The sequence below is a fragment of the Coloeus monedula genome (genome assembly GCF_965178545.1).
Source record: "Coloeus monedula genome assembly, chromosome: 15".
Classification (NCBI taxonomy): domain Eukaryota; kingdom Metazoa; phylum Chordata; class Aves; order Passeriformes; family Corvidae; genus Coloeus; species Coloeus monedula.
The window spans coordinates 3674932-3809422 of NC_138795.1; the positions used below are offsets into that span (position 1 = coordinate 3674932).

The 134491-nt window shown below is 57.1% G+C and overlaps 11 protein-coding genes across 14 annotated transcripts; 5 read left to right on the plus strand and 6 right to left on the minus strand.

The window, feature by feature from the left end:
• Nucleotides 1-4620: 4620 nt before the first annotated feature.
• On the minus strand, nucleotides 4621-14386 carry CDHR2 (cadherin related family member 2; the record flags this gene model as incomplete). Its single annotated transcript, XM_082291548.1, has 32 exons — nucleotides 4621-4740; nucleotides 4953-5013; nucleotides 5117-5194; nucleotides 5290-5403; nucleotides 5564-5688; nucleotides 5796-5856; nucleotides 5936-6013; nucleotides 6108-6182; nucleotides 6372-6460; nucleotides 6540-6642; nucleotides 6833-6984; nucleotides 7099-7148; nucleotides 7424-7495; nucleotides 7746-8360; nucleotides 8448-8517; nucleotides 8796-9032; nucleotides 9132-9372; nucleotides 9466-9527; nucleotides 9797-9964; nucleotides 10183-10338; nucleotides 10426-10656; nucleotides 10736-10842; nucleotides 11039-11114; nucleotides 11257-11400; nucleotides 11477-11599; nucleotides 11910-11999; nucleotides 12575-12664; nucleotides 12876-12929; nucleotides 13136-13275; nucleotides 13367-13432; nucleotides 13786-13844; nucleotides 14295-14386. The coding sequence occupies 32 exons, from the start codon at nucleotides 14384-14386 to the stop codon at nucleotides 4621-4623; spliced, it is 3999 nt and encodes a 1332-aa protein (XP_082147674.1).
• Nucleotides 14387-15773: 1387 nt separating this feature from the next.
• RNF44 (ring finger protein 44) lies at nucleotides 15774-32522 on the plus strand. 2 transcript variants are annotated; one of them, XM_082291736.1, is made up of 11 exons: nucleotides 15774-15938; nucleotides 27736-27916; nucleotides 28310-28526; nucleotides 29013-29180; nucleotides 29355-29531; nucleotides 29718-29879; nucleotides 29957-30081; nucleotides 30245-30332; nucleotides 30476-30597; nucleotides 30686-30785; nucleotides 31026-32522. In XM_082291736.1, exons 2-11 carry the CDS (start codon nucleotides 27810-27812, stop codon nucleotides 31086-31088), a joined length of 1329 nt encoding a protein of 442 aa, XP_082147862.1. In that variant the 5' UTR covers nucleotides 15774-15938; nucleotides 27736-27809; the 3' UTR covers nucleotides 31089-32522. The 2 variants fall into 2 exon arrangements, with proteins under 2 accessions (XP_082147862.1, XP_082147861.1); XM_082291735.1 differs by lacking the exon at nucleotides 15774-15938 and adding an exon at nucleotides 16513-16528.
• A 2179-nt stretch (nucleotides 32523-34701) lies between these two features.
• Nucleotides 34702-49772, minus strand: FAF2 (Fas associated factor family member 2). The gene is made up of 11 exons (XM_082291133.1): nucleotides 49062-49772; nucleotides 43107-43175; nucleotides 42562-42696; nucleotides 41792-41868; nucleotides 40506-40644; nucleotides 39122-39207; nucleotides 38950-39041; nucleotides 37364-37541; nucleotides 36319-36490; nucleotides 35994-36137; nucleotides 34702-35453 (listed from the first exon to the last, which is right to left on the minus strand). Exons 1-11 carry the CDS (start codon nucleotides 49122-49124, stop codon nucleotides 35271-35273), a joined length of 1338 nt encoding a protein of 445 aa, XP_082147259.1. The 5' UTR covers nucleotides 49125-49772; the 3' UTR covers nucleotides 34702-35270.
• A 161-nt stretch (nucleotides 49773-49933) lies between these two features.
• Nucleotides 49934-56418, plus strand: CLTB (clathrin light chain B). Of its 2 annotated transcripts, XM_082291177.1 has the most exons (6): nucleotides 49934-50194; nucleotides 51760-51803; nucleotides 52927-53044; nucleotides 53335-53446; nucleotides 53826-53879; nucleotides 54373-56418. In XM_082291177.1, exons 1-6 carry the CDS (start codon nucleotides 50011-50013, stop codon nucleotides 54542-54544), a joined length of 684 nt encoding a protein of 227 aa, XP_082147303.1. In that variant the 5' UTR covers nucleotides 49934-50010; the 3' UTR covers nucleotides 54545-56418. The 2 variants fall into 2 exon arrangements, with proteins under 2 accessions (XP_082147303.1, XP_082147304.1); XM_082291178.1 differs by lacking the exon at nucleotides 53826-53879.
• A 1161-nt stretch (nucleotides 56419-57579) lies between these two features.
• On the minus strand, nucleotides 57580-58598 carry HIGD2A (HIG1 hypoxia inducible domain family member 2A). The gene is made up of 2 exons (XM_082291790.1): nucleotides 58443-58598; nucleotides 57580-58252 (listed from the first exon to the last, which is right to left on the minus strand). Exons 1-2 carry the CDS (start codon nucleotides 58555-58557, stop codon nucleotides 58086-58088), a joined length of 282 nt encoding a protein of 93 aa, XP_082147916.1. The 5' UTR covers nucleotides 58558-58598; the 3' UTR covers nucleotides 57580-58085.
• Nucleotides 58599-58718: 120 nt separating this feature from the next.
• NOP16 (NOP16 nucleolar protein) lies at nucleotides 58719-61031 on the plus strand. The gene is made up of 5 exons (XM_082291768.1): nucleotides 58719-58846; nucleotides 58991-59102; nucleotides 59734-59803; nucleotides 60318-60424; nucleotides 60673-61031. The coding sequence occupies exons 1-5, from the start codon at nucleotides 58740-58742 to the stop codon at nucleotides 60814-60816; spliced, it is 540 nt and encodes a 179-aa protein (XP_082147894.1). The 5' UTR covers nucleotides 58719-58739; the 3' UTR covers nucleotides 60817-61031.
• A 626-nt stretch (nucleotides 61032-61657) lies between these two features.
• On the plus strand, nucleotides 61658-68683 carry KIAA1191. The gene is made up of 7 exons (XM_082291386.1): nucleotides 61658-61762; nucleotides 61840-62030; nucleotides 63327-63450; nucleotides 64640-64764; nucleotides 65903-66009; nucleotides 66320-66456; nucleotides 66910-68683. Exons 1-7 carry the CDS (start codon nucleotides 61735-61737, stop codon nucleotides 67116-67118), a joined length of 921 nt encoding a protein of 306 aa, XP_082147512.1. The 5' UTR covers nucleotides 61658-61734; the 3' UTR covers nucleotides 67119-68683.
• Nucleotides 68684-69422: 739 nt separating this feature from the next.
• On the minus strand, nucleotides 69423-77381 carry SIMC1 (SUMO interacting motifs containing 1). 2 transcript variants are annotated; one of them, XM_082291664.1, is made up of 10 exons: nucleotides 77234-77381; nucleotides 75177-75902; nucleotides 74801-75018; nucleotides 74124-74193; nucleotides 73582-73727; nucleotides 72979-73128; nucleotides 72372-72500; nucleotides 71294-71450; nucleotides 71131-71215; nucleotides 69423-69802 (listed from the first exon to the last, which is right to left on the minus strand). In XM_082291664.1, the coding sequence occupies exons 1-10, from the start codon at nucleotides 77333-77335 to the stop codon at nucleotides 69582-69584; spliced, it is 2004 nt and encodes a 667-aa protein (XP_082147790.1). In that variant the 5' UTR covers nucleotides 77336-77381; the 3' UTR covers nucleotides 69423-69581. The 2 variants fall into 2 exon arrangements, with proteins under 2 accessions (XP_082147790.1, XP_082147789.1); XM_082291663.1 differs by having other exon boundaries at nucleotides 74801-75021.
• A 9-nt stretch (nucleotides 77382-77390) lies between these two features.
• On the plus strand, nucleotides 77391-80768 carry THOC3 (THO complex subunit 3). The gene is made up of 6 exons (XM_082291665.1): nucleotides 77391-77652; nucleotides 78033-78189; nucleotides 78887-79091; nucleotides 79413-79574; nucleotides 79663-79763; nucleotides 80094-80768. The coding sequence occupies exons 1-6, from the start codon at nucleotides 77470-77472 to the stop codon at nucleotides 80255-80257; spliced, it is 972 nt and encodes a 323-aa protein (XP_082147791.1). The 5' UTR covers nucleotides 77391-77469; the 3' UTR covers nucleotides 80258-80768.
• A 2285-nt stretch (nucleotides 80769-83053) lies between these two features.
• Nucleotides 83054-84150, minus strand: CPLX2 (complexin 2; the record flags this gene model as incomplete). The annotated part of the gene is made up of 3 exons (XM_082291670.1): nucleotides 84080-84150; nucleotides 83423-83598; nucleotides 83054-83251 (listed from the first exon to the last, which is right to left on the minus strand). Exons 1-3 carry the CDS (start codon nucleotides 84108-84110, stop codon nucleotides 83054-83056), a joined length of 405 nt encoding a protein of 134 aa, XP_082147796.1. The 5' UTR covers nucleotides 84111-84150.
• A 35371-nt stretch (nucleotides 84151-119521) lies between these two features.
• Nucleotides 119522-120628, minus strand: HRH2 (histamine receptor H2; the record flags this gene model as incomplete). Its single annotated transcript, XM_082291361.1, has 1 exon — nucleotides 119522-120628. One exon carries the CDS (start codon nucleotides 120626-120628, stop codon nucleotides 119522-119524), a length of 1107 nt encoding a protein of 368 aa, XP_082147487.1.
• Between the last annotated feature and the right edge of the window lie 13863 nt (nucleotides 120629-134491).

A 134491-nucleotide genomic window follows, 5' to 3' on the forward strand; every position in this document is an offset into this window, starting at 1 on the left:
CCGTCTTTGTCCGGGGCTCGGCCGGGGGAGCGGGGCCGGGGCGTGCACACGCGTGTCCGTGCGTGCGGGTGTGCCCGTGGCCATGTGCTGGCGTGTGCGTGCCCGTGCGTGTGCACACGCGTGTGCCGGGGCTCGCAGCTCCTCCGCGGAGCATCAGTGCCGGGCATGGCGCCACAGCGCCGAGGGATCGGGATGCTGTCGGGGCAGGTCCGGGTGCGGCGCGGCGCGGCCCTCCGGGGATCGGGGTGCTGCGTGGGAACCTACAGACCGGGCAGGGATCATCGCCTCCGGGCCCGGCGCTGCTGGGGGACGTCGGTGACCGCCTGGTACCCGCTCCTGTCGCCTCCCTTGGGAGGAACTCGATCGGCTCCGGCTGTGTCCTCTCGGCTCTGCCCTTTTCGGGACCCACGAGTGGCCGTGTCCGGAGGCATGGAGTGCCCCACGCCTGCCGGACGCCTGTGCTCCCACCTCTGCAGGCACTCCCTGGCATTGGCAAAGCTGGGGGGCTGCCGGAAAGTTTGGGGCTTCCCACCCTGCTTCTGCCCCATGGGGCTGGGAAGGGTTTGGGGACAGTTGGGTGACACTAGACCATGTTTCCCTCATGTGGAGAGGGAAGGGCTTGGGCTGCCCCGTGCTCCTGCCCTTCTCTGCAGCCTCCCTTGGACCCCAGGCCCAGCTTACTCTCACCCCTCCCTGTGCCCAGCTTCCTGCTGACAGGAGGGGGCTGCCGAGCCCCCTGGCTCTCAGCCTGGTGCCCAGGACCATTCTCCAGGTAACGCTCTCTCCGCAGGGGTGCCTTCACTGCATCGCCCACTCCACCAGCCACAGCAGCACCTGTATCCCGCTCCCGGTCCTGCTGCACCGGGAGAAAGCTGACTTTTACGGTAGGCAGCCGACACTGTTCCTCCCTTCCCATGTGCCTGGGCACCGTGTGCCACCACCCAGGCTGTGCCAGGGACAGTGAGTGCTCTGCGTGGCTGCCCAACCTGTTGTCACGGGTGGCATGGAGAAAAACAGTCGGCAGCTGAGGTGTACTGGGGGTCCACGTGCTGCTCGCTCCTCACTGCCCCATCCTCTCTCTTGCAGACCCGTGGCGGGACTAGCATGGGAGAAGCCTTCCTTGGGCATGGGCAGCGCTAAGGAGCCCGAGGGGCTGCAGGTGCTGAGCCGCCAGGCCGGGGCCGAGGACTCCTGTGAGCCCAGTGCCGGCTCCCCTGGCTGCCCAGTGGCAGGCGAGTGCCTGCCCGGCTCCGGCTGCGCTGCGGGAGCCCGTGCTATGAGGACCTGCTGTGTGGCTGAGCCAGAGTCCCAGGGCACCAAGGCAGAGAAGAAGGTGCTATCACCAGCAGGATCAGCTGGCACACTTCTCCAGGACACCAGCGCAGAGCAGAGTGTGTCAGTAGCAACAGGGAGCTGCGGGGGACCAAGTGGTGCTGCCCCTGCCTGTGGTCCCACAGGGATGGGGGTCCCCAACACCCAGAAGGAGGACACAGCCCCCACTTCCCCCGTGCCTGATCCCTGCCTCCAGGCAACCAGCAAGGACATGGGGAGCACGCCGGGTCTTGCCAAACATGTGGCATTTGTGGAGCCCACTGCAGGCACCGGGACAGCTGTGCTTCCAAGCCAGGAGCAGCCCCAGGACAACAAAGGGACATCCCTGGGTGCTGCTCCCCAGACAAAGAGCAGTGAGGCTCCCAAGAACCCCCAGGGAAGCACAGCAGAACCCCCCAGCACCAGCACTGTGGGGATTGGGGTTCGAAGTGAGGCAGGTCCGAGCTCCACTGCTCTGGGCCAGGGCAAAGCCGAGGGGAGCTCAGCCCGGGATGTGGGAGCTGGGAGCAGCCAGCAGCCCCAAACAGCCAAGCAGCTTTGTGAATCCTACTCCTTTGAAGTGACCCCACCCCAGGACGCTGGGACACAAGACATGGGGACGCAAGTGGACAGCCGTGTGTCCCTGGTGTCGGTGGCCTTAAGCCCCATGAGCCCCCCATGTGGGGCTACTGCCTTCACTTTCCCCAAGAGAGAGACGGCCTCTGCAGCCCCACGCCTGGAGCCCTCCAAGAAGGATGCGGAGATGCAGGTGTCCATGCCCGTGGAGACCCGCTCAGTGGCCACTGGGCCGATGACACCAGTGGCCAAGTCCCCACAGACCTCGTACCCTGAGGTGCAGGTGAAGGGGACGGTGCCGGAGGTGGTGGAAGAGGAGCCTCCGGAGCCCATCCGGGAGGTGAGCTGGGATGAGAAGGGGATGACGTGGGAGGTGTATGGGGCCTCCATGGAGGTGGAGGTCCTGGGAATGGCCATCCAAAAGCACCTGGAGAAGCAGATTGAGGAACACGGGCGGCAGGTGGTGGTGACCCCGCAGAGCACCCGCACCGGCTCCGTCAAGGGAGGGCCCCGCAAAGGCGAGGCCAAGAGGCAGCCCAGTGTCTTCCGTGCTCTGCTGCAGAACGTCCGGCGGCCCCGGTGCTGCTCCCGCGCCGGCCCTGCCATGGAGTGAGTCGCTGCCCATGCTGGCAGGGCGGGGGTGCCTCGGGGCTTCTCAGAGAAGTTGGGGATGGGTCCCTGCCCCGGCGTCCTGAGACACCCGGTGCCAGTGTGCAGGGCTGCGGTGGTGATGGAGCACTGCACACTGGGACAAGGTATCTCCTTTTCTGGGGTCCTCCCTGTCAGCCTGGGGTTCTCCCATGAGTGTAGCCCCGTGGAGGTGCCCTGGGACGTGAGACTGGTGGCCTGTCTCTGTGCTTGGTGGCTTTTTTCAGCACGAGGAAGCACGTAGCTCCTTCCAGATGGAGGCAGCTGCTCCTGTGTGTCTCCTGCCCGTGGCACAGGTCCGAAGATGGCTCAGGGTGGGTGCTGCTGGCTGCCCTGAGCTCTGGCACCCCGAGCAGCAGCATCACGTCCCACACTGAAGAGACACTGGTGCCCTGCCACTGCTTTAGCTGCCCCGGGCTTTGCCACACTCCAACAAGCCTGTGGCTGTGCACGCATGGGTCCCCACGGCTGCCCACAGCAGGCACCAGTCCCCCAACAGCCCTGTCCTCTCTGCCCCACTGCCGTGTTGTGGGTGCCCTGGAGCTGGGAGGATGTGGCCACAGATTTCAAATGGGAGAGACAGGGGACAACCACGTGTGCGATGGAGAGCTGCTCATCCCTGTCACCATGGCTGGAGATGCTTGGGGAGTCTGTCCCCATGGCCCCCAGCTCGACCTGCCTGGAAGCAGCACATCCTCTCCATGGCTGGTGGTGGGCATGAAGCGTGCCCTGCTCCCAGGCCAGTCCAGCTGCCCCAGTGGTGACGGAAAGGCCCCATGTGCTGGGGACACGGGCACGTGTCCCACTGGCCCCGCTGGCCGCTCTTCTCTGACGGCAGCTGGGGATGTGATGACTGCAAAGCGCTGCCACTTTTTACAGCTGGGGTTTTACAGGGTGGGGGGGAGGGGAGCTTTTATTGAACTGTGTTTGCATTTTTGGAGCTTTTTAAGAGACACTTTCAGCCATGAGCGTCCTGCCTGGAGCCACCTCCTCCATGGTGGCTTGTGAGGCTGAGACCATCTTTTCAAACACTGTTCCTACGTTGCCTGTGCTCTGCTAGGCTGAAGAGCGTTGGGAGTGAAGGGTCAGTCTGCAGGGGGAGTGAACGTCCCTGTGGTTGGCCAACATCCCTATGGCTGGCAGCACCTTAATGTCTTGTCAGGACATGGATCTTGGCCCCCCAGCCTGGCCCCATACAGAGGACCAGCCCCACAGTGCCACAGCAAGGGGGGCCCACGCCTGTGTCTGGCACCTGATGGGCAGGAGGCTGCAAACAAGGGGTGCTTGGGGAGCTGCACCATCCCCTCTGGGCAGAAGTGCAGGAGGGCTCGAGGTGCCAGAGTCACCACTGCAGCCATTTTCCCTTGTTAAGGGTAAAGTCTTGCCCACCTAAACCCACACTGTATGTCCTGGGCTGGTTTTGTCCCTGTGGGGCTGCAAAGGGCTTGCTTAAGTGCCAGCTGGCAGCCAGGGCCGTGGCAATTGCCCGCTCTGTGCCGTGGCACTTGCCGGGACCTGGCTCTGCTCAGTGCCTTGGGCTGTGGGAGTGGTGCCAAGGCTGTGCCAGGAAGACCAGGAGCCCTGGGGCATCCCCCTGCCACCTTGCCCCAGGCTGTGCTCACCTCCAGCCCTGCACTGCCAAGCTGTGGCACACCAGCGCTGCAGCTTCATCACCAATTTTCTTCTGTTTTTCCTCTTCATTTCTTTTTTGGGGGGGGGGGGGCGGGGGGAGGAAGGGGCGGGAGGACCAATCTGTCAATGTGGATGTTGGGTAATAAAACCTTGCACAAACCTCTGCATGGGGCTGCCTGCACCTCCCTCCCTCGGGGTGGAGAGGGTCCTGGGGACAAGAAGCCAGGCTGAGCCCCACAGTGGCACCTCCCCTTCAGCACCAGCTGGCCCAAAACCAGCAGTTCATGCTGGGAGAGATGACACCAAGCTGACTGAACCCCCCAGGCAGATGGGCTGATGGCCGCAGGACACTGTGATCCCTGTGGAACAGTTTTATTGCCAGACACTGAGCATATCACCACCAAAGCAGCTGCCCGAGTCCCGCTCTGGCCCTGCTGCACTGCCTGAGCCTGCTCACAAGTCTGTGGTGGTGAAGGTGGTGTTGAGGTACGCTGTTTTGGTGGGCTCCTTCAGGTTCAGGGCAGCCACCAGCACCTCCTTGTCAGTGGGGTCTGTTGGCCGTATTTTGACCTGCTGCAGGAGGAGAGCGTGGTCAGAAGGGATGGGGACAGAGATGTAGGGCAGGGACACCCGTCCTTCCCAGGAGCTGAGGGCTCTTGAGGGGTGCAGAGTAAAGGACACAAGGGGTCCATGAGGCCCTAGGGACTACAGCAGAGAGAAGGGGATGCAGGGTGCTCTGTCAGGACTCACAGCTGCCAAGCACTGGCAGCTCTTTGCACACTTACCTCGACCTCAAAGTTGTCATCTGCTGGTGCATTTACTGTATTTTCATCCAGGGAATTCATGCTGTGGAGAGTGAAGTGTGGGAGGTAGAAGAGGACCCAGACACTGGAGAAGTGAGGCATAGGGTGACAGCCTGTGGCCTTTGGGACCTGCCCACAGAGCTCACCTGGTCACAGAGAGGGAGTCCTCGTGGAAGCCCAGGTCGTGGGAGGGATCGAGCGGGCGGTTCAGCATGGGGTTGGCCCTAGTCAGGGATGGGTGGCAGGTAAGTACTGCAGCCCCTGGATGTGTGGACATGCCTGGTCTCTCCCCACCTGCTACAAGGAGCCCCCCACTCACCCCTCGGCGTTGTACTGGTTGGTCCCGGGGATGCCAGCTCCCTGCTGTGCTGTGGCAGGGTTGAATGTTGTGGCCACCTTCAGAGCCTTCATCGCACTCAGCTTCCTCTTGTAGCTGCAAAGTCCAGGGATGGGGTGGGTGATAGGGGCAGGGGGGAGCTGGGCTGTGGGATGGGGTGGGCTGGAGTGGGTTGGAGGATGGGGACGGGTCTGGGGGTGCTGGTGAGGATGGGGGCGGTGGGGGGTGGTAGGAGGGGATGCAGGCAGTGCTGTACCTCCTGGTGGTGAGTACCAAAACCAGGGTCATGACAAGTATGAAGATAATCAGGAATGCTGCCAATCCTGCGATGATGCCAATCAGCTCCGTCTCCTTGGTGGGCTTTGTCACCTCCCCAGGGCCCTGGCACAGAGCAGGGGTGAGGGCACAGTTCCAGCCAGTGGATGCTCCCAGCCAGCCCCAATGGGGTTGTTGCCCTCTCCCTGTGCCCCTTGCCTTCCCCCACTCACAATGACAGCTAGGCCCAGTTTCACCAGCTCAGCCAAGCCCAGCGCATCAGACAGTATGAGTCTGCCAAGGAAAGCAGAGGTGTGAGCAGCTGGGGTGCTTCCAGCACGTGGCAGTGCCCATGTACAGCCCCAGCACTCACCTGCTCACGTCATTGACGTCCAGGGCAGTGCCATTGCTGTACACGAAGTAGGCCTCCATCACTGACTTGGCATCCACCCTGCAGAGTCAGAGAGATGGGGAGAGTGTGGTGCCCTGCCCCAGGGTGACACTCTTGATGCCACCACCATGTCCCCTTCCTCACCACCACTCACTGGGTGTAAGCGGTGTCCTCAAGGCGTCGGATGGCCACCACGTAGACTGCTGCCTTGGTCACGGTGGTCAAGGCCCTAGGAACAAGAGAGATGGGGGAAGCTGGGCTGGACATCCTGGTGTTCTGCTCATGGGCACAGGAAGCAGATGGACCCCCTGCTCTGGTGGGGACCTGCCTGGCCCACTGTGTTCACAGTCCGTGAAGCTGAGAGACACAGCTGGTGGGTCCAGCTGTGCACACCTAGCCCCGGCCCAGCACCCCTTACAATTTAATACTTTCCGAGTTACTCTGGACTTCTTCCACCACTGTCACGAACTGGAGCCGAACGCGGTAGCTCTGATCCACCGTGAATATCTGCGTGTGGGGAGCAGGGGTGAGCGGGGCTGGGCCGGGTGTGTGGCGGCCTGGGATGCGGGATGGGGGTGACACTCACATCCAGCACAGTCTGTGCTCTGTGCACCGGTTCCTGGCCGTCGTAAGCCTCCACTGTCACCTTGTACTGCCCCTTCAGTGATTCATCAAGGTTGCTGGCCACCCTGTGAGGACAGGGACATCAGCGATCCCACTGAGCTGCACAGGATGTCCCCAGGATGGCACTGCCATCCCTCAAGCTCCACCCTACTTCCATGTCCAGACAGGACTCCAGAAAGGCTTTGTCCCCTTTCCAGCCCACCCTGGCCCTGCAGCAGTTGCATCCCCCACCCTGGCCCAGACCCATGGCCTCACTGGATACTCCCGATGTAGGTGCCCTTGTTGAGCGTTGTCGACACCTTGAAGAGGTTCTCAAAGGGCCGACTGGCCCCGTTGTCCTCCACAAGCACCACACTGATGATGGAGAAGGTGATGATTCCCCCCTGCCCTGAGTCAGCATCTGTGGCCTGCAGGGACAGAGCATGGCAGGAGCACGGGTGTGAATGGCCCCTGCCTGCCCATGGTGGGGACAGGTGAACAAGGCTCCATGGACTGACAGATACAGGTAGGCGGCTCCTCACCTTCACAGTAGCCACTTGCAGGTTCTCAGGAGAGATTTCGGGGACAACCACTGCCAGGAACAGACAGACAGATGGTGCAGTCATGCTGGTGAGCAGCCAGACTTGCTGCAGACCCCATGCCTACACAGCCCCAGGGTTCTAAGCCCCCACTGCTGCCCTTGGCCCCACAGCCCTCATGAAAAGCACTGAGTAACCCCAGCCTGGCCCCCCCACTGCTCACAGCCCTGCCCTAGGCTCAGGGAAGATCCTCACTGCTGGTGAGTGTGGCAGGGTACGTGTGGATGCAGCGAGGAGCCCACGTGATGTGCCAACCCCAGCTGCTCACCAAAAGTCTCTGAGATGGCCTCGAAGACTGGCGTGTTGTCATTCACATCAATAATGATGATCCTCAGGGTTTCTGCAAAGGTCCCGAAAGCAGAGCTCCGATCACCAACAGACCAGCCCTGCAGCACCATCCTCTGCTTCCTGTAGGAGCCCTGTCCTCCCAGCAGGCTCAGATCAAAAGAGCTGGGGACACCTTCCCTCCATAGCCAAACCACCCAGCTCCCGCCCTGCTGCCCACAGCTTCTCATGGGAGGTGGGAGAGGCAGGTTCCAGCACCTGCCGTGCCCAGTGGTGGTGGAAGGAGCGGGCAGTGGGGGCCGTACCGTTCTGGCTGTAGCGGTTGCCCCTCTCAGTGTACAGGTCTTCAGCCCGCAGCGTGAGCAGAACCCTGTCACACACCTCGTAGTCGATGTCTGAGCTGTTCACCAGCACCGTGCCGTTGGGTGTCAGCACGAACCAGTCCCAGCACACGTCCTCAGCACTGCTGTCCCCCTTGAAGCAGGTGACCGCCAGCTCCTCGAAGACCAGCGAGTGGTTGGTGTCGGGGTCGAAGGCGTTCAGCGTGTGGATCAGACCCTGCTGCGTCCCATTCTCAGCCACTGACACGTCCTGCAGTGAGTCTGGCAGGATGGTGGGGGACTCGTCATTGATGTCTAGGATGTGGACCATCACTGAGACGTTGGCCTTGTCCCCTGCGTTGTCTGCGGCCGTGTTCTCCGCCAGCACTGTCAAGGTGAAGAATTTCTGCTGCAGGGTGTCATAGTCCAGGGACATGTCAGGGTCTACAGACAGCTGCCCGCTGTAGTTCCCCGGCCCCAGGCGGGATGAGCGGATCAAGAAGTTGCTGGAGCCAGTGCTTCTTTCAAGTTGGAATGAAATGCGGGAATTGATCTCTGTCCGGTCGGCATCTGTGGCCTTCACCTCGCCCACGAAGGACCCTGCAGGTGGAGACAGACACGCAGTGGGCAGTGGGCACTGACTCAGGGCCACTGCTGGTCCCACAAGACTGGCCATGCAGCTTCTACCTGGAGAGTCTTCAAAGACTGAGTACTCATAGGACTGGTTGAGGAACACGGGAATGTTGTCGTTCAGGTCCTGCAGGAGACAAAGCCCATGGCTGCAGCACTTTCAGGAAACAGGGTTCCCCACAGCCGGCTGGGGACAAGAGTGTGAGCACCTGCCTGCCCACAGGCAGGAGCTACACAAGCCCTCTCCTGTCTCCCTGCATCAACTATTCACTCTGCCCCCACAGAAAGCCTGGAGACACAGCACCTCTGCTACAGCCAGGGATTCCACATCCCCGCCCTGCCCATCCATCCCAGTTCCGAGCCCCAGCCTGCCCCAGCTTGTCCCTGCTTGTGCCCAGGGCTCACCCCCACGGTGATGGTGACGTTCACCATGGTGCTCAGCTGTGGCTCGCCGTGGTCATACACCATCACTGCCACCACCATCTGTCCACGCTCATCTTCCAAGGCCTCGCGGTCCAGCGGCTCCTTGCTGTGCATCTCACCTGTGTCTGCATCGATGGTAAAGTTGTTGCTGAACAGTCCTGGCAAAATCTTGAAGCCCAATTTGCTGTTGAGGCTGCCAGGCTCGTCGTTGTCGATGGCCTGAAAAGGTCAGCATTTGAAATGGGGCTGTCGGGCACTCCGGGGACAGTCCCTGCTCTCTGACAATCCCTCAACCCCTCCACCTCTGTTGGTACCCACCTGGATCTGTGTACTAACGTTCTGCCCCTCTTCCACCGAGATGAAGTAGGAGCCAATGATGATGGGCGCCATGTCATTGGCATCCAGCACAGTGATCTCCAGCACTGTAGTGCCCACCAGGTTGCCCCCATCCTTGGCCTGGAGGTTGGCGTAGTAGATGGAGCGAGTCTCCCGGTCCAGCAAGCTCCCGTTGTGCACCAGCAGTGCCCCCGTTGTGGCGTTCACGGTGAAGATTTTACGGCTGTGGCATACACAGAGCCATCACTGGGGCTCAGGCCTGGAGCCCCCTCTCCAGGATGATGCCCTGGTTGTGGCTGGCTCTGCCCTTACGTACATGCTCTCTGGCAGCAGCTGGTAGGTGATCTGGCCCAGGATACCGCTGTCTGGATCATAGGCCTAACAGACAGAAAGAAGCATCTTGTGAATCTGTTTCAGACCTCAAAGCAGTGATGAGTCTGGGACAGTGGCTGCTGGCAATGAGCACCCCAAAAAATGTGGCCCTGATAGGAAAGGGGTCCCACCGTTGAGTACCCACTGGCCCTGACTCCTTCCTGTGTACATGAAGAGATCAGTGTCCTCAGCACAAGCTGTACTAGAAGTGCCAGGTGTGCCCAGGGCCCTGCTTGGGGATGTAAGCTGTGCCCACTCCCTGCTCAGTGCCTGACCGTGATGTTTGGGGAGATGATGGTGCCATCAGGGCTGTTCTCCACCACAGTCAGGTTGTAGGTGCTCTGGGGGAACTCAGGGTTGTGGTCATTGGTGTCGATGAGGTCGATGGTCACGGTGGCCGTGGAGCAGCAGTCTGTGGGGTTCCCCGTGTCATTAGCAATGATCTGCAGGATTGAGAAGGGACTGTGTCTCACATGGGTCCCCAGACATTAGAGAGACCTGTCACACTCTAGCCCAGCTCCCCTGCACCACACAAGCTGCCAGGGCAGAGTCCTGCTCTGCGTTGGCTCCCAAAAATAGAAGGGCTGTGCCCCGATGTGCCTCAGTGCATGCAGGGAGCAGGAACTGCCCCACCACAGCAGGCCAGCCCTACAAGTCCCACCTGCACCACCATGACATGGCTTATCTCGTAGTCCACTAAGGATGAGTTTTGCACCAGGATCTGGACTTCCCCTGAGCCCACAATAGTTGTGGGGAACACAGAGAAAGCGGCGGCATTTGGACCCTGCAGGCTCAGCTCAAAACTGCTGTTGATGCCCTGCCAGGGAGAGACAAGAGTGAGGGTGAGTGGTGCAGCCAGGACAGACACCTGCACCACAGCTCAGCCCTGTGGACGGGCTCCTACCTTATCTGGGTCGTGGGCAATGATGTTGAGGTTGGACACAGGCAGTCTGAAGGAGGAGTGCTCTATGATGTTGCCCATGAAGTTGTCCTGGGCACTGGCAGAGAAGTTGCAGCTGGACAGGGAGCAGTTGTAGAACTGGGGCTTGTTGTCATTGACATCAGTCACCAAGACTGTCACCAGGGTGCTGGTCTGGGCCTCCTTGCCGTAGATATCCAGGTTCTTCTCACGTGCCTGGGCAGGAGGAGAGAGCAGGTTGGAGAGGCCCAGGGAGAGGAAGAGGATGGGGTTCCCCTTGATACCTCCTACTCACCGTGACTTCCAGCAGCACTTCCTCACTTGGCAGCTGCTCACGGTCCAGGGGCTCACTCACAGTGATGGTGCCCGTTGTGACATTGATAACAAAAGGAACACTGGCATCTAGGACAAGGGGACAGCAGGAACCAGTGGCAGCCACTGGGAAAGGCAGGCCTGGCCCTCTCTCTTCCAGTAGGTCAGGCTGGCAGAGCTTGGGTGCCCAGAACCAGTTTCTAGGGTCCCCCTTGCTGCCTGAGCACCCCTCCTGCTCATTCCACCGTGTCATCCCCCGCCTGTCCCATTCTGCCCCATCACTCACTGGTGATGCTGTACAAGATTTCATCATTCACCCCTGTGTCTCGGTCCATGGCGGTGACAGTCAGCACAGTGGTGCCCTGTGGGGACATGGCCATCAGAGCAGGACCTATGACATCTCCAACTGCCCACAGGCCTGGTGGCCCAGACACTTCAGGGCGTCAGAGCCCCCAGGGAGGGCCAGGGGCAGGGACATGACACTGGGGCAGGCAGGCTCCTGACCAGGTCACAGTTCTCAGGCACAGAGCCCGAGTAGGGCTCATTGAGGAACCGTGGGTCCAGGTTGGGCACGTCTTCAATGGTCAGGGACAGGTAGTTAAAGCTCTGCTGGACGATCCAATTGTTGTGCAGCAATCCCCCGCTGTCCTGAGGAGCAAAGCACCTGTCAGTCCCACAGCCCCTTACCTGGCAGCCCTGCACCCACAGCCCGGCTGGTCCCCACCTTGGCGAGGATCTTGATCTGGTAGAATGTGTTTGTGGCATAGTCCAGTGAGCCATTGAGAACCACACTCCCATTGGGCAGGATGTAGAAGAGCTGGTGGTTCTTTGTGTTGTCTGGGATTACCTGAGCAGAGGACATCAGCCTGTGTCATCAAGGCAGGGAGCAGAGGTGTCCCAGCAGAGATGGGGGTTCAATCCCCATCCTTCTGCCAGGCTTGGCTCATGGGGACCCCTTACAACCTGGCTCATCCCCGGCCTGCAACTGTTCAGCACCTTGCACCCATTTCCTGGTGGGTCCTGACCCAAAACATCCCTGCTCCCCCAGAGACATGGGGCTGCCCTGGCCATGTCCCCCAGCACCTCAGCCCCACAGGGGTGGCCCAGGGGTGGGGTTTGGGTATGGTATGGCCCACTCCACAACACTCTGTGCTCACCTCCTCGATGCCGTAGCTGACTTTGGAGGCGTTCCCGGTGTCGCTGTCGTTGGCAAACACGGTGTAGATGATGCTGTGCAGGCTCGTGTTCTGGTGGCAGAGCAGGGGGTGATGCTGGGCTCGGACCCTGCCAGCCCTGCTCTGGGATGCTCTGGCCCTGCTGCCCAGTGCCATGGGACACACAGGGATGAGCTGCTGCCCTTGCTCAGGCCAGGCAGAGCCTGAATCCCCTTGCTACCCTCCCTGAGGCTCCCTGGGAGCAGGGGCTGCATGCCAGCCCTGGAGTTGCTGGATGGGGATAGGACTCAGCCCCACACCCCATCTACACCTTGATCCAGTGTCACCCTGTCCTGGGCTGAGAGGCAGCTTGGGGCACACCCTGAACTGAAACTCATTGCAAGGGCAGAGTCCCAGCCATATTCCAGCGCCTCAGGGTGACACAGAGGCTCCCATCGGGAATTTCCCTGTCACGGAGTGCTCCCAGGTACTGGCTGCACCCTCGGTGACCCCACGCCCAGACACAGCGTCACCACACACCCAGGTGTGGGATCATACAGTTCCCAGCCCGTTGTTGTCCCCCTGCTGGCACCCCCACGCCACAGGAGCCACCTGGCACCCTTGCCCTGCTTGCTGCCCATGGGGGCTGGGAGGTCCCAGGAAGGTACCTCGGGAATGAAGGCGTTATACGGCAGGAACTGGAAGACCGGGGCGTTGTCATTACGGTCCTCCACGATGATGATCATCTTTTGGGAGACCTACCGGGTGTCAGAGAGGGCACAGGATGGCTGTGTGAGATGGTGGCCAGCAGAGCTGGGTGCAGTTCTGGCACCCCATGCCCACTCTGGCCAGCCAGCCAGCATCACCCACCCACTTCCAACTGCCTTCCCACTGAGCTTTGTCTATGGCGCTGGCTGGGACCCTGCTCCCTTCCCACCGCAGCCACCCAGCCCTTGCCCCAGCACTCACCTCATTATTTACACCATCAGACACTCTGGCGGTGATGGTGAGCCTGGCCTGGAGCTGAGGCGACACAAGGCAGGACTCGGTCAAGGCTCAATCCTTGGATGGCTGAGCCCCAACCTCTGTGTAGGATGCTCCTCCCAGACAACTCTCCCTCCAGGAGCTGGGTTTTGGGACCAGGGAGTGACCCACAGGCTCTGCTCTCCATCCCCATAGCCCCAGACTCCCACTCAGGCAGAGAAATCTGCCCCATCCTCTGCCCACACCTCACGGTCCAGGGAGTTCCTCAGTGTCACGTTGCCTGATTTGGAGTCGGCAGAGAAGTAGAAGGCGTCTGTCCCTCCGATTTGGTAGGTGAGAGGGTCATTGTCTAGGTCATAAGCCTCCAGCTGGAAAGCAAACTGGCCTGGGGGCACAGGCAGTGTCAGGCCCCGCCCAAGAACCCCCCCAATCACTCCTCTGACACCCCAGGCCCTTCTCGAGACCGCCCTACTCACCCAGCTCCAGGTCCTCAGGCACGTAGAAGATGGTCGTGTTGAAGATGGGGACTGTGTTGCCTGAAACTGCAGGGAAGAGGAGCTGAGCACCATCACTGAGCCCGGCAGACCCCAGACCCACATCTGGCAGCACCTCCTCCACTCCAGCCCCAGCTCCCAGATGTGGTTTGGGTCTCCACGGGAGGCAGGGGAAGCCCCCAGCCCTCACATCCTTGCGCTGATCCCACACCTCCAGACCGCACTTCTCTTCCAGCTGCAGCCCCCATGCTCTCCCCACAGCCCAGCCTGGCTCTCCAGTGGGGTAGGCAGCTGTTTTGGTGTCACAGCTTCCCCCAGGGAATTGAGAAAGAGTGTTGGGGGTCGAAAGCAGCTCCAACACCTCCTGCCCACCCACACCAGATGCCAAGAAGAGTCCTTACCTGTTGCCAGGAGGAAGGGGAGCAGCACCAACGAGCGCCATGCCATCCTGCCAGGATGCCTGCGGGCACACACCAGGGAACAAGCGCCTGAGAGACTGAGGGTTGCCCCCCAAAATCCCTCCTGGGGAGCAGCCACCGGGGCAGGAGAGGTGCTGGTGGGGACAGTCCCCTCTGCTGAGCTGGGCTGGTGAGCAAACGCCAGGCTCCACACTGCACGCCGGGGCATGGGCTCCCTGAGGGGAGGACGGGGTTGACCTCCAGGTAGAGGAGACTGTGGGTGTGCTTGGGGGACCCCAGGAGCCTGCCCTGGGCATGGCTGGAGGCTCCATTGCTTGTGCCTAAAAGGGCCTCCCCAAGCAGTGCTTGGAGTCCGATCCATGGCACGACCACAGTGTCTCCCTCCTTGTGCCAGGGCTCGGGGGCAGCTCCACAGCTGACAGACACCCTCACCTCCCCCCGCAGGGAGCAAGGTGCCCGTGGGGGCCGGGATAGGGGCTGACATCCCTTACCTGTGGCTGTGTCCCTGGGGATGCTGCCTCTGCACTTGCATCTTGACACTGCCAGACCTTTGCCTCCTGAAGTAAACACATTCATCAATCATTAACTGCAATTAAAGGGTGAGAAGTCCCTCTCCTGTCTTCCTTATTCATTGTGCTCATCCCACAGCTCCCACCCAGCTGAGCTTTTGGCTTGCTTCCCAAAACCAGGTCCCCAGGTCTCCATACTGGGTGCTGTCCCTCAGGATTCAGCCACCCCAACCTGCTCCCATGGGACCCTGGCTCCCAGAAGGGGCGTGGAGCCTGCAGGGATGCAGAGGGATCCTGAACCACCCCAGGAGACCAAAGAGGGGTTAGGGAATTGACCTGCATCCCCTGGGCTGGGGACACTGGGGTCCCATCAGGACAGGGGGTGGGCACTAACCTTGTGTTGTGGCTACTGGGGCAGGTGCCTGGGGCCCTCTGCACCCCCTGCCACTCACTCCCCTCCCCAGGGGCTTGGTCCAGCCTCCCTGACCTACTTCAGACCCGCTGAGGACAAGGCTGGATTGTCCAGCTCTGCTCAGGCAGAAAAGGGCTGGGAAGTGGTGGTGGTGGGGCATAGCCAGCCTGTTGGACCCCTGCATCCGTGGCCCTGTTCCCTGGGGAACCCACAGGGCCTGGATACTGGAGAAACTCAGGAGTCTCCCCAGACACTCAGCCTGCTCTGAGGTTCCCATCTCACCCTACACCAGAGAAGGGGCTACAGGGGACAGACTGTGACCACCCCTTAGTGAACCTCTCCAGAGCTGCTCCAGGGTCACCCCAGCTCCTGCAAAGGCTGCTCCAGGGCATCCTCACAGACACCCCACGAGCTGCCTGGGGTTACCCCTGGAGCCCCCCAGGGCTGTCCCAGGATGCCTCCCCCGAGACTCCTGGGGCTGGTGCTGGACACCCTTTTGCAATTGCCCCTGGCTGTCCTGGGGCACTTTCACACCTCCCAGGGCTGTCCCGAGACATCCACAACTTCCTGAAAGGAGGTTATAGCCAGGTGGGAGTCGACCTGTTCTCCCTGGCAACCAGTGAAGGATTAGGTTGGACGTCAGGAAGAATTTCTTCAGGGAAAGGTTTGTCAGGCATTGGAATGGGCTGCCCAGGGACGTGGTGGAATTACACCCTGGAGGTGTTTAAGGAAAGACTGGATGTGGCACTTAGTGCCATGGTCTAGTTGACATGGTGGTGTTGGGTCACAGGTTGGGCTGCATGATCTCAGAGATGTTTTCCAACCTAAATAATTCTGTGATTTCTGTGATCGTCCCCGACTCAGCCCAGGGCGGCGTTCACTGCGCTGCCACTCGGAGCATTACGGCTGAAGAGCACCGCCGTGAGGTTTAGCGGCGCCGCTCTTGGGCTCATTACGGCAGGAGGCGGCGGGCGCGCCCATCGGCGCAGCGCGGGGGGGGGGGGGCAGCGCGGCGCGGCCGGTTCCATCGACGCAGCGGGCGCGGGGGCGCCATGAGGCGGGGCTGAGGCCGGAGCGGGAGCGGCACCGGGACCGGCACCGGCACCGGGACGGACACGGAGCCCGGCGGGCCCGGCCGCCGCGCCATGCGAGCGGGCTGAGCGGCGGGCAGCGCCGGGGCACGGCACCGAGCGCCGGGGGCGCGCCTCCCGAAGGTACGGGGCGCGGCGGCGGCCGCAGGCCCGGGCTGTGCGGGGCAGGGCCGGGGCACCAGGGGGAGGCGGCGGGTAGGGCCCGGGCTGGGGGAAGGTGGAGGGCAGCCCCCGGGCAGCGGGACCGGGAGGGCGGCGGGCAGGGCCCAAAGCGATGGGGCGGATGCAGGGCCGGCGGGGCCCGGTGCGGCGGGCGGAGGAGCGAGCGCGGCCCGGTGCGGCGGGGGCGGCCGGGCCGGGCCCGGTGCGCGGAGGGAGCGGATGGCCGGGGCGGGCGGGGGTGGCGGCTGCCGGGGCATCGGGGCTCGGGGAAACGGCCGTAAAGCGCAGCCAGGCCCGGTGCAGCCGCACGGCGGTGGGAGGAGCCCCCGCTGCTCGGGGAGCCCCGCGGGGACAAGGGGGGCAGCGGGAAGAGAGCCGGAGCCGGAGCGCTGCCGCCCACGGCGGCTGTCCGGGCCTGCCCCGGCCGGAGCCCCTTCTCGGGGGCTCCCGCGACCCCGGCCGGGCGGGAGTCAGGGGCTGCTGCTGAGGCTCGTGCTGTGTCCTCCCGCTTGGCATCTCGCGGTGTCCCGTCCGCCGTTCCCCCGGACCCGGTAAACTGTGCCAGCTCGGGGCAAGCCCCGGCGTGGGACAGGGAGCGGGAGGGGAAGTGGTGAAACTCTTTGCAAAGTTGTCCCTGGGGAGGAGGTAGGAAACAAACGAGCCCGAAGTGACAGGGTGGGGGTAGTGGCACCCGGGGTGGTGGCAGTGGGACAAGCCGTGCCACCGGCCCGGCAGGATCTGGGCTGGCAGCGTGGGCTGCGTGTGGGGCCCGTGGCAGCCCTGTCTTACGGAGGACGTGCGGGACCGCGTTGTGGGCGGCTGGGATGCGCTCCAGGGTTTGCTCTCCCGGGCAGGAGTTGAGCTCTGCGGCCAGTGCGGTGCTGTCCTTCCGTGTGGGGACAGCCCCTCTTCCCAGGAGCGCAGCTCTGTTTTGCGCTGGTACCTTGTCCACCAGCTCTGCACCGGCCCTGTGCTCCAGCACAACTGGCTGGATGTGCCTGCGGCTCCAGAGATCATCCCTGCGCTTGCCTTCTTGCTGTCCTGTGCCAGTGCCTTGCTCCATCTCTTTGTCACCTGCGCCCATGTCGGCTCTGACGCCCCAGGACCTCGAGGCCCCCCTCGAGGTGGGGCCTTGTGCCTCGGGGAGATGCGCAGGGCAGAGCCCGGCGGGGCAGGTGGGTCCCCGGGGCCAGGCAGGAGCCCCGGGAGGAGGAGCAGCTGTCGGAGGGGAGCCGGCTGCGTCTGATGTCACTGCGGTGCATGGTGGGTAATTATGCACGTTGCAATGAAAATAATAAGGCCGGCTCCATAGTGGTGTCTAAAAATACTGCTAATGCGGAGTGCCTGCTGGGCGCCTTTGTTTGTCACCTTTGGGTGTCTGCTCTGGGGCTGGCCAGGTGGTGTCACACCCCTCGAGCAGTAGGTTAGGTTTAGCAGGTGAGCTGTGCCCCCTCTATGCTCCCCCCATATCACGACACGGTGCCAGCAGAGACAGGGCAGGTGTTGGCATGGGAGGTGAGGCAGGAGGCACCTGTGTGTGTTTGGGAGGCTCCAGTGCCACCTCCCTGCACGCAGCCATGTGAGGAGTCTCGGTGGGATGGCAAAGCTTTGTTCCCCCAGCCTTGCTTGGAGCTGGGCACTCTGAGTGGTGGTTGTTTTGTGTCCAAGAAATCTGTCCTGATATCCCCTGGCAAGTACCAGCTGGTTCCAGTACAGATCAGGATTTGGGCCCTGGTGGTGTGGTCTGTCCATCACTGGCATTGTGTGGCCAGGGCAGAGCTCACTGCAGTTGGGGCTGCTGGAACTTTCCCCTGGGGCTGCCACCATGGTGGGTCCTGGCACTGACAGGACTTGGACTGTGGCAACTTGCTGCTTTCTGGCTGAGCAGAGGTGGGAAGGAGGAAGGGATATGCACCTGGAAGAGAGGGAAACGATGTGATAGGTGCTGGGCGGCACCTGGGCGCTGGCCCAGGCCAAGGGCTGCCCAGCACTCTGATGTCCACTCTGTGGGCTCTGCCTGGATGCTCTCAGAGCAGTTCTGGCTGCTGCTGTGGTCCCTGCATCTGCTCCCAGGCTCTGGAAGCTCCTGCTGCAGCAGAGGGAGAGGCTTGCAGGGGTGGCAAGAGCCATCTGGATCCCTGGTGGGCTGGCAGGGGGAAGGTGTTGTGTGGCAGGGCAGCAGCAGAGAGCTGGGAAGAGCAGGAAACACTGAGCCTGTGTGCCTGAGTCTCAGTGACGAGTCTCTTCCGCTTTGTGTGCAGAGAGGTCAAAGAGGTGGTGGCTGCTCTTGGTTCCCAGCTGGTGCTTGTGGTGGGCTCTGCCTCCAGCTGTCAGCTGTGGGAGCTGAGCCTTGTCCCTCTTCACTGTGAGCAAACAGGGAGATGTCACCCTGCTGGCATGCTGGGCTGCTTCGCCTTTAGGGTCGTGGTTGTGTTCTTGGGGGCCCCTTCACTGGAGAGGGAGCATCGCTGCTGCCTCTGCTCTTGCCAGGTGCTAACTCCAACCTCTGAAGCCACGTGTGGCAGTGGTCTTCCCCTGAGCAGTGAAACACCCTGTCCCTACCTGCTGTGCTGTGTGGCTCCCTTTGGTGAGCGAGGAACAAGGAATGGGGAGAGGAGACTTTGCGAATCCCATTGATCCTCACCGTGGAAGCTGCGTGTTTGCGTCTGCCTGCCTGGGACCAGGGCTCTGTGAGGGGAATTGATCAAGCTGTAAAACCCAGAGCCAGCTAATGAAATAGGGACTATAGATTTTTATTTTAAATGGAAGAGAGTTTAGGAGAGATTTAATTATCCTTGGTTTATGGACCTGTTAGAGGAATGAAATAACAGCTGGCAGGTAAGGGCTGGGCTTCAGCTCATAGCACTTTTCTCGCAGATGTCTGCAGAACTGGTCAAGTTCTGCTACCCAGGGTAGAGCAGGGAGTGATAGGAAGTTCCTTGGAGCAGAGTTGGACAGGGTGAAGTCCTGCTTATCCTGCCAGGAGTATGTGTGCTGAAATAGCAGAGGGGCTGGCCCTGGGCAATTGTGGCTGGTGTAAGAACAGCTCTCCTTGTCCCTGGTGCTTGGTGTGGGCCAGTCCTTGTGCTAGTGGACATCAGGGAGTTTGGGAGCCCTGTGCTCACTGGGCTGTCTCCCTCCAGGTGTCATTTTCCCGGGGCTGTGGGCACTGAGCTCTCACTGACGCCCTTGTACCTGCGCAGTGTGTGGAGTTTGTAAAGGAGAGCTGCAGAGCGCTGGGATTTGCTGGGCTCAGCTGTGTGTTGGACACAAGCTGTAACGCTGTCACTACAGCCACTCCTCCTGTGTGCATCCACTCCACCGTCACGTGAGGCCGGCTGCAGGGCACGGCTCGGGAGGTGCTGGCGGCAGGCGGCACAGCGCTGGTTTTTGGCAGAAAAGCCTGGCTTCTGGATGCTTTTGGGGTTTTCACCTCTTTATTGAGGAGCTGGTGCACGGCATTTTCCCACCATCCCTTGGCTCCCTGCTTGGACCAGTCTGGAGAAACATGGTTTGCCACCTGCCGTGTGTGGGTGATTAGTTGGCCAAGGGGTTTGTGTACCCACCAGGCAGGCACAGTCCGTAGGGTGCCAGTCTGATGTGTTCAGAGACTGCTGAAACATCCAAGGAAGCTGCTGGTGCTGGAGAGTCCTCCCAGAGGCCCTCTGACACTGGTGCAGGAACTTGGGAGAGCCAGGCCCTGAGCCCTGCGGTCATGGAGTTGCATGAGGGTGTTGCGTGGCTCCCTGACACAGGTCAGTTCCAGAGGGGAGCATTGTGGATCTGTGCTATCAGCTCACAAGGGTATTGGGAGAACCCAGCCTGCCGACTCTGTGGGCAGCAGAGCTGCACCATGGAGCTTATCCTTTCCTCCATGCTTGCACCTTCAAGTCCTCAGCATTTCAGGGCAGGAGCTGTTTCCTGGAGGGCACAAGCAGCCCATGGGGCCCATGTCCAATGTGGCATGTCTGGGTTTTCTGGAGCGGGGTGGTTTGGGAGGGCTCCACACTTGGCCATGTGCATGGCAGAGGGTGAGGTTGAGCAGTGTCCCCAACAAGCAGCGCTCGTTGCAAGCCTTGGGAATATTATCTTCCAGCTGCAGGCTGGTCCCTGGAGACCTGCCCTCACTGGCTGCAGAGCTGTAGTTCTGGGTCTTCTTTGGCTACCCTGGAAAGCAGGATGAAGGTTTTTAGCTCAACCATGCAGAGCAGAGGACTGGCCTCTAGTGCTCTGTGTTAGGAGCTGCTTCCTCTTGGGTGAGCCTGTGTCATGGTGATCCAGGCCTCCGGCATCTTTGGCTATTGCCCCTGGGAAGGGAGGGTCCACTTTCTGGTCCTTCTTCCCGCAAGCCTGGCAATGCTGAGGCGCGGTCCCCTCCGGCAGATTGTCTTTTCCCTGCTGTGCTGGTGGGGCTCCCTAGCTGCGTTTGCATTTTGAGCCAAGTGTCTTAGTTGGTTTTCTCTCTGTGCCTGTGCTTCGGGAAAGTGGTGAACAATAAAAATCTGCCGGCGAGAGCTGTAGCAGAGGTCAGGCAGCTCCTGTGCCCCAGGCTGCTCTCTTGTCACTGCACAGTCGCGCTTTGTGCACGGGGGCTGTCAGCTTGAAAGTCATGTTTTTGCTCTTAAAACCAACCTCAGGCACTGGTGTGGGGTTCTCTGAGTGATGTATGGGGACATATTGCAGCAAACCTCCTTTGCACTTAGGGTAGTGGTCACTCCCTGTTTTGGTGCATCTTGTAAGCAGCCTCTTGGCAAATTTTAAATTGAGGACAAAGGAGGGTAAATGGTTGCTGAAAATCCTGAGTTTCTCTGAGCTCCTTTCTGAAAATGATCGTTGCAGGTTGTCGGTGTCCCTGCAGGCTTCTTAAAATGCAAAACAAACCACCCAGCCCAACTTCCTGACTGTCACTAGCGCTTTCAAGAGACGCTTCGTTTGCTGAGTGGTAACAAAACTGTTCTTCGCCATCCACCAGCTCCTCGGTCTGCCTGTATCCCTTTGCAGGAACTGCTCTGCCTGAGCACAGTGGAGAGCAGTGGGGAAGGTGTTTGGAGCCTGGCCGCTCCTGCCCTTGGCCGCTCACTTGACAGATGCCATTAACACTGTCCACAGCATGTAGAGAGAGGGCTGGACTCAGAGAGATGCTTGTGGAGAGGTGGCAGATGAGGTGGGGACTCCAGGGATGCTGTGTGGGGAAGAGAAAGTGGGGTGATCCCTCCTTCCTGGGCTGGCTCTGTCCAGAGAGATTGGGTCTGTTTTAGGAAAGGGCTGTCTGAAATGAGAAATAAAAGTGAAGGGCAGAGGAGTACGGAGATGTGAATTGCAGTGTCTCATAGTAGCAAGGAAAGGAAGGACTGGGGAGGCTACCCAGGCAGCAGGTTTGGCATGGACATGGTGGCATTTGCTCTTTTTCTCCCACCCATGTGCAACTGAGCTGTGGAACTGGCTGCTGCAAAATGCCTGGGCAGACAGAGGTGTGTGTAGTTCAGTGTGCTTCTGTTCAGGGGAGAAGAGGCCACCCAGGCGAGAGGAGGACACAACCCATTCCTTGATGCTGCTGAGCTACAGAGGTGGCCAAGCTGGACCCAGCTGCTGCACCTGCAGCCTTCTGGTCATGCTATTCAGGTCGTGCTGGTGTTTCTAGGGCAAGTGGAGATCTCTTCTAGGGAAGGTGGAGATCTCTGCAGATTATTTACCCTTTCCTAAGGAAATGAAGGCTTGTTGCAAGCTTACTGTTTATTTGTGAGTGTTCACTCTGCTTTGAACTTGCTGGATGGTGTCAGTTGGGGTAGGTGTCAGGTGTGGATGCTGCCTCCGAGGTCTTGGCTTGCTACAGACTCCGGCTCTCAGGGAGGAAGGTGCTGCTAGTTCTCCCTCTGCAGTGCAGCTCATCCATGCTATTAGACATCAGAGAATCCACGTGGGAGAGATCGACAGGAAACTGGGCGTTATCAGTTCCGCTGCCTGTGCAGCTACTCGCTCCTCATGTCAGCATCCTCCACGTGTGTGTGGCTGGAGGCGTTTGATGGGAGTGCTGTCAGCCCGGGGGTGGGAGTGGGTGGCGTGTGATCACGGCGGAGGCGTCCTGCCTCCACTGCCAGTGAACTCGGCTCCACCGGGTGTGCGGAGCAGGGAGGGAGCTCCTTGCTCCCCCATCTCCACGGTGGAGAAGCACTTCACCCTGCTGATGTTGGAGTGTCCCATGTCCTCTGGTGCTTGTGTTGGGCCTTGGATAGGGTAGGGACACTTATGCTGCTCCCCCCTCCTTGCAGTCTGAGAGCTTCTGTGTGCTAGATGCTGGTATGCTGGTTTCTTCATGCTTTTTTTCTAGGGCCTGGGGAGAAAAGAGAAGGATCTGGGGCCTCTTTCTCTCTCTGGACTCGTGTGAGAGGCCCAGGAGAATGTGGAGGTGAAGCATTGGCACGCTTAGTGTCGGGGAGAACACAGGGCAGACCAAGCCTCCAGTGGGAGATGTGCTCTCACCACTGGATCACCCTGGCTAATCCTGTGTCAGACCTGACCTATATATGGGGCAAGGGAGGTGGCATGTCTGTGGCAGCAGATGGTCTCTTAAAGAGCCTGGGCTTGGGGAGACTTCATCCTGCTGGCCCCTGGCTATCCTGAAGGAAAGGATGGGCCACCTGTCGGCTGTGGAGCAGCCAGGTTCAGCCTGAGCAGCCCCTTGCAGGTAGAGAGCTTTCTAAGGCTGTCCACTCACTATGGGTGTCACAGGTCTCCGTGGCTGGACTGGGACCCCTTGTCCTGGCTAGGAGCAGTGACCAGTCTTGCCATAGCATCGTTTGGGCCCCTCACATGGTTTTTCAGGCAGAGCCCTGTACTTGGGGCATTGTGATGCTGGTGTCTGTGTGCATGGCTGTGTCCCTGAGACAGTGTGGGTTGAGCTGCTTCCACATGCTCTGGTCCTGTGGCCGGATGTGTGGTGCCCCATCCTCACTGGGCGTAGCTGTGTGCAGTGTGGCTGTGCCATGGGAACAATCCAGCCTGGCTGGGCAGGGAGCATGTGCAGCGTGTGAGCTGTGTTCCATCGATGGCTTCTCCTGATGCTGTCCTGAGGACATCGATAGCTTCTGCCCGTGGGGGAGCTGGTGATGCTGGAGTGGGTCTGGAGGGAGTGTCTGCACAGATACCCACCATCTGTGGCCCCTGCCTGCTGCCGGTGCTCTGCCTGTGTCCTGGCAGCCTTGTGAAGGTGCAGTGCTGCCTCTGCCCACAAACAATGGCAAGGTCAAAGGACAGAGTGCTGTTTTCCTTCTCTTCCCTGTAGTCCCCAGCTCCTGAAGCAAAGAGGCTGTAGTGGAACAGACCTGGAGGGTGGTTGTTCAGGTTTGGGCTGATTCAGTCCTTTGGCTCTTCCTGCTGGAGTTCTTGCCTGAGTGCGTGGCTCTGACACCATCACAGGTCTGCCCTGCTGTGCTGCCTTCCTGTCCTGTGTGTCTCCTACCATGGGGACAGAAGCAGTTGGCCGTGGTGCTACTGACAGTCATGGTAGAGGGATCTCGCCCCAGAATGCTCTATGTCCTGGAGGATCCTTGAGCATGGTGTAGTTCCTCCTGCACGCCTGGATTTGGGGTGAAGAGGTGAGAGCCTTGAGAGGGGCCTGAAGGGACCTGGGCACAGGGCTGGAATTGGGCAAAGCTGAATCTGACTGCTCATTGCAACAATGAGCTACTGAATTGTTAAATCGTCGATCTGAGGTTTTCTTTGAAAGGGGTGATGCTACAAATTAATTAGCTCCCTTTTGGTTGTTAGCACTTTAAAGCCCAGCTGTCAGGGGAGGGCTGGTTTATAGGCATTACATCAGGGCTGCCGGCTGGCTCGCTCGCCTACCTGGGAATTTCTAAGTGTGCGTTGTAACCGGGGGAAATTTGGCTCGGATGCAGCATCTGGCGCTCAGTGGAGCTGCTGCGATGCACCGTCCTGAGTACGGGGATTTGACTGGTGCCTGAGCGGTGCTGCTGAAGCACACGGGGAGCCAGTGGCACAGCCTCTTGAGCTCCTGGGGAGCCGGTGGCTCGGCCTCTTGCTGTACAGCTCCCGGGGAGCCGGTGGCACAGCCTCCCAGTGTGTGGTTCCCTGGGAGCTGGTGACTTGGCCTCTTGGTGTGCAGTTCCCAGGGAGCCGGTGGCTCTGCCTTTCGGTGTCCAGCTCTCAGCACTAGCCACCAGCCCTCAGGTGAGCTGCAGGTGTGCAGGAGATGGTCCGAGTAGTTCTTGCTTCTTGCTTAAATGTGAGAGAGTAGGAGGCATTTCTGGTGCGTGAAAGTTTGAACTGGCTAGAGATGCCCTGGGAGAGCTGTTGGTGCGGGCGAGGGCTCGATGTGCTGAGCGGGAGTGGAGCAGCTCCTCCATGCTCCCGTCCCAGCGCGGGAGGTGGCGGGGAGCCGAGTCCCTGCTTGCCCACCCCCGGGTTTTTCTGCCCACCAGCACAGAAACACGGGCGACTCCCGGGCACACGGGGCTGCCGTCCCCGCGGCCCACCAGGCTCACGGAGCTGCCAGCCCGGTGACCAGGGGCCCGGGAGCGATGCGGGGGGCGCAGGTACGTTGCCACCAGCCTTAAGGCCTGTCGCAGCGGGGCGACGTGGCCGGTAGCGGCACCAAGCCCCTTGAGAAGGACGGGGGCTGCCCGGTTTCCCTCGTTCTGGGCCCCTCTCGGTGGTCCCGGGCGGGGGTCGCTGCCCCGCGTGGCGGCCCCGCGCTCCAAGATGGCTGCGGACCGTGACACGCCTGGTCACGTGGGACGCGCGCACACCGCGCCGCCCCCCCCCCCCCCCCGGTGCCCCCGGGCGCCCCCCCTTCCCCCCCCGCGCCAGGCGCGCGCGCCCCCGGTGCCCCCGAGCGCTGTGACTCGGTGCGGTGCGTCCCGCTGGTTCTTAAAGGGACAGGCACCTCCCGCACACCCCGGCCCGCCGCGGCCGCCCCGCGCCGCGGAAAACAAAGAGGCACCGGAAACAGCGGCGGCGGAGAGGGGGGCCGGCCCGGCGGGAGGCGGGCGGGAGGGAGGGAGGGGAGGGCCGGCGGCGGGCCGGCGGGGGGGGGCAGGCCCGGGCCCGGCGTCGGCGAACAAAGAGCGGCGGGAGGGAGGGGGCGGGGGCGCCGCAGCGGCACCGGAGCGGCGGGCCCAGGCCATCGGTGCAGGTACGTGCGGGCCGGGGGGGGCGGGAGCGGGGCGGGGGCGGGGGCCGGCCCCCGGACCCCCGGCGGCACCTGCCCCGGGCGGCGGCGGCGGAGCCCGGCGGCCGCCTTTGTTATTGCTTTTGTTTGGCGCCGAGCACATGGCCCCGGAGCGGCCGCTCTTAAAGCCACAGCTCCGCACCGGCACCGGCAGGGCTCCGCGGCGGGGGGCGCGGGCTGGGGTGCGCTCCCGGGTGCCGGTGGCTGCGGTGCCTCCCCGGGGTGCTGCACGGTGGGTGCTTCGTCGGTGCGCTCCGGGATGTGCTGTTCGCCCCGCCGTGCGCCGCCGTCCCGGACACCCGTGATCGGGTCCGGGGGGTCGGGTTGGGGGTCGGGGTCGGCCTTTCGAAGGGGCTGCCGGTGCGGCGGGGCCAGCGGTGACCCCGCTCCCGGGGGGAGCTGGCGGCGCTCGCGTGGGAACGGCGGGGAAGGGGCTACGGGAGAGCTCGGGGTGCCGGGACGGAGCCGGTGGCGGGTGGCAGCGGGGTGGCAGGACCCCCGGGGCGGGCGGCAGCCCCGGAGCCCGGCTCTGCCCGAGCAGATGGCACCGGGCGTGAGCGCTGGCGCGCTGCTAACTTTGTTCTCGGCGGGGCCCGGGAGCCGCCTCCCTCCGCCCTTCCGAGGGGCTGCGGGACCGCGATCCTCTTCGCTTCGGAGCTGCGGTGGCCTCCGCGGGGTCGCGGTCACCCTGCTCGGCGTGAGCGCGGAGGGAGCCGGGTGTGCCCGCTCAGGACAGGAGGGTGGGCACCTTATGGGTGCTGGTTGTGGCAGGACGGGGGCCGGGCCAAAACTGTCCCGCAAGTCGGGGGTGCCGTCCTGCCTCGGGATGCTGTCCTGGGGTTCCGAGAGCGCAGGCAGCCCCCCGCTCTGGTGGTCCCAGGAACAGGCGAGCCCCTGTATGGCTTCAGTGTTCCTCTGCGGACGTGCTGCCCATCCCCAAGCCTATCGCTGGTGGTGCCTGGTCTGGAAGGTCCCGCTGGATCACACAGGACCTTGATACCACGTGTGCTCCAAGAGTGAGGATGTGGAACTGGAAGCAGTAACACCTCAGAGAAGGTTCTTCAGAGTGGGGTTAAACCTGGGCTGTTGCTGCATTTTGGCCCCCAGCCCACTCAGGGTCACATTGCAGCTGGGCAGAGCTTTGAGGTGGGCAGAATGAACTCCGTGTGGAAGGAACCTCCTGTTCCAGGAACCACCCTTTCCTGGTGACAGTCACAGACAGGTTCCTGGGGGGCTCAGGCTGTGGCTTTTCCCTTTTTTTTTTTTTTTTTCTTTTTCCTGCCAAAACAAAGAGAGAAATTTGCTTTCAGCTTCCACAGTAGTGTGGAGATGAGGGTGAGGATAAGAAGAGACCTGTGTGTGGCACGGGACTTGCCCCGGTGGTTGTTGATATGTTGTCACCCAAAAGTGACACTGCAGCTTCTCCCTGCTGGGCTGACATCCCCCCTCTGAGCAGCATTCCCCAGGCTCCAGGTCCCTGAATTGTCTTTCCTGTCCCCAGTGTGTCTTTGCCATGGGCACTGAGGAGGAGGTGGGGCTGAAGAAGCTGCTCTCAGAGGGACCTCACCAGCCTGCAGTGAGCTGGATTTAGGGGCAGGTGGGCTGCAGTGCCAAGGCTGTGGCTGCTGCTGTGTGCTGGCCTGGGCCTGTGGAGGCTGAAGGAAGCTGGGCAGTGGGAGGGTGCCCAGGGAGGATGTTGGACATACACAGAGCCAAGGGAGGCCCTTTTGGGACCTGGGAAAGCAGAGCCTGGGGAAGCCCAGCCCCAAATGCAGATGTCTCCTCTGTGCAGTGCCCGGCTTCACTGGGGCTGAGGGTTCGAGCTGAGTCCTGGAAGGGGGCTCTGGTACAGGAGCACCAGTCAGGCTGGGTACAGGAGGGGAGATGGGGCAGGGCCAGGGCACTGTTCCCCCTGTCCCATTGCCTTGGGGAGCAGCTGGGGGAGCAGAGCTGCCTGCTTGGCTTCAGCAGAGCCCGTGCTTGTCGCCTGCTCCATGGGGATGTGTGGCTGCACCCTGTTTGCAGCAGGGAGTTGAAGTGCACAGCCCTGACAGAGAAGGGCCATGTGCCTCGCTGCCACCACCAGCCCCCGCGCCTGTCACTGGGGCAGCAGTGTCACTCCAGAGTAGGATGTGCAAGAGATCATCAACAAAGAGCACCCCCCAGAGCACAGAGCAGCATCAAGGACCTGCTGGGAACTCCCCATGCCACTGCTCAGGCTCCCTGTTGGCCAGTGAGCAGGCTGGGATGCTGCCTCAGCCACAGGGCTCTTCATCACTTTCTTTCCTCTGTGCCAAAAATAAGTGCTTCTCTCTCTCTCTGTGTCTGTATCGTGCATGGGGGGGGGTGACTCTGGCCATGAAGGGGAGGGACAGTAACAAGGGGGTTGGGGACAGGCTCTTCCTAGCCCCTCTCAGTGCCATATCCAGCCCCAGGAGATGGGGTGGGTGCAGCTCTAGGTGGAGGAGCAGCAAGAGCTCCAGCTGTCGGCATCACCATCCTTGTGGGGATGGAGCAGCAGACTGAGCTGTGGGGGGACAGTGCCGTGACCTGCTGTCCCTCTTGCAGAATTCAAGGTGCTGGTATCTTGCCCTGCCTGCAGCCTGAGGTCCCGTGTGCCCATCCATCTCCCAACGTCACCAATGCGACCATGGGAACTGGCAGTGAATAGGCGGCCGCCCTCTGCCCCTTTTGCCCAGCGCCGTTTCTCGGGGGGACCTTGCAGCAGCCCCGACCACCTCCGGCGAAGGTACGGGGTGCAGGGTGGTGCGGAGCCCTGGCCCTTGTGACACGTGGGGACGTGGGGCCGGTTCCCCGGTCCTGCTGGGGCAAGGCACTGGCTCCCAGTGGGGCTTGGGGGAGCATTGACAGGGAAGCACATCCACCTGGCCCAGGTGAGGGGTCCCTGGGGAGCAGGGGTCTTTTTTATGCTGCAGACACGGAGAGGGCACTTGCAGGGTGAGCAGAGAAGCTGGTTCTGGAGCTGCCCAGCCTGATGTGGCCTGGCACAATGCCCTGAGCATCTCACCCTGGGCATTGGGCTGGCACTGATCCTCCTGTGTCCATCCTGCCTGGGGCTGTGGTGCCCCCCTGGCCTGGGGGGTCACTCCTGCTCTGTTTCTCTCCTGCGGTGGCCCCGCAGCCCCTCTGCCAGGCGTCAGTGGGGACGACGCGACCGACCTCTGGCAACCCTGCTGGGCCAGGATGAGCCCCAGGTGCACCCTGCCTTCCCCCAGCAGCCGCACATCCCTGTAGATGAGCCCCGCGCCTACGCTCTTCCCAGCACGCCGCCACGAATGCTTCACCCAGCCGCTCACCCGCCCCACCAGAACCCATTCATGGTGGATCTGCATGACCAGGTAGGTGCTGCAGCCCCCAGCCTCACTCCTAAGTATGATCCTATGATGGCATTGGGCTGGTGTCTGGAGTGGTGACTTGTCCCTGGGTCCCCTCTAGGCACTTGCTGCTGGGATCGCCCAGCCCTGAGCCTGCTGGTGCTCTTGTTCTCTTAGCATTTAAATCTTGGGGTCCCTCTGCCAGGGTGGTCCCTCTTCCCAGGGGCTGGGGACAGTCCCCTCGTAGGGTTGTTCATGTGACAACTGTCATCATCATCCATGGTAATGGTGATGTGTTGGAGGCCGTGTCTGAGAGGAGGAAAGAGGGGTCCAGAACTCCCTCAAGCTGAGCCCTCGCTCAGCCTGTTCCTCTGGCCACACCAGCAGGATGGGCATGCCAGGTGTTTTGTCCCAGTGCTGAGTGCCCAGCGTCCTGCTATGACCCTGTCAGGACAGGGACAGCTCAGCCAGGGCTGTACCCTGACCGTGCCCTCGGCACCTTGTCCTCAGGTGCACCAGGGACCTGTCCCTCTCTCCTACACGGTTACCACCGTAACGACGCAAGGCTTCCCCATCCACGCTGGCCAGCACATCCCTGGGTGCAGCACCCAGCAGCTCCCAGCATGCTCAGTGATGTTCAGTGGACAGCACTACCCGCTCTGCTGCCTCCCACCCCCGGTGAGTCACAGCGGGGGACGCCTGGGGACAGCCTGGGCTGTGAATGCCCAGAAGTCGTGTGGGTACCTAAGCCCACTGTAGTGCAAGTTTCTGGGAACACAGGGTCCTTCGGAGGCCCTGGGGTGGGGGGCAGGGGTGTCTGACCCTTGTTTTTCTCTCTGTCTCTCCTCACAGCTGATTCAGGCATGTGCCATGCAACAACTTCCCGTCTCCTACCAGACATTCCCCCCCATCATCTCCAGCGACCATTACATCCTGCACCCACCCCCGCCACCAGTGCCCCCCCACCAGCCGCCCCACATGGCCCCCCTGGGGCAGTTCGTACCTCTCCAAGCCCAGCATCCACGCATGGTGAGTTGGGGTGGAGGGACGGGCTGGGGACGTGCTGCGCCCACCGCTTTGGGGTCTTGTCCTTCTGCAACCCCTGTGGGTCTAAGCTGGGGGTGGCACGCAGGGTGCCCAGGGTGCCTCTGTCTTCATTGCGTCAGGGAGGTGTAATTTGGGATGCTCCTCCCAGCCTAACTGTTTCCCCCACAGCCTCTGCAGAGGATAGACAATGACGTGGACCTGCGAGGGGAGCAGCACCCCATCGCAGGCTTCACGTACCCTCCGTCTCACCACGCTCCCACACTGTCGCCCTCCATGCCGCTGCATTACCTCCCCCACGACCCGCTGCACCAAGAACTGCCATTTGGCGTGGTGAGTCCCTGTCCTGTGGAGGGGTTGGGGACACTGTAGGGCTGGCATGACTCTGAGTGCCCCCTCTCTCCCTGCAGCCATACCCCCATATGATGCCCCGGCGGCTGAACACCCAGCGGTACCGGCTGCAACAGGCGCTGCCCCCACCGCCACCCCCTCCGCCGCCTCCTCCGTACTATCCGAGCTTCCTGCCCTATTTCCTGTGAGTACTGGTGGGGATATTGTAGGATGCGTAGGACAGGGGTCGCACTGTGGATGGGGGCCACAGTGGCACTGTGTTGGCACAGAGGGAGGGCTCTGCCCCCTGGGGATGCTAGGGTGGGGATTGTGGCCCCATGCTGACTGCCCTGTCCTTTCCCCCCCAGTTCTATGCTTCCTGTGTCGCCAACGGCTGTGGGGCCCACGATCAGCTTAGACCTGGACGTGGATGATGTAGAGATGGAGAATTATGAGGTGCGTCGGCTTGGCTTCCCCACAGTGATGGGATGGGAGAGCTGGGGGGGTTTGCTGATTGCTCTTCTGGGAGGAGAGAGCCTTGGAGGGGTGCTGTGCCAGAACATGAGACGAGCTGAGCTGGTTTCTGCATCTCCCTGCAGGCACTGCTGAACTTGGCCGAGCGGCTGGGGGAGGCCAAGCCACGGGGACTCACCAAAGCAGACATCGAGCACCTCCCATCCTACCGCTTCAACCCTGAGAGCCACCAGTCTGAGCAGACCCTGTGAGTGAGCCACCCGTCTGAGCAGACCCTGTGAGGGGTGGGGGGCTGTGACCGGCAGTGGGGCCCTACTGACGGCTGCTTCCCCCAGGTGCGTCGTGTGCTTCAGCGACTTCGAGGCCCGGCAGCTTCTCCGCGTCCTGCCCTGCAACCACGAGTTCCACGCCAAGTGTGTCGACAAATGGTTAAAGGTACTGCCTGTGCCCGCTGTGGGAAGCGGGGTGACTCCCTAGGGTGCCGTGGGGGTGGGGTGCTGCCTTTTGGGTGGCCTCAGTTCCCTCCCTGTGTGCACTGGGAGCTGGGGCCAAGCACTGTGCAAGGCTGGGTAAGCCACTCCTGGGATGTGGTTCCAGCCTTGCCAGTGGTGCATGGTGGGTCCAGTGGGTGCCATGTGGTGCTGCTCACTTGCCTCTGTCTCTGGTTGTCCGCAGGCGAACCGCACGTGCCCGATCTGCCGGGCGGACGCGTCGGAGGTGCAGCGGGAGGCGGACTGAGGCTGACAGGCGCTGTGCCGCACAATTCGCTAGAGGACGAGGACGCCGGGCCGGGGCGGGGGCCGCTGCCCGCTGCTAGGGCTTGACCCTGCGCTTACCCCCCCTCCCCAAAGCCTCTCCTCGGATGTGGTGAGCATTGAGCAGTCCGGGCTCCCGGCCAGCCCTCCTCCTCCCCGCCAGGGCACGGACTCGGCCGGACGCCTGCCCGCTGCGCTCCCAGGGCCCCGAATCGTGTTGTGCTGGAGGCGGGAGGTGCGTGGCCGTGCCCTCTGTGCTCCAAAGACGCTGTTGTTGCTCCATCACTTTCCAGGTCTTTGTACTTTGCTAGGGAATTAGTGGTTTTTCCCTTTGTCACTATTTTTTTTACGATATTTTTTTTTTCCTTGTTTCATTTTTATTTCTGTCAAGTTTTTGGTTCCTTGGCCGTTTGCCCCAGGGGCGTGCAGGCGGCTCCTCCCCTCGGCGTTGCTCTCGGAGGACGCGGGGAGGAGAGAGGAGGGAGCGCTGCGGGTTTGATGCCGGCGGCACTGCGAGCCGGAGCGCCGGGCCGGCCCCGGGGAGAGCCGGAGGAGGTGGCTGGCGGAGTGCGGCCGAGGTGGGACACCAGCAACCCCGTGGCGTGGCTGGGGCAGAAAGGCAGGAACACAGGAATGCCTCTGTCCCCGCTCCCGCACGCAGCCCGGCACGGCCCCTCTCCTGCCTCTGCTGCCCTGGGGAGCTCCCAGAGGGCTATGGCTGCTTGGGGTCTTTTGCCAGTGGGAGGATGGTGCTGGCACAGCCCTGGCCCTTCTCCCTGTTCATTCCCCTGTGCCCGGCCGGTGCAGCTCCCGGGGCCAGGCCATGTGGCATCCTGCAAGGCAGCCAGGCTTGAGGAGGGGACACCAACCTCGTCCCTGGGGCCGTGGGCGTGTGGTGTCCCCGGTGTGCTGCCCAGCCCCCGGCTCCTGCTCGTTTCTCTGTCCCGACGACGTAAATCAAGGTAGCCCCGTGCCCCGTCCTGCTGGCTGGACGGGCGCGGTGTCCCCGGCCGGTGGGCAGCAAGGGGCTGGGCTGTGGCCCCCGGAGCCGGGGGGGGGTTTATTCATAACCTCGTGGAGTATTTTCAGTGCTACCCAGGCCTTGGCCCGGCTGGTGCGGGGGAAGCTGTGAGCGGCCCCCCTGCCGCCGTATCCCCTCTGCCCATGCAGGGGGCCGGGGGAGAAGCCGCCACGCCGCTGCCCGGCTCCATCAATCCCGCGTGGCCGTTGTTTTGCATGATTAATTAGCGAGGAGGGTGACGGGAGGCGGTGGCAGGGGCGGTGGTGAGAGCACTGCCCTCCCCTCGTGGCGCGTCGCTGACGCCTGGGAGCCTCCGAGCGGACGCCAGCCCTATGTAAATGTTCACAAATATGCATGCATGTCTGACCAGCTTGGAACGTGGTCTTGGCTACGTCTAGCCGGCTGTGGGGTGAGGGGGGTGGGGAGAGGGGTTTTTGTGCTCAGCTGATACTGCCATGCACTGTACTGCACATGTCCGCAACGCCACAGCAGGACCGTGAGACTTTCAGGGCCGTCCCCGCGGGGTCCGTGCCCGCGGCGGCGGCGTGTGCAAGGGACCGGGGTGGGAGGGGGCGGCTCCCCGCGGGGCGGGGGGCAGGCACGGGGCTGGCCCCCGGCGGTGGCTCGGCCGGGTGCGAGGTGAGGGGCCGCGCCCGGAACGTGGGTGGGCACGACGGCGCTCCCCACGCCGAGGGCCGGAGGGCAGTGCCAGCCACCGGTCGGCCGGCCCCGGTCGCTGCCCGGTCGGGCGCGGAGGGCGGCGAGCAGCGGCGGGCTACGGGCCGGCTCCCCCTCGCCGCCCTTTCCCACCTCTCCGGCGGCCGCCCTCCATGCGGAGCGTCGAGGCCGAGGGCCCCGCCGTGGCACGGGCGCCGGCACCGCTGGGCTCGGTGCCCCTTGGGCAGGACCCCGGCCCCCTCCCCGTCCCTCACTCAGTGACAGATAACCAAAGGAGTCCCCGGCTTCGTGCCCCCGGAGACGCCCCCCTCCTCCCCTTCCGCCCTCGCGGTGCCCAGGGAGCCAGGAAAGCCTTACGGTCCTTTGACGGCGACTCGAAAGCTCACAGCTCGTGTGCTGCAGAATTTATTCCAATGAGCAGCTAAAAGTATCATTTAAAAAAAAATAACAAAAAGAAAAAACGACAAAAAAAAATACTAAAAAACAATTATTTAGGGTGTTTGTGATTGCTGACTGCGCTGTAGATACCACTGTTTACCAATGAATTCCTGTGGTGGGATAGTGGACTGTTTACTGTTCTATTATACCAGTCCCCGGGCCCTCCGGTGGGACCCCCGCGTTCCCCGCGGCTCCCCGGAAGGTGCTAGGACGTGTGTTCTGTGTTAGAAAGTTTTTATATATATATATATATATATAAATATATATATATAATTTTTTTTGCTCTGTTACTTGCACATTTTACAGTTACCTCATTTTTCCCATGTATGTATTTGAAAAAAGGCTAATATATAGAAAAAAAGGTTCTTAAAGCTCTAAAAGTGTTTGTTTTTTTCCATTCCATTGGAATCATATTGGTTTTGTAGCATTTAACATAACTAGTATGTTGTATTATATATATGTGTATTATACTGATTGAAATTTTTAACAGATTTGTACTTTTTTTAAAATGAAAGTTGCTAGTTCTGCTTGACCAAGTAGTGCAATCATTATTTTTTTTAATGTTGTGGCTGATTTTGAGAGGGATATTCACTAATAAATGTATGATGTATACCAACACGCTGGGTCCAGCTCTTGTCTCCATGGGGTCTTGAGGGGAACTGTGGGGGCCAGGGATGGGAGGGAGCTGCAGCAGCTGGAAGGGCCCTGGAGAGAGGCTTGGAGGAGAGCCCAGGAGAGCCCAAGGGTGGGAGCAGGGCCTGGTTGGATGCTCTGCCCCAATGGGATCTGGTTTTGAGCAGCACCACACGCCCCCTCCTTCCCACCTCGAGACCCCTCACAGCATGCACAGAGATGGAAAGTCCTCCTGGCTGCTATCCTGGGACAGCAGAGCTCCCTGGGTGGCTCCAGCTACAGCAGTGGGACACCTTCGACCTCTCCTCCATCCCAACCCTCCAGCAGACCCACACTGGGCCAGGGAAGAGCTATCCCTGTGCTCCTGTGTCCCTGCCCACGGCAGCTGTACTTTGAGATTCCTTCTACCTTCAACCATTCTAAGTGAGCTTGGCTCCAGAGCAGTAGGGAAGGACCAGGCACTATCACTCTCCCTTTGGGCAGCTGATGGCCCAGCCTTACACTCACCTCTCACCCCTTTTTCACCTCCCACTTGCTCCAAGAGGGTTGACCCAGCTCCCTCCCTCCCTCCCTCCCAGCCTCAGCCCAGAGCCGAGACCACAGGAAGTGGCAGAGTGGCACCCCCAGCCCTGCCATCCCCTGCGCTGGGCAACAAGCTCCATTGGCCCAAAATCACCACACTTCTGGGAGCCACAACTCCCAGAGCAGCTGACCCCCTCCCTCCCTGGGGCACAGGCAGAAAGCATCAGCACAGACATGCTAGAGGCAGAGTTTATTACACTACGCAGGCTAAGAACCCCTGGGCAAGACCCCACACGGGTAAGAATTGAACCAGCTCTTTATCAAAAAGTTAATACTATAGTCAACCCCAGTCTCCTTTGGTCATTACAAAGCAAGAGAAATATTAAAAGAACAGTATTTATACACAGAGGGAAGCTGAAGAGAGTCTGTCCAGCCCTTTCCCCCCACCCCACTCCCAGCACGTTCCGGTGCTCGGTCTTGTGTCTCTCAGGAGCAGCAGAGTATCAAATCTTCACGAGATGTTGGGTTGTTGGGGTTTTATTATTATTGTCATCAATAAAAGCAATAATTACCAAGAGCTGCCATTCCTGTTCCTCCCCAGGGAGGGCAGGGGGGGGCAACATCAGCTCGCCCCTGTGTGCCCCCCCAGTGCAGGGGATGGCCGTGCGCACGCGTCCTCTCGCCAGCGCACGCACGCAGCACAGCTGGCACAGGCCACGTGGTCTCTGATCCCTCGTTTGTATGCAGTCTTTTAAAAAAAATATTGTATTATAATAATAATATGAATTTCTCTTTCCGTTTTGTGTCTTCTGGAAAAAAAACAAAACAAAACAAAACAACAAAACAAACAAAAAACAAAACCAAAAAGAAATGTCAATCGTCCGTGAGGTCCTGCACAAAGAGGACTTCCGTGTGGCTGAGTCCGGCCTCCTGCAGCGTGGGGGGGTTGGGCCACTCCTCTGTAGGGAGGCAGGGCAGGACACGGCGAGGGAAGTTGGCCTCAATCTGGAACTTCTCAGGGCTTTCTTTCAAGGAGAACAGGAAGTCGTGGATCACCTGGGAATGAAGCACAGGAATAACTGCCAGCTGGGGGAGCAGTGACACAGCCAGAGCGAATCCCTGGCCTCTCGAGGGGGAAGGTTACCAAATTTGCACCATCACTGCACTGTAGACCTGAGACAGCCATTTCCTTGGCACACATGAAACTGGGCTTGGCACAGAGCACTTGCTGAGTCCAGAGACTGTTTGTGCCTCTTCCTACGCCTTTATTTCTCAGGGAGCAATGGAACTGTAAAATGTTAAGGGTTGGAAGGGACGTTAAAGATCATCTAGTCCCACACCCTGCCCTGCCATGGGTGCAGACACCTTCCAGCTTTTCAGGAGTTAAAAAAGCTCCGTCCATTTTCTCCCCTCTTCTAAGCTGGTGGGAGCAGGCCCCACAGCACTCTCCTTACTGAGCAGCAGCTCTGTCTGGCAAGGCTCTCAGCAAACATCACCATTTAGCAAAGTCCAAGGGAAATAAAGCTTTGCAGAGCCACCTGCAAGTCTCTTCATCCCCTTGCTCTGGAAGGCCCCTCAGCTCTGCCCCAAGCTCACCGTCAGTGACTGTGTGAAGTGGAATCGCCGCTCCACTCTGGAATCATTAGGCAGCTTGAAAATGATCTTGACGCTCTCCGGGTCGTCAGGATGTGGCTCTGGAGGGAGGCATTCCGACTTCCGCTCCTTCTCCTCCTGCAGTGTCTGCAAGGCAAAGGGGGAGCAGGAGCAATGGCTGTGCTCTGAGCTGACCTTTGTGCCTGTCCCTGCAGCACAGCTGCTCCCAGAGCCTCGAAGGATGCTCAAAGCCCCAAGCAAGACAAGCAATTCCTACAGCAGGCCACAGGACACTGCAGCCTCTCCTGCTACCCCCCTCTGCTCTCACCTGTCGCCGTCTCTCCTCTGCCAGTTTTTGCTGCTGCACTTCCTCCTCCTTCTTCTTCTTCCTCTCCCGTTCCTCCTTCTTCTTGCGCTCTTTTTCCTGGTCTGCACGCAAGGATGCCAGATATGCCTCGTCCTGCTGCTGCCTCAGGACTTGGGTTTGGTTCCTCTCTTCCCTGCAAACGTGAGTGGGAAGTGGTCAGGGCTAACAGGCCCTAAAGTGAGGGGGTGGCAGGCTGAGGGCAGACCCAAGGACAGTCTCCAACTCATTAGAGCACACAGCAGGTAATGCCTTGGGGTACCACAAGCTCCCAAAAGGCCAAGCCAGGTCCTCACAGTCCCCCACACACAAACTGCTCCCCAAGGGTGGTGAAACTGAACTTAAAAGGCTTCTGAGCTCCTGCAGCTTGACAGAGCTGACCGACAGCACAAAAACAGTGCCCAGGATTCCTGCCTCATATTTGAGAGTCTTCCTGGTTTTATCTCCTTTAGGTAATCCCTTTCAGAACACATTTCAGAAACCAAAACATATTACTGAGGGAAGAGGAGGGAAAAACAGAAGATCAGAAGGTGAGATCCTGTTTTGGACACAACCTGTACATCCCCATAAGAGTCACCAGGGACTTGTGAGGCCCCACCAGAAAAGCAGACAGAGCTCAGCACAACCAGGGCAGCTGCATGCACTCATCAACTGGCTGTGGACACCAGCTCTCCTGCCTGCAATGCCTTTGCTCCCACTGGCTACTGTCCAAGCTTTCCCTGCAAAGCTCCAGCATGCCAAGGGTGTGCTCCAATTGCAGAGAACAGAGTACTCACACCCACCTCTCAGTGGTGGGATTGTGTGTGCAACACATCTGGCTCCCTGGCTATAGGGTGGCCTGAATTTATGGACTGATGATCCCCCTGGGAAGAGGAGAGCCCGTGGGCTGTGTTACAGAACAGAAGGTGCTGAGCTGTGTGCCTACACACGGTGTCTGGAGGGAGGAAGGGGACAGAGCAGAGCCTGCCTCGACAAGGTCTGTGTTACTGGAGCTCTGGTCCCACCCTACCTTTCCAGGCGCTCGGACACCAGGTATGTCTGGTTGGCATCCATGATAAACATCAGCTGGTTGATGAGGTCATCAGCCTGGATGAGGCCTTCCAGCCGCCCAACCACGGTCATCCTGCGGTCCTTGAGCATGATCACAGCCAGGAACGGGTACGTGTTCTCCCGCAGAGCCTGGGACACTGGAACAGGGACAAACGTCACTGCCCCGTCCTGAAGGGCCACCAAGGGGTACAGCACAAATGCTTCCCATCACTGAGGGCCAAGGAAAGCACCTTCCCCAGATATTCTCTCTTCCAAGGCAGAAAAGGCCTCAGGCTCCATTTTGAAAATTAAACCCTATAAGTCAGCAAAGGGAGAAAAAGGCTTTGGAGCAGAGAGACCGATGGGAAAAAACCAGCTTTGAAGTAACCAAAAAAGGCCCTTTAACTCAGGCAGGAAGGAAGTAAATGGCTCTGAATGTCCATTCAAAATGCGACAAAGCCATGGGTTTAAACTGCAGGAAGAGAAACACAGGACAAGCACATGGAAACACTTGCTCAGGTGACTAGGGATGGTTGGACTCTGGAAGAAACTGTCATGGGGGAGATGGTAATATGTCCATGTTGAACATTTCTGAACAAATTTTGGTTGGTTTTGCTGGACGCAGGCTCTGAAGCCGGGAATGGCGCAGATTAGGGGCTTAAGTTACTTGTCATATATGGCTGCTGATCCCCTCCTTAAAACACACGTGGTACATCATGCAACTTGGAGCCATTGTCACCAGTGGAGCCCTCCAAACAAAATCAGAGCAGCTCAAGGATTAAATGGAAGGCCACAACCCCTTCCAGCTCTGCTTTCCAGGCTGTGACTCCAAAGCATTGCAGCAATGAAACAGGAATAAGTCAAAGACTGTCTCCTCACAGAGCTGCTCTCTCAAGTTGTTGGTAACTGGGAGCAGAACTATGGAGCCAAGACTGACCCAAATTCAGCATTTTCCTGACCAGAACTGGAAGTTGAAAGAAATGGTGGAAAGAACATGGGAGGCATGAACAGAACTTTAGGAAAAAGGCTCCACTTGCAGCAAAACCTTACCAAAATGCTATCAGGTCAGGTATCAACAGCTCTCAATGACTTGTGGGCTTTTGAGGAGACACAGAGACTGGGTGTGGATTAAGATGACTGTCTCAGAAAAGAAAAGAATGTACCTAACAAGTCCTTCCTGGCCTCAGGCATCATAGGAGCCAGTGCTAAGGACACATCTAGTAGGATGCTTGTTTCTGCACTCAAGTTTATCCCCAGCACATACCCACCAACTCCCACTGACAAGGCACTGAAAGCAGCCTGAATGCCCACAGCAATGAGCACAGAACTAAGACTGCTGAGAAACACAGAACAGCGGAGGTGAAGGTCAGAATGCATTTCCCTGGCAGCCAAACCTTTTGAGATATCGCAGGAAACCAATACATGTACTCCCCCATGCAATCCTGAAATTTCTTGTCTACTTGCACTAAATACAACCGTGTTTCACATGTGTAAATTTGTCAAAGAGCATCTGGCTTGTTCCAGAGACAGAAAGGGACACATAAAGCCCAGGAAGGACACACTCACCTCTGTATCCCTCTGGTTTATTGGTTGAGCAAGCCCAGAAGAGCATTCTAGTGTTGATGAGGGTGATGACCTCAGGTGCACACAGTGTATTGCTGAGGGATGAGAAGAGACCATGTGAGGGAAGCTGCATTTCAAGTGCAAAGACAACTTTTTGGGAAACTCTCCTACCTACCGGCAGAACTCATCTGTGTCTTGGTGGTCATCTCCATGAAGATAAACCAACAGGAAGCGCAGCTCCCGCTTGGCATCATTCAGTGCCTTGGCATAAGAGCAGAGGAGGTAAAGTTACAGGGTCTCTGGGCAAGGGGAAAGCAGCACCCACAAGGCTTGTGTGACCCAGGCCATTATTCTGCCACTAGAGTGGTTCTAGTGAAGCAGCAGTGGAGGATGAACCTGTCAGACCTAAATAAGCCTTTATTTAAGAGGGCTATAATGGTGTTCTTTCATATCCTTTCAGGATGTGGCTTTGGAGAACACTGAACTCAGAGTGAAACCGAGTAGGCAATGACATGGATTGGCACCCCAGCTGCTTGCCAGACTCAGCTGGCAGTGAAAAAATTCCTTCACCCCTTGGACTCCCAGCAGCCAAGGCTGAGCTTTCCACTCCAGCCTGTACAGGACACAATCTTCAGGTCACACCAAATGAAAATTCTATTAAAACAGGTAATAAGTAATGCTGCAGGCCCCCCAAAAACCAGACAACAAAGAAAAAAATCCCTCCATTTCCACATCTACAGTGTCTGGATTCCACCCACCCAAGAGCATTTTTAACAAGACCACAGGGTAAGTGCACAATATGCTCCCTGTTTTACTGGCACCACATTTTGGTAGCCTAACCATTCCAGGATTATTTAAGTTTGGATTCCACGAATGACAGAGGAGCCTAAAAGAGCTGCAGAGGCGGTGAGCTCCATCACTGTGCAGTGTGGAGCAGACAGGGACTTGACACTTTTTTCCCAGGCATTTGGGAAGCAGTGCTGATCCAACTGTCTGATGGGATGCACTGCAGGAGACCCCCTCCCTTGGCCAGGCTGAGAGAAGCTGTGGAAGAAGCAGTGTCCATGGAGACATCCCTCTTCTACAGAGAGCCCCCTCAGATTTGATATACGGAACACTCACCTCCCATAATTTCTTAGGGGCTCCCTTTCAATTTTGAGGCCCTGCACTGTTGTGAAGTTGCATTGTGATACAAGCCCAGGGAGTTAATCCCAATTTGGTGAACAGAAGGACAGACTCTGGCACAGCACACCAGTTTATAAAAACAAAGGCAGGATTACAAAGAAAAGCTGTTGGCTACAGAGTCACACAGACGGTCGAGGAACAGCCAGAGCAGCTTTGCTTTCCAACTTTGCAGGCTTGGCAAATCATCAAGCCTGGCAGACACTGGTTTCCCAATACACTTATTCACTAGCTCTCCATTACCCTGTTAAGAGAGTTCAGGGACAAATGCTGGGCTTGTAGATGAAAAGTAGTTTTGCCATGTAGGCCCTGATACCATGTGGCAACATCCCCTCTCTCCACCTCCCAGGATCTATGCACCAACACGTGACACTGACCTGGCTGTAAGTTCCCTGGTAGAAGACAGGGTGTGTCCTCCCATATTTTTCCTCAAACATATGAATAAACGAAATAATGTCACCCACTGGGTCAGTGACCCGACTACGAGGATCAGGGCGTATAAAACGCAGAGCAAACCTAGGAAGGAAGCAAAGGACACTGGAAATTCAGCTCACTGACTTCCTGAAGAACAGGTTTTCTTTCTCACAGACAGCCACTGGGATTCATAAAGAGGAAAAAAGTCACAGCTGAGACCCTTGAACATTTATAATCTGAACCTAAACTGACACCTGCTCCAAACTGATACCACTGCCAAAGAACCAACCCCCCATCAAGTATCATCTCATGCCAGGCATCAGTAAGGATCCGAATTGTGTGTGATTAAACAGTTTCAGCTTCCTCTGAAGCATCAGGCACAAGCCACACCAAAAATTGGAGGTTTGAGGAATTTAGTCAAAGATAGACTGTTAAAAGCCACACAGTTTTGTCCAGATAACTTTGAAAACTGTATTTCTGCTAATCCAGAACTAACGATTCCAATGTACAAAGAGCTGCAGAAAGTGAACGTTACACTAGGAGTCCTATGAAACTGTCATTCCTCTGAGGCTGAAGAAGGTCCACTGCAAGGCAGATATCAGTGTTGCTTAGTTCTACTGATGCACAGAAGATACACTGAATTTTGGAAATGCCTTTAATGGGGAAAAAAAGTAATACAACAGGGAAAACTGCCAAACCAGTGCAGATGGCAAGACTGCTGGCTATTTACCGCCCTTACCATTCCCTTTTTCCTCTATCAGTGCTGTAAGGAGACAAGAATTAGTGCTTTGGGGCAGTAAAGGGAGAAGAGGCAACAGACACCAAAGGGAATAAAGCAGAGGTGTTTACAGCCTGGGTTTTGCCAAGTAACATCCAGGAATTAGGGCAGGTTAACCTGCAGCCCAGCCCAACAGGACACGATTCTGATGTTTGTCCAAGAACACCAAACAGTTGGACACTGTTTTGCAACCCCTTTGTGTGGCACTCAGACTGTAAAGCTGCGTGGAGTTAGAGCTCCAATTAAACACTTCACATATGGAGCTGCAAGGTGCTCTTTTCTCTATAATAAGATTTATTTCTTACTAAACAGCATAGGAACTTTACAAGGCTACAAATAACGCCAGTTAAAGAAACAAATGGAAAATCTGCCATGAGGCTTAAAGATGTAAGTGACAGAGATCCAGCCAAATCTGAGCTACTGTGTTCCCTGATGCAGTCAATAAGTGAGTCAGCACAAACAAGGACTTACCTAAATATATCAAGTAACGTGTAATAGGTAAATCGGAATGGAAGCATTATGAAGTAGTAACCCCATCCTAACAAGCCCTGCAATTACAAATAAGGAATTAGAACAGTCTCTACCCCTGCTACAGCAAAGTGTCCACCAACACCATGCACCCAGGCACACGTGGAGTATCAGTGCTCCAACCACAAGAAAAAAAGCCTCAGTGATAGCTCCTGGCTTCAGACGTTCAAATCAAACGTGACCAATGTGGTTCACTCATAATTCACTGTGACACATCTGGAAACTGGTCTCACTGACTATTCAAACAGCAATGCTTTTGCTCTGTGCTAATTTTCTTAACCATACAAAGACATTAACAGCACCAAGTCTTAAAGGTGCTTGTGCAAATTCATTTGTGAAACATTAATGAAAGTAATTGATACTGTATTCTAGTTAATACAAATTTAAGGGGGGCTCTAAAAAGAAAACATCATCACTGCCACATGGAGGGGACAGTCCTTTGTTCCAATTCAACTGATCAAAAAACTTTACTACACCAGAGCAAGACAGTCTATGACAAAAAAAATGCTCTCATACTGTGAATCACACCATGAAGAAAATCTCCACAGCAGCAACAAAAACGGAAGGAATAGCTCTACATTTTGTTTTCGTAAGATAAAGTATTTAGAAGGGAGATAACAGCATGCAAAGAAAACAATTTCTTTCCCTGCTTGCAGATTCTGTGTTCATAGTCAGCCAAGAAGCAGGACAAAATCCACTGTAAGATAACTTGCCCTTGGCTGTGGCCTTGAGACAACGTAGCTGTAGATCCTGTGGTCAGCTGTATTGACCTGCAACGGCCGCAGCGGAGGAGGATTAAAGACACTTGGGACACCCTCTTGCTCATTCAGTCGGTCCTGCACAGCTGCCTTTGACACAAGAAAGAGCAAAGGGAGGTTTCAGGCATTTATGGTTTTTATACTTTGGACACTGACAGTGGGTATTACTTGTCCACAGCACTGGATACGCACAATTCCTGACAAACAGCAACCACCAGTGCTCTTTTCCATGTGGAAAGCCTTCTCCATGGCAGCGAGCACACAGGCTCCACGGGAGGCCACACCATGTGCCAGTCAAGGGATTGTTCACAGCCATAATGACTCTGCTGTGTTTGGCTGAAACCAGCTCTCCAGACGTGTGGAGATACAGCTCTAAAGAGCTACTTGGGTAAATCAAGGGGTGGACAGATTAATCTTACTGGTAGGGCCCCCCCTCTCCCATAGGGCTGCATTTAAGCCAGGTACTTGGAAACTGCTACAAATCTCATTTTCAGCGGTACCTCTATGTTCCAGTTGTGCTGCTCCAGCGTGTGGCGACATTGGTCCATGGACTCTATGCCAGTCAAGTCCTAAAGAAGGAGAATAAAAGCAGATGAGTGCCAGGAAGTGTTGCATTTTTACTGTTCTTTACAACAGATGAGCACATGATGGGATTTACCACAACACACTACCACAATGCCCATTTTTTAAGTGCCCTCCTCCGAGTTTAAGAGCAGAGCGACCTCAGCCAACCCAAATCCATAAACACACAGGAGGCCTCAAACAGGCCTTTGCACTCCTCCAGCATCAGCCAACTCTCAGTGTGCCCAAGGTCTGCCACTACAACAGCACTCAGCACAGTCAAGGATTTAACACAATACTGCCCACAGGCTTCACTCTGAAAAGTTGTGCTGGGCCAATGCCCTCATACATCACCTCGAACTCAAAATACAGACGAAGCATTTCTGAAAATTCAAGATGACTGGTACTCCACTCACTGCGAGCATAAACAGAAACTAAAACCAAAATGAGCCAGACTTTACTGAAGGTGATGTTTTCAGCATCACAGGGGAAGTAAAAAAAGTATAGTAAACAGTGTAGTAAAAAAAGCAGGAACAGTTCAACACAGGGCCCGAAACAGAAAATAGTCCAAACACACTGGCAAACCTCAAAGCCACTGGGCGTATTTTAACCCCGTGCCAATCAGCATTTCCGCACAGGAGATCAAACAATTGTGTCTGTTATTACAGGAAGCCACATCAATATCTCCCAAACAGAGACAAGCATTTGCTGAAGGGAACATCCCTGTCACTGTGCCACAGAAACATCTCTCCCCACTGCACTTGCTTTATGGTCTGAGCAGACATTTTCCTTGCTTCCTTGAAAAGCCCCTGCCACACTGACAGGCTGACCATTTAGGAATGCACTGAATTGCTTTTTTTACTGGAGAAGGATGGTGCATCTATTCCCGTCCCTGCCCCCATTCATACATTCCACATGCCATTTCCACCCGAGCAACAAACACTGGACAAATGCCCTATTCAATCTCTGGGCTCACTTCAAACTTCTGAGCATTTCTTGGCTTCCTCCTCATGAAGTCTCCAGATCACCAACTTTTCTCCAATCTATCGGGCAAAAATCATTGTTTCGTTCTGCTGCACAGAACCAATCAGACTGTTTAAAGCATTGTGACTGCAGAAGCTCAGAAAAAAAGCACTTCAAGTCGCTGTTCAGTGGTGTATAAATATTTATTAAAAAGTAAATCTGCAGCAAGCCTTGCAAGAGAACACTGCAGAACTGGATTTCATAGAAGAAATGAAGCTCAGTGAACTCAGCTGTTGCTGCTAGAATACCTTTGATTATCACTCAGTTTCATAATTTAATGTTTTAGTTTAGCTATCTTTCTTTAAAGATGTGCTTCACAGAGTAAAATTTAGGTTTTGTATTCTGACTTTATTTTTTATTTATTTTGCATTCTGACTTTATTTTTTTAACCTGAATTCCTACAGCAGGCACTTGTCTTTTTAGAAGGACATCATAAAAGGCACTGCAATCTACGCAATTAATTGACAGTGGAGTCACAGTGTGTTTATTCCAAAGCTTTGAAAGACTTCTGATCACCATCCCTCAACACCCTGGAAATTCTGCTGGTGTTTACAAAGTTTACAAGATTCAGAAACTCATTCACACCTTTGTCTCTAAATGCCTGGATTATCTGCGAGCACTAAGAACATCACTGAGCACTCCTTCCTTTTTAAATTATGCAAAATGCTTCTGCAGCTATAGGTCAGAAAGCAGCAGAACTATCAACAAGCATTTAATGAGCACTGAATCACTGCAGCATTTGCAAGGCCTCCTGAGCTCCAGAGACACCAGAGCCAGCCAACTTCACCCTTCCTGACCACCATCACAGTGACGGGCAGCTCTAGTCACTTCTCAGTCTTCTACACAAGGTCTCCAGGGAGGTGAATTTCCTTTCTTTTTTCCTTTAGCATCTTCATCCAGCTGCTCTCAACTCAAACCAGAAGAGACAAAACCACTCCAAGCAGCACAGTGCCAAGCGCTCCCACCTCTTGTCTGATCAGTGAGGCTGCACTTTATTAAACATTGCAGGAAAAAAAAAACTGCCTGTGCAAAGGCAGCTTTTAAAACTCAACACCTTGTTGGCTGTTACTCTGATGTGCTCCACCGGACACACCACAGCTCCAAGACGTTCTGGGAGACACACCAAGGTTCAGAATGACCCATGCCCGATGTAAGGAATGGCAGGACCACAGTTCAACTGCCACTTCAGACAACTCTTGCTGGCAAATACAGACACTGGTCATTATCATCCCCATGACATTCCTATGGCTGCTGCTTCACCAAATCATGCAAACAGATCAGAAACTTGAAATACCACATCATTTCCACTGCCCCCCTCACAGCATTTCTGGTGAACCTTGTTCAGCTGCAAACTGTTAAGCATGTGGCAAATGAGCACATTCTTTGTATCATCAGGACTAAGAGAATAACCAGCATCTTCAAACCTTGCTACTTGGATCCTACTTGCTGTGGTCTCTTATTAGCTGCCTTTAAGAGCAGTATCTTACAGACATAGTAAGTAGTTAAAGTTAGCTCAATTAAACCAGCACTCTCAAACCTTCAAATAAATCCAAGCTCAGCACAGTGGCTAATATTTCAAAGACAAAATACTGAAGTCCACAAATGCCAGGAAAATTCAATACCACCTTCTCAACCACCACACAAAGCAAGAGGGTTATTGTAAAGCATAATGAAGCTTTTGCTGGAGGTAATTATTTGTATCTCTCACCTTTAAGACTGCTCGGAATCGTCTCAATATTGAAGTAGTGGAAAGGACAATTCCACGCTTCAAAAGCAGAAGGAATACCCCTGAGTGGACAAAGGTTGTAAACCGGACTTGCAAAACTGTTGCCTCTGCAGATACACTCCAATGTTGAAACACAGCATGAGAGATGCAAATCCACAGGACTAACTGGCACTGCTCTTACTTCCCAGCCCACTGCCAAATTCCAGAGAATTATGTTTCCAAGGGTAAAGAACATCTGAGCTCTAACTGGAAAAAAGCCTCAAGAGTTTCTCATTGCATATTACAGCAAATACCTTTCTGAGGGTTTTGATCGATATACTGAGTGGGAAACACGCCTGGAGTTTCATGTTTCCTCCTTCCCCTAAATCAGAGCCATATCCAGCCCTGAGCATTGTGTTTTCCCCAGCTGAAGTCAGAGATGGTATCATAAGTGCCAACTCTTTTGCAAATAACACTCCATTACTCTACATTAGCATATTACAATATCAGACATCAGCCCAAGTGTAATGGGCACAGATCAATAACCAGATCTACAAAGGCTGCTCTGCTGTTTCTTCCATCTCCCAAATGAATCATATCTCCACAGCTTTCCTAAACTGTTCACATCAAACTTCTCCCTCCAAATGTCAGGACAGCAAGATCTTGACAGATGAAAAATTCAGATGCTTTTACTCCCTTACATTATTAGCCAGTTCTCTGGCAGTAAATGGCAGGCTGAAAGCAAAGAGGCTTTGTTGCTCTCATTTCAAGTTTATCCCAGTTCTCTCTACTGTTTTTTTTTCCCCTTCACTAACCTGCCCCAGCATGGTGCAGACAGCTGCCCTGTTCCAGCCCTGCCCACAAGAAGAAAGCTGCTGGTTTCAGCATTCTGCCAGCAAAGCTTTTTGTATGAGCACTACAGAACCCACCAAACAAACAGCAGTGGAATTAATGCAGAGCAGGCACTAACACAAAACTGTGCCAAACCGCTCAAGCCAGGACAGCACATTCACCTCTGCATGGAAAGGTGCACTTTCCAGCAGAAGTAGGATAAACAGTTTAGGGCAATAGCATCTTCACCCCAAACAGCTATTTGCTGGGTGAATAGCAGTGCTTGCTCAATGCTTCCCTCTGGCTCTCTATTTAACTGAGAGCCTTCTACTGTTCCTTACCTCATCTTTGTCACCCTGCCTTCTTTCCTAGTCTGCTCTCCTGCTCTATTCACACTGCAGTGGGATAGGACCTTCTGTGGAAGTTCAATGCTCTGTCGCCATGGAATGTTGTACAGCCTACTTATGGTGGCACATCACAAAGTGTGAAGTTATCCTTGAAAACACTGAAGTGTTCCCTGCAAAGTCAGCAGGATCCCTGAAGGCTTTCCAAGATGACTTGTAGCAGTGTTTCATAGCAATGTACAAATTATTTTAATGAGACTTAGCCAATCTCTCCAAACACCAAATTCTTCTTATTGGAGTCCAAGAAAAAAATCTCTTCCAGGTAGACTGATTTAGTTTCAAGGAAGCAGCAGGACTCACACCTGAAGCCCTTCTCAACCAGGTGTGACATATCAGAGGAGAAGAAATCACCAGTGGGGTCTGTCATTAGCCCTGGAGAAAGCTGATACAACATACCCCAGGAGACAGAAGAGTAAGGATTCTGGCTGGTTTCCAAGCCTTCTGGCCCACAGCTTTCACATCTGGCTCTGCACAGCAGTGGCCTCCTAACTGAAAAAATGTCTCCCCTTTATAGCCTGAGGAGTGTTTCCCTGTGTCTCAAACCAGGGAACCTGGACTAAAGCATGAATCCTTCCTTCTGCCTTCCTTCTCATTCCCTGCTAGCCCTCTACCCATGACAACACCAGGTAGCATTGGGAAACACGATTCTTTCACTTCATGCCCACAGTGGTTTGGAAATAGCAGCAGGGGCAGTGGTGAGAGCAGCTGGTCCCATCTGTCCAGACCAAGCAGATGAGCAAGAACCAGGGACTCTCACAGCAAGAGAACAGGACCTTTTGCACATCTACACGTGCAAAACCCTCACCTGCTCACCAGACAGTACAGGGACAGCAATGGCTAACAATGGTTAACACTGCCCTGTGCCCTTTGTCTGTATTTGACTGCTCACACAGCTCAATTACATTTAGAGGGGACATCTGCAAAGCCAGTTTCCTCATAGGACCAGCCATAGGAAAACAGTCAGCACCTTAATTAAGTCAAGTGGCTGTAAATCAGGTACAGGCTTGGGAAGTCAATGTGTGGAATGATGAACACCTGTGCTGTCTCACCTGGGGAAGGCAGGGCCAAATGCCTCTGGAGTCCCTTTAAACCTACGGTTACATCACACCAAAATTCCAAAGTACAGTATTGAAAAAATTAACGTAAAGCAAGAAAAGCAGACAAGACTCTTAAAAGTAATCACTGTATTTGTAAAAGAACTGCAATCCAAGGGACACCACATGATGTCCTACAGCTCAGAAACAAACCCAAGACACCTGAATGTAATTTTCATTGCTCAGCACACTTAATCACTCATCACTGAGCAACCCTAAGTATTTCAACTGCCCAGCACTGTTTTCTCCCTAATAAACCACATCTTCAGATTGTGTTTATGATTATTCATCTGCTACACAACCCGAGGCCTCGCAAACCAAAAGTTAAGCGACCCTGCCTGTGTTGTGAAGCAGACACAGATTAGATTATTACAGTCTCCAGTGGCGTTACCCAATCGTGAGGGGCAGGAACCACGTTCCACAGAAACCCACTGGGTAACTCTCCTTCGGTGCCAGGAAAGGCTCTCCAGCTACGGCAAGGAAAAATTTCAGACTAATTAAAATGGCCGGGACTTACCAAGGAGTTTTTCCTGCAGGGAGTTTACTCAGCAGTCACCTCTCACCACCCCAGTTAGCGACGACAGAACACCGCCCCGATAAAGTACTCGGGGCACGGAAATGACACTCACCCCGGCCAGGACTAGGACCACAGGTGTCTCTCCTCTCACCGTCGCCTCAGGCCCAGCCCGACACCCGGCTCCAAGACGGGCCTACCAGGCTCTGTGAGCCCCGTACCCCGACAGCGCGGGCGGGGCGAGCCCAGCTCAGCCCCTTCCGTGCCCATGCACCGCCTCCCCCGCTCCCGCCGGCCGGCACGGGCCCCCCGGGAACTGGCACCTGGAACTGCAGCAGCTTCTCGGTCTGTTCCGCCGTCAGCTCCCGTTCCTCAGGCGCCGCCATTTTGCCGCCGCCTCTGACCCGCCGCTCCGTCACTCTCCGGAAGTGACGTTACCCGCGCCCACTTCCACCCCGGCCCCGCGCGGCGTGGCCAATGGCTGTTTATCGGCCAGCGCCGGAACTGCTGGGCCGCATTCCGGACAAAACCGAAGTGCTCTAGGGCCTGTCCGGAAATGCCCGAATCCCATCGGCGGCGGTGGCCGCTCTTGGGCGTCCCCGGCGGGCGCACGTAAAGTTCCGAAGTGTGCCGAGCACCGCTCGCGTGTTCCCGGCGGACGCACGAGGAGTTCCGAAACGTGCCAAGGGCTGCTCGGGTGTTACCGGAGCAGGCCGGGGTTGGGGGGGCAGCCTGTGGCTGTCGGAGCGGGCCCGGAGCCCAAGGCGAGGGGCTGTGAGCCAGAGACCCCCGGGAGCTCGTTGTATTCCCGTCACCGCCGGGGCTGCCGGACACCCAGTGGGTCCTGCCCGGGCACCTCTGGTCCCGCTGGCTGGGTCCTGCCCGCTACCTCCGGTCTCGCCGGGTGGGTCCTGCCCGGCACCCCTCGTCCCGCTGGGCCGCCCCTGCGCCGGGCCCAAGATGGCGGCGGCCGCTAAGATGGAGGAGGCTGTGAGGGGCCCCCGCTCCCACCCGCAGCTACAAGCGCCCGCCTGAGGGGTCGGCGCGGCGGGACCGCGGTCAGTCGAGCCCCGGGGGAGGCAGCCGGGCAGCCCCGGTTCCCCGTGCCCGCTGCGGCTGGCGGGGAGGCGGGGCGGGCCCGCCCCGGTGCTGATGTCAGCGCGGCTGCCCCGCCCGCCGCCGCAGTGACAGCGGCAGCTCCGCCCGGGCGCAGTCGGGCCCAGCCCAGCGGAGCCGCGCAGCCGGACCGGGAGCGGCGCGGGCGGGCCGGTCATGGCCGACGACTTCGGCTTCTTTTCCTCATCTGAGGGCGCCGGCGCCGAGGAGGACCCGGCCGCCGCCTTTCTGGCCCAGCAGGAGAGCGAGATCGCGGGCATCGAGAACGATGAGGGCTTTGGGCCGACCGACGGTGAGGCGGCCGCCGCCCCGGGCGGGCAGGGGGCCCCACCGGAACAGGGTGAGCATGGCCGCGGGGGCCGCTCGGCTGCGCTCCCGCTGGGCACGGGCGGGCTGCCGACCTCGTGGGGTAACAGAGGGCTGTGCCCTCTTCTGCCCCGAAGGCAGGGAAGGGTCCTCCGGGCCGCATCCACGCGGGGCTGGGGTCCCCGGGGGATGTACAGCATCCCCGGTGGGTGATTGGGGTCTGTGCTGCACCTCATGGGCCGGTGGCGGGGTGACCCTGTGGGCCAGGCTGGCATCGCAGCAAGGGCTGTGTGGGCCTGTGCTTGGGCCCAAAGGGATTCTCGAACCTCGGGGATGTGGGCTGAATCCTGAGCTGGGATGTGCCAACTATGGGGCGATTTCTCCCCCTTGTGCTCAGGCTGGGTGTCCCGGGTTGGATGGACTCCCGATTCCATGTTTCAGTGCTCCCAGCTATGGCAGTGTAAAAGGCATCCAGGCGGCACTGAGGAGCAATGACAGCCTTGTCACTGTCCGCACAGACAGGAGTGCCCTTTGGGATGCAAAATGGAAGACATTGCCATTGGGAACATTGTGGTCCCAGGCCCTGTAGGTAGAATGTGCTAATTCTGATCTCTTGCCTCCAGTCTGCAGGGGCTCTGGCATCTGCTCTCTGCATAGACATAGGGGCACTGTTGCCACAGGACTCTGACTCCTTCCCATAACCCAGCCCCACAGGGTCTCCTCATACTGCCTGTAGAGCAGTGGTTTCACAGCTCTGAACATAGGGCCATGGAGGCAGTTCTGGGCCTGGAGAGGTGTTGACAGCCACAGTGATAAATGCAGTCAGACAGGCTGGAGCTGGGTGTAGTCGTGGGGGTGATCACCTTGGGGACAGTGCTTGCCTGAGCTGCACTGTGTTTGTGCCTGCAGCTGGCTGGCCAGGAGAAGCCCTGTGGTCACTGGGGAAAGCTCAGGGCCTGGAGTGTGACTCCTTCAAAGCCTCTTTTCTCCTGACAGTAAAAAGCCCCCTGCCTGTGCTGGCTTTGCGACCCTGGTGTGCAGCTCTCTGGGGTTGTGTGGGCAGATGGGTGCCTCGTTTCCAACCCTGACCTCGCAGCTCATCCTAGGTGAGCTCCCAAGGACCTTGGCCTGTGGGCATGCCCTCCTGTCCTGGTGGAGCACAAGGAGTGTTTCCATCAGCCATGTCCCTGGAGAGTTGCCTCAGCACTTGGCCGGCAGCTCTTGGATCAGCCACGTCCATCGGCAGCCTCTGCATGTTGGGGTTGGTCAGATTGTCTTTCTACAGTCAGAGCAGCAGCCTGTGTCAGTCTTGTTCTGGAACAGTTTCCCTAATCTTCAGATAAAATAAAACACCAGTGAAAACACCATAAAGACGTAAATGCCTGCAGAGGTTTGTGTGGGAGAGTGAGAGGTGCTCGCTGAATCCCACCAAGGACAGGACGCTGTGGGGGTGTTGTGGATGGGTGTGCTGTGCTGAAAAAGGCACTGACAAACTCCCAGGAACTGATTTGATGTAGTTTCATGAGCACCAGCCCTTCAGGGATCACCTGCAGCTGCCATAGTTGTGTTTTTCCTTCTCTCTTCCTTTTTCTCGAGCAGGTTTCCAGAATGGAGGAACCACTGTCAATGGAGATGTCTTTCAGGTAAAAGCTCAGCCTTTTGCTGGCCCAGGGCTGCTAAGGGAGATTGGGTGGGTGTGGGGCCAGCATTCTGCTGCTCTGCCCCCAGCATTGACTGGAGTTTGCTGTCCAGCTGCAGAACAGCTACGGTGGTCCTGGAAAGGTCTGGGTCTCCTGCGGGAGTCCTGGCTGCTCCATTCTCTTTGAAGAGAAGATGTGTCCCACCTGCCATGACCTGCCCCACATCTGTTTGCAGGTGGCTTGTGCCATGAAGGAGTGCCTGGGCCCTAAGAGCAGGTGACAAATCGTCCATTCCCCATGGAAGCCCCCTCTCTCCAGCCTGGGTAGCTTCTGGAGGCCTCTGGGGCAGGCAGGAACATCTCTTGGCAGAGGCCAGAGCCAGGATAGGGCTGCTATGGGACTGGCATCTCCTATGAAAACCACTTGTCCCGTGGCCAGGGGCATTTTGGGGGGACCCACCTGGGTCTCAGATCCCTTTGGGAGCCTGAAGCCCAGCTCTGCTGTCAGCAGTGCCAGTGTCTGACAAACCCTTCACCCCACTTGGTGCCCAGCAGTGGGGCATATGGACTGCCCATACCTGGTTTACAGGATGATAATTGCACCAGTAATGGGACAGACTTAATTAGATTGAGGATCGTGAAAGAAAGCCGTAATCCCATTCCTGAGCTTGGTGTCAGACTGGGCATCTGGCCAGTGGAAGGCGTTAGGGGAGGTGCTGGGCCTGGTGGGGCCATGTGGGCACCTCAGCTCAGAAGCGAGGGAAGCAGCTTAGTCCCGGGGCTCCCTGGGCCCCAGTGAGGGCCAGGGAATCCCTGGGAGCAGTTCCAAGGCCAGTGTCTGTCCTGTGCAGTGGGGCTGCCCAGAGGATGCAACAGCTGCAGTGGCAGCGAGCAGCAAGTCAAGGAGGGAAATGCTGGGAAGGCTTTAGGTGACAGGGCCTGAGGCTGGGACAGAGCTTAAGCAGCACTTTGAGAATGCTGTCCCACATGTCCCAAGCTGTCACCCTTCCTATCTCGGCTTGTCAGTGCTGGGAATGTGGAATCCTGACTGCTGCCAGCCCTTGGCGGTGGCTGAGCTGGGCTGTTGGAAACGCTGGTGCTGATGGCAAGGTGCTCATGTCCTGCAGGAGTCCAACGGCCCCACGGATGCCTACGCAGCCATAGCCAAGGCTGACCGTCTGACCCAGGAACCCGAGAGCATCCGCAAGTGGAGGGAGGAGCAGAAGAAGCGCCTGGAGGAGCTGGGTGAGACCCAAGGCCACGTGTGGCCCCCCTGTGCTTGTGGCACCCTGTGACATGGCAGTCAGGGCCCTTGGGGTCCCTCACTTCTTGGTGACCCTGCTGCATCCCAGAGAGATGTCTCGTGCCCCTGCCAAAGATCTGCTATCCTTGGGGCAGTGGTGCATTTTGGCCAGTATTGGTGGGGACTGGGGACAGGTCTGGGGGGCTGCAGCTGTCCTGCCTGCCCAGGGGCTGCCCAGCACACCCAGCGGGTACCAGTGTGGCTGATGGGCTCTGTCTCACTTGGGCCTTAGATGCGGCATCGAAGGTGACTGAGCAGGAATGGCGTGAGAAGGCCAAGAAGGACCTGGAAGAGTGGAACCTGCGTCAGAATGAGCAGATGGAGAAGAACCGAGCAAACAACAGGTATATTGGGGTCAGCAGGGCCAAGAGGACTGTCTTCCTTCCTGGGATGTTTGGGGGCCTCTTTCCCCACAGTGGGGCCCAGCCCTGCAGGGACAGAGCCTTGCCAAGCAAGGGGAGAGAGCCCAAGTCTTGGAGTGGCTCCAGTGGCTGTGCAGAGCCGCCCTGGCTGGAACCACACTGGGATCACCATGGGATCTTGGTGCCTCCTGCCCCTGTGTGGGGCTTGCAGGGGGGCAGGGTTGGGCTCCAGGTTCTCCTGGTGTGCTGTAGCGTGTGGGTTACACTCTTTGGGAGGACTAACCCCCTCTGTTCTCTCTTTCTAACCCTTTGCCTGCCTGTCGCTCCGCTCCGCTCTCTCTCTCTCTGTGCCCGGGGCTAGGATCGCTGACAAAGCCTTTTACCAGCAGCCGGACGCCGATGTCATTGGCTACGTGTATGTGCCTCTTACAGACCATATCCTGCCCCACAGGCTCTGGGGTCCTGGCCCCAGCACTGCCTGCCCAGCCAAGGGAAAGGGGGGATGCTGGGAGGTCCCGGGCTCTGGTGAGGTACCAGAGGGAGGATGATGCAGATGAGCGTCTCCAAATGGTGGAGTTTTAGGAGATGAGTGGAGCTCCTGGAGATGCCGCTGTGGGAGCTGGTTGAAGATGCAAAGCCGTGGGCTCTTGTGCCTTTTTGGGGATTGCTCTGCGGGGTGGAGAAGTCTTGAGAGCAGGCAGACACCCCAGCACCCCTGGATGAATGATGTTTTGGGTGACTGCAGCCAAAGGCAGGCTTGAGCATTGCGTGTCTCTGGATCCCAGAGAACACTGAGCTCATCAGCTGGAGTAAAGGGACAGGAAGCAGGGACACAGGGATTTTTAAGACAGAAGGAAGAGTCTCCTTGGAAAGGGCTCTGCCAGTGACAACCCTCAATGTCTCTGCAGGGCCTCGGAGGAAGCATTCCTGAAGGAGTCCAAGGAGGAGACCCCAGGCTCTGAGTGGGAGAAGGTGGCCCAGCTGTGTGATTTCAACCCCAAGAGCAGCAAGCAGAGCAAGGATGTCTCTCGGATGCGCTCGGTGCTCATCTCCCTCAAACAGACGCCCCTGTCCCGTTAGCTGTGCCTGGCACAGCCGGGAGCACAGCGGGCATGGCTGGGCTCGCTGAGCTGGGCGGCTTCAGGGGCCGGCCCAGGAAGGGCCTCCCGCTGCCTGCTCCCTGATCTGCGCCTCGGCTGTGCTCGAGTCACTGGTTGTATAACTCTCCCCATGGTTTTCCTTTGCTTAAAAGGTGCATTGGTCTCTTTTTACACTTATTTATAAATCACTGTGGCATTTCCCCGGGAAGCGGCACTGGGTGGCAGAGCTGAGTTAGTGGGGAAGCCCCAGCCCAGGCTCTTCAGGAGGTTGTGTCTGAGAGCCTGGCTGAGTGAGCAGAGAATATCCCATCCTGTGTTCCCCACTTCAGCCCTGTGCTGGGAATAAACCTGCCTGCAGCTGTCCTGGCAACCCATACCCAGGCCTCAGTCCTAGCCCTGAGGCAGGGATCCCAGTGGGACCCCAGACTGTTGTCTGACTTTCCCATGGGATTTAGAGCAGAGCTGGAGCAGGGCTGGGAGGGTAGAGAAACAGCCCTGGCTCAGCTCCACACTGCTGGGTCCTGCAGAGAGCATGGTTGCAGCATGACACTGCCAGACTGGCAGGGACTGACGAATGTGAGTACAGGTGCCCAAGTTGGGCCTGGACTGCTAGCAGCTGCCCCAAGCCCATCAGAACTCTGCCCAGCCTGGCTATGCACCCCAAAAAGGTGGTGGGGCTCCAGTGTCCATGTCCTATCCATCCTGCAGTGCTGGCAGCACAGTGGTGTGGGTCATTGGGAAAGGGACTATGGGGGGAGTGTGCAGGATGTTTCTTGTCCTTCCCCCATGAACACCATAGTTGGGAATGTGGGATGCCAGGCTTTGGGGGACCCTTGGCTTTGCTCTGCTCCTTCCCTTGCTACTAGAATGGGAGATGGTGGCTGTTGCATGGAAGAAGGTAGGAAGGTCCCGCAGCTGTGGGGCTGGTCAAGCACCCCAGCTTCCTAACCCAGGGGCCCATAGCAGGGTTGGGCAGAGTTCTGGTGCTGGGGCTTGTACTGTCCCTGAGAACCACCTGCACATCTGTCTGCAGCTGCTCTGCTCCCCCTGGATTTGCCCACCTAAGGCAGTGTGGGGAGATGCCTCAGTCCTGCTCCCTGCTCGAACTTTCTCTCCTCTGCTTGGCAGGGATGGCACCAGCCCTGGGAACCTGCCCAACTCTCAGTTAGCAGGAGAGGGACAGCCTCTAGCTGGTGCCCTGGGTCTGGCCTGTTGGGGGCTTGGGAAGGGCTTGCAGCAGCTGGGGGGACATAGAGCAGAGCCCACAAAACATTCACTTGAGCCCCTTTGCAGAGCCCTGCTCAGCTGGAAATCAAGTGTGCGGAGCTCTCGCTCTCGTGCCCTGCAGCTGTGGCTCCAGGGTAAGAATGTCACCTGTCCTGCTGCTGCAGCTGTGGGGGGTGCCTGGGGACCCATGGCTCTGGGGCATGATCTTACCAGTGGGCTGAGAAGGGAAATGGGTGTGTAGGGAATCACTCGGTGGTGTGTGTTGGGACTGTGCCCCCTGCCCATAGGGCTGATTGTTCCTGCCCGGCCCCCCTGAGCTCCAGCATGCGTAGGCAGCTCTGCTGTGCTGCAGGACACCTGGGGCCTCAGCTGCCTGCCTCAGAATTTAATTGCAAAGCAGCAGGAAGTGCCCCTGGCTGCTTCTGGGGGGCAGTTGCCCTCCCTGTTCTCTGTCCCTCCAGCCCCTGCAAGCATCTGGGCCCCTGGGTCCCCCAGCTGCCATGTGCTCTTTGTCAGGCTGGGGCAGCTCTCGGGGAGCCATGCCCACAGCTGTTCTACATCCCCTCGGCTTTGGTATCTGTGACTGTCCAAATTACCTGTTAAAATAAACCAACATCTCCAATCGTACAGGGCACTGTTGTCTTTCTGCATTAGGGAGACACACTGTGTTTAGGAGAACCCACAGCCATGAAGCCTCCTGTGGAAAGGATGGGACTGGAGGAGAAACATCCTGCTGGAAAAAATAGGCGTGAAGGGAAGGCTGGAGGGTATGTGCTCAGATGGGGCCAAAGCAGTGGCAGCAGGAGCCAGGCCTTGGCTCTGTCCCCAAGGAACCGCAAGCTCCAGCTTGTCCAAACAGGCCGAGCTGCTCCCCTGTCCACTGCGCCCTTCTCCAGCTGCCAAGGGGCTGTGCTCATGGATCTGCCCACCTGCTGCTCCTCACACCCCTGCCCCAAGCTGGCTGGGCTGGAAGTGCTAGTGAGGCAGCCAAAAGCAGTTTCCTGTGGGAAGGATGTTGTGTGCAGGCAGCTGGAGAGGGAAGACAGGCAGGGCCCTGAGGTCCCCAGTGCTGAGGTGGAGCTCACTCTGCTCAGCAGTGGCATTGGCCTGTTGCCCACCCTCATGGCTGAGGTCAGCTCTGGTGAGCAAGAGCCTTCCTCCTCTCCTTGCCAAGGCTGACAGCACAATTCCCTGGACAGGACAAACCATGTGCTTGTTTGCAGATAGAGGGTTCACCCCCCAGCCCATCTGCACAAAGGCTCGTGGCAGTCAGGGCACAGGGCACCAACTCACAGAACAACACCTGGAAACAGCCCAGGCTGCTCAGTGAGGTGTTTCAGCACAGGTAGAGGCGTCTGTGCCCCTTCCCCTGCAGGTACGAGCTGCTGAAGCCACCGTGCAATGACCAGAGACTGTGGCCCCATGTCCTCCCAGCTCTATGGGCCTGGCATGGGAGAGTGAAACCTCGTGGATCAACAAACCCCTTGGTGTGATTCAGAGCCAGCAGTGGGACCATGTTTGTCAGGACACAGGCAGTGCAGGTCCCTCTGGGAAGAAGGCATTGCTGACTCCCCAGCAAGAACAGCTGAAACAGCACCACATCCCAGAGAACACAGCCAGACCCCATTTTGGAAATGCAAGTTCCCAGCTTGCTTTCACATGGAGTTTCATGTCTTGTGTCCTGCTTGCATCACCACAGCTTCAAGACAGCCATGCCCACTCTCTTACCTTCCTGCACTGTTTACTGTTGTGGCTTCTCAATGCTCTGCAATCCAGTATCAGTCAGAATCTTGCTGCAATTCACTTTATTACCAGTTTTAATTGAACAGGTCACACAACCTCCCAAACTGCCTCCCCTGCTGCCTACGGACTCTGTCCTGCCAGGACCAAGCCATAAACAGCGGTTCCCTCCTCATGGGCAGCTCATTTCTCAAATACTGGTGCACTGCCTGACTACAGCCACACCTCAGACCATGACCAAGAGGACACAATTTTATCAGCCTGTGACAGCATCAAGCAGGGACAAGAAGTCTGAGAGAGGCGGTGAGCCTTAGTGACATGCAGCCTCAGTGCTGCAGGAGGGTGAGCTCTTGGGGAAACAAAAAAAAAAATGCCACGGCCCAAATTACATGTTAATCACAAAGTGTATTCACCCCATTTCCAGTGCTCCAGAATTGGCTCCACCGAGACATCACAACAGTCTCTCAGAAAACTCCATCCGCAGCCAGGATCCACCCTGCTAGCCGAGGCTGGCAGACGCTTGCCCGTGGCCGCAGCTTCGCTCTTGCCCGATGTCACTGTCGGGATTTGATGGCCGTGGCCACCATGCCCCCCAGCAGAGCGGCGAAGGTGAAGCCCTGGGCCACGACACGTGCCCGCATCATCATCTGCGAGCGCCGAGTGTTGCCTTTCTTGAAGCTGATCAGTCCGTAGGTCAGGACGCCGACGGTGCACAGGCAGCCTGCGGGGAAGGACGGGGGCTGTGAGGCGCGGCCTCCCCCGGGCCTGAGCGCTGCCGGCCGGTTCCACCGCACCCCCAAACCCGAGCCGCGCCCCCTGGGGCTGAGGGATCAGCCCCTCACCAGCGACTATCGCCCCGGCCCTCGCCCCTCAATCAGCCTCCGTCCCGCCACCCCCCGCCCCACTCTCACCGAGGGGCACCAGGGGGTTCTCGCGGGTCTTGCGCAGGAACTTCTCCCCGAATCCCTCTTCAGCGAACGTGGGCAGCGGGCTGGGCTCCAGCGGCGGGGGCGGCCCGGCCGTCATGGCCAAGGTGACAACACCAACCCTTTCCGGCCGCCGTAGCCCCCGCCTCCGACGCGGTGTATGCCGGGGGTTGCAGTCCGACGCACACACTTATCGCGGGGCGCTGCTGCCTCGGAACTACACTTCCCGTGGTGCCCCAAGACGCGCCCGGCAGCCCCGTGGCCAGCCAGCGCGTGTCCGCCATGCCGAAGGCCAAGGGGAAGAGCCGGCGGCACAAATACTCCTACAACCTCAACCGCAAGCGCCTCTACCGCAGCGCCCGCCGCCGCGCCGCGCCCCGCATCGCCTGGTGAGCGCCGGGGCCACGGGGGACGCGCGCCGAGCGTGGGCTGGGGCAGGGTGGCCGGGAGCCGCTGCACGTGTCGGTGGGAACGGGGACTCGCGCCCCCGCGGGATGGGGGGCACGGCCGTGATGTCCCTTGTCCCCGCGCAGCTCGCACATCCGCCATGCCTGGGACCCGCACAAGTCGGTGGCGCAGAACCTGGCCGAGATGGGCCTGGCCGAGGACCCCAACAAGGCTGTCCCCATTCCGAAGAAGCTGTTGGTAAGGGAGGGTTTGGCGGGGACCGCTCCTTTGTGGGGGATGGAGGAGGCTGGGGGAAACAGCGCGGAGAGCATCCAGCTTCGCAGTACGGGGCAGGTGGCTCTGGATCAGTCTCTGGCGGTGGACACGTTTCTTATCTTGATCTACGCGCTTATCTCACCAAGATCCTGGCGTGGGAACGAGCTACAGCGCTACGGAGACATGATGGACTTTAGGGCAAATATAGATCAAGTCAGTCCTGGGACTTGCCAGAGACAGGTGGGGTTGGGAACGCTGCAGCCAAGTTGCTCCTGATAACAAAGAAAGGCTCTTTGTGTACGACAGTGCCAGCCTGGCCCATCTGCATAAGAGGGCAGCGCTTCCAGGTGAAAGGTGGCCCCATGAAACTCGAGGAAAAAGTAGGAGTGACCTTATTTGCCATTTGTCTCCATTCACACAGCGTTTCTCAGATGACAGCCTCGCCCACGAGCCAGTTTAATGGCACAAGTAAGGCTCTGCTTAAGCCAGCTGGGATTTCCTGCCCCTTACAGCCATGTAGAAGCAGTTTGGAGTTTTGGGAACAATGTGTGGGGACACAGCACTCTTCCCAATTGGGCTTTTCTTCATTTGTCTTTTCTTTGCTGTAATTCAGGGGATGGAAGTGGAAAGCGACGGACAGCAGCTAGGAAAGAAAATAGTGCGGAAGCCGTACGTGGTGAATGGTCAGTGTTGCATTTGGGGTTCTCCTAAACCCCTGTGGGTTATTTTGTCATCCCGTGCTGTGCCAGGGGTAGGAAAGGGTGTTATTTCTTATCCAGCTGTGTGGAGGAGAACGTCTTTTCCACAGTGTTTGTCCCTGCAGCCTCAAGAGGGCTCTTGTCCCTGTGAGATGTGCTGGTGTGTGGGCCCAGGGTGATGAGAAGCCACGGATGCAGTACCTCGTGTTTCAGTGGTGGGCTGGGCAGTTCTGAGCAGTCACACTCTGCAGCCTGGGCTGAAAGGGTCTGCTCCTCGTATGTGAGCTGGAGGAGGGCTGCAGTGCAGGCCTGGATGCCTGCAGCCTGGGCAGAGGGCTGTTGTCTTGGCCATTTTCCTGCACCATCCTGCTGGGAAATGTCCCTGCATGCACCAGCAGCCGAGCTGTGTGGCTGGAGTCAACCTTGAGGGGAGGTTGGGGACCTCTGAGGTGTTGCTGCTTCCTTCCCCTGCCTCATGCTGCCTCTGCCCTCTGCCTAGAGATGGAATTGGAGGCCAGCCTCCCTGAGAAGAAGTCGAACACACTCTCACGAGACCTCATTGACTATGTACGATACATGATCCAGAACCACGGGGAGAACTACAAGGTACATTCCAGAGCAAGGAGCAGCCGGAGTGATTCACTCCTGGATCTTCCCATCAGCAGGATGAGAACCGCTAATCCTCTCTGTCCTGAATGCTGTTTTGCACTCAGCTGGTTCTTAAGGGAAAACAACGCTTTGAACTGTGGCCAGATCCCTGTCTGAGTCAGGCAGTGATCACACTGGTGTGGGTGGGCTGGTTTGGTGTTTGCTCTTGGGGATACTCCTCTGACTTACCTTCTCCTTTGTCACAGGAAATGGCTCGGGATGAGAAGAACTACTACCAGGATACTCCCAAACAGATTAAAAGAAAGATCAATGTGTACAAGAATTTCTATCCCGAGGAGTACAAGAATTTCATTGCATCACTCAAGCCAGAAAAAATGGAAGTGCAATGACTGCTCTTTTTCCTCAGGTTTACCTGCAAGTGCAGGGTTGACTTGACCATTTCCCAAACTGAAAAAAAACTGGCCATGGAGGAAGGACCTTCATTAGACAGAGATGGTTGTAATGGTCCATGAAAGACTCTTTGGCACTGGCTCACTTTCTGTGTGGCAGCCAGCACTTCTTTTAGCTTTGCTAAAATAAAATACTCTTTCTAGCTGCTTGTGAATATCTTGCTTGTGGGCTCTTGCTTGGTGCAGCTCTGCTTTGGAGAGCTCCTGGTGGCAGCCTGTGTGATGTTGGCACTGGTCATGTGTCACCCTCTGCGGTCTCAGGGCTGGGCGTGGGCAGCACTCGGACTTTTGCTGATTGTCCTGTGGGCAGCGTAAGTTGGAGCAGGGCCACGTGCTGCTTCCTTACCCCGTACCTGCAGCTTGGGAGACTGGGCTGGGGTCCCTTCCCTGCCGAGGAACTGGAGGGCAGCAGGGAGGTCACCCTTCTACTGACAAGAGGAAGGAGCAGCTGAAGAAAAGGTGTTTCAGTGAGACTGTCTGGCATGTACTCCTGTTCCCTGATGGGCTTGCCAGCTTCCACAATTGGTTTTCCAGGACCCAGCAGCCTCCTGCCTGCAGGAGGACAGGACATGTGGGCAGGACACGACCCCAGCCCCGCCACCGGGGCCGTGGGTGCGCTGGAAACCCGCTCGGGACCCGCCCCGGGACCGCCCCTCAGGTAGGCGCCGCCTTCTCCGCCCGAACTACATCTCCCAGCGTGCCCCGCGCGAAATTACCACATCTCGCGAGATCACGCGTCTATAAGAGCGCCCCCGCAACCGTAAATAGTCTCCAGCTGTGGCGGCGCCCGAAGGCTCCGCTATGAGCGCTCCGGGCCTGGCCCTGCTGCCGCTCGCCGAGTCCCGCTGAGCCTCCGGCATGAGCTCTGGGCAGCCCGACGCTCCCGGTAAGGTTCCCCCCGCTCTCCCTGCCGGCCTCGGTCGGGCGTGGCGGCGGGCGCTGAGTGCTGCGCTCTCTCCGCAGCGCTGGAGCCGGGCGGTGGGGCCCGCTCGGGCAGGATGTCGCTGCCCCTCGGCGTCCCACGCCGCGCCTTCAGCTACGATGATGCTCTGGAGGACACGGCGCCCATGACGCCGCCACCCGCCGATCTGTGTGCCAGCGTCCTCTGGAAGCAGCCGGTCATCCCCGAGCGCAAGTACCAGGAGCTCTCGAAGGTACGGGCCCGGCGGTGCTCTGGCCCCGGCATGTCCTTGGGTACCCCGCAGCTCTGCACCCCTCTCCTGGCATCCTCCTTCTCCCAAGCATCCTCCCGGTCCTGGCACTCCTCCTTCTGGCTGGCGCTGCCCCCCTGCCCTCGCAGCAGGACCCTCGGGAAGGGCTGGGGACAGAGCTCGGCATTGCTGCCTGGCCCTGCTCTGGGCACACGGAGGTGTGGGTGGGACAAGCGTGTGCTGAGCGTCTCCTTGGTGTTTGTGTTTAAAAAAACCCCAGCAGTTAGCTGTAATTAAACTAGAGCATAAGGGTGGTTTAGGTTGGATGTAAATCCTTTACAATAAGGGTGGTGAGGCACTGGCACAGTTTGCATGGAGAAACTGTGGCTGCCCCATCCCTTGAAATGTTCAAGGCCGGGTTGGAGTGCGCTCTGGATGACCTGGTTTAGCGGAAAGTGTCCGCCCACCATGGCAGGGGGCTGGAACTGGATGATCTTTAAGTTCCCTTCCAACCCAAACCATTCTGGCATTCTATGCTTTGAGTGCAGGACCAGCCCTTCTAAATTTAGAGGCTGTTTTCTAAGTTGGAAATGAAGCTAAGTGTTGCTGGGTGCATCCCTTTGAGCTTAACCTCTATTTTATACCTCTTTGATTTTTAAATTTCTTGTGGGAGACAACCAAAAGTTGTAGCTTGGTACAAAAAGTAAACTCTCCAGTCAGGGAGCTCCTGTTTTGGGAGGAGGAAGTCAGTGTTTCACAGGATTTTTTGTTTTCTAGCACTTATTTTCTGTTTCTTTGCTAGGGTCTCGTGGTCAGTGGTAGAACTACGACCACTTGACACACTGAGCAAGAAACGTACAAGGAATGAGGTGGGAAAACAAGTTGTTCCCACCAGGTTCTGCTCTGTGACTGGCATTCTGTGAACAGCTGGTGCTTGAGCTGCCTTTGGAAGGTGCTCTTGGTGCTTTTGCTCAGTTGACCTTGAAGTGCAGTTTGCATTTAGGAGAAGAACAGATGTTCTGGTTTCTTTCCTGTTGACCTTTTTGTACTTGGACTAACAACTTGTTTGCTCTGATCCTGGTAGGTTTTCGAATGTTGGGTGCAAGTTGCTTGTTCATTGCTATGAATTCTAAGGTTCTGAACACTCTGGGCTGCAGTGAGGACAGCATAGGGATTTCTCCCATGGGATGAAGGCTTAGAGCAGTGTTGCTTTGTCTCACTTGTGTAGTTAGAGGTGTGTCCTGACCAGGTGCTGAGATACTTTCCCATCTCAAACTGTCCCCTGCTGCTTCCCCACAGGATGAGGAAGGGGATGCCGACATGAAACCAGTCATAACTCCTTCATCGTCCACAGAAAGTGTGAACAAGGTGCCTGTGGTGAAGGCCAAGGCCACTCACATCATCATGAACTCCCTGATCACAAGTAAGAGCTCACCTCTCACGTGGGGGGTGGGCACTGAGAGTGCTCCAGCTTGGTGATGCCTCAGGGTAATTCCTGGAGAGCTCTTGGGTTTAGATGGACTCTGCTCTGGTGCTGTGTGAGTTTGTTTTGTTTTGGAGGACATTTCCAGAAGGAGGCAAGGAACTGGGGAATAGGCCACATGTGGAGCTTCTGTGTTTCCTGGGGCTAAGGGAGGAGTGCAGAGTTTGCTGACATGACACTGCAGTCCATGTTGCTGGGGTGCAGAGTCTGCTGCTGCTCTGTTTGCTTATTAACTTGCTATTTCTGAGTGACAGGCAGAGCTGTGCCATTAACCCAAGTGGTGAGGAGAGCTGACACACTGTGCTAATGGAGCACTGGCTGGCATTTATGTTAGTTAATAGCAGCAGCTGCCTTGCTAACACTTCAAAACATAAATCATGATGCTTTAAAATAAAATTGGGTCAGTTATGCTTGCAGAGAAGATGTGCCCTTTTGCAATAAGAGGAATTATTTCTGTATTAATCTGTCCATGCTGCCTCTTTCAGCAGCCACAAATAACAGGGATCTGAAAATAACTTTTTAATATGTGAAGTGTTACCTGTTTTAAAGAAGACAATGGGCTTTGCCAGTAACCTTTTTCTGCCCTGATTCCTTTTGACTTTTCTCTTAGTTCCACTAGGGAGTGAACATCTTATGCTGGGGTTTGGAGAAAGTGCTTGTGTTTTTCACAGCTGAAGTTGCTATCAGTGTATTAGATGCTGGCTCTGTATCTGACTGAAATAGCTTATTTTATCTAATCTAAAATCACTGTGAGTCTTTAAAACATGAACTGCAAGGCTCCCTTGAATGTAGTGGGCCACTTAAAATGTCCATCTTAGTGGGTTCTTCTAGGTTTATGAAGTTGTGAGTAAGAGTGATGCAGTGTCTGGGGTGAGATGGGATTTATTACAGGTGTTGCATTTGTGATATATCTGGTGATTTGGGACAAATCACTGTTCAGCTGAATTAGCCCTGTGTCTCAGGATAGTTGTCAAGTCAGAATATCTCATCAGCTTCATCTTTCTGCCTCAGCTTGTTACAATGTGTGAATGATTAAAAAAAGGGGTTTGCTTTCTGTTGCTGGAGCTGCCTTTGCTAGAACTGCTTGTGGTGGCATTTCTTTGGGAATTTGTGCTCTTGTGTGTTCCAGAGCAGACTCAGGAGAGCATCCAGCGCTTTGAGCAGCAGGCAGGGCTGAGGGAAGCTGGCTACACACCCCACAAAGGCCTCACCACTGAGGAGACCAAGTACCACCGAGTGGCTGAGGCAGTCCACGTAAGGCTTGTTTTCCATTGGATTTCTCCATTCAGGATGTGTCTAGTTCAACATTTATCTGGTGATATAATTTTTGGAGTGTGTTGCCAAGAGTCCTTAAGCTGCTTCCTTATTGTGTAGAATACTTTACCCACTTTTATTTTAAAGTAAACATTAGCCTTTGTAGTTTTGAAACAATTGTTTGTCTGAAATCTGTCACGTTTCACTGTCTTGTCAAACTGTGACAGTTGTCTTTCCAAGTGGGGACACCCCTACACAGTCTAATTTCTTGCTGTACTTTTGAATGGTGCCCTGCAGTTTTGTAACTCTGTCCCCAAAGAGAACTTGTAAACCGTGCATTGTGGAAGTTACCAGATGTGTCTTACTGAAAGAAAGGTCTTGAATGAATGTGTTACCATGGGCTACTGAGCTCTTAAAGAAAGATCTTGCAGTTGGAGTTTAATAGTCAACTCTTCCAGTGTCCTCCCACGAGGTCAAAGTTTCAATAACTGCGTCGGTGAATTGCATTAGTGTGGCTTGAATAGCCACAGGAAACATTACAAGGTACCCTGTGTATTTTGTGTTTGAACTGTAACTGCCCTTCAAGTGACTTCTTCAGAGTTCAGTTTGTACTGTCCAGCTTGTAATAACATGGTTTGCATACACCCAGTTCCTGTTTATTTTGTGCCCAGGTTCATCTCTGTTCCAGAGTAGTGTTTCCATCCTGATGTCCACTGATTGCTTCACAGGGTCTGGTACTCCAGTACCTTCTGTGGGAACTGGTCTCACCCTCATTACAGAACCGGTGGGACTGAAAGCTTTGTTGCTCTGAAAAGTGCTGGAGACAAATGGGTGCTGTGGCATTTAGACCTGTTACCAGGTAGCTGAAGTGAGCTCTGCTGCATCCACAACGTCCCTATGAATGCTGATGTTCCTTCCTGTAGCCTGAAGTGAGCTTTCAAAATGCTTATATTTGATGTGGAGAGAAACTTAAGGGGTGTAAGCACATATTGTAATACTGGCTACAACTTTAGGTGAAGTGACACTTTATCACCTGTGATAGAAACAATTGTCTGGTTTTGACAGTAAAACTAGGTGTTGTTCCTTACGTCCTGTTTTTAAGCTGTGTTGCTTCTGTTTCTCTTGCCTCTCCTGACAGAACCTAAAAATGCAGAATGGAGAGACAACAAAAGATGACAAACAGAATTCTTCTGCTCAGTCCACTCCAAGCAGCACCCCTCACTCCTCCCCCAGGCATAGAAACAGGTACTCTGCCTCCTTTGGTTTCCTACAGGCTGCTGAGGTGGGAGCTGCTACAAATAACCTTCTTATCCAATAAGGGACTGTCTGGGGTGAAATTCAGAGCCTGCTGAGGATTTGTGTTGGATAGATCCAAATGTTGGAAGCCTGTGGAACTTGAGCATGCATATCTTATCCTGGGTGGTAACAAACCTGTTAAGATTTCTTAAATTTCCCCTGTTAACTACATGGAAAGTTCCTGGCAAGGTGGAATCACTTGAAGTATTTATTCTTGTGTTTTAAAATTCTCAATGATTTTTTTTTTTTCTTCCCTTAGGGGTTGGTTTAGTCAGGGATCCTCTATTTCTATCACTGGCTCAGACTTTGCTATGGAAGGTGGTGGGGACAGATTGCCATCTGAAAGATGGAGCTTTTTTGGACCTAAAGCTGTCCAGAAATCCACCAGTGATGCAGGTATGTCCTTGAAAATCTGCCTTGCCAAGAGCAAGGGGGAAACTGTCACACAGCAGACTTGCTGGCTCTTTCTGGAGTCTTACCCTGCTTGCCTTGTTACTCTCCAGGACCACCTTGGGAATGTGTGTTAGTCATATAATTTCTGTGCCTAAATATAGAGCAGTTGGGTAAAACCTGTGCCAAGGATCTGGAAGCAGAAATAACTTGCAGTGAGCTGCAGTGGAAGGAGCAGGGTGTGAAGGTGACAGCTTTTTACTCTTTCTCTGATACAACCAGGACTGGAAGTGCCAGCCCCAGTGTGGAATAAGCTTTAGATGACATGAAGCTGCTGGAATTTGCATAGGCTCTCTGTGGTGTTGAGTGTCAGTGACACAGCTCACTCCTGGCAGCAGTAGGAAATGGACTTGACTGGTTTTCCTGGTTTTTACTGTGATTTTTTTTTTTTTTCATCAGGAGGATTTACCATTCAGTCCTATAAGGGTGCCCAGAAGCCATCCCCAATGGAGCTGATGCGTGCACAGGCTACAAGGATGTCAGAGGATCCAGTCACCTTCAAGCCACCCAAAATGGACATTCCAGGCACAGATGGGAGGAAACAATCTCCACGTTCCCACAATATCAAACCTCGGGATCTGAACGTGCTCACTCCCACTGGGTTCTAGAGGAAAGCTTCCAGTGTCTTTAGCAGGCTACAAGTGTGTCTTAGGCTCTGCTTCCCTGTCTGTGTGCTGCAGTAAAGTAGGAAAGTCTCCCTTTCCAGCTCTTTATCTCAGAAAAAGAAACAGTGTGATTGTCCTGCTAAAGCCAGTCTTGGAAAAACTCCTGCACCAGTCCTAAACCAATGTAAACCATCCTGTCTGCTGCAGTGCACTGGTTTGGGCTGCCAGGCTGCTCTGGATGTGCTTCCCAGTACACCACACCACAGTGAAACCCTGAGCCATGTTTTTTTGGGACAGGATTCCATGTGGTGTGTGAGCAACTGGCTTGTATGCCTGGAGTCTGGTTGTCTTGTCCTGATCAGTGCTAAAGGACCCACAGGAGGACTGGTTCTGTCAGAGCTCGAGCAGGAAATGATGGAAGCAAACAAGGACTGAAAACTGGACCATTAACTGCCAGAAGGAAGATGGGGTATGTGGTTGGTCAGTTTAAATGTGGTACTCCCTTACTATCCAGTGTGACCATGTTTTTTGTTCTTGGAATGTTTTTTAAAGGGAAAAGGGACCAGTGATCATTCTAAGGTGCTCTCATTGGAAAGGCATGGAGAAGAATCTAATGGAGCTTGGAAGTAATAAGGAAGAATTCCTTTTCTTCCAACTCTTCATGTTCCTCTAAGAAGGTGGAAATGACCAAAGCTGGTGTGGCTTGAACCAAGTAATCCTCCTCTCTTCTTCCTGCAAAACAGCACAGTCCTGCCTTCTAGACAGCAGATTTGCAGGTGTTCTGGCACTCTGGGTGCTGCTTGATTTGTTTTTGTTGGGGTTTTTTACCCTAGAATCACATAGAATGTATTAGACACTGGAAACACTTCTCAGACAGGGTATTTTGTTTTATCAGCATTAAGTGTGTTCTTCAGGGCTGGGGGAGGACTGAGGGCTGACCAAGGCTGAATGTTCCTCCCTGCTGAGGTACAACTGGATGTGATCCTTGACCTGGTCAGAACCAGTTCCTGGAAACAGCTAACACTGACTTTCAGGAAAAGTGGAAGGAACTCCTGGCTACCATCTAATCCCTTAAGCATGATAGGCAGCATTGCTCTGTAATCCTCACCTGTGCTCTGGCAAATGGGTCTTCTCAGGTCTGCTCTTGATCTCACGACTGTGTTGCAGAGTCTCTCAGCCAGCAGCAGCCTTGCAGCTGGAAGCTTCTCTGTTGCCAGGACATTATACAGAGGTTACTTAACATCTGGTAACTGTTGAGCTCCGGGGTTTCTGCCTTCTTAAACCAAACTTTCTCCCTGGAGGGTGAGGCGGGGTTGGCTCCCTTGGCTGGCTGCTGGCCCCTCTGAAGCAGCACATTTTGTAGCACTGCTTTCTCTCAAGCTTCAGCAGCACTGCCAGAGATTTGTTGTGTGAAAGTCTCCCACCCAATCCAGCAGTTCTGTCACCACTCATTTGCACCTTGGCAATCGGGCTCTCATTTGACATTAATTTATTTGTTGTCTGTATTCACGTCTCCTAATGTGTATGTTTTTGTTTGTTACAGGACAATAAAATCCTTGTGGAATGGAGGTCCACAGTGTGTGTTGGTGCTGGTAGAGCCATCTGTGGGAGAAATATGGGGCTCTCCAGTGAGTGTGGGGTCAAGGTTCTGATGGACAAGGCTCCAGCAGCACCTCGTTAGGGTGAAATATTTGCCCACAAACTCTCCTTTGACAGGGAGACTGGGTTTACAGCCAGACTCAGTTCTGTCTTAAGGCTTGTGCAGATGAAACATAACATGAAGTCTTTGGGTTTTCTTGAGCAATTCAAATTCTTCATGTTCCTGAGATTGTGTCCCTTGTTACTTGTGTGCTGTGTTCCCACCTGTACTGTGGGGGTGGGCACAGGTATGGGAACCAGGCTGGTATTTCCCTAGAGGTGCCCAGTTCCCCTCTGGAAAGATGTGGTTTGGTGCTGTGGTGTTTTTAGCTGCCCTTTAAAGTCCTGCTGATGGAGCATATGATTCACCTGGGCTGGGGATGTCTGAGCTGAATGATTGTGTTCCCTGTGCTCCTGGAGTGTAAGCTGAGCTAAAAGTCATGGAATAGATCCAGGTACTGAGGTACAGGCTACTGCTGTGGTCCTGATTACACAGGTGAATCTCACAGATTGGGAAAGCTGGGGTTAAAGCATGGTCTTGTGGTGTGAGCTGACAGAGCTCTGCACTTGCTTTGGGCAGGGCTGGCACCAAGATGAAAGAATCGTAGCAAATATGAAAATAATTTATTTTTTAAAGTGTACAAAGTGCCTAGTAAAACTGTACAGTGAGGCAAATTTGAAAGGAAATTCTGAGACAATGTAAACCAGACATCTTTCCAAAGAAATGTATAAACGAAACTCCCATGATGTTGAGATTGCAGCACAAAAAGGGGGGTTTTATATTGAGAACATGAAGTTTTGTCCCCCTTACTGCAGGGGTTGTCTCCATCAGGTAGTAGCGACAATGAAGAACAACTCTTGCAGCATGAACAATTTCTCCTGGATTTGTAGGGGTAAAGGCTGCCCCAGGGCCTCCTGCATTCTGCTGATGAAGTCATTCATCTTCAGCTGAATGTCCAGCTGGCTGATGTCATCACTGTCCTGGGGCCTGGGCTTGGCTTTCTGAGCGATCAAGTCCATCCGGTCACTGAGGGAGCTCCGCAGGTGCTCTGCAAGAGGAGATGCTGGTGGGCAGAGGCAACATGCAAGGGGCTGCCTGAGCTGCTGGGATGGATCCCAGTGTGCCACATGCAGTGCTGGGAACGGGGCTGATCGTTATCCTTTATGGTTCTGCACAAGACTTTGGGAAGAAGGAACCAGCCCCTCCTGGAGCTCATTCTGCATGTGGAGAGAGCCCAGGGAATGGGGAAGGGGCAAAGCTTGTATAATCCTTGTGTGAATGGCAAAAGGGCAGCTGCAAAGGAGTCTCCAAAGAGCCCAACAACAGTGATTGCCTAGGGCTTCAGGGAGAGTGAGACTTTGCACACATGATGGTGGATTCCTCTGCATTCATTCATGAGAGCCTTAACCCTGGGCTAAAGCACCTGAAGTTGGAAGAGACTTCTGGCAGAATTACTTTTAGGGAGTTTTACAGTGTTTTGTGACTCTGCCACTCTCCTAGGGTCAGACATGCTGCTCTTTCCATGGCTGCTGTGGGTGGTGCTCCCTGCCCAATTTACCAAGTGCTGAAAGTGTCCTGGCTTGCCCAAAGAGTGCCCAAAGGAGATGGTGATGCTCTTTGGAGATGGTGAGGGGTTTAGAGGGGAAGCCACATGAGGAGTGGCTGAGGTCACTTGGTGTGTTTAGCCTTGAGGAGACAGATCAGACCTCAGTGGGATCTGCAGCTTCCTCAGGAGGGGCAGCTCTGATCTCTGCTCTGGAGGACAGTGACAGGACCTGCAGGAATGACTGGAGATGTGCCAGGGGAGTTTTAGGTTGGCTATTGGGAAAAAGTTCTTCCCCCTAGGGGCACTGACCAGGCTCCCCAGGGAATGGTCATGGCCCCAAGGCAGCCAGAGCTCCAGAAGTGATTGGACAACACTCAGGCACAGGGTGGGGTTATGGAGTGTCTGTGCAGGGCCAGGAGTTGCATTCAATGATTCTTGTAGGTCCCTTCCAACTCGGGATATTCTATGATCCCTTTGCCTTCTGCTTTTTTTCCTAAACCACCCTGTTCTTCCATCCACTGTGCAGCAACTTAGACAACACTGGATACAAAGCACCCTCTTGTGTACTTTCCAGTGCTGGGAAGTGCTTCCTTCCTTTAGAAAGAAGACTATTTTGTAGGGGCTAAACTTGGCAAAGCACGTTGGGTGCTCTCATTGATGCAGCATCACTACTTTGACTGCTGGGAATAGTTACTATCATGGATGGAGGCACACTGTCTTTATAAGATTCAGTGGCCATGAGCCCAAGAGTGATGAGAAGAGGAATTTGGCTGTTCTACTGCAGCCTCTTGATGAGACTGTTTGTTAGGGCCAGAACAAGCAGTGCTTACCCAGTTTTACACTTTGGTAACTCAGTAGCAGCAAACTCAAGTACTGCAGCATCTCGTCCCACCTTTGCCACGTTGCTGTTTCATCCTAGGACAGGAGATAGTATTTGGTTGTTAGAAGTTTTCTCAGAGGAATACAAGTCAATGGAGAGGTTGTACTGGATACCTGAAATTGTGGCAGCACAGAGGAGTGGCTCAGGAAATACAGGATCTTGTCCAGAGACATGGATGAGGTTGTGGGCACATCACAGCTATGCTGGAATAACAGCTCTAGCAGTCTGCAGCGCAGGAGCTGGCTCTCCATGGTGTTTACTAAAGTTTCCCTGGAACACAAAAGGAATTTACTTTGGGACAGACAGCACAGCCTGACCAGAGACAACTGTTCCAGCATGCTCCTGCTGTGCTGCTGACCCAGTGCAGATGTGGGGGACTGCAGGGGCTGCCCAGCCGTGCTGTGGAAGGAAGACCACCAGATGTGGTGAGAGACCTTTGTTATGCAGCTTGGCCATGGCCATGTTTTCGTCCTCAGGTGTCACCTGCAGCAGCTGGAAGTGAGTAGAGTCTCTAAAGCAAATTGAGCTGCTTCACTCCACCCCACCCAGCAGCCTGTGTGGCAGTGGCCCATTCCTGCTGACCTGCAGGGAGCACAGCCAAGCCAAGCGTGACAAGGGGTGAGGGGCAGACGGATCTATATCTTTCCTGGGCAAAGTGACAGCTTGGTTAGAGTCAGTTTGGCTCAGTTACACCTGCTGTGTGCAGAGTTCTGCTGAAAGGGTGTGAAGGGCTGCCTGCTGGGCACTGCAAACAGGGGTTTCAAATGCTTGGGTGCCTAGTGGTCTCTTGTTTACACCAGGGCCAGTCAGGCCCTTGTGCTTTGTCTTCACATTTGCATTTCTTAAAGAACCAAACAAAGGATGTCAAGGCAAAGCTGTAGGAACTGCATCGTATTTCTGACTACCGGGTTGCCCATGGGAATCAGTGCTAACGTACTAATGCACAGTGCTGCTTTTCAGACCCTCTTTACAGCTTTAAGGTCACACAACTAACAAATGGGAGTGCTCTCAGCAACACACCACCTGTTCAGCTGGTGATGTTGTATCTCCATGGAAGACACAGCCATGCTCTTGCTGGCTGGCCTGTCTTTCTATACCCTGTAGAACTTTATGCATCCAGACTTGGATGTAAACTGGGAGTAAGACCACAGGTCACACATGCAAATGCTGCCTTGCACACGCTTGTCTCACCTTTGGCTCCTCAGGGGGATGTTCAGTATGAAGGGGAATATGTCATCTGCGATCTTACGGGAGCTGCAGGTGGGAGATCTGTCCACTTCCACTGCCATGGACAACATCCGCTGGAGCAGCAGTATCACCCTGGGTGAGAGGGACAGTCAGCACAGGGAGACTCTGCTCCTCAGCTTGCCAAGCAAAGCCTTGGGGATGGCCCCTAGTTCAGCCTCGTGCAACAAGGGACACGGGAATGCGGTGCGCCAGGTTTGGTGTCTCCTGGTGCTTCCGAATCTGATGCTCTTGCAAGCAAAGCTCATCCCCAGATTGGCCCTCGGGAGGTCTTGGTGACTCTGCTGATTGTTGGAGCAGCATGGGACAGCCTGAGTGTGGGCCAAGAGCTCCAGCCTTACACTGCTTGCAAGAGGATGACACTGAGCCAGTTTCCTACCAGGTGAGAGTCTTTTGCTCACCAAGTCGTGTATCTAACCCAAAGAAGAACCAGCAAAGCTGGTCACAGGTACAGTCTGGCTTCCCTGAACTGGCAGGGGGAGAGAGACTGTGGCTTCCGCCTGACCTGGGTCCATGATAATGCCAGCAGGGAGTTTGGAATTCTGGAGCTTACTTTTGGGCAAAGAAAGCTGTCTGAGCCTGGTCAGTGCTGGCCAGCCTTGGTGAAGATGAGCTGTGTTCAGCCCTGGCTTCTTGCAGCTGCTCCGGGGGCTGGGAGAACCCGACTCCTGTAACTGCTGCCACCAACCACTTCACCACTTCCCTGGGACAGAAACAAGAATTTTATTGGGGATGTGCCTCGTTTTGCTGTGTTCTGACCTCTAGATACACTTGGAGCTTGAGGAAAAGACCCTGAGAATGAAGAGAATGTTCCACCCACTTGGACAGGTTAGGGAAGTAGCTCTGCTGAGCAGCTCAACAGAGGAGCTCTCTTGTACACCTGCCCACAGGACTGCCTCCTTCTCAGTCCTCAGCAATGCAAATCTGACCTCATTCCTGGGAAAAGCCCACTGTATGGTGACTGGAAAGGCCTTGCATTGTCTCTGGTGGTTTGCTTTTGTTAATCTTTTCCTAGCTCCTATTATTGGCCCTACACTTTCCCTTTGTCTCCCAAGTCTGCTTCTTGGAAAGTCTGACTGGAGTCTCAACAAGTGTTCCCTGAGCCTCTGCCTCTCAGTTTCTGGTTAGAGAACAAGGAGCAGGATATGTCCCTTACTTGACATTGTAGGAGCACAAGTCACATGAAAGCACTTTCTTGGCAATTGACTTCTGCAGCAGCTGTGACTTCAGATTGTGCTGCAAGTCATCCTCCAGGGTCTGCACCACGTACTGCAGGAAGAGGAGCCGGCCGGGGGGCTTCTCCTGGGGGCAGATGGAGAATGTATGAGCCTGGTGGGGCCACAGGGTGAGGAACACCAGGGAATTTGGCTGTCTCAAGAGTGGACTGATGTACGTGACTGAGGAGTAGTTCTAGGAGGAGCTGCCTGGCTCAGACAAGGCCCTGAGGGGCATTTCACTAGTGTTGTGACCCAGAGAGGGTTTATCTGTTGCTGTGCCTTCTTCAGTGGACAACCTGCCTAAAACCGTGCAGAGGGTTAAGGGAGCACTGTGGATAAATGTGGGATTCCCAGCTGGCACTCAAATTGGACTGGCCAGCTCTGCAGAGCACAGCCACACGAAGCACTTGGGCAACGCTCACCCCCAGGCAGCATGTGCTGCATGATCCCTGCCCCCTGTGACACACACGGTGCCAAGTACCTGGTCCTCCATGATGAATTTCACCAGTGTCCAGTCCCATCCCACAGTGGCGACGTTGGCTGGATGGAGCCTGCAAGGACAGCCCTGTCTATTTGTGCTGAACTGCCTGACCACCTGCCTGGAGGCATGGCAGCCCCTTAGCCCTTCCCCAGCCCTTGGCCCTTCCCTAGCCACTCCCACCCCACTTGCTCAGGTGCCTCCCCTGCCTTCTTCTCTCCATCTTTGCCCTCATCCCTTCTCCTCAACATACCACATTAATTTTTTGGAAGTACCTGACAGGGGCTATACTCCATGGGGATGCCCAGGACTCCTTCCTGGGCCTATGGCCTCATAAAACATTGTACTTCTTTGTGGAAAACCTGAGGGCAGCAAGGGAACTGCTGCAGCCCAGGAAAGGCACTTCTGCTAGGTCACAGCAGTGAAGAATGAGACCTGTGCTTCACAGCAAGGCAAACACACTCTTCTGTCCCCAAGGGCTCCCTTGTGTCACAAGCTGTCCCTGACCCACCCTCAGAGAGCCCGGGGTGTGCCTGTGCTGGCAGGAGGATTATCCTGGCTTATAGGGGAAATCACTCCCTCTTCTGTGGGTGAGCACCAAAAGAATAACCCTTACGCTGGGCAGACCCCTGGGAGCACCTAGGCCAGCCCCAGGGCACCAGGACAAGGGGAACACATACATTTGGATCTTCATCAACAGCATGTAGATGTCCTTCAGGATCTCCCCTTCGTTGGTGTCCAACAGCATCTGTCTGATCAGGTGGCAGATGATTTCTTTGGGGGGACAGTGCTGGCAGGAGACAAACTCGCTCAGGAAATACAAGGTGCCCTCCAGGATGTTCTCCTCCATAGTTGTGTGCACCATGCTCAGCTTCCCGCTGGGGATGAGCCCAGGTTTCTGCTGTGTACAAGGCAAGGCAATGGGTGAAAGCTCCCCCAACACAGAGGAACCCAGCTGTGGTGCAGGGCCCACCGTGAAGGGAGCTGCAATAACCAGAGCCCCTGACTGCCTGGCAAAGGACAAGGGGAGCAGGGGCTGCTCCAAACCCTGTTTACCTGCTGTGTTTCCCTGTTAGGTGCTATGCCTTGGAGGAAGAGGTGCTGGACTCCACTCCTCCTGAAACTGTGCAGTTTGTCCAGCCAGGCCTTGCTGTCAGTGTCAGTCCTGGCTGGGGTGCTGTGCTGGATTGGTTGGTGTGATGGGAAGTCACTTGCTTCCAGCAAAGGCCTTTGGGTCTTTCCTGGTGCTTTAGGAATGGTTGGGGCAGGGCTCAGCCTTGGAGGGAGGTTCCTTTCCTGGCAGAGCTGGGGAGGGTCTTCCTCTGGCCCATCAGCTCTCCAGCTGCTGTTGCTGTCCAGGCTGGGGGGGGATGGGGACAGGGACAGCATGTCTGAGTCCAGCTGTGAGTCCAAGTTGCTGCTAAAGGTGGTAGTGCTGTAGTCCTGCTCTGAGCTCCAGCTGTGGCAGCTAGAAGCAGGAGAGAGGCAGCTCCAGTTCTCCATTTCTGCTGTGTCCATGGTGGAACTGAGCTTCACAGGGGTGCTGTGCCATGCTGGTGCAGGGCTTGGCTCTGCCACTGCTTGCATTTCTTCTGTGGTGGGGCAGAGTTGGGGATGGGACAGGTGTGCTGCTGGGGCAGCAGGCACATTTCTGGGGTTCTGGGCAGCACCAAGGGTGGAGTGGAGAGGGCTGCACATGTCCTCAGTCAGGTCGATGATGGCGAGGCTGCTCGATGGTGTCAGGTCTGTGTTTGTGTCCTCACAGGTCAGGTCAATGATCTCCTGTGGGGACGGAGCAGCAGTGTCAGTGTCCTGTCCTGTTGGGAGCCTCTGCTATGGTGGCACTGTAGCCGAGTCCAAGAGGGAAAAGGGCACCAGCCCAGCAAAAGAAAACAGGGGCAAAGACCCTTCTGCCCTGTTTGAGGGGGCCTGTGGCCCTGAGCTCTGGGATCAGCCTCCCCTGGCAGCACAGCTGAGCCTGAGCCTGAGCCTGACCCAAGCTCTTCTTCCCCTCTGCCCTCAGGGCTCATGTCCTCATGCCTCAGCTCAGAGCAGACCTGGCTGCCTGCTCAGCTGCTTCCCATGACAGGGAAATGCCAGTCCTTCTGGCATGTCCAGGGAAGGCAAGGGAAGCACAGGGAGCTCTCATGTCCCCAGGCACCGGCAGGAACAGCACAGGATCCAAACCCTGGCGGGAGTGGCAGGAAACAAAGCTGCCTTTTGATCTGTGGCACCAATCTGGAGCTACAGCAGCCCTGAGACATTGGGGATTCCCACCCAGGCCTCGCTGGCCGATGCAGGGTCCGAGGGGCGGCAGGGGAAGGCAGCTGTGCTCGCACCAGCAGCAGGCAGGACACAGCACTTCCCAAGATCTTGGCGTGCCCAAGAAGGGTCAGCGCCTGTTTGGGAAAACATCCCCCTCAACACCTCGAACCAGGGAACACGTTTAGCAGACAATTTAAATCCATTTTTGCCCCGACTCAGACCTGCTACCTTCCCCAGGGAGGTGGCAAAGCCCAGCGGCCTCCAACTGCCTCAGGACCCGGGACAGCGGTGCGGGGCCGGGGACCGACCGTTCCCCCCCCGGGGCTGAGCCTCGTGCCCGGAGCCGCCGCCGCCGCACGGCCTCACCGGCCCCGCACCCGCCGGCGGAGCAGGACCGGGCACAGCAACGGCACAGGGGGCGAGGGACGGCAACCGCCCCACCGCATCCCGCCGCTGGACCCGCCGGGGGCTGAGCCCTGCAGGGCCGGACCCTCCTCGGTGTGCGGAGGGCACGGCGACACTCCATGGCGGGCAGCGGGCTCTTTCGAAGGGTACATGGCCAAGGAGGCTGGCACCCCTGCGAGGGGCGCGCTTGCGGAACGGGGCTCTGCTGGCGGGAGGTGGCCGCAGAGAGTCGAGCCCGGCTGGGAGGAGGGCGGGAGGTCCCTAAGGATGCGGCTGGGGCGGGACGGGACGGGACCGAGGGGTCCCCGGGAACACACGCCCACCCCCCTCCACTGCCCCAAGGCTTCTTGTCCGTGCGCGGCTCCCGTCCCCGCCCGCAATGGGAGCGCCGCCATCTTTGTGTGGGGTAGCGGCGCCGCGCCCGGCGGGAGCCCCGGACTCACGGCGGGGGTGGGCAGCGAGCGGCGGGAGCGGCAGGGCCGGCGCGGCGGCGACCGGGCACCCTCCGAGTCCGAGTCGCTGACGAGGACCACGCTGTCTTCCATCTCGGCCGCAGGTGGCGGCTCGGCCCCGCCGCTGGGGCCGCGCCGGGCGCGGGGAAGCGGCGGAAGTAACGTCAGGCGCGGGGCCGGGGCGGGGCGCGCGCGGGGGTCGCGGTGCCGGCGGCGGCGGCCCCGCCATGGCGCTGTCGCCCTACGTGCAGGCCATGCAGGAGCTGTTCCGCGCCAACACGCGGAGCCGCGAGTTCCCGGCGCACGGTGCCAAGGTGCACTCGGTAGCCTGGAGCTGCTGTGGCCGCCGCCTCGCCTCCGGCTCCTTCGACAAGACCGCCAGCGTCTTCCTGCTCGAGAAGGACCGGCTGGTGAGATCCCCCGGCATCGGGCGGGCGGGGGTGGTGCGGATCGGTACGGGGGTGCTTGGGCAGGTGTCCGGAACTGGGAGCGTGTCCCGGTGGTCGGTGCCGGGCCTGGGGGTGGGTACTCGGTGTGCGCCGGAACGGGAGCATCGCCAAGGACGGCGCAGGCCGGGTCTGCGAGCCGGGAATGGAGCTGGTGCCTGGCGCGGAACGCGGCGGGGATTCTCTATCGTGGCCGGCCGTGGGCGGGAGCGTGACTGGGGTGACGGTGGGGCCCCGGGCGCGGCTCCTGATTTATCCCAGCGTGGATGCAGCGTGCTGGGATGTGGGGCAGGAGTGGGAGCAGAGCTAGGCATATCCTCACGTTGTCTGCCCTCTCCCTGCAGGTGAAGGAGAACAACTACCGGGGTCACGGGGACAGCGTGGATCAGCTCTGCTGGCACCCCAGCAACCCTGATCTCTTCGTCACAGCGTCAGGGGACAAAACCATCCGCATCTGGGACGTCCGCACCACCAAGTGCATCGCCACTGTTAACACCAAAGGTGAGTCCCTGCCTTCCCAGGGGATCTTGCGAGGTGGGTCCCAGCTGGACCTCAGCTGTGTGGGACCCATCTGCAGTGGCTCAGAGCTTTGGACCCTTCCTGTGGTTTATTTCTGTTTGGGACATCTTTGCTGACTGCTTTATCTTTGTGTTGTGCTCATCACATAAGGGTCGATTTACTGTGGGGTCAGGACTGGAGGAACTAGTGAAATATGGTGCTGGCTCTTAAAATATCCTGTGTACTTGTCTCTGGAGTCAGTGGGTTGTGAGGCTGGAGACTGGGGAAAAGCATGTTTACAGAGAGCCATGGTGGAAATAAAGGTTTGTGTGGATTCAAAAAAACAGTTATTTGAATTCATGTGATGCTTTGCCCAGATACCATCTCTGCTCTTGGAAATGTCCAGTTTTGAGTTGTTGGGGCTGGCAATGGCATTGTATTTACTGTTGGCTTCTGCTTTTTCTGGATCTTAGAGATCACTAGATTCAGAGGACCTTTGGCTTGACCTTGTGTGGTGATTGCTGTGGTCCCATCTTGGCTCACATGGGATGTGGCATATTGTTTTCAAGCGATACTCCTCATAAGTTTGATTTTGCTGGATAGCTACTGGTTTGTGTGTTAGACTGAGGAACTGGCATTCTTTCCCATTCGGGAATGGTTGGGAGTGGAAGTGGGACCTGCTGTGTTTCTGTCCCTTCAGGTGAGAACATCAACATCTGCTGGAGCCCCGATGGACAGACCATCGCCGTGGGGAACAAGGATGACGTGGTCACCTTCATTGATGCCAAGACACATCGCTCCAAAGCTGAGGAACAGTTCAAGTTTGAGGTGAACGAGATCTCCTGGAACAACGATAACAACATGTTCTTCCTCACCAATGGGAACGGCTGCATCAACATCCTCAGGCAGGTGCCCGTGGCTGCTGGGTGGCTGGGCTGGCTGCAGTCATTTGCAAGTACCTTTGTTACTTTTGGGAAACTTGAATCCCACATCCCAGCAATCCCCTGCCCTCTGGTAGGAATGAGCTTGCCTGGAGCTGAGGTTGCCACAGTTCTGGGCTGGGCTCAGCTCCCTGAGATGGCCCCTGATGCTTTGCCTCATTCACGGGACACTCAGTGTCTCCTGCCTCGACTGGGTTTGCTTCCAGTCCTCGTGTGCCTCATGCCTGCCCTGCTCTAGGCAATCCCTGTGCTTCTCTCACTGCTCCCTGCCCTCTCCCTTCACAGCTACCCAGAGCTGAAACCCATCCAGTCCATCAATGCACATCCTTCCAACTGCATCTGCATCAAGTTCGATCCCATGGGAAAATATTTTGCCACAGGCAGTGCTGATGCGTTGGTCAGCCTCTGGGATGTGGATGAGCTGGTGTGTGTGAGATGCTTCTCCAGGTAGGTAGAGCTGTCCCAAAGCTTTTTCCCCCCTCTCTGGGGACTGTGGTGGCAGTGCCTCACTGTCTGCTCCCCTCATTTGCTGCAGGCTTGACTGGCCTGTGCGGACACTGAGCTTTAGCCATGATGGGAAGATGCTGGCCTCAGCATCAGAAGATCACTTCATTGACATTGCTGAGGTGGAGACAGGTAATGGTTTTATTTTGGGGAACACCAAGGAGGAAATTGGATGGAAAAGTGCTGGTGGAGCTGGGAGGACACAGGGAGAACCCATCTGCTAAAGAAGAGCTTTGCTGTGCAGAGCAGAATGCCATGAGGGGGAGCCTCTGCCTCGGCAGTCTGTGGTAGACACGCCTGTCATGTCTGTACCTTGTCACTGGGTGACTAAAAGGCGCCGGAGCAGCGTTTGTGCTGCCTCTGCCCTGCGCTGGCAGAAGCAGCAGGTGCTTGGCTCTGGGGAGCTGAGCAGCAGAGGGGGCTGGTGGCTCTCCAGGCTGACATAGCTCCTTTTCCATGCAGGAGAGAAGCTCTGGGAGGTGCAGTGCGAGTCCCCCACCTTCACAGTGGCCTGGCACCCGAAGAGGCCGCTGCTGGCCTTTGCCTGTGATGACAAAGATGGCAAATATGACAGCAGCAGGGAGGCTGGCACTGTCAAGCTCTTCGGGCTCCCCAACGACTCCTGATGAAGCTGCTGCACCCGGGGAGGCAACACCTGCCTGCTCTCGGGGGTGGGAGCTTAGATGGCATTGGTGGGGCAAGGAGCTGGCTCCTCTCCTTGCCAACCTGGCAGGGCTGTGACCTCGGGCTAGCTCGGTGTGTCCTGCTCTTGGGAGCTTTTGTAAACAGGCAGCTGTGTGCTGGGAAGAATGGGGGGATGCTGGCAGGGCCCCCGTCTGCTGCCTCCTCTCTGGGGCGTGGGGGCCTTTTTCCAAAGGCAAGTGGCCAAAGAAAATCAGTCACTGAAGGTGGCTGCTGAGGAGCCTCCCATGGGAGATGCTCTGCTCTGACCAGGCTCCCCAGCAGTGATGAGCTACGTGACTGTCCCTTTGTCCCCAAAAGCCTGGTGGCAAGGGCAGCTCTGGGAGCACAGCCTGCCTCTCCCCCTCCCAGACATCCTATGTCCCTTCCCTGTGCTGGGGCAATGAGGGCAGGGTGGGGGGATGTGTACTGGTAGATGTTTCCCCAGCTGGGGCTTTTTTTCTAATATTTGTGGTGTCTTTTTCTAATTTTGATAAATCATCTTCCTAAACGAAGGTGTCTGTGGCTATATGAAGCGGGAGAAGGGGGGTGCTGAGCTGCTCTCCCTTCCCCTGGCCATGGCAAGGCCCTGGCAGAGGGGTCTGTCCAGAGTTGTCCCCCTGTCCCCGTGCCTGTCCCCGCTCTCCGTGTCCCCTGTCCTGCGCTGTCACCACAGCAGGGGGCGCTGCGTCCCCACGGTGGGGACAGGTGGCAGCGGGGACACCGCTCAGACGGGGACATGGAGGACACTGCTGGTTCCCTGCCACGGCCACCGGCTCCGGGCAGAGCCCTTCCCCTGGCCTGTCCCCGCTGCCCAGGGAGGGCTGCAGGGATTTCTCCCCACCTGCACCATCGTGCTGGGTCACAGGGCACAGCCTGCCTGCGATGGAGACCATGCCTGCGAGATCTCTGCCGTTTCCTACCCTCATATTTCCTTCTGACAGAAGCTTTTCTGGGTGACTGCTCCGCTGATGCCGCCTGGGTAACAGCTGAGCTCTTTGCTGGTAAATGATGGCACATCAGTCGGAGCTGAGGCTGGCACCAGGCTGAAGCCTCCAGGGCTATGCCAAGCCTGGGCACTGCTAGGGCCTCTGCCTTGCTGCAGAGGCATGAGGTGCCCCATGCCCACAGCCTCATGCCCCTCTCTTGGAGGGGTAGAAGGCTGCGACCCATCAGAAACAGCCCTTGGACCCCTGGGTATCCCCAGTCATTCAGTGAGGGAAGTCCCAGAGAGCAGGGGAAGGGGCAGAAACCCTCATGCCATGTCTGTGGGACATCCCTTTTGTCTTGTCCCCAACGCCAGAGAGGACAGATGCCTGTGGAGTGGGAAGGCAGCAGGAATGAGCAGGACTCTGGGAGCCACATGTGGCTGCTTTGTGCACCTGTATAGACCTGGCTGGGGGCCAGCCCATGTGTGATGAGCTGCCAGATTTCAGCCCTGAGGTTGGCAGCGTGAGGGAGCGGACACGGGGGCCCAGGAAAGCAACGGATGAGAAGAGGCTGGAGCAATGTACAAATCCCTTTATTTTATTAGTTTGTCAAAGACTAGTTCGAGCAGGATGGTCACAGCATGTCTGTGGGGCCCCGAGCTGCCCGCCACCTCGTGGGAGGGCCCTGGTGAGCGGCTGGAGGCCGTGGCTGAGGAAGCACAGGGAGGGGGGAGCACGGTGCGGCAAGCGACGGGCCGGGATGAGGGTGTGCCCCTGCCTCCCCCCGTTGGGGTGCAAGCAGCGGCTCCTGGGACATCCCGGGGCACTTGCCCAGGGATCCCTTCCCAGGCCCGGGGACCCATGTGTCCAGCATCAGGTGGGGGCAGCCGGGTACTCCCAGCCCGGGACTGGCCCGGCAGCCCTCAGCTCTGCGCTGGCTTTATTGCAGGAGGCAGAGTGGGGGTCCCGGCAGCGCGGCGAGGGGCACCGCGGGTGGCCCCCGGGGACAGTGGGGACTCGGGGGTGGGAGTCTGAGCAGCGGACACGAGGACGCATGGAGCGACGGGGCGCACCCTGGCACAGAGACACTAATGCGAGAACGGGGGCCAGCGGGGCCAAGACACAGACGAGCGAGCGGCGGGGACGGGGGGACGAGGCAGGGGGGCCCCTGCCCCGCGCGTGCCTTTGTACACGGTTGGCGGAGCGCGGCGCCCGCTTCTCCCGGTGCTGAAGTATTGCAGTCTAACTGATATGGCTTTAACTATGGGGCCAGAGATGCGGGGAGGGGGGGTCCCCTCCAACCCCCCGATGCAGGGGCACACCGGGCAGCCCCGGGGGACCCCCGTGCCCGACGACCGGGGATGGGGGAGCTGCGGGCAGGGCGCCTGGCTTTGTGCTTTGGGCTTGGCCCAGGGCGGGACGGGGCAGGGGGATGGCAGTGTTGGGGACGAGGGCAGGCGAGCAGAGGCCTACTGGGGTCCCCTGGGAGAACAGAAGGGGGCAGGGCAGGGGCCACGAGGAGCCACCCCGGGGGTCCGGTAGGGCCTGGGTGCCCCTAGCCTGCCGCGAGGTTACATCAGTGCATTTGGTCCCGGTTCGCCCTGTCCGGCCAGGGCTGCTCCCCTTTGGCGTGGTGGGGGGGCCCTGCCTGGACGGGACGGGGCGGGCTTTTGGTCTGGTTGGGGGACAGGGCAGGAGGGGATGGGAGGGGGTGTGGGCACCCCCTCTCCAGAGCCAAGGGAACTGATGGAGGAGTTGTAGGGGGAGAGGGCGCCCGTGCCCCAGCACCCTATGGCAGAGTTGACGGTGCTGTTACTTCTTGAACATATCCTGCAGTGGGCCGGGCAGGTACTTGAGGACGGTGTCCAGGATGCTCTCCTCCTCCTCCTCTTCCTCGTCCCCACAGCCTGCCGGGATCGCCTTCTTGGGGCGCGTCAGGCTGCCTTCACACGGCTGCTCCAGAGCAGCTTTCTCCTCTGCTTCCTTCTCCTCCTTCTTCTTCAGCCCGTACTGAGAGGACACAGGCCCTCAGCAGGGCAGGCAGTGGGCACTGCCTGCGCTGTGCCCCGTGCCCATCGCCACCGCCTTGGGCCGCCCTCCTCCCGGCCACGCCGGCTCCCTGTCCCAGCCCCACCCCGGCTGCCTCGGGCAGGGGCGGGCACAGGGGAGGTGTGTGCCCACCTTGTCACGGATCTGCTGCCGGACTTTCTCTCGCTCCGCTTCCATGCGGGCGTGCTTGGCTTTCCGCTCCTCCTCCTGCTGGCGCAGGGCCTCCTGCCTCTCCTCCTCTTTCTTCTGCGCATCAGGGTCCTTCTCCTCCTCGCCCCCCAGCATCTTCCCCATGTCCTTGGTGGCCCCTGCGCATAACAAGACCCTTGGTTGGTCCCCAAGGGTGCTGCAGCCTGGTGCTGCTGCCAAAGCCCGTGCAGCAGCAGGGAGGGCAAGGAGCCCCCCGGCAAGGAGGACCTGGGACATCCCCAGGGCCACCCGTGCCGAAGCGGGCTGCAGACGGGCTTGGGAGGCCGTGGGGATGGGGAGTGCCACAGGCTGGCTGTTCTGCCCTAGTTCAGCGTCAACTGGGGGAGATGCCAACAGCTCCTTCTTCAGCACCCAGGGGACCCGCTGGGGAATCCCGCTTAGTGGCAGAAGAGCCAGGATTCCCCAGCCAGCCACTGACAGCGCTGGAACCCTGGAGGGCTCCAGCAGCAGCTCCCCACTGCCGGTGGCTCTCCGCGTGACTCTGTCCCCTTGCCGTGTCCCTCCCACTGCACTCCTGGGGTGCTGGGCCAGCACTGCTCCCGGAGGCGGGACCCTGAGGAGGGAGCAGCTCCCACTCACCGCCCAGCGCTTGCTTCATGACGAAGTCCATGGTGCCGGTGTGTGCGTGTGGCTAGGCCAGTGCCCAGCACTCATCCACCGCTGTCCGGGCTTGCTGACCTGGGCCACCTATGCGGGCAGAGAAGGACAGGGCTGGGGATACCGTGCCAAGATTCCCTACTGCTCAGGCTGAGGGATGGAATGATCTCTGGGGCTGCACTTTGCACCCTTTGCATCCTCAGCCCAAATGCCTTCCAGGACAGGCAGAGGGAGCTTCTGGGGTCTGCAGGCAGAGGGTGACTGTGCCTGCTCCCCTCAGCCCCCTCCCTACATCCCTTCTGGCCTTGAGGACCTGTGGAGGCACTAAGACAGGGACTCCAGAAGGATATTCCACCTCAGCACTGCCCCTGGTGTGGCACCAGGAGCCCTGGTGTGCTGCCGGGGGGCTGGTGGGATGGGGACCCACCACCACTGTGTGTCCCTGCTTTGTGGGAGGGGGTGACAGACCTTGTCTGGGGGTGCCAGCGTGGCGCAGCAGGACCCGTGTGCGCGCGTGTCTATGGCAGCGCGAGTGCTCTGCAGAGGGATGGGGAAGAGGCTGTTGGCAGGTTGCGGCGGTGCTTGGGGGCTGCAGGGGTTGCAGGCAGCAGCCTGTGACTGTGTGTGTGATCCATGCGGGTGCTGCGGGTGGGTGACACCGTGCAGGGGCACTGACTGCGCAGGACGGAGCGGGTGCGCGCCGTGCCTGCGCGTGCTGTGTGTGTGAGCTCTGCGTGCAGGCTGTGTTTGCTCAAGAGGTGTGTTTGCGGGTGGCTGCAGGCTGTGTTTGCATGGGGGGTGTGTGCACACGCGCGTGGATAAGTTTGTGGGGCTGCAGACTGCGTGTGCCCCCGCGATGTGCGGGTTTGCAGCCTGTTTGCAAGCTTCGAGCGTGTGCGAGTTTTGGGGTGCGCGGGCTCTGCAGATGTGTGTGCACGCAGGTTCGCGGGCTGTGTCTGTGTGCTGGGTGTTTGTGCTGCTGGTGTGCGTGTGTTTGCACACTGGGGGGGTGCTGCAGGCTGTGTTAGTGTGCGTGTGGGGGGGTTGTGTGTGCAGGTCCGTGGGTTTGCAGGCTGCACGGGGGGCTGTGCGCACAAATTTGCAGACTGTGTCGCGCGTGTGTACGTGTGGGGGTGTTGCAGGCTGCTTGTGCGCTCTGTGTGTGTGCGGGGGATTACAGGCGGAGGGTGAGAGTGGGGGGTGCCCGTGCCCCCCCCGTGCCCCGTGTGAGTGGGGTGCTGCAGGCTGTGCTCGGAGCCTGGGGGTGCAGCTTGCAGCGTGTGTGTGTGTATGTACGTGCCCGGTGGGTGCCGCAGCCCCGCGGGCACCCCCAACCCGGCTCCCCGGGACCCCACGGGGGCTGGGGGGACTGTACGAGCTGTGACCCCGGGAAGTTTGTTACTGCCAGCCCCGGGGCACCCCGCGACAGCGTGGGGGGGCTCCTCCGGGCAGTACAGTGCTGAGCCCTGGGACTGCAGCGGGGGCTCGGGGGGTACCGGGGATGGCGAGCACCGGGGAGCACCGGGACACCAGGGCCACAGGCAAGGTGCAAGGGACATGGGGGGCACTGGAACACTGGGGACGAGTGGCGGGGGGGGCTCGTAGCGATAGCGAGGTACGTAGGGGACATCGGGAGGTGCACGGGCGACGCGGGGGAAACACGGCAAACAGGGGAAACACCGGCAGGTACCGGGATACCGGTACCGGGGCCACAGGGGCTGCAGAGACGCAGGAGACACGGGGGGGCGCCGGGAAGGCGGGGGACAGCGGGGACACGGGACGTAGCGGACACCCGGCATGCGGGGGACACCGGGACCGCGGCGGGGTGCGGGACCCGGGGGGAGCGCCGCCGTTGGGGGGGTGGGGAGGGCGCAGGCACAAGGAGGGGGGAACCCGGGACGGGGGACACGCACCGGAGGTGCTGGGGACACCGGGGACGAGGGGGAACGCGGGGACACGGGGAGGGCGGGAATCGCGCGGGGGGCGAGGGTCGCGCAAGGGACGCGGTGCCGCGGGGACCCCCCACCCCCCTACCCCATCCCGGTGTCTGCGGCGCGGGGCCCCGCCCGCCGCCCGGGGCCGCCCGGTGCCGCAGCGGCGGCGCTGTCCCTTCAGCACCGGCACTCACCGGCTCCGCCGCCGCTCGCCGCTGCCGCCGCTCCGCCCCGCCCCGCCCCGCCGCGGCCCGGCCCTCTCCCGCCCCCGGCGGCACGCGTGGGCCCGCCCGGAGCAACACCCCCCGCCACCGCCCGGACCGGCCCCCGCGGGGGCGGCGGGATGCGGGACCCCTCCCGGGAAACGCCGCACGACCCCCCGGGAAACGTCCCGGAGAGCCCCGCACCGCTCACCAGGTGCCCCCCCGGACACCACCCCGCGCTCCCGCAGCGGAGGGACGGGGCGAGCGCCTCCTGCGCGGGGTTAATGATTCACCGCCGCGGCAATTAACGGGAGAAACGAGGCATTAATCAGCCAGAGGTGCCCCCAGTCCCGCACCCTCCGGCTCCCTCAGCCGGCCCCCCGACCCGCAGCACCCCGGCCCCTCTGCAGCGGCGCGGGGCGGCTGCGGGACTTTAATTAAAGTCCCTGGTAAATCATCTCACCCTCCCTCCCCCCTCCGCCAACAGCTGCCGCTCGGGGGCCCCAGCTTTGGATTCTTGGTGCTGTTCCCCCAGCGTGGCTCCCAGGAGGGGTGTGGGGTGCTCAAGGAGGGGATGCCAGAGGGGGTTTGCGGTGGCATCGAGGTTATGATGCCCACGGAGCTCAGGACCGCCTTCAGCGAAGGGTTCCCGCGCGGGAAACGGGGCGCACCACCCTGCCTGGGCCCCCTGCACCTGCCCGAAGGGAGACGGGCTCCTGCAGCCCCTCCTGTGTTCCTCCCCTGCAGTGCGAGACAGGACTCCCGGGTCTCCCACCCTTGTCCCGATGCATAGCGACTCTGTGTGCCCCTCAGAGCGCCAGCCCGTGCCTCCTAATTAATCCAGCCCTGGGTTCTTAGAGACAAGATGAGCCCTGTGCAAATCACATTAGTGGTGCTTGGAGCCGGGCTTTGGGATAGCTGGTGTTTAATAGTGAGGCTCTGGAGTAGCAGCCTGCGGGGGCCCAGAAGGGTGCTGGAGAGGGTCTGGGCGCGGGGTCCTTTCAGGGATGTCCCCCCCAAAACGTGGGAGGCTGCAGGGAGCTGGGACGAGCTGCAGCTGCCCCCACAAACCCTTGGGGTGGGCTGCGGAGATGTTGCCGGTGCTGCTGAGCGCTGCTGGGGCTGCTGTGGGAAGCCTGGGGGCGATGCAGGATGCGGGGCAGGAGTGGGGGGACATCTCGCAGCCAGGGGGGCCAAAACTGGCTCTCAAGTGCCGCCTCCTCAGGGATGCCGCACCGACAGATCTATGTGTGTTCACCCGCAGCCAGCTCCTGCCTCAACGCACGGCCGCTGCCACGGACAACTCTCAGCACAGGGACAGCACATCAGAGACTTGTCCCTCTTGTTCACCCGTGCTCACTGCTCCCAAAAATACCCCCCGGCGCAACCATCTCCACCAGCCCCAAGCCCTCAGCCTGGCACTGGCCAACAACTCCTTTTTCCACCTCCAAGGTAAAAAAGCCTCCTGCCCTTGTGCCCAGCCCCGCTGTGCCTGCTGGCAGCTGGTGGGACGGGCATGTGGGCGGCAAGACAGGCCTGTGCTTGGCCCGTCCGTCTGTCTGTCCGTCCGTCCTGCGGCAGCCCTGCTCCGGGCGTTGACGTCAGCGCTCCCGGCAGCCGGGCGGTGGGCGGGCGGCACCGCTCCTATTGTATTAAAAATAATACAGCGGAGCACAAATTCATTACAGATAAGTGTGACAGCCAGGAGGAATTAACGAGCCCGTCTCTCAGCGCCTGACAAACGCCTCCTTTTGTTCCTGGGATGGGTCCTTGAGTCTTTCAATCTTTGGAGATGCCTCGGCTCATTAAGCACATCCTCCTCCAGTAGATCCCAGTGTGCCAGAGGACTGCTCCCAGTACGAGCTGAGGCCAAACTGGCAGGGACATCCCTTTGTGCCAGTGACCAGTATTAAGTCGGGCTTGCCTATCTTAGGAGTCAGTGGCCTGGAGTACTGTCCCTAAGCACTGTCCCCACGTGGGGTGCAGGGTGGCCAGGGGGAGGTGGGCGAAGCAGCCCCCATCCCTGCTGCTGCGGGAAGCACGAGGCTCGTGTGAGCTGAGTCTGCCCACCCCAGCACTCCAGATGCCGGTGCCAGCAGCACAACTGCAGCCGCCGGGCTGGCAGGCACCCAACCCTGCCCTGCTGGCCGTGCTCCCAAGGGAAGAGCAGCCAAGGGCTCATCACCAGCCCTGGACATTGCCTCCTGCCGTACACACCCCTGCGGACACCCCTGCTCCTGGGACAGGGACGGATCCAGGGGACCCCCACAGTCCCAGAGCTGAGCTAGCTCTGGCTGGTGTTTGGGGGATGCTCCTGGTGCTTGTGCCCAGTGCGGGCACTCCTTAGGCCCAGCTGTTCCTTGGCATCATCCTGGGCAGTGTCACCTGCTGGGTGGCTGCCTGGAGCTGCTGGGGGAGGCAGGAAGGGAAGGGAAGGGATGGGGAGAGATGTGAGGGACTGGGGTAGCAGCGCCGTAGCCAAATGGAGGAGGAAGCTCTCAGCACCACCAAGCCCTGCAAGTGGCCTCCGTGGAATTAGCACAGGTGCCAGGGCCCCAGCAGCTCTGTGCTCCAGTCCACGCTGGTGCCCAGGGAAAGGGAATGGGGCTGGCTGGTGCCACCACATCGGCCACAGCATCTGCTGTCAGCAACGCCTGAGTGGCACCTGCCTGCTGGCATCATCCCCGTTGTCCCCCGACAGCCAGACGGGGACCCTGCAAGGTCACAGCCTCTGTGGGCCCTTGCAAAGCTCCCAGGCAGAGGGAATACCTGCACCCATCCCTGCAGCACTGCCAGCCCAGCCTGCTGCCACCCATTAGCACAGGGCAGTTATTTCACTTATCCGCCCCCCAACATCTTTGCAGAAAATAATTATTGGTCCTTCTCATTGCACCGAGGGATTAAAAGTGGTTAACTCCATTTCCAAAGGCTTTGTTATGTTGGTTTTCCCTCAGCTGCTGCACAAGGCGATTTCCACAGTGCCACTTAGGCAGCTTTTATCAGGTTGTCTTCTGGAGGTAATTGGGTTTTTCAGGAGCCTGTTTAAAATTCGTAACCCAGCCTCTTAAACAAAACAAAAACAGCAGCGGGGAGAAGAGGAAGAGGCAGCACGAAACATGCAGCAGCTGCAGCCTCTGAAAAGCAGCTCTGGTCCCTTGGGGCTGGCACCCGGCAGGGGCAGGGACAGGGACAGGCACCAGCCGTGCTTCAGAATCAGTCTGGAGACAGACCCTCCAGCTCATGGCTGAGCACAGACTGCTCAGGGACAAGGGGGACCCGGGGTCACTCCCTCATGCTGTGCTCAGGGTGAGGCGAGTCTGTGGTGCTCAGAGCCACCCACGACCAGCCCCGGGGGATGCCATGGCCACCACTCTGCCCCTGCAGCAAGTCACAGACCCCCCAGCACACATGAGGGAGACCCCAGCACCCACTCACCCGTTATCACACCCACGTCAGACACGGGGTGTGAATGTGGTCTCGCTGCTTGTCCAGCACTCACCAGGAGCCCTGGGGCTGGTGGGGAAGGAGGTGGGCTCATGTCATAGCTTGACCCCAGCTCCACCATGATGGTCCCAGCTGTGGGAGCAAGCACTGTGGCAGGTCCCCCTGAGGTCACCAGAGAGGGATAGAGCAAACAGGCAAAACCCACCCTTATGGGGTAACTTCTGCTGGCCCTGAGCCCTGAGGATCTCCCTGGCTCTGAGCTTTGCTGGCTGGCTGGGGTGGGCGGGGGGGGGGAAATCCTGCTGCCCACCCTGTGCACCCCTGCAGCCAGAGGGGCTCTGGGCTGACGCTGTGGCTGTTCCTCTTCTCCTGCATCACTCCACGGGTCTGCATTTACACCCATCTGCATTGCTACCACTGTGCCCTGTCACTGTCACTCTGGCTGACCTGTGTGCCCTCTCCTCGTGGGGCAGGGGGTGCACTGGGCACCTCCAGCTCATCCCTGCCCCGCTCCGTGCTGCGGGGAGCAGCGTGGGCTGGGGAGCGGGTGGGTGGCAGAGAGCTGCCACAGCAGATGGTCGGTGGGGCCGGATCACGGAACTGCACGCAACGAAGGAGGTCCCCGGGGGGGCCATCACAGGAGCTGGCTGTGAACCGGTGCCTGCGGGGCCCCATCACGCACCTGCTCGTCCCAGGCACGGCGGCAGCGTGCGAGCCGGGGAGGCTGCGGCTGACGGAGGGATGGGGTGAGTGAGGAGCAGCCTGAGCGCACGGCTTCCAGCTGTTCCCAGCATGGCAGCATCCCAGGAGGATACCAGAGAGAGGGGGTGCTCCCAGTGCTGCTCAGCCCTCCAGAGCTCCCCAAAATGACCATCTACACCTACATCTGTGTCACAGAGTGATGCAGGGGCTGAATCTCCTGCATCAAGACGGCCCAAGGGGACGGGGACTCAGCTCCAGGCTCCAGCTAAGAAGACTCCAGAGTGGCCGGGATGTCAGCCGTGGTGTGACCGAGCGCCTTGGCTTTGCCACCGCTGCTCTGTGCCCTGTGATGTGGAGCTCTGCTCACCCAGTCCCAGTCTCAGGGCCACCCAGAATGCCGAGGAGTCCACATCCCACGAGCGCTGGGGCACGCAGGGACGGACCTGTGAGTGCCAGGGGGACGTCGGGATGGACCCTGCCACTCGAGTGCTGCAGTGGTGACTCCTCATCCCCGCAGCTCCCGACTCGCAGCGTGTGTCCGGTGCCTCTGTGCCATGCATTATTAAACAGAGGCACTGCAGCCCCTCGCTGTTTGTCCTGGTGTGGCTGTGCAGGGACAGGCTGTGGGAGCTGCGCTGGCTTGCTGCAGACTCAGCCACAAGATTTAGGCTCGCTGCAGGTCTGGCCAATTCCCCAAAAGGTTTATGAGCCCTGGGCTTACTGATCTGGCCGCTTCCAACCCCCTTCCCCCCCCCCCCAATATAGGATGGATCCCACCTCCCTGTGAAACAGGCACTGCGTTCAGCCTCGGTGCTCTCACCTCTGCCACGCTGCCCTGCCCACACAGCAGGTACAGCATTTACATCCCAATCGCCTCGACAAGGGCACACTTGTGCCGAGTCCACCCCATCAATATTTATGGCAGGCACGCACACCCGCGCAGCTCTGCAGGGGCCGGTGCGGAGCCGAGCTGGGCGCAGCACACCAGACACTACTTGGGAAGCAGACAGAAGCCCCCCTGAGCCCCTGTGCTGCCACCCCATCGCCCCACCCTGTGCACACACTGTTTTCCATCCTCCCCACACTGACAGGGCCTGTGCAGGCACCAGTGACTGAGGTGGTCAACACTGTGTGGGTAGTGGATGCACAAGGATCATCTCCTGGCTCCGTGTCAGGGTGGGATTTGGGCACCCACTCCCCACAGAAAGCCTCAGAGAGGTTATACCCACCCTCATCTCACTGACAGAAAAAAGACATGAAGGACAAGGGTGTGATTGGCTCACGGCTGGGCAGCCAGGTCACGGCAGGGCAATAGCAGCCCCTGCCTGTCCCCTCTCCAACCAAAACACCCTGGGCACTGCTCCCCTGGGGTTCAGCCTCATGCTGTTGGTTTCACAAAGACCCTGTAAGCTCTTTGGGGCACCTGAGTTGAGGACAGAGACTGGGGTGCTTTAACCCCTCTCTGTACCACCAGTGCTGGGAAGTGGGAGGAAGTGAGGAGCAGGAATGCTTGACCCAAACTCCTAGCCTGGCTCTGGGAGAGCATCTCCCTTCTGTGGGTGAAAAGGCTCATTGTATCCCATGAGAGGGGGGGTTTGGGAGCCCAGATGCCCCATGGCCTGGGCAGCAGAGCCAGATAAGGGGGGCAACACCAGGCACACCCTGTCCTCGATGGCAGCAGATGGCTGCATGGTGGGGGGCTTCATGGCAGCATGGGGGAGACATCTGGGTGCCTGGGCTCCAGCCAAGCTGCAGCTCCCTGGGAGCAGCATGAGCCTGAGCTGCCCTGGCTGGGGAGGCAGGGAGGGGTGAGATCTCTGCAGCTGGGATGGGTGTGGGGCTTGCTGCCCACCCCAGCTGAGACTTCCCCCAGCCTGCCTGTGCTCGGGGTTTCTGCCACGGTGTGACGCCGGACAGGCATGGTGCTGCTCCAAGAGCTGCTGGGGCTCGGGCCAGAAAATTCATTCTTGGCTGCTTTCAGTGGGGTTTGGCTCATACCTTTCCCATCTGGGGGCTTTCAAAAGGACGAAAAAAAAAAAAAAGAAGAAAGAAAAGAAATCCTGGCCCTGTGCCACCTCCACAGTCACCATCACTTGCCATGGTCTCCAGGTGGGACTGTGCCCAGCATCTGCCGAGGGCCTGAGTTGGTCCTCACTCCTGTGGCCTCTGCCTGGTCCTGAGCTGCTTCAGGTGCCTCTTGCCCTGCATCAAAGTGTCACCCAGAGGAGACCCCCCCCCCATCTTGGGTGACCTGACTGGCTCCACTGAGGCAGCCCCAGGCGGTACCTCTGAGCCTCCCCATCCGTCCCATGGCTGTGCTGTGCCCCCCATAGCATGGGGAGTGAAAGGGCCCCCCAGCCCCCCGAGAGCCACAGCGCTGCCTACCTTGGTGTGTGCAGCACTGGGTGTCTGCTTCAGCACCTAACGCAGGGGGACGAAGACCTCGCGGGGGTGGCTGGGCATCGCAGGGAGAGCAGGGCCTGGAGAGACACCAACAGCAAGAGGATGAGTGCCTTGGAGGGGCCACGGGACCAGGTGGCATCGACAAAGTGGAATCACTTGGTGGGTGACAGACGGAGCACGGCACTGCTTGCTGCCCTCTCCTCCACCTGGGTGGGTCTGTGTACATCCTGCATCCCAACCTCCAAAGATGGGAGCAAGCTGCTGCCAAGAGCCAGCATCTCCCTGCAGGTGGGAGCCCAGGGTGACAGGCTGCAGGAGGTGGTGGCTCATCAGAGTCTTTGGTCCTCTCCTTGATCAGGGGCACCCACTCTGCTGCTGGCAGAGGACTCCTGGCCGTCTCTGCAGGTAGCCGGCAGTTCGGATGCCTTCATTAAAAATTTAGAGGGCTCTCAACTCTTCAAGGGTTTTAAAATTTCACATTAACTCTGCCTTCCTTGCATATGCCTTAGCTTGCATATGATGAATTTCTTCTTTGGAGAACATAATGGCAAGCTAAAACAAGCCACCAAACGAAAGTCCTTGCTCAGACTCAGCAACTGGAGTAAGCCTGACACTGGTCTGGGCTCCCCCCTCCTGCTGGACCTCAGGAAACTTCTGTCTGGGGATCTCATCCCTTCCTTAATGTCCTTGAAATCCCCCTGTGATGCTTGGGGAGATGCAGAGGATGCTGGCCTGGGCAGGGGCTGTGCAGGGGCCTGTGTGCCAGGATGCTGGGTGCCACACTGGCAGTTTCTGGGGTGGGCTGTCCCTGTGGTGCGGCTCGTGTCACGAGCGTGATTTCTCCTCTACAACTTGAGGAGCGGGTTCCTGAGGAAGTTACAAATTCATCCTGACTTCAAGCAAAGGCTTTTCATCCACCCTGGGGAAGGAGGGAGGCTTTGGCAAATTGGAGATAAATATATGACCCAGGGGAACCAGGGGAAACACAGGCAAACACCGATGCTGTGGAGGAGCAGGGGCTGCGATGGATGGAGCCTGCATTTTTAAAGGCTTTACAGAGCAGGGATGCCTCATTCCAATCCCGGGAGCAGGAGACACTTAGAGCCCCTGGGAAGAGGGTCTGGGGAGGCTGGCTGTGGAAAGAGGTAAAGGGTCCCCAGTGGGACCTCCGAGGAGACCCCAGAATGGTGACTGGTGTCCTGGGAAATGCAGTGCTAAGAGCTCAGCCTGGAAAGGGCTCGGCAGCAGCGTGAAGGTGACCTTTGCTGGGGACAACCAGTGCCTCCTTTGGGATGTGGGAAGGCTGTGGAGCAGGGTGAGACAGGCTGCAGAGAGCTGCAGGGATGTGTGCCTGGGGGCGTCTGGTTTCCAGACAGCGCCGAGGAGACAGCTGGGCTGGGACAGCATCAGTTTGGCTCTGCTGGCCACGGCCCGGGGGGCAAATCGGCAGATATTTATTTGCTGGAATCCCAGAGGGTGGGAAGAGCAGGAACACCCTGCCCTGGTGCCTCAGAGGATGTAAAGAGTCCTGAGGGGTGCTGCTCCAATTCCTGCAGGTTTTTTTTTTATCTCAGCCAGATCAAAGAGTTTTTTTTACCTCCTTTGCAATGGGCAGAACCTGCCAGTACCATGAAGATGCATCTCACCTGGACAGCTGCACTACCTCTGTCTGTCTGTCTGTCCAGGCAGCCAGACACCAACCACAGCCAAAGCAGAGGACAGGGAACAGCAGAGCAGGGTGATGCAGCCAGAACTCCCCCAGCTCCAGAGACAGCAGTGCTCCCAGGTGCTGGCAGGGATGTTTTGATCCAGTCTGGACACAAGACACAGTATCCAGGGAAAACTTCAGGCTCGAGATGAGACATTAGTGAGTCCACAGCTCTTCTGTTTTGGCAAATCCAGCTCTCAGCACCCTGCTTGAATAGCTGAGCTTGTCCAAATATCTGTGAGGAGGGTGGGCTGGGGAAGGAGGATGGTGAGCAGTGAGGTGCATGGGCTGAGAAGCCCAGGGCACATCTCAAAGCACTTCCCCTGCCTAAGGCAGATGCTCCTGGGACCTGCCTTGGGTCTGGCACCAGTTTCCTGTCTGGGCAGCAGGTGAGAAGGAAGGTTCAGATGTTTGGGGAAAGTCTGTGCTGGCAGTGCGCTGTCCTGGCTCTCATGCAGGGATACAAAGGGCTGAGGGAGCCACACCACATCAGGCAGCCCCCAGAGGCATTCCCCAGTTGAGGTCTGTACCTGAGCTGACCTGCCTTGCCTTCAAAAAGCAGATCCTCAGCCTCAAACATCTCAATGCCTCTTGCACAATTCCTCTCTCCTCAGACTGGGGCAGGTGTGGGTCACACCTTTGGGGGGCTCTGCGATTTGACAGAGATGATCAATGTTTCTGAGCCTCTGGTGAGTGTCACAGCAGGGGCTGGTGACACCAGTTAGGGAGGGATGGACCTGCTAGCCTGGCTGTGTGCAGGAGGAGCAGAACAACTCATGGTGCAGAACAACACGGCAAAGGTGACAGTGGCTCCTGGCAAGGCACTGGGTGACCTAGTGAGCCTGGAGGCACAGCCTGGAGAGCCCAGAGCAGGACAAGGCAGATGGTCGGGGTCTCTGCAACCAGGAAGGCTCCGTGGGACCAGGAGAGGTGGAGGGGAAAGCTCCTGGGACGAGAGAGCAGAGAACGCTCATGCGAGAGCAGCCCGAGGAGCGCAGCTTGTTTACCCTGGCTGAGCAGGCCTGATTGCTCTCTATAAATACACCCGGTGAATAAACACGGGGGAGGGAGAAGGATCATTTAAACTCGAGGATGATGCTGGCATAAGAACAAATGGGAAGGCCTGGCCAGGAACACACAGAGGCTGCGGGTGAGAGTGGAGATCCTCTGGCCATGGGGAAGGTCCTCTGGGCCCAGCCCTGGCAGTTGGGGCAGTGTGTGGTGTCCAAGGGCTTGGGCTCGGTGCCGGTGGGAGAGGCAGCAGCCTGGGCTGCAGTGACCACGCTCTCCTGCCATACCAGACCTCCCGAGCTCCAGGCCACGGGGGCACATTGGTGCCCAGTGGTAGGAATGGCGATGTGCCACACTGCCAGTGATCACTGCCCCTTCCCCAGAGGATTTTTCCACAGGACTGGACCTCTGCTGGGACTACTCATCTCCAGAGTGTAAACCAGGCTGGGCAACTCAATGCAGCTGCCCTTGGCTCCTGATATGGGCCTGGTGGGCTGTGCCTGGCAGCAGCCTCTGCAGAAACCCAGGAAAGAGCCAAGGTGTGAACCACAATCATCCTCCAGTGCTTTGAGGTGTTCAGAGCTCTGTCTGTTCAGGGTCATTTCAATACTAATGTCATCACGCAAGGCAATCGAAGAAACAAACACTCGGCCCACAGCCAAGCGAGACTTTGAGACATTTTTCTGTGCCAGTTTGTCTCAGCTGAGCTGTCTCCAGTTTCCCCAGGAGGGTAGGGGTCAGACACTGTGAGCAGTGCTACTGGATGGGGACTGAGCTCCTTTGTTTCCATGCTGGTGCCTGTCCTGACAACCCTTGGGGTCCTGCAGCCTCAGGGCACGAGGACAGGTTTGGCAGGGAGGACACTTCCCTGCACCCTGAGCCCGGCCCATCCTTCCTCATCCTCTATTTTCCAAACCCAGCACCTCAGCTTGACTCGAATCACTCCGGTTCCTTCACCAGTCCTGGCCAGCAGCTGCCACCACCGTGGAGCCCAGCTGGTTGCAAGGAGAAGCCCTGAGCCCTGAGCCCTGTTCTGAGCGACGGTGCCAGCCCTGCTTCGCTGCTCTGACTCACTGCACTGCCAGCCTCGGGCAGTGGCTGCCCGGTCACGCTCGTGCCATGCGGGTGGCAGTGCCACCGCGTGCTGCCAAGGCCTGGATCACGGCAGCCACCTGCCCGTGGGCTGCAGCCGTGGCGTTGGGGGCATGGCGGGGAGAGGGGCTGGAGTGTGGGGCTTAGGAGGCTCCTTGTAGGGACAGTGCAGAGGGGAGATGGGCTGAATCTCAGGGTACTGGAGACGGTGCAGCTGGAATGCTCCACGAGTGGTTGGGCTTAGCCGTGGAGAGCAGGGTAGGGGAGGGAGCCAGTGATGGGGAGGCATGGGAAGAGCCCGGCAGGTACCGGGAGCTCCCCACAGTAGAAAGGTGCACGGAGCCTCCCGGCTGCAGGCAGGGGGTGATGGCGGGATCAGGTCACATCCTCTCCCTGTCCACAGCCCCGCTCTGCGGAGCCCCCCACAGGGGATGGCCAGGCACGGAGGGGCTGGAGAGGGGATCTAAAGCCCGGTCCGGGGGTGACAGCCCTTCTCCTGCCATCCCCTGCACATCGGCGTGTCCTCCCTCCCCAGACCTGCCGGTGGGCAGTTCGGGGGCGCGCCGCTCAGCCCTGCATCTTGCACCCGCACCCCTCATCACCTGCATCCTTCCCCGCATCGCGCATCACCTGCATCCTTCCCCGCATCCCGCCCCGCATGCCGCATCCCTCCGCTCCGCGGCCGCCGCCCCGTTATATAAGCCGGCGGCCCCGGGAGGCTCGGCGGGCCGATCCCCGCGCCCGTGCCCGGCCCCCCCGGGCTCTGCGGCACGGCGGGCCCGGCACGGCCCGGCCCGGTCCCGCACCCACCTGGCTGGCTCGGCGCGGCTCCGGTGCGCCCCGTCCGCCCCCGGCGCAGGGAAGGAGCCGCTGCCGGAAGGGAGGCGGGAGCCGTAGCGGTACAGGGGGGGCCCGGTGCTGGCTCCCCCTCCGCCGCACGGCCTCCCGGGCGGGGCCGCCTCCGTGCCCGCCCCCGGACCGCCCCGCGCCCCGGGCGGCAGCCCCCGGCCCGGCCTTCCGCTCCGGTACAGGGCGGGTCCCCTCCGGTACCCGGTAATTGCTCCTCCGGTACCGAAACGCCCCCCTGCTATTCAACCATCCGCCCCCTGCAGCCCGGCTATGCCCCGCATCACCCGGCATCACCCCCAGTACGTCGCATCCCTCCCAGTACCACTTGTGCCTACAGCTGCCCCTGCAGTGCCGTAACAGCCACCCCCAGTGCGTGGCCAGGTCTTCCGGTACCCCCATTTCTTGGCCACCCGTTTCTCCAGTATCCAGCAATTCCCCCCGCTCCCTGGCCATCCCTCTGGACCCCCTGGACCTGCCAGTTTCCCCCCATCCAGCAGTTCCTTCCAATATTTGCTCTCTCCCCCACAGCCCCCTGTGCTTCTCTCCCCCCCGAATTGGTGATTCCTCTCCCATGGCACTGCCAGCTCCCCCAGAGGTGGGGTCTCTAGACAGGGCATCTCAGGGTGCCAGCAGTGCTCCCCAAATCAGAGATCCCTGTTGCACAAAACTCTTGCCCAGGTTCTCTTGCAGGGTGGCCTGAGGATGGGGGTGATGAAGAGCCATGAGGCTGTTGGAGCCTGCAGGGCTCACAGAAAAGCCGGGGGGAGCAGAGGAGGTGGAGAGGCTGGGGCAGGGGCTGCTCTGGGGGCTGCAGAGCTCCGGGATGGGGATATGGGTAGGCCGGTCATGCACTGCTGTGTGGGGTACGGAACAGCAGAAGGAGGGAGTGTGAGGAGAGCACGAACTCGTCCACAGAGGTTTTAAGAAGCCATAACTCCGGTTCAGGGATTGGTACAGAGCACGGTCAAGAGGACGGCAAGATCCCCACTGGCCTGAGGGGCTGGAACTCATCCTCTCCCTGCCCAGTCCCTCTCCAGAGGCCGCTGCCCTTGTGTTCCTGGCAGGCAGGTGAGGCCCTTTCTCCTCCTAGGTTTTGCTTTGGATTTGTGGGTGCTCAGAACAGCTCCCACCAAGCCCTGGAGATGCTCTGGAGTTAGTGTTTTCTGGGGTGGGCTCCTTGTGTTGCAACTTGTCTTTGCAATCTATTTGGCCATTGGGATCTCGGATTGCTCTCTGAACAGCAGGGTCCTGCCTCTCCCTCCTGAAAAGGGGGTGCAAGACAGCTGTGTCTCAGTGCCCGAGGAGGGCTCAGAACCACTGCCACGGGGGAGTTTGCTGCTCACGTTTCCCACCCTGGGGAATCCTTCCTCCACCAGGCATCATGGCAGGGTCAGATGCGGGTCAGCCGGGAGCCACCTCCGGTTATCCCTCCCTGCTCCCGCTGTGCTGCTCGTCACATCACGCAGCAGCTCACTGCACCACTCCTTCTTGCAGGGCTGCTGCGGGATGGAGAGGCTGATGAATAAATCAATCCCCCTCGGTGCTGAGGCAGCAAAACTTGGATGCGAGCAGAGGAGCAGCGCCGGGGCTGGCGGCCTGACGGCCGGGGTGGCACCGCTTGTGAATTCTCCCCATGCAGCCGCCGCAGACGGAGCTGCTGCAGCCAAGTGGGCAGCTCTGATTGCCTTCTCGACATGTTTTATTTATCAAAGCGCTCAATATGCAGCTCTCTCCTGCTGTCCCACATTTTTCCTAGATTCTCCCGCCTGGAAATGGGAGCAGCGGTTTGGAGCGGAGCCGTGGGGCGCTGCTGGCTTCTCCTGGGCTCAGGGGGCAGTGGCATCGCCTTGCCACACGGCTGTCACTCAGCTGCCACTGTGCCGAGCAGACGGGTCCCTTGCTGCGAGCAGAAGGACAGCGCTGTGCGGCTGACCTTTCCCGAGCTCAGGGAACACTTTTAAGGAGCAGCCAGGCTTTTGGTCCTCCTTCTGCGCTTTGCCAAGAGCAGCGGTGTCCCAGGCTGATGCCAGGCGCTGCAGGAGGCTGCTGCGATGCCTCCATGCATGGCAGAGGCTGGCTTTGACCTGGCCCTGGCCAAACTGTGGCCGCTGTCACTGGCCCCATCCTGGTTCCTGCTCGCTTTCCTCCATCGCCTCCAGCTGCCTGTGCCAGAGGAGGAGAAGAGGGAGCTGCAGGGTGCGTTTCTTCTGCCTCGCTGCTAATAAATAAGCCCCAGTAATGAGTTGGGCTCTGGCGGGCGGGCAGGTAGTGGCAATAATCCCCCAATTAAGTGGATGAGGCAGACAGTTAAGTGCAGAAAACCCACAAATAAACAACAAGGAGAATAATATAGGAGCAGGGAGGAGCTGGTGTCTTGGTCCCTCAGCCTTTCCCCCGGCAGTGCCAGGAGCACTCTGGGAAGTGTAGTTCTGCCTTCATCCTCTGCCGACATCCTCCTCTGGAGGGACGGAAATCTCCAACTTTCGACCCGTTCCTCCCGTTGCACCAAGGCTGGGCGCCCCGTGAAAGACCGGGACAGTCAGCCCTGGGGATGTGGAGCAGGACGGGAACATAGCTCTGAGAGGAGCCTGTGTGCACAGAACATCCCTGCCGAGATGGGAGCCCACAGGGCTCTGAGAGAGGAAGCCCTGCCAGGCAGAGAATCCTTGGGGCTGTCTCCATGCCACCAGTGTGGAAATTGAGGGGATGGAGAGGCTCCAGACTTGGGATGGCTGCTTTGCCTTCTCACCCCTGCCATGCACGTATGAGCATCGCTCCCCTCGAGCTTCCTACGGATGGAGATACCGGCTCAGAGAGCTCGACAGAGGGTGCATTGTGGAGGATGGAACTGTGCAGGGGCCATGCTGGATGCTGGCACAGCACAGGCTTCCTCCTGGAGCCCTAGATGGACACAAAAACCTCAGTGAGAGCAAATGCCTCCCTGGCACTATCGATCTGTGGGCTGTGCGTGCCTCGTGCTGGACTCGCAGGGATGATCAATACTCGTTTTTCTCCCCTGCCTTCACCTCGCTAATGGGAGCCACCAGCCCTGTCACTTCCCCAGAGCTGCCAGGAGGAGATGGCCATGGGTGGGCTGGAGCTGGGCCCACATCTCCTTTGCATTCTTAGGATAGAAGTCCCCAAGAGCCGTGGTGCTGTTGCAGCCCGGGGCTTTGCCACCGGGCACTGGTGAGCCGGTGGCTGCCAAGGCCACAGGGACAGTGGACACCGGTCCCCAGCTGGCACTGGGATAGCTGTGATTAGCCATAAGCAAACATTTTGGAGCAAAGGTCCACGGGCTTGTGGTGTGCTGGGAATTTGCTCCCTGCAGGGACACGTTTCACCCTTCATGGCAGCCAGCAGTGGCCGCACAGGTGCAAGGCAGGAGGAGATGCTCAGCTCCACGGCTCTGCCTGTGCCACTGCAGGTGCCCGGGAGGATGTTCCCACCGTGTGTGGGTGGAAGAGGGAAGCCCATGGTGCCAGGGGCCTGGCTGCAGTGCCAGGGGACACGGTCCCGTTTTGCCTGGTGGCAGTGCTGCTGATGGTGTCACCGCGGGGGTTTTTCCTGTGCTGGCAGCAGAGGGGAGACTCAAGAGAGGCATAATAATAATAATCCCCACGTGAAGTATAAGAAAAGGAGCTATTTCAGTATTGCCTCCTCCGCCTGGTGAGCCCACAGCCAGGCCTTTATCAGGAAAGGGAATGCAGATAATTCAGCCATTCTCCTTAGGCAGATGAGCTTATACCCTTCATGTGGCACCAAACCTTGCTGGGAAATGTGCTGGTTCCTGGTGGATGCTGGGGGCAGCCAGGATACAGCCTGCCCACAGTCCCACCAGTGGCCAAACGCTGGGCAGGAAGTGACTGGCATCAACTCAGCTGCCTGGACCCCTGTAATGAATTTCCCAGAGAGAGCAGCAATTCCTGGAAATTTTCTTTTCTGTGTCTGTGCAGGCGGTATCTGGGAGCTGAACTCCTTCAGTGGAGAAAGGGAAAAAAAAAGACCAAAAGGAAATTGAAGAGATTGGTGTTTTGATGCCTTTTCCTTTGAACTCAGGGGCTGGCAGAGCTGGACGGTGATGGGTGAGAGGCTGTGGGATGGAGCATGCACCCTTTTTACCTTATACATTTGGGAAAGCCAAGCCAGGCTTGCATGTACCCTCTGTCCTGTTTTGGAGGGCAGGAGCTGCCCTTCATGGCAGACTGCAGAAGATCGATATGTTTTTAAGGCAAACCAGAGTTTTTGCCCTGAAACGGTGCAGGCGCCTGCTCCGAATGCTGAGCAGCTCCTTGGAAGGCAGTTTCAAAGCACAAAGGGCAGCAGGATGGGGGAGCAGAGCAGTCAGCCCCCTCCTATGGCCCCCGGGAACTGCACTGTCCCTTCCCAAAAGTCACAACAGAAAATCCAATGTGGAGGAAAAAAACCCCAAGAAGTCTGGTCCGTGGTTCTGGGGGTCTGGGTGGTGGAATCTCCCCTCAAGAGGTCATAGCCTGTTTTGGGGTGGACAAGATCCACTCACGGGGGACCATTTTGGGGGGAGGCTGTGGCTTTATATTGCAGGCAGCTGCCACGGGTGGGACCTGCTGTGCTGGTGGGGCAGGAAGCAGAGAAGTGCAGGGGACCTGTCCCAGGGGTGTCAGCAGCTGGAGCCCTCCCTAATGGCTGTTCCCCCCCAGCCACCCCTAAACTCTCACAGCATCAGCACCATCCCAAGTTCCTTTGTTGGGGTGGCACAAGAGCATCTCGTGGGCCCCCAAACTGCCACCCCATGTCTGGGGGGCTTTCAGGGAAGAGGGTTGGGATCTGCACAGTCAGCCCCGAAGTGCTCTCTCCACAGATCCTCCCACCTGCCTCTGCCAACTAATGGAGGTGATTTTCACCTCCTTTCATCTGGAAAACCACCGACAAAAGTCATCTAACAACTTCCTTGTCAGCAGGAGCGTGTAAGAGATTTCTCTCGCACATTCACAGCAGGTGATTCTCCGTGCTGCTCAGAGGAGGATCGCTCTGCCTCGCGATGCAGAGCAGCACTTGGGAACCTCTGTCCCCGCGACCCACCCTCAGCTGGGCACTGGGACACGCAGTGGGAGCAGACATTAACCACCCTCGGCCACTGCTTCTCCTCCATCCTCCCTTATCCCTGCCTTGTGAGAAGTGATGGGTGATGCAAAAATAGCCGGCATCATTCCCAGACAGCAAACATCCCAGCTGAGGGGAAAGAGTTCAGGATAGTGGATCCCTATGGATCCCCTCTGTACCATGCCTGAGCACAGCCTCTCCCTGTGGTGGACATGCCTGTGAGCATCCACCGATGGAGGCACCTCTGTCTGGGGATGGGAGCATCATCACTGTGAGGTGGATGCTGATATGGGATCCTCAGGAGCTGCTGTAATGTCATTGCAGGAGCAAGTCACATTCCCAGCAGCCAAGGACGTGTTAGGTCTTAATAAAAATGGTAATTCCCAGCAGATTGAGTTGGGAACAGGGAAAGTGGCTGTTGCTTCCCCTTTCAAGCTTTCTCCAGTGCCCATGGGGAGCATGGTGGTGCTGGAGGAGGCAGAGGGCTGCACTGAAGGATGGAGGATTTGGAAAGTAGGAGCAAGGGGTTTCTGCAAAACCCCAGCTCCTCACATCCTCTGAGATCTGGCCTCGGTTCCTTGCCTGCCTAATCCCTGCCCTGACGCTCACCTGAGCTGCCCAGCCATGAAAGCCAGAACTGTTTGTTTGCAGTTTCCTAGGAGAGAAATCACGTTAAAAAAATTAATTACACACCTGAAAACAAAATCTGGCTGCTCAAGTGCACATCAGGGATAAATGGTGTGCTCCAAATTAGACAATTTACAGCTTGGGTAAGTAATGAAGGAACCCAGCCGGGCGTGAAAGCAGAGGGGGAGAGTGACCCTGGGGGAACGTGGGGCTCTTTTCCCCCTGCTCCCCTCATCCCCCAGCCCCTTCATCCCTCTGACCCCCTTTTCATTGCTGCTTGCTGAGAAACCCCCGTTTGCTCAACACTGCTGGCTGGGGTAGCTCCTTGTGGCCCCAACCTCGGGAATTCAGCAGGGATTTTGGAGGAGTTTGATCCCTTTTAGAGCTCGGAGAAAGGAACGGCCCCAGAGAACGGGGCAGGTAATGGAGCAGAAGGATGTTCTGTGCATCCCAGGGAGAGAAGGGCCGGGTGGGACATCTCCCCCCACGGCATCCTAGTGAGCAGAGATGTCCAGCAAGGGGGTCCCTCGCTGCACCCCGACCCCCCTGGCATCCCCCAGCCCACGCTGGCCTCTGCAGTCCTCGCTGTGCGGTGCGTGGGCGGGCTGGCAGTGCGCTGCTGAGGAACGGGCAGCAATCCAGGCTTGCTGGCGAGAAGAAAATAATTTCTTTGCCTTATTTTTCCCTTTCGGTGTCCCAGCCCAGCCTGTGAGTGTGGGGATTTAAAGGGGCTGTGTCCCAGGGCCGTCAGGGCGGGTTAGTGGCAGTGGGGATGGTTGGTGTGGCTGGATCCGTGCGGCGGGGCTGAGCTTCGTGAGTGAGCTGGAGCTTGTGGGTGCTTCCTGGCTTGCCTGCAGCAAAGAACCAGCCATAGGGACTTTTGCTGCCCTGGGGCAAAGTTAAAGTGTGGGCAGCACCCGTGATGGGCGAGGAGATGCCCCGTCCCCCTCACACCGCCCAGAGGGAAGCTTGGAGCACAGCAGCATCCCAGGAACCCATAGAAACCAACTCCCTCCTCCACCCACACCCCTCCCTGTCCCCTGTGTGCTGCCCACCAGCTCCGGCAAGGGGCAGGATCGTCCCAAGCTCCCCAGTCTGCCGACACGTGGTGGTGCATGGGGCTGAGAGCAGCCTCCCTTCTCCCCTGTCTGCTCGACTCCCACCTCTGCTCGGTGCCGGCTCGGAAACCAGCCAGCTAATGATGTGAGCTGCCGAGCAGATGGGGGACCTGACGCTCCACTCCCCGGCAGCGGATTAGGCATGCAAATGGATGTATAGAGACGCGGTGCCTCCTGGCCTGTATCCTCTCCACCCCCACCACGCGTATGGCGTTTCCATTCACAGCCCCCAGGCCCCCCACTCACAGCACCCCCGGCCTGGCCTGGAGCCACACGTGGAGGGCCAGGATGGACGGACAGACGGACACGGGGTTGTGTATGGTCCATGCAGCCCTGCCTGTGTGCGGGATGGCCCCTCCTGGAACTGTAAATCCCGCCGTGTCCCTGCAGGATGGAGCTGCATTTGCTGCACCGCTTCCTCTGCTGCCTTCTTGCCCTCCTTTTGCAGCATCAGTGGGTGCTGCTGTGTCCCGTTTGGGGGGAGATGCTGTGCAGGGAGGTGGGAGCAGGGCTGGGACCCGGGTGCTGCAGTTGCCCAGCTGTGCTGACTCCAGCGGCTACAGCGGGAATGCTCTGGGATGTCGGCAAAGCTGCTCCTGCCGTGGGCAATGCCAAGGGGCATCAGTTTAGCTCCTGCAATGCCCGTGACCACTTCTCAGCCTAAGAAATGCTGCAGAATGTGAGCTGGCAGAAGCAGGACAGTCTGACTGAGTCCTACTCCACCTCCAAAACCTGTGGAGAGCTGGAAGGTGCAGGGAGGGCTGGGGCTTCATGATACCCAATACAACCATGTGCCCTGGGGGGACTGAAGCAGCCCCAGAGGAGACCAGTTCAGCAGGGAGCGGGAAGAGAAAGAACACCCCGCTCCAGCCCAGCCCCACAGCTGTAAAACCAGCCCCCCTCCAAAAGGACACAAAATCTGCCCTTCCCGACATGGGGATGAGACTGTCTCCACCTGCAGCATCACTCCCTCAGACCCTCCGTGCCACCGCAGCAGCGCCGTGCAACGCTGTTATCTCTAATGCCTGGGAGCGGGAAGGAGATTAATATTCATCACAAGGGAGCGGAGCATATGGAATATGAATAATGCTAATTGTGTCTGTATAGATTTAGCGTAAGAAGCTTCCATGCATTAAGGAGGGAGGGAATTAGTTCTCTGAACCGTTTCAGACTCATTTCTGGCAAAGGAGTGCCTGCCTGCCCGCAGGTTTGGAGACGGGGATGAGGATAAAACTTGTGTCCCGTGCCTGAGAGCGGGAGAGGCTTGGGATGCAGGGTGGCTGTCTGGGTGAGCACAGGCACCCTCTGCCTCCCAAGAAGCAGAATGATGGAGCAAACTCGGTCACTGCAGATGCCAAGGAGGAAAAGGGGCTGCCTGTAGATCTGTGAGCCCCACAGCCGTGGGCTGCTGCAGCCAGAGACACCCCCAAGAGCCAGCCCTGGAGGCAACTGCAAACCTGCCATGCCTGGGCTGCTTTTTGGTCTGTGTGGCCTCACTGGGCTCGGGTCCCTGAGGCCAAGATGCCATAGTGCAGGGCTGGCACTACTCCTGCCCTAGGTGAGTTTACCCAGGTGCAGGCAGGTGCTGTGCATGGCAGGCAGGGAATTGCCAGGAGGCAGTGCCCTGTGCATTGGGGGTTGAAGGGGTAACGAGGCGCTGGGGGCCAGAAAACGTCATGCCTTAAACATTCATCCCATTTGCCTTCTGGGGATGAGGGTTGGTGCCCCGTTTTAATCGAATCAGCTCATGGCTTTAATGAGGTGAAGAGGAGAAGACTCATTTGCTCAGCCAGGCGGGGAGAGCAGGCTGGGCACTGCAGGTCCAGGGCTTTGGCAGAGCCCTCCCAGGCCCAGCCAAGTGTGTTCCCTCCTCGTGTAGCATGGGCTGACACGTGGCAGTGTCACCTTGGGCATGGGGGACCAGTATGAACATCGGGATCAGGCTCCCCTCCCTGCAGGGCGTGGTGCTGGGCTTCCCCCTGTGCCCCAGCAGTGCAGAGGGGTCCAGGCTGGACACCCCTCTTCTGCTGTGCTCCCCAGAGATGGCCCTGTGGCAGCAGAGAGCTCAGGAGGGGCTGTGGTCATCCCTCTCCTGAGGACTAGAGCCTGTCAGGGAAATTTTGCAGCCTCCGGAGAGGATGGAAAACACCTGGGGTCCAGCTGCTCCCTGAGATGCCTTCTGACATCCCTGCAGCTGCAGTGTGAGGATGCTCCATGCCTTTCCCCATGCTCTCCAGGGTCAGCAGCCACAATTGTCTCAGGCTTGACCACTGCCCTCTTCCTCCCCTCTCCTCCCATCCCTGAGAACGTGGGATTCCTCTTCCTGCACTTTGATCTCTCCAATTTTTAGCTCATTCTGGCTGCTTTATAGGCACTAATCCCTCTGCAGGCACCGGGGAGAATCCACCTACACTCCATGCAGTCTTAAGTCTTATTGTGTAAACAAAATCTCAAACACAAAATCCCTAATCCTTAATGGTTGGAGCCTCAGATACCTGTTCCCCCGTGTCCTGCCCGATGGAGGCTGGAAGAAGGGGAAGGTCTCTGCCATGTTTGCTCCCATCCTCAACCTCAGCACAGATTAAACATTTGTACATGCTTTTAACCTTGTTTTTTTTCCTTTCTTCCTGGCTGTTCACACTGGCGAGCCACTCCGGCCCCCTCCCTGCTCCACTGCATTTGTTTAGCTTAGGGGATCAAACTGGGTGACATTTGGAGTTGGGATATTTGAAATGCAAATTTTCCCTGGATAGATAAGTGGAATTTGCTCCCTCTTATGAAGGGAACCACTGGGGAGAGCCGAGCACTACAGCCAGCCTGCTCTGAATGTGAAATGCAGCTGGGGGAATCCCTGCCTCCCCCCAGCCTGGCACTTCTGGGCAAACGCTGGTGTAATAACCACCCTCATGACCACAAAGGCATCCAGATTTCCCCCAAACACAGTGAGAGGTAAGAGCTGCGTGGCCGGCAGAGAAATCTGTGGTGTTTCTGGATTACAGCCAGGGAGGGAGAAATCTCAGTGGCCGCTGGTATAATCCCAGAATTGATGTTTCCTTCCTCTGCACCCGGGGTGCTGCTGATGTATTTGTCTCTCCCTTCCAGCTCAGAAATTTAAGCTTTCGCCACTTTTCTTGCTGCAGAGGAACAAATGTGTGTCTGAGAGGGAGATTTACACTTTGCTTTCCTTTCTGGAAATGGAGCGTGATTTTCCAGTGACTGCAGATGCTGGGCCTGTCCTGACGCATTGAGAGGAGCTGCTGGGTGGGGAGAAGGAGTCCCCCACCTATCCACCCTCCCAGCCTGCTTCAGCAAACCAGGTGGGTTTACACCCCAAAGGGTTTGGATGAGAGGGCTGCAGTCCTGTGTTTCCCCCTCTGCACTCCCCTACGTGCCCCTCCTGTGCCCCCCTCTTTCCTCCCCATCCCCAGTGCAGGCTCCAGGCTGGGCTGATTAACCTCCTGGCATGGCTGTACTTGAAACCTGCTAAACCCCCACGAAGGGAGAAGTGGAGCATCTTTAGGGAAAAACACTCGATTTGCTGCCAGCCCCATCCAGGATGAGACTGCAGACGCCAGGCTGCACACGGGGGGCACGGGGGTGTGGAAATTACAGTGGGGCTGGGATGGAGAGGGGCAATCTTGTGTTGGGAAGCCCTGGGAGGGCTGGGGGGAGTTCACCTGGAGCCATTCATGTGCATCAGCTTCATCCCTGTCTGCCCTGCCTGCCCACAGTCCCCCACTCACGCAGCAACAACTTAAAGCAAAGGGAAAAACCATGAAGCAGAAGAAGTTTGGGTGGCGCTTTAAGCTGGTCCTGGGCTCCTGCAGTGACTGGGGGCTTCCCACAAACTGTGATGCACCAAGGAATATCTGGAGCGTCATAAATATACTCTGGGAATGAACGAAAAGGGATTTGAATTTCAACTTTGATGCATAATGTGCTTTCCCTAAAAAACCCAGCCTCCTTGGCAGAGACCAGACAACTTCACACTAAATCTCCTGCAGGAGCATGTTGCTAGTTGCAGAGATAAAACCTCAATGAAACACAATTAGTTTCCACTTGGATTAGCCAAACTCGCCTCTCTCCTCCCACCCAGACACCCCAGCAGCGGGATGGGGACCTCTCAGTGTCAGCCTCCTGTGTCCCCAGCCCTGCTGGGAACGGGACAGCTCTGCCCTGGTAGGAGGATAACTCTCTTTTCACGGCTAAGGGGAACTGACAAGTGATGAATACACGAAAGCCAGAGCGCTGCAGGGCAGCCCCTGCCATCTCACCGAGGACGGCGGCTCATCACAGCTGGTTTGCTGCGGTTCTCTGAGGTTTGGAGGCTGGTGGGAAGCCTGGGGCAGGGTCTCCATGTTGTCCCCTATGGTCCAGCCAGCTTGGGGCTGGGGCATGGCACTGCTGCCTCCTCTCCCTGCTCAGTCTCGAAGGAGGGAGGAGCACACGGGGGGGACATGCTGGCAGCAAAGGTTGCTGAGAGATTTTTTTTCTCTAGGCAGGAATATCTTGAATACTGTATTTTTTATTTTTTCTTAAGGCTTATAAGATGGGAGCTTTTTTAGTCATGGAGCTTTAGGCTTAAGCATCACTCATGGTGGCAACGTCTCACCCCTGTTTGCCCCTGACTCCTTGGTGTCACTCTGAGCCCAGATATGTGTCAGGCTCACTTGTGCTGCAGGGGCATTTTTGGAGCAGGCTCACGCCTTCAGGCTGTGTTGTGGTGCCCCAGCGCCAGGCTGGCAGGAACAGATCGTGGGGGAGGTAGGAAAAATGCCTTGGAGCCATCCCGGGGACGGGAGCACTCCCCGGGCCCTGCAGGTTTTGCCCTGCCGGGAGGCAGCTGACAAAGGAACTAAGAGTTGCTGGCAGGGCTCTGACGGGAAATCAACCTGTTAATTAAGAGCTTAATTGCCCAATAACGAGTGGTGGACTTAGCTCAGCCTTGAAGCAGGCCAAGCGAGTGAAGTGCCCTCAGGGAGGGCCAGAGGAGGTGAGCCGAGGGCAGGCTTTGCCTTTTGCCGTATTTGGGAATATTTGCAAGAACTGTACATGGAGAGAACAGAATCCTGCAGCCCCCTCAGTACCTCTGTCCCTGCTGTCTCCAAGGTGCCGGTGGGAGGACAGGGATGGGGACCACTTGTCCCTCCAACAGTACAATATACCCCAGGCAAGGGATGGACTGTGGGGTGGGCATTCCTGCTGATGGAGGAGGGAGGGGAGTTTGCGAGCTGGAAAGGGAGAAGAATTTCCTTGGCTTGGTGTGTTTTGCTGCAGAAAGGCGGTTTCAGCTCCAAGGGTAAGGGAAATGAAACAGAAAAATGCTTCCTATTAAGCAAAAGGGATGGAGAGCCCTGTGTAATAGTGCTGTCTGCAGGGGCTGCTCGCTCCGCATTTGCATCCAGCGCGGCCCCGCGCCAGCGCCCGGAGGGAGCCGTGCTATGGCAGGCGGGCTGAGGGGATGGGAGCCAGCCCTGCAGCTCCGGGGTGGGAACGGCCACCTCCAGCCCCATGGATGGCAGGCAGTGCCTGGGGGAGGGCAGGTGGATGTTCTCCACACAAATCCCTGTGATTCCCTGGGCAGGTCCCGTGGGGAGACTGGGATGTCTCAGCCCATGGTGTGGACGGAGATGGGTCTAAGGAGCTGCTGGAGGGGGTTTGGCCGATGCCCATGGCCAGTTCTGAGGAACTCCTGACTGCTGGGACATGGGCAGTGCCAGCGCATCCTCTTGCCCTGCCTGCATCCTCATGGACCCAGAGAACAGCCCCAGCAGAGATCCCAAATCCAACAGGCTCCCCTAGCCCAGGGTACGGCTGCGGTTCTTCCTCGGGGGATGTTCTTCCCCTTTGCTGTTAAATTCTTTAAAAGCCCAAACAGACCCAACGGTTGTGTGGCAGGAAGAACAACATTCCTTCTGGAGCTTTCCCAAGTAATTCATCCTCTGAGAAATTAATTATCAGCACCGGGGCTGCGTTTAATCAGCATCAGCCCCTGTGTACACGGGGTCGCAGGGTGTTGCTGCCTCTGCCTCCAGCGGCTCTGGGTTCCTGCCGGCAGGGAGGAGATCGGCTGTTGCCCGTGGGCTGGGAATTGTGAGCAAGGAGAGCAGATCCATCCGGGAGGCCCTGACAGCTGTGCAAACACCCCCGGGGCAGCAGCACCTGCCAGCTACGCCCAGGGTGGGTGGAGTGGCGGGGCAGCCCGGGTACTGAGAGCGGCTCCGACGCCCACACAGGAGTCCCGGGGTGCTCATGGGGCTGGGAGCAGGGATCTAGCTCGGGAGTCAGGGCTCTGTGACTCCCATTCTGTACCGAGGGCAGCAAACCCACGCAGGCAGCGTGACCTCCGCGCAGGTGTGCGGCGCGCCGGGAAGGCGGCTGTGACAGTGTCTGTCTGCTGGGGGATGCGGGGGCATCTGCTCCAGCAGAGCTGCCTCTGGCAGCCGATTCCCTGACAAATGGTGTTTGGTTTGGTGGTAGAGCCTTAATGAAAGCGGTGGCGGCTGCAGGAGTGGGGAGGGGAGCGCTTGCCTGAAGGGAGCTCTAGGGGAGAAAGGAGAAGAAAAGGACAAAAGGACGTTGGACATTCCCTCGTCGATGGCCAGATGGCTCCTTGCAGGACCCGCATCTCGCTGCCTGGCCAGGGGCACCCGGCTCTCCACGGCCAGCCCTGCGTGGTGGGGTCTTGAGCTACCAGGAGAAGGTGTGTTCTGGTGTGGGAGAGCTCAGGGTGGACTTTTTGGAGGTGGGGGTGATGAGGGGTTTGGGGGACCTCTGGGACTGTTGAACTGCAGAAGCTGGAGGTCCCGTGATGTGGAGACGTGTTTCTGTCATACTTGTGCCCTCTAGTGGCTTTGTCCTCTCTCTCTGGTCCCTTGGCCACCATCCCAGTGACATGACCATGCTCCTGGTCCCATGGCCACCATCCCGCGGTGGTCGGGGATCAGCCCACGCCTCTGGCACTGCCAGCCTTGGCATTCTTGGAGGTGGGGAACTGCTGGACAAGAAGGGCTTAGCTGAGGCCAGGAAGACACCTGATGATGCCTTCCCCATTGTCATCTCCTTCATGGAAGGGAGTGCTTGTCCTTGGTTTCAAGATGCTTTGGCATGGAAATGTAATTTTTAGATCTGGGGGGAGGCAATGGATTCCATAACCTTTCCAGAGGCTTGATTCCCCAGCCAAAACTGTTGGGTGAGTGACCCCAAAACACATTTTATTCCAGAAAATCAAATCTTGAGATTTCTAACACAAAGTTTCTCATTTTCAACTGCTTGGGGCTGTCCTCTACCTTTCTGTTTCCTCTGTGTTTAATCACATGACAGTCTGAAAAAAACCCCCCCACCGTCTCACTTTTTTTCTCATTCTACGGATGTTTCTCTTTTATCTAAAAGAAATAAAACACTCCTTTGCCTCCGGCCCGTGGCAGCCACCACGTCTCAGCTGCGCTCTTGGGGGCAGGAAGCCTGGATGCCCTGCGGCTGCTCCTGCCTCCCGTGTGCTTCTCTCCTTCCCTGTGTCTCCTCTCTGCAGGTTTTTGGACCCTACCCAGAGCTGTGGCAAGGATGGGAAAGGTGGTTTGGTGGAAGAAGCCCAGCCAAGCACTGTGGGTCCCTGGGGTGGCTGGTGGAGCAAGGTGAGGATGGGGGTCCCATATATAGGGCAGCATGAGCTCCTGTGTCCCCTGCAGAGACAGGGGGATGGGGATGTCCCCATGCACTTGGCAGCCAGCCCTTCCTGTGCTCCCTCCACTAGCAGGGGATATTTCCTATCTGAGAGAGCAGATGTTGGTTAGGAGCTTCCTAAGCAGTTTCTCTTCCCTCACAGAATTGCTGCTTGTCGAGAGAATTAAATTCTCTTTTGTTGTCAGTTTAGAGGAGAACAAAACCAAATGTCACCTGGAGAAATTCTCGCTGCTGCACCCCCAGGGGATGGAACGGCTGCCTCAGGATTAGCACATCACTGAGAAAGCCGATGGTCTCTGAGGGGATTAGAGAGATGATCGATGCTGGGATTAGCTTGTGTGGTGGCTGCAGTGACAGCAGCGACCCAGAGCAGCAGCTCCACCCTGCCTGTGCTTGCACTGAGCCAGCCCGTTCCCAGCCCATCCCCGTGGTCTCCGGGATGGTTCCCGAGCAGTGACAGCCCAGTGGGAAGGGGCTGGGGGCAGCGCTGCTGCAGCCAGTACTGCCACAGATGTTCTGCATTTTGGCTTTCTCCCTCTTCCAGCCTCGTTAGTATTGAAATTAAAAGCAAGTGTTTGTGAATTGGTAGTTGTTCTCCAAGACCCTAATTAGCAAATCTCTTCATCCCCTGGGGCTGCAATCTAATAATCAAAAAAAAAACACCAAAAAAACAAAAAAAAACCAAACCAAAAACCCCGGCACCCAAACAAGCCCCAAACCTTGTTTGATGGATCGAGAGTGCTACTGGAACAGTAGGAAACGGCTCTTCCTGCTTAGTATGGTAATTAAACACTTCAATTGCAATTATTTTTGCAATTAGATAAGTCTCTAATTGTTATCATAGGTGGCAGGGGTTTGGGTGTGTGTTTGCCAGTTCTTCTCCAAGCTGGAGCGGAGCGTGGATGCTGCAGGCGGTTCAGGCCTGCTCCTGCCTGGTTTGCTTGGGGAAGAGGAGCTCTCCGTGTGCTCCTCTGCAGGGACGCGGCTCCTGCTGCTCTGGAAAGCTGCTGACGAGGCACTTTCTCAATCTGCTCCGGAGGGCTCAGTCCAAGGGTCTCGTAGCTCCTTCTCCCAAAGCCGTATGAGGGAGGACCATGAGGGCACCTTACCTGCCAGGGCATCACCTTGCTGGGGCTGTTTCCTTGCCCACCGATGCTTTAGTGGGGTTTGGTTGGGTGCTGGGAGGCACTGAAGCTGCAATGCCGCTCCTCGCTTAGCCTTTCTTGCTCTCTGTAACCACTAACTAGAGGTGGAAGGGTGAAGCCCACAGAGGAACCAGTGGCAGGTGCTGACACTCAGCGCTGCGGTGGCTCGGGCCGTGTCGAGGAGGTGGGGGAGTGAGAAGGGTGTGCTGTGCCGGGTTGGGGAGCCCGGGTGATGCTCACGGTGTGGCCGGAGCTCGGGGCCGGTCCGTGCCCGCAGCAAGCAGGGGGAGCTCCGAGCCAGCGGTGCCGCCCCTCCAGGTCCGCGCTTGAGGGGGGGCGAGGTGTCCCCTTCTCCATCAGCTCAGGGACCAGGGAGGGATCATCTGGCTGGTCCCACTGGGCACGATGTGCTCTGCCCTTGCCCAGGGCAGCCGTGCTTGTGTCCTGGGGGTTTGTGCTGTGTCCAGGTTCTGTCCCAGCAGAGGGATGGGAATGGGACAGCAGGGTGTAGCAGGGCAGGGAGGCTCTTCCCAGGACAAAGCACACCCAAAGAAATCAAGCATCTCATTTTCCTTCTGTCTTAAATAGATTTTTATACCGCTGATGATTTCTGCATGGGCTCGGGGCAGAAACATCCTCTTCAGGGACTCTTAGTGTTGAGCTGCTGGGGAGGGTAGAGCCTGGGGCAAACCCTGGCTGCTCAAAGTCTCTCCATGGCCCAGCAGGCTCCAGGGCTTCTCTTTGCCTCGCAGTAGGGCTGGGACAGGGGACGTGGAGTAAGGGCAGCCCCAGGGATGCCAAACTCTCCCCAGCATGGGAGGCAGTCTTGGCCCAGCACGGATGCTGAGGGACTGGGATGTCCTGTGCACAGACATCCAGCACTTGTGGCTGCCATCATCCACCATGCTGAGCCCTCCTGCCACATCACCCCCCCTCTACCAGCACCTTACCCCCTCAAAGGGGTGGATACATCCCTAGGACAGGGCACCAGGGAAGGTAGTGCCTGTGTTACCTTTCTCCATCATAGGCTGGTCTGCCTGGCACCAAGATCTCAACAGCAGCCCCTTTCCCCCTCCACCCTGTGCCCTTGCAGCCTGGCCCACTGCCATGGGTCTGGAGAGGGCACCCCCAGCCCAGCCCTGCCAGGGTCATGCACTGGTTCCTGACCCAGCTCTGCAGGCATCTCTTCCTGCTGGTGTGGGGCTTGATGCTGAAAGTGTCACTGCCCAGACAGGGCAGGGGAGATGTTTTTCTGCAGCTCCTCCGAGGGCTCTCCTAACACACCACCCTCCTGGGAAGAAACCTGGGTGGGCAGAGGCCTCTCCAGCAGTGTTTGGGGATGGAGTGAATGCCACGTGCCAGAGCAGGGAACCTGCAGGGGAACACAGAGGGAGATCAATGGCTTTACAGGATGCAGCTGGATCCATTTCCCCCCATCGCCTGCTCCCCAGTGTAAGGGATGCTGCATTCAGCACTTGCTGTGCCTGGGAGGGACCGTGATGTGATGCTGTGAGGATGCTCTCAGCATCCTCGACTAAATGTTGAGTGCTGACATTTGGGCAGAACTGAGCAGGCTTGCATCACCCCAAGACCTATCACCCAACTCCCCTCTGAGCAATATCACTTTGCTTTGTGGCTTTCTCTGCCTGTTCTTCCTGTCCCTCGGGCCACCAGCAGCGGCAAGGTTGCCAGTGTTGTCGCCTGACAAAAGTTGATGTTCTGAGGTTGGCAGTGCTCTGCTCCTGGGTGCTGCTTCTCCCATGGCCCCTCTCCTTGGTACTGCTGTGGGTCAGGGAATTTTTTGGTCAGGGACTCTTTGGGTGGGCATCCTGTATGAGGTAACATTTCCTGTCCCCCACCCCCATGGTGCAGAAAGGATGTCTGTGGTCAAACCAGGACCTCAGATCTCCTGCAAAAAGGCCTCTACTTCATTCTGCTGATTAGATCAGCAGCCTCTCAGGGGATGGCTGGCATTTTGCGTTTTCCTCACGGGAGCTACGTCTGTCTTGGAACATATGCACAGAGATGGGAAGCATGAAGCAGAAGAGCTGGAATTTTTGTCCCCTCTGTCCCTGCTGCTGGGCAGTGACAGCAGCAGAGATGTCTCTGCCTTGTGTCTGCACTGCCAGGGGGGGTAAATACTGTGTCTGCCCTGGGGAGCTTCACTCTGTGGTTTTCAGACTGGGGGGTTCACCCTGCTCCTCTTGCAGGGCAGCAGTGATGCCTCCCCAAAGAACAGCATCTGCAGCCTCCAGTCCTCTGGTTCTCCTTCTGCTGATGGGCCATGGCATTTCCAGGGTGATTCTCAGGGAGTACCTCTGAGAAGTGTGGGTTGATGCTGCAGCCCAGGGCAGGGGGTCCCTGTGCTCCAGCTCCCTTTCAGCTGTGTTTGTGGACAGACAGACAGACAGCTCTGGCTCCTGTTATTGCTGTGACCTTGGCTAAGGTTAAAAGTGCTCAGTGTGCAGCAGGGACCAAGTGTGCCCAGCTCCCAGCACGTGGGTGACTGTATTTCCCCCCCAAGGCAGAGTCAATATGGAGAGCCCAGGTTATGGGAGTGCAGCATTGGAGGGGAGCGCATGCGGAGGCCAGGGTGACCTTGCCTGACTCTTCCTGAAAAGTGCTGCACAAAGTGGCTCTCTGGAGCTGAGAGGCATCCCCATGCAGGGCAGGCGTGGCCTCCAGCACAGCAGCACTTGGAGAGAGCAGCAAATGCCTCATGCAGCATCAGCTCTTCACCTCGGGAGCCCTGCCAGCATCTCCGCCAAAGCTGCTGGCAATTTATGTGGATGTAGGCTTGCATGAAAATGAAGTGTGCTGGAAATTCATAGTCTGAATGCAGCTGCTTCTGCAGTGCGTGAGGGACAGGCAGGATGCAGCATCTTCCAGGGCATCTCAGGCTGGTTCTATAAGCCCAAAACTCCAGGGCAGCCACAGAGGAGGGGCCCAGCTCTATTCATCTCCCCTGGGCTTGGGACTGGGTTTGGAGAGCAAACAGTGCTGCATAAAGGAGTGAGGATGCATCTCTGATGCTATCACCCTTTGCACCAGGTACCATCAGGAAGGGATGCCTGCCCCAGGAAAAAGGCAGTGGATGCCACAGCAGGGAGAGCCGCCTCCTCCCTCATTTTCACCCAGGGACCCTGGCCTTGTACTCACCCTGCAGCTCTTGCCTCTGCTGTTGAGTTTCTTGCTGAGGAAGGCTGAGTGTTGTCCTTTCAACCTCACACACAGGATTTTGGAAGAAGGCAGCCAGGAGTTGAAGGCTGGGAGATGTGGGTCCTAGGGCAGCGGGCTGGCTGAGACTCACAGAAAAGCTCCGGCGCTGGAAAGGTTAAATCGCACGTGAAGACAGGAAAAAGAGAAAAAGAACAGACCAGCCTGTCAGTGCCAGCCTGGCTGAGCCTGGCTTTGGTCTGTGAAGCACCAGGTAGTGTCTGCCTGCTGCCTGTCCCCTGAGGGACACTAGGACAGCGACTCTTTCCGATGGGAACTTCTCTGCCCATGCATGGTGGCTGTGGTCCTGCCCTAAGCTGCTCTAAGCACAGCACACATGCAAGAATGTGAGCCAGAGCCACTCATTCAGCTCCAGTGTTTTCTTCCCCAAAACTTCCCTGTTACTGCTCCCTCTCACAGGATTTTAATTTCCCTGGGTCTCAGGGTCCAGTCTCAGAGCCGACAGCCATGAGCATGACAAGCACCAGGTCTCTTCAGAGCCCTGTTCCATTGCACTGAAGCAGGTTCCTGAGAGCACTTCAGTGCTCTTCTTTACTGGTTTTGTGTGAACTGCCTTCCTCTCTGATGCCCAGTGGGCAAATGGGAGCAGCTGTCCTCCCTTGCATCTCTGCTTGGCCCTGCACTCTCCACCCTACCTGGTCCTCAGCCATGGAAATGCCCTCCAGCCCTTTAAATGATGGGGGTTTCCTATGGCTTTTGATTCTCTGCCCTGCTTCTGACTGAGATTCCAAGTGACTCCTCAGACCAGCTGCAGTTCTCCAGTATTTCCACTCTCGTTTGTTAGTCTTTTCCTTATGCCTCAGAACTCAAAAGGACATTGTTATTAAGGGCAGCGGTTCAAAATTCTGCTGGTTGTGCTTTCCCTTGAATAACCCCATGGAGCTGCTCTGAGCAGAGCTCTTCTGAGCTCTGGGTATTCTTATCTGGAGGGCGTTATGAGTTTTTGGAATTATTTATGTTGGTCTTTTCCTGTTAACATGTTCAGGGCAGATGACTCGGAAGACTCTGTGGAGAGGAAGAGGGGAGAGGAACCAGCTCGGTTTGTGCTGAGGGTGGAGTTGGCTGCCAGGTTTTTGGTGAATGGGTAAATCCTGTGCTCAGCTGTCCTGGGTGGTATTAGTTGATCCTAATCATCTGCCAACAGCAGATCTTTCTGTATCTGACTATGGAGAAAAGGACTGGAAGGGCCCACATATGATCATTGGTGCAACAGTGCTGTGAGGTGAGGGGGCCACGAAGAGAAGGAGGGAAAGTAAAAGCAGTACCTTGAGGTGCTCGAGCAACTCTTTATCTGATTGTGAGCAGAAACCACAGTGGTGATGCTGTGTAGGATGGGGAGGCAGCTCTCTAGATTTTGAAAGGTCAAGAAACATTCCCTTACTTGAGCCTTCCCTCTGGGGAACCAGGGGAAGAATCTTTTTTACCCGGAAAAGATGGGAGGGGGAAAGCCAGGAAATCAGTGACCCTGCCCTCTGCCTGAGGAACAGAAACCCATTTTTCTTCCCCTTTTACCTCCCTCCAAGTCATTCTCCCTTTGTGGTACGGCAGCATTTTGAGAAGACACTGGCATTTATATTCTCTTGGCTGTGTAGGGTGATCCCGACAGCCTGTTCCCCATCTCCAGCTCTCCCAGCTGAGCTGCAGAGCCTCAGTGCATGAGCTCCTGGCTTGCCCAGGGGCTGCACTTCTGTGTGAGTAAACAGGACAGCTCTCTGTCTCTGCATGTTTGCAGAAACACCTCCACCACCTTAGGCACGTGTTTTCCATATGTTTTTATATACAACCTACAGTTTACCAAATGCTATAACTTTGGGCTCTTCATTAATTCCTTGGAAACTGAAAAATGCAGCCCCAGGACCTGCATTCTTGTATTTGTTCATGTTAATCCATACCCCTGTATCTCTTCCTCTGCCTTCCTCCCTTGGCTAAAGTCACATTGGTGACTTGGGGGAGGCACAATGCTGGCTCAGCCTTTTGGGTGGCTCTGAACTTTGGTTCACCTCCCTGAGTTCTCCTTTTGGTGGCTCAAGACTGTTTCTGGGGCAGGATCAAGGGCACGTGCTGCGAGAGTGCACGAGCGCGGTTTCTTTGCTGGCACGCTGGGAACAGGGAATCAAAGGACTCCTTATCTATGGATGGAAAGTTTCTGGGCTGCTTATCAGGCATTGCTTAGAGGTTAGATTAATCTCAGGAGCAGCAGATTGACAGCCTGCCTCTCCATTCTCCTTGTGCTTGGCTGAGTGAACACCTTGGGGTGAGGCAGTGAGAGGGTGCCACAGCCCTGTGGGGACATGGGTGCCCAGGGAGAGGGCTGGGGACACAGCCTGGCACAGATCTTGCCCACTTTGCTCCCATCCTGCTCCCTCACTGCACCCCTTGGTGGGGTTGACCCTCATAAAATACTTGGGATGACGCTGAGGGAATTCTTGGCTTGAACTTTACATGGGTATTTGTATTCCTAAAAGCATTTGCCAACCAAATTTGGGCTACTCCTGCCCCTTTCCAGAGATGGGAATGGAACTTGCTGTTGGCTGAATTCACTGCTGGTGCAAACTGATAGCTGAAATGCTGAGGGTGCGTGGCTCGGACTGAAAGGGAAGTGGCTGAGCTGCTCTGCAGGGAACTGGGGACCCAGATTTTGGCTCCTGCAGGGACTTTCTGCCTGGCTGCAGGTGCTCTGACTCTGTGCCCCAGGACTAATTCCTGATTTCCCCTCTGTGATGGGCAGTCACCTTTCCTGGGCCCCTGCAGCTCTGCTGTGTGCCCAGACTTTGCTGGCTGTTCCTCACTGGGACATGGCTGTTTTTGGGGAGCAGCCCCAGCTAACGGCTGCACCCCATTTGTACAGCAAATTCTGAAGGCAAAACTGTCCCCATTACCCAGCAAAGCCAGGGTGACAAGTTTTGTGCTCCCTGTGAACAGTGGCAGTTCCAGGGGAAGGCCAGCCATGTGGGAAGTTGGAGTACCTGGGCTTGTGCTGCCAGCATGGAGGGAATGCAAGCTGTGGTTGGTGAGGGGTTCCTGTGGATGGTGATGAAATTCTGAATTTACCAGTTGCCTGGGCAAAGATTGCCTGCTGAGGCATCAGTTTGTTGCTTAAAAGTCCATGGAAATTGTGGGGTCCCCAACTCTGCCTTCCTCTCTGGGGACAGACCTACCATTAAAGTCCCTAGTGTAGGAAGGCTCTTACCTCTTGAGGGCTCCATCGGTGAGCAGTGTCCCCTTCTTGTTCCTTACCTCCAGTTTCAAGGGTTTACCCTCCTGCCTGCCCCTGGGCTGGGCCTCCTGGAGGGGAGGCAGGTGGGAGTTCCTGGGGTGTCCCATCCTCCAGCAACGCAGCAAGTGCTGGTACGCCACTCGGAAATCCCTGTTGAGTGTCCCGTAGAGGATGGGGTTCAGGGCCGAGTTGGCATAGCCCAGCCAGAGAACAATGGACATGGGTGTGCCTTTCACCCTGCTGTCCCCCCACGCCCCCCGGTACATGAACATGGTGAAATAGGGGAACCAGCACACGATGAACGCTCCCAGCACCACTGCCAGCGTCACGGTGGCTTTGTGCTCTTTCACCATGGGTAGCGTGGAGGTGTTGCCCCACATGTGGTTGATCCTCTTGGCTTGCTCCCTCGCTATCTTCAGTATCCGGTAGTAGGTGATGCACATGATGACCAAAGGGATGTAGAAGGTGAGCGAGGCGTCCACTAACCCGTACACAAAGTTCACCTCCAGCGTGCACTCCTTGTTGCAGGGGCCTGTGTTTTGCACTGCTGTCCCATTGGTGTTCCAGCCCAGGTGGATGGGGAGGAAGGAGACCATCAGTGAAACGGTCCAAATAACACCCAAACCCACGGCCACGCGGGAGGGAGTGACCACCTGGCGGTAGCGCAGCGGGGTGGTGACGGCAAAGTAGCGGTCCAGGCTGATCATGAAGAGGTTGAGGATGGAGGCCGTGCACAGCATGACGTCCAGGCTGGTGTAGATGTTGCACAAAACGCTGCCAAAGGGCCACTCCTTGGTGAGTTCATAGAAAGCAGAGAATGGCAGCACCAGAAGCCCCACCAGCAGGTCGGTGATGGCTAAGGAGACAATGATGCAGTTTGTCAAGCTCCGGAGCCGGCGGTCGAGGGTGACGGCCAGGCAGACGATGATGTTACCACAGAGAGTGATCACGATGAGGATGACGAGGCAGGACCCGACCAGCAGCTGCAGGGGAAAGTCCATCCTTTTTTGAGAGCTTGTGTGGTTGTAACATGGATCCATGGTGTCACTGCAAGGATAGAGCAGTCCTGCTCCCATCAGCTCCAAAGCTGCTTGGAGTGAGCCTCTACCAGGCAGACCTAGAGCTCTTCCCAAAGCGACCCTTGGTCTACAGTGACCTTGGAAAACATTGCAGAGTCACTTTACATGTTCAACCTTGTGTGCTGGGAATGGTCTAGGAAAGACATGGCACTGCAACTCACTTGTGTCTCTAGCTCCCCTCTGGGAGCTCAGTGCTGGAGCTGATCTCCTGTGGCAGCTGCTGGTGGATCTCAGCTGCTCCTTTTCCTTTCCTGCCTTCTGCTTTCCTCTGAGTGACCATGGGGTCAGGTCCTGTGGGGTCTCATGCCCTCTGCCTGTTTCGTTGGTGACAGTGGTCAGCAGTGCTCCAGCAGAGACAGAGCTTTGCCACCTCCTGAGGACAACCTGCAAAAGAAAGTGTCTGGTGAGGCCCTGGCACAGGGTGCCCAAAGAAGTTGTGGCTGCCCCATCCCTGGAGATGTTTGAGGCCGGGTTGAACGGGGCTTGAAGCAACCTGGGATAGTGGAAGGTGTCCCTGCCCATGGTAGGGGGTGGAACAAGGTGCTCTATAAGATGCCTTCCAACCCAAACCATTCTGTGATACTATAAAAGCATCAAGTCAGAGATGCAGTGGGCAAAGACCCTTTAAGCTTTCCCTCAAACCCCTCCAGAAACAGAGTGTCCACACCTCCCTGGCTGCTCCAGCCCACTCAAGCCCAAATTGGAAAGTCCTTTGGCAGCCAGGCACCTGTGTACCTGCCAGCTGGGCTCTCCCAGCCCTAGGGGTGCCCATGTAATGTAGGGATGTCGAGAGAAGGGCAGGGATTTTAAAACCATCACATTCCTGTAGGCTTGCAATAGAAGTGAGAACAAAGAGGATATGAAGAAACAATTTTCCTGAGAAAGCAGTTCTTATGCAATCCAGCAAAATTAGTCACAACTACGTAATTTCTGAATCTTGGCTGTGGCTGCCAGTCCCATTAAACTTTGCCCTTGTGTCTGTGCTCTGCAGCAGCCCAACACCTTGGGTTGGTCCCTGCCATCACAAATCACAGTAGCTCCTGTAGCCTGTATAGGAAATCCCCACTCTGCTCTGGGTCTTGGAAGGGAAGAGGAACATCCCTTTTCCTGTCTGTTTTCTGTCTGGATACAAATAACAAAAATCCGCATTTTGTAAGGGAAGAAACAATAGAGCAAACCACTCTAACTTCCAAATGAGCTGCTGATTACGGTGATCTCCAAGACCCCACCACTACTAGATTCAAAGGGACCTTGGTTCCTTGACTGGAAGCAATACCCATGTTGGGAAGATCCCTAAAGGGGAACTGAGGCACTGTAGGGACAAGAAAGAGGGCTGGGAACAGACTGAGGAGCTGGACTGACTGTGCTGCGACCCTCATGGAGCTGCCTGTGTCCAAGCTGTGGTCTCCCACCATGATCTTCCCAGATGAGCTAAGGGGTCTCCTCATCCTCCTTGATGTGCTGGTGTGGGAGAACTGCACTGGTCCCCATGGGCAGTGCATGACCCAGCTCTGCAGGCTCTCTGCACCCCAGAGAGACTCCATGAAGCTCTGCAGGCTCTCTGCACCCCAGAGAGACTCCATGAAGCCCTCCCTGGTGGTGCCCAGGATTGTGCACGAAGGTAGAGCTGATTCTCTGCAGAGAGCAACAGGTTGCAGAGATGGAGCAATAAGAAGAAACTCCAGGAAAGGAAAAAGTCCAGCCTTGTCAGAGGACTAACATGAGATTTTGAAGTTAAACTCCCCCTGCAACAACAAGATAACACTGTGGCGCAGGTTGAAATACTCTTCAGATGATTTATGTCTTTGATTCAAGTCTAAAGGCATGGGGGCCACGGGAGGGAGTATACCAGGGAGGCTGCATGAGTAAACAACCACTGATTGCCAGGAACCATATGGGGGCGAGACTGGGACTGGACCACTGAGATTAGAGGCGATACCCAGAGCCCTTCTGCTTCTAAAGGCAGGGAAAGCGAACAACAAGCCATGAACCCGCCTGTAGGAAGCCTTTTGCTGAGCAGAGCAAACTGATTGCCAGACAGGAGGCCCTCTGAGTTTGGGTGCTGGGATTGAGGATGTTGGGAGAAGGATGCGATGCTTTCAGCCACGGCAGCAGCGTGTGGAGCAGTTCCTCACCTCCAGCTGCAGCGCAGGCTCTTGCCATGGAAAGCTTTTTGTTCACTCACAAAAGGAGTGTGGAACAAGCTGAACGCTGCCTGCCCACTGATAGCAGCGAGGAGAACAGGTTGTTCTCACAGAAGGGTATTTCCAAGTGAAAGGGATGTGTTTTCATTGCTACCAACATGTGGAAATGGCAGATTAAATTATAGGGGGAGTAGCACACTTAGAAAATGCTGTGGGTGGATGGCAGCCTCCTACGTGGCTGCTTTGCCACACACCAACAACCTGCTCCTGCCTCTGGCTCTTGCAGCTCTGCTGGGCCTTCCCTTGGGCTCTGCTGGTGGGTCCCAGCTCTGGGCACGTTGGCACATTCAGCTCCTGCCACAGTGCCAGGGCAGCTCCCGGTGCAGCCCTGCACTGCAGATGTGCCCAGAAGGAGTTTTGCTTCTTCTTGCTTTTTCAGAGTAGCTCAGGGCAAGGAGTGGGCATTTGCAAGGGGACAGTGGTGTCCCCATCCCTGCAGAGGAGCCCAGGTAGAGCTGGGGACTCCGTGGCTCAATGTGGGCTGCAGGGCTGAGCTGCCTGCAAACCCTTGGGGATGTTCCTCCATGGAGTGGGGCAGGACCTGCCTCCTGTCAGCTTGGATATGAGATGCTGCAACCTTAACTGTGGTGGAGGTGCCGGAGACTTTCCCATATCAGCCAAATTATCTCAAGGAAACACTCCCCCAGGTGAGCATAGCCTCTGGACATGGCTTTGCAGGAAAAGCAGACTGGAGGGCTGGTATTGATGGGGGGCTGTCAGCTCACTGCTGTCAGGACACAGACCCCAGGTCCAGCTCAGAGCTCTTTCCTGGAGCACTGGCTCTCTGTGACTCCACACGCACCCCTGGCTTTCTGCCTGGGTCACTTGCAGCCACATTCAGTACCTGTGTCCTCTGCTCCCGTTGTGCTTTGGCAAAGCGAGTGGATTTCCTCCTCGATGCACGAGTGGAGCAGCTGTTTCCTGTGGCAGCAACAGCCAGAATAAATGGTACCTTTCCAGCCTTGTCTCACCAGGCAGCTTTTACATTTACCTGATTATCCTCATTATCACAGCCTGGATCTGTTCCTGGTTCAAAATCACCCTCCTGGCATTGAAGGAACCAGAGCAGGGCATTGCTTCTGGGTCATCTTTCTTGTGCCTTTTCCAGTGGTGCTGGTGTTCTGGTGGACACTATCTCTGCTGTGAGGACTTGTCAGGTTGCATTTGTTTTGTTTGCAGTCATCCTGGGATTCCCTAAAAGCCAGATATTTTTCCTATGGTGTTTTCAGCTGCTTAGAGTAGCAATTTTTGCTTTTAGACCCTAAGCATGTGAGCTTGTGCAGCCCAGTGTGTTTCTGTTAATCTTTAGATCCTCTGGTTCTTCTGCTGTCGTACTTAGTCCCTTGTCCAGTGCAAAACTTCTCCTAAGTTTCTCACCAGAACATTTTTCCTATAGAAATCCTCATTTTCTGAGCCAAGGTCACTAATGAAAACCATTAAATAAAATTTACCTCTAGGTTGATCTTTAAGGAGCTCTGTTAATAGCCTTCTTTGGTGCATTAACGATCCTTCCGTTGTAATATCCTATAGTCTCACCATTATCCTCTTTACAATTCTCATAGTAATTTCTGTCTTCTCTCTCCTGAATAGATATTTTCTGCTCTGTTGCAGTCCATGTTGCATTCGATCCACTGTGTTCCCCTTTAAAATGGTATTTATCTCCCCTGGCGAGGGGGTTGTAATTTATTCACGGGAAATTTCTGTTGCATTTTACCTTTTTATTCCCCCTCCCCTTCTCTCAGCATCCTTTCCTCCAACATCATTAATTCCAGCACTTGGTGCACTTTTGCAGTAAGACTAATGGGATGCAGCGCTGGCTCCAGCAGGGAATGCATTGGCTCCTCTCCCTTCCTGTGCTTCCACTTCTGGCACATCAGGTTTGTTTTAAACCTGTTAAAAGCCTGGGTGCATCAGCACCATAAGCAGACACGTGGGCAGAGAGGAGCACTCAGGGAGTGCCTGAATGTGGCAGCCTCTCTTTGGGAAGTGTTTCCCACTTCTGGGAAGGGCAGAGGTGGTGGGGGGCTCAGGAGAAGTGCCACATGAAGCCTTTTAGCTCTGTCCTACGGACAGGAAGGCTCTGCCCTTGCAGACCTGAAATGTTACTCTGCCTCCCATGATAGCTTCTTTCTGAGAAAAGTGCTGGCAGAAGTCACTTAAGAGCAAAGTGCATTCCCTGGCCATGCAGAGCTCACAGCAGAGCACTGTGGCTTTTTCTAAAATTCTGTTCAACTCCTTCCTGAGATTAAACATCTGGGCATGCTGGGAGAGGTACTTCAGCCAAGAGATGGGAGTGTGGGGGTTTCTTCTGGTCTGAGAGAGGGTGTTTGACGTCTGATGGTGGGAATTGCAAAACTCCCAAGCTGGGAATGGGCTTCTTGATCCCCTGCCAGATCCATGAGCCTGACTCACAATGGGACAAGAGCAAATTTGCCGGAGGTAGGAATTGAAGGCAATGTCAGAGAGGACAAATGTGAGGAGACACTGGTGTCCTGCCTGGCTGTATCCCCAGACACTTCTGTCCCTCTTCCTTGGGCTTCTCCAGAGCTTGGTGCTCTCTCTGCCCTATCCCAGTGTGATGTCTGATACAAAGCAGCAATTACTACCTCTGGCATGAGCAGAGGGGCTGGGGGAGGCTGGACAAAATCCCCAACTGCCACCAGCCCTCCATCAGGCTTCCCCAGGAGGAAAGGAGCTCTGTGGGTTAGAAGCTGTTCAGGACCCCTGAAAGCAGGAAATGTGAAGAGGTATGTGAAACCCAACAGAGCAGTCAGCATTCTGAAAGTTTGCTTGGCACTGAGTATCCAGGAAAGGTGAAACTGAAATCAGAGGTGTCGGGCTCATGGGTGTGCTTGGAGCTGCCTGAGTGTCCGGGGTTCAGCCTCCTGCTGAAGCCTATTCCAGGCAGGGATAACGAGCACTGCACACCTCTGGGCACTGCCCATCCCTCCTGAGCTACACAGATCTGGCCATGCCCTGGGCTGGGGCAGCAACAGATCCCCACCAGCTGCCAGGGTGTGCAGGGCTGGAGTGCTCAGAGAAAAGGGCTCGGGCAGGTCGGTGCAAGATGTCAGCAGCAAACCTCGTGGGGAGGCTGCTGGGGCAGAGATGCTGCAGATGTGCAGGGCTCTGCCTCTGTGCTCTGGGCACACTCCACCCATGTCATTCCTCTGACCCTGATGTTCTTGGATCCCAAGAACATCAAGCTGTCCCCACCAGCAACAGCCAAAAAAGTCCCCAAACTGGCTTCCACTCCAGCCACCACTGGACGCTGATGGCACAAGGGTCTGACGAGTGACACCCTCTTGCTCTGACCCAGCTGGCCCTCTGCAGGGTCCCACTCAGCAGCGACCCACCCTCTAAATCTCACTTAGAAAGTATTTTACCGGCGTAGCAACTCAGCAAGAAGGCAAAAGCTTTACCTGGGAAAGGTGCTGCTTTCTCACAGCCCCTGAGCGTGTGGGAGCCTTCAGTGGCTGCACTGACTCCAACTTTCCCCCGGTGCGTGTGGCTCAGTTGTGCAGGCAGAAGTGTGTGCTGGAGCGGCGGCTGCCTCGGTCCCTCTCCTCTCTCCTCTCCTCCTCCCTCGCTTCCTCCCTCCTCTCGAACCAACCTCCCTCCCGGCTCTTGTACCGATATCCAGGCAGCGGTGACTGCAACATGAGTCAGACCTCAAGTGGGTGGGATCAGAGCAGTGAACTCAGACACCGAGGTTATCATCCGGCAAATTTGAAATGCTGAAAGTGAGCCCAGCTCCGTGTCGGGCTCTGCCGAGCCGTGCCTGGCACAGAGAGGGGCGTGGGATGCCTGCTGCCTCCCGCTGCTGCTTTCTTGAGTGATACCATCACCTTCCTCACTCACCTGAAGTTTTAGGGCCCTTGTTGCTGGTTTGCCAAGGGCGAAGGTTCCCTCCTTCCCGGCTCTCTTCTGCAGGGACACGCTTGCCTGCCGTAGGGAGCCCTGATGCCGTCACTCGTTCCCAATTTTTGGCTTTGCAATCCATGTGAGCCCCCTGAGAGCAAGCAGAGCCGACCCTGGAGTGGGATATCAGAGATGGCTCAGGGAGGCTGGTGACTCTTGTGTTGAGCGGGGGACTGAAAAGGAAGAAGGTCGGGTAGCTGTAAAAGTGGGTGGAGGAAACTGGAACCCAGCCAGCGCTGGGGTACACATCTGCTCCTTGTGCAAGTGGATGTGGCAGGAAAAGCCACCACCGTTTCATCTTTCCCTCAAGGCTGCGCTCACCTCTCCTGAAAATTGTCTCCTTTGCGTGCGATAGCAAGGAGGAGCCATACGAAATGACAAACAGGGTCTGACAGCCTTTCGTGTCTCTCAAATCTTTCATCTGTGGGTTTCAAAGCACTGTGCAAATATCAGCTGCTGGGCCAGCTGTGCGAGGACCTGTTTCCCCTTTTAGCTCTCCTTCTTGAGCAGAGCAGGTCCTGGGCTGGCAGCAGAACTCCAGAGAAGCTTGGCTACCCCCTGGCTCCGCAGGGCCCGGGGAGAGCAGCGTAGGGAGCAATGCCTTGTGAGGGAGGTGCTTCAGTCCCCACCAGCTGCTTCCAAGTTTCCCATGTAAATAGCCAAGGACGGACTTACTGCACTCTGGACGTGGCCCTGGGCACGCTCCCTGCTGCTCCCCCCGCTGGGCTGAGCTCCCCCAATGCCCTGCACTGGGAATGGAGTGCACATCCCAGCCTCCCTCTCTGCCAAAGGGGGATACCGGCGGCACTGGCACACAGACCAAAACGCCTTTGATCTGTTTATCTCTGCAGACCAAAGCACAAATCTATCTTTAATAAGCTTATGATCTGTTGGAACCAGAGAGTTTTCCCGCTGATCAGCAGCCCTGTGAGGGTGTCTGGGGTAGCTGAGCCATGGACTGGCTGCCAGATGCTTCTCAAGTGGCTGGGGTGTGCGGACGCGGAGGGATCCGTCCTCACAAACAAGATTCAAATCTGCTCAGGAGTGCCTGCATCAGCCAGAGTCTCTGGGGTGCTGATTTATTACAGGGGCCCTCGCTTGGCTCTGCTCTTCGAGGGATCTTTCATCAGGAAGTCTCAGGATGAGAAGTGCCACAGACGGGCAAAGTACTCTGGTTACTGGGGCAGGATTCCCTGTGCAGCCCCCTTGCACTAATCCCTCCCGATAAAAGGGCCCTGCTGTCCACAGGGCCGGCTCTGAGTTCAGTGTGCTCTATCTTCCAAAAATCTCTGGAGAAATTTGAGGGTGCATTTTGGGATGCAGTGGTGGAGTGTCTGCAGACTTGCAGGGGCATCTGGGTCATAGGCAAACCCACCACTTCTGCAAACCCTTGAGCATAGGAGAGCCTCAAACTCTGACCTTGTGCAGTGGCCGGGTGGCTGTGGAGCCTCTGAGGTGCCATACGGGGTCATACCCTCAATCCGAGTTCCCTGGAAGCAGTGCAGCCTGCATGGACTGTGCAAGGAGTGTGGGGAAGCAGCTGGATCTCGAGCTGAAAGGAGCCGTGCAGGGGCATTCCTGCTGGCATGGACTGCTGTGCTCTGTGCATCTGCACCCTGGGAAGTGGCAGATGTGATACCTGCAGAGCCTGTGGCTGGAAAGCATCATCATCGGCAAGCTCTGAAAAGGGAGGAGGCACTTGATACTCATCAGACCTGATGGCTGACCTGCCACACGGCCACCTCGACCAGGCTCGCCGTCCTGCACGGGGCAGGCAGCAACCAGGGATGCTAAGAAAGGGGAGCATTCCCTGAGTGGGCTGTGCAGAGCCAAGGAGTGAGTAACGAGTCAGGAAATGGCAAGAGGTCTCTGACATTCTGTGTGTATCTGCGTGTAAGCAGCAGTTATTAAAGGCTACAGCAATGCTGGGAGATGGGAAAGTGCAAGAGAAGTCAGGGCAAGTTAGGAACTCCAGGAATGCGAGATTTGGCAAAAACAAGAGCTCCTGAAAAGCCTCAAATAGCGAAGACATGCCTGGGAGATCACATACGGCAGCTCAGTTCTGAGAAGGGCTCAGAGGTGCAGCTCTGCGCTGCTCTCCCCAGCATGAGCTGGGTTTGGAAAAGCCGAAGGGGGAGGGGGAAGGGGAGTAGAAAATACATAGTAAACAAAGCATCTGGGTGCAGAGCAGGCTGAGAGGGGTTGGTGACATGTCCCGTAGGGTTTTAGAGACATTTGTGTGGACTCTGGCAGAAGATTGTAGATTAGAAGATTGTGCTGAGTTGTTTCCTTTGGAAAAACCGAAAGTGAAAAGCCATGGAAAGGTACTGACCCCACCACAGGCTGCTGAACTTCCTGGCTAGCAGGGAGAGGCCAGTAACTTACTCAAATCATCAGAATACTTTGATTTCAAGTGGGTTATATTCACAATAAAAATAAAGGACAGAGACCTCCTCGGTGTGCTAATTAGCTTTTCTCCTTTATAAACAAATAAAATCCAGCTAAGTCCTGTCCTGGACAAAAGGATAAATAATGACAGAAATCTCGGATATTCCCTGCCAGGGACTGCGTAAGCCAGAGCATACTCGTGGGAAATAAATATTACAGGAAAAGGACATGTTAAACATCTGCAGTGAGTCTGGGGCTGTGCAAGGAATTGCTCCTGCCTGCAGACCAGGCAGCTCCCCAGGGTGGTGGGAGACCCTTGCTGGGCTGTGGCTGAGCTCCAGTGCAACATCCTGCTTGCGTATATATTTCTGGCATGCCATTAATCCTGGCTGTTCCAGGAATATCTCTGTCCAAAGGCACCTTTCCTGTACGGGGATGGATGTAATGGAAAAGAGGAGGATGCCCGGGCCTTTCCCAGCCTTTTGTTTTCTGCAGTGCTGATCCCAAGGATGCTTAGCAGGATCCCATCTGCTGTGATATAGTGTCAGACTATAGACACAGTCTGTGACATATATCTGAAGCTTCTCTGAGTGCAGAGAGAGGATGCTAGAGGTTTATTTCCAGGTTGTCGGTCTGTTCGTGTTATACAAAGCTCTCCAAGCTCTAATGAATACTAGAGAGTGCTGCTGGCTCCACGCTACTATGGAGCTCCCTCAGGGAGTTGAAGGCCCACATTTTCCAGTGTGTCCAGGGTCAAGGAAGGTCCTCTTCTCACTCAGAGCTGTTCCTAGATTAAACTGTGTAGGGAGGAGCAATTTGTGGACACCAGCACAGGGGTTTTCATCTCTGTGGTGTACTGTAATGAGAAAGGGATCAGCTGAGGTCCATGGGAGGAGGTGACAGTCACTCCCTCCAAACCACAAGGCTGCGAGGGGAGCAGGAGTCTTGGCAGAGTGTGACCCACCCCCTGAGTGCATGAGGCATCCCTGGGAAGGGAGTAACTAGCTCTGGCTCCAGTGAGTGGATCTTCTTGGGCTTTATCACTAATCCTGCCAAATGTGATTGTGCACATCCTTGTTTTCCAGATAAATATTTAATCCTCCTCCAAGCACCACTGAGATTGTGGTCTGGGTGATATCTTGTGGTTAATTTGGGGTTGTGCAGAGCTGTTGCTCTCTGTGTATGGAGGAGGCTGAGCTGTGGTCTAGGAGCAGAGAGAGAATGGAATGCTTTACACTTTACCCCTTCTCAGACTCCTCCCAGCATTACTGTCAGGAAAGTCAGCCAGTTTCTGAGGGAATGATCTGTCTGGTTTCAGTTTGGGGTGAGTGATATCTGCTCTGTGTATGTAAGGGCTGTTCTGAGGAGCCCTCACAGCTTCACAGAGAAGAATTCCTTGCTCGAGCCCCAGGTGCTTCCAAAGCCTTTCCCTGCAAAGCTGGCAGGAGGCTGTGCTGCTGGGCACAGGGCAGGGATGAAAGGATTATCAAAACGCTGCCCTGCAGCGGGACCTGCCGTGGGGCTGGCAAGGAGCACAGGGCTCTGGGCATGGACCTGGCTGCAGGCATTGCCCAGGCAGGCTGCTGGCCACCAGCTCCCACCCTGTGCAGGGACCCTGCTGTGCCCCTGCCTGAGCTGCAAGCACGAGCAGACGGGGCACAGGGAGGCCCTGCAAGGACCGAGGCTGCAGAGGAACCATGAAGCCAAAGCAGTGCTGAGGTGCTCCCAGCACGAGATGAGGAGCTGGGGACTGGTGTGGCTGCACGACACCAGCAACGTGTTTGTTTGTGCCACCTCCATCTCCTGTCCCACTGCCGGTAATTTCACCAAAACTGGGGCTGTGTCTGTGGGATGCTGATCCCTGGTGCAGTGGTGCTGCAGCTGCAAGTCAGGTAGGACTGGTTAAAGCAGCAGAGCATCTCTCTGCCCTGACCCACAGTGTGAGTGTCCCCTGCTGCAGGGGGCAATTCTCACAGTCCCAGGCTGGATTCTACCTGGTTCCAGCCTGCCTCTTGTCTCCTAAGGACCTGGAGCATCTACCAGGGTGAGCAAAGCCAACAATGCCCTTCCTCTTCATGGAGGCTGAAAAGCTCCAACGGTGAGGAGCACACGTGGTAGAGGCCTGGAGAACATGTCCCCTGAGGAAAGACTGACGGGATTTTGATGGAGCAGATGTCATAACCTGCTCATGCTTCCAGTTTTGCCACAGGGAAGGTGAGCAGGAGCTCCGTCCCCCTGAGACGAGGAGTAGCAGCCAAGGGCTTAGAGTGCAACATCTAAGATTATTTGAGACTTACTCATCATAAGGATAGTCATGCACTGGAAGGAATTTCCTGAGTAAGTGTAGGTTGGACAAAGTCCTGAAGTCCTCCGGGCGTTGGAGCACCTGGCAAGAGGCATGGCTAGCAGCAACCACTCCCGTGTCCTTCAACTGCTTTCGCATCTTCCATCTCCACAACACCCTGCACCATGAGCTTCTAGGAACCATCAATGTGGGAATGGGGTAGCTGCTCCGAGTGGCAGACCTGCTGCCTAATAATAATCACCTATCAAAAAAAGAAATTAAAGCAGGCTGTGAAGTGTACCTGGAGCCTTCCCCTGCAAACCACAAGCTGAGGCTTGTGACAGGCACTTGGTGACTGCTGTGCTGTGCCCAGGATGGGCTCACCTCTGGACTGGTCCTGCCTTGTACAGGAAGTGTGAGAGCCAGCATTGTGAGGCAACAAATTCTCAAATATAAACTTTTTTTTTTCCCACCCCTTACACAGCCTGGAATGAGGCCAAAAGCGTAGGGCAGGAATCTCTCTCCAGATAATTAATTATTGCAAAGAGACAATTTGTTAAGCAAGAGAGGCTTTTAATTTGTAAGAGCTCGTCTATTCTTATTGTATCTTTTAAGCTGAAGGAAGTAGTGTTGATCAAAATAGTCTGGAAATAGAAGATTTTAATTTAGAGGCTGTGTTCAATGTGCTGACAAAAATAGGAAACAGCTCTCTCAGAAGAGCATGTTCCCCCTAAAACCTGGCTGGAGTGTGCAGGGCGTGCTCCAGAACTGCTCAAATCATTACAAATATGCTCAGAAATGTTTTAGTGGGATTCAGCTGGACTTGCTGAGGAAAGGTAGGAATGTTTCCACCACTGATTTCTGCCCAGGGGCTAATTCCCTGCCTGCAGGGCTCCCACGGGCGCAGCGTGGGATGTCCGAGGGGAGGAAGGGAATGGGGTTTGGGAGAACCCAAAGTGACCTTTGCAGCCTTGCAGGAGCTGGGAACACCTATTTAATTTAAGTTATAGAAGGGATGGGACAAGGGATGGGGTAATTTCAAGGGCTCCTGGCCAGGTGGTCAAGCCGAGTCGTACATTCTGGAGAATCCTGCACTGCCCTTGTCCCGAGCTGTGTGTACCCCACAGTGGGACCCCAAACTGCAAGGCAGGTAGTGAAGGAAGCACAAGAGAGCCATGAAGCACCTGGGAAAGGCTGTCGGGCTGTCCTCCCACACCCAGTGGCCTTCCCAGCTCTTTGCTGGGATGGGATCACCCCGTGCGGGTGAGCCGGGGCTGCTGCAGCGCAGGAAACTGCCCAGGGAACAGGGAATATTTTCCATTTAGCATCTTTCCATCAGAAAACATGAACTCTTCCAAGCTGCCAGTCTGTGCCATGGAGGATACGTTTTGACCAGTCTCCTTATTGCGCTTGTTCTTTTGAAGTATCTATGTTTAGAAATCTTTGTGAAGTCTCGCACTGACACTTCTCAAAGGAGAATGGTTCGGTTTTTGCTATGAAACAACTTGTTTAGAAGTAAGTGCTCATCTGCAGCATAACAAGTAGGTAGGGCTGTAGAAAAAGCTGGAAATGTGAAATGACCCTTTCTATCATTGTTCTGGACACCTTGTCTGCAAAGCACATTGAGATCCCCAACTTTTTATCTCAATTCAAGCTGGGAATTACTCTCTTTTAAGTTTGTACATGGATGCCATTTCTTTTCTAGTGGAAAAGCTCCATGAAACAGCCAGTAACAACCGGAAATTAAATGCTGTTTTCCGTAAAAGATGAAGGACTCGCCCCAAATGAGGCATTGCTCCCTAAAGACTGCGGGTCCGTTGAGAAGGAACTTGCTATGAGGATTGTATCAGCTGGATGGAGGAGAGGAGCCAGCCTGTGGGCAATTCAGTTGGAAGCAGAATCGACTCTGCCTCAGTTTAGAAAATAATAATCTATAATGAAGTGAAGGCAAAGGAGAAAATGGGTAGAAATTGAGTTAGAGCCGTGGTTGTTCCAGTACTCCCCTGCGGCCCTCCACAAGCTGAGCCCCCGGATCCAGCCTGCTCCCCATCCATCTCCAGAGCCTGGAGAGGCACTGAGAGGTGCAGGGGGGCAATTCATGCTGGGGGATGCCAACTTCTTGGGAAGAGGGTGATAAATTTGAAGGTAAATCACTGCAAATCAACAAAGCAGCGCTGCTGGGCTCTGCAGCAGGAGCCTGGCCGCGTTGGGAGCTGCCTTGTGCAGGCTCTGCGTGGCAGCAGTAGATTAGCATAGCTGATTAGGCACGTCACAGGCTCCGCTTTCTGCTCAGCAGAGCTGCGCATTTTCCTAGAAATGTCTGGAAATCAGATGGCAAGTCGAGTGCTACAGTCATGGGCAAGAGAATTAGTCCTCACACAGGTACCACAGGCAGGCAGGAGCTGAAGGGAACAAGATGATCCTGAAGTATTTTTGGCTGGGACCAAAATTGGTCACAAGTCGTGAAGCTGGGGAGTTCCCAGAGTGATGCTCCAAGACTCCTGCTTCTCAATCTCCATTTGCCTGGGACATTTCAGACCCATGAGTGCTGTGAGCCCAGTCCTGGTCTGGGGCAAGATCATCCATAAAAATCTGTCCCAAGCGTGCCCCACAGGCTGCCACTGCCCTGTCAGTCCAGGAGCTGGTGGTGAGCTGCCACCAAACCCATGGACTGGTCCCTGTCCCCCCCGTGCTGTCGGGACAGAGTGCCAAGGTGCTCCAGCAAACACTTTGCTGTAGGTGAGGTAGATTAGATCTCCATTCCTCCCATTGATGGAGGCTATATCTTATCAGCAATATCTTATCAGGCTGGCTGGCACCCTTGGGGGAATGGAAAATGGTCTGGTAGCTCCGAGCTCCATATCCTCCTTCCCTTGGACTTTGCTCTATGCCTGGCATATGGCATGGGACACCTTAGCAGTCTGTAGCTGGGAGAGTGGCATTTTCCCCTCTTCTTAGCTGAGGTGCTGTGTTTCCTGTTCTCCTTTCTCTAAGCTTGGTGAATGTTTCCACAGCAGGTTTCAGTGTCAGGTGTTCAGTGCTGGGGGACAAGAGCCAGCTGTG

Excerpts from the sequence above, each read along its gene's own strand:
- RNF44 (XM_082291736.1), top strand. The coding sequence starts at position 27,810 with ATGCGACCATGGGAACTGGCAGTGAATAGGCGGCCGCCCTCTGCCCCT. Across the intron at positions 29,532-29,717 it reads AAGCCCAGCATCCACGCATG|CCTCTGCAGAGGATAGACAA; the intron begins GTGAGTTGGGGT and ends TTTCCCCCACAG. Across the intron at positions 30,333-30,475 it reads TAGAGATGGAGAATTATGAG|GCACTGCTGAACTTGGCCGA; the intron begins GTGCGTCGGCTT and ends ATCTCCCTGCAG.
- FAF2 (XM_082291133.1), bottom strand. The coding sequence starts at position 49,124 with ATGGCGGCGCCTGAGGAACGGGAGCTGACGGCGGAACAGACCGAGAAG. Across the intron at positions 42,697-43,106 it reads AGCACAACTGGAACATAGAG|GCAGCTGTGCAGGACCGACT; the intron begins GTACCGCTGAAA and ends CTTGTGTCAAAG. Across the intron at positions 39,042-39,121 it reads GACACAGATGAGTTCTGCCG|CAATACACTGTGTGCACCTG; the intron begins GTAGGTAGGAGA and ends CTCATCCCTCAG.
- CLTB (XM_082291177.1), top strand. The coding sequence starts at position 50,011 with ATGGCCGACGACTTCGGCTTCTTTTCCTCATCTGAGGGCGCCGGCGCC. Across the intron at positions 53,045-53,334 it reads GAAGCGCCTGGAGGAGCTGG|ATGCGGCATCGAAGGTGACT; the intron begins GTGAGACCCAAG and ends CTTGGGCCTTAG. Across the intron at positions 53,880-54,372 it reads GCCGATGTCATTGGCTACGT|GGCCTCGGAGGAAGCATTCC; the intron begins GTATGTGCCTCT and ends ATGTCTCTGCAG.
- HIGD2A (XM_082291790.1), bottom strand. The coding sequence starts at position 58,557 with ATGACGGCCGGGCCGCCCCCGCCGCTGGAGCCCAGCCCGCTGCCCACG. Across the intron at positions 58,253-58,442 it reads GAACCCCCTGGTGCCCCTCG|GCTGCCTGTGCACCGTCGGC; the intron begins GTGAGAGTGGGG and ends CCTTCCCCGCAG.
- NOP16 (XM_082291768.1), top strand. The coding sequence starts at position 58,740 with ATGCCGAAGGCCAAGGGGAAGAGCCGGCGGCACAAATACTCCTACAAC. Across the intron at positions 59,103-59,733 it reads CCATTCCGAAGAAGCTGTTG|GGGATGGAAGTGGAAAGCGA; the intron begins GTAAGGGAGGGT and ends GCTGTAATTCAG. Across the intron at positions 59,804-60,317 it reads GAAGCCGTACGTGGTGAATG|AGATGGAATTGGAGGCCAGC; the intron begins GTCAGTGTTGCA and ends CCCTCTGCCTAG.
- KIAA1191 (XM_082291386.1), top strand. The coding sequence starts at position 61,735 with ATGAGCTCTGGGCAGCCCGACGCTCCCG. Across the intron at positions 63,451-64,639 it reads CATGAACTCCCTGATCACAA|AGCAGACTCAGGAGAGCATC; the intron begins GTAAGAGCTCAC and ends TGTGTGTTCCAG. Across the intron at positions 66,010-66,319 it reads TCCCCCAGGCATAGAAACAG|GGGTTGGTTTAGTCAGGGAT; the intron begins GTACTCTGCCTC and ends TTCTTCCCTTAG.
- SIMC1 (XM_082291663.1), bottom strand. The coding sequence starts at position 77,335 with ATGGAAGACAGCGTGGTCCTCGTCAGCGACTCGGACTCGGAGGGTGCC. Across the intron at positions 75,022-75,176 it reads CTAACAGGGAAACACAGCAG|CAGAAACCTGGGCTCATCCC; the intron begins GTAAACAGGGTT and ends CCTTGTACACAG. Across the intron at positions 73,129-73,581 it reads TTGTGCTCCTACAATGTCAA|GGAAGTGGTGAAGTGGTTGG; the intron begins GTAAGGGACATA and ends TTTCTGTCCCAG.
- THOC3 (XM_082291665.1), top strand. The coding sequence starts at position 77,470 with ATGGCGCTGTCGCCCTACGTGCAGGCCATGCAGGAGCTGTTCCGCGCC. Across the intron at positions 77,653-78,032 it reads TGCTCGAGAAGGACCGGCTG|GTGAAGGAGAACAACTACCG; the intron begins GTGAGATCCCCC and ends CTCTCCCTGCAG. Across the intron at positions 79,764-80,093 it reads CATTGCTGAGGTGGAGACAG|GAGAGAAGCTCTGGGAGGTG; the intron begins GTAATGGTTTTA and ends TTTTCCATGCAG.